The 144,179-nt window shown below is 42.7% G+C and overlaps 1 protein-coding gene across 1 annotated transcript; it reads left to right on the top strand.

Moving 5' to 3' along the window:
• The first annotated feature begins 33,728 nt into the window (after positions 1-33,728).
• FBLN2 (fibulin 2) lies at positions 33,729-135,634 on the top strand. Its single transcript, XM_060271030.1, is given in 18 exon segments — positions 33,729-33,795; positions 34,726-34,761; positions 34,764-36,212; positions 77,665-77,776; positions 81,043-81,172; positions 88,174-88,360; positions 100,165-100,371; positions 103,824-103,934; positions 104,412-104,513; positions 115,018-115,152; positions 117,330-117,467; positions 117,788-117,931; positions 121,312-121,440; positions 123,203-123,328; positions 124,070-124,186; positions 124,285-124,413; positions 128,383-128,506; positions 131,869-135,634. Coding segments are annotated over 18 exon segments (3,801 nt in total). The 3' UTR covers positions 132,227-135,634.
• The last annotated feature ends 8,545 nt before the right edge of the window (positions 135,635-144,179 follow it).

Here is a 144,179-nt window from a genome sequence, read left to right as displayed (position 1 = left end):
ATGCTTACAATACAACACACCTTTGGTGCACCAGTAACATTGCATTAACTGCAATATCAATGCATTAACACTGCAATATCATTGCATTAACTGAAACACAGTCTTTTCTATACCCAGAAGAAGAAAAATGCACACCCCCTTAGTGATTTGTTAATGATGTTAGGTGTACAAACATGATTATTCTGTGTCGTCGTGTTTCTCTCCCACCTCTAATGTGAATATGGTAAACACACACACACACACACACACACACACACACACACACACACACACACACACCACATATTGATTTAGGGGTATAAAAACAAAAGAGCGAACTCAAAATCATTTCATTAGAGTGTACTTCTTTGAATTGTATCAGATACTCCAAAGTTAAGATTTTGCTGAGAAATCTATGAAGCTTTCCAACCACTGCAAATTGGGCTGGTCTGGAACATAATGGAGCTAGTAATTGCTGGTCCAGAGTTCCCCCAGGTATCTTTAATTTATTTTATTATAACCAAGTGTAATAAAAACCACTGTAATTCTCCTGGTGTGGTTCTTTTGTCTTTAGCTGGTGCTAATTTTAGTTCCTGTGAACCAGAAATGTACTTTATGCTCCTTCCTCTCCCAGGCTTTTCTTATGTCTGGTGAATGTACAACAAACCGAGCATCAGTAAGTAGACATGGATCCTGAGAACATATGCAGAATGAAGGGGTAAAGGTTGCAGCTCAGCAGCAGAGCACATGCTTTGTATGTAAAAGGCCCCAGGTTCAATCTGCAACATTCAGGTAGGGCTGGTATTGCCCCCCTCTGAAACCCTAAAGAACCCTTACCAGTCAGGGTTGACAAAACTGAATGATACAGATAAATGCCAGTTCCTATGAAGAACTTCCCATTCATTGTGAAGGGGTTCCCCCTTCCTTCACATTACTACGGCTCCCTGCGTAGTATCCAGAAGAAGCATTGCAAGGGGTCTTCCCTAACGCTAGGAAGCCACAGGAGCGGAGAGAACTGCAGTAGTTGCATTTATTGATAAGCAACAGAACAGCAACTCAACATAGCAGCCAGAACTTGCCACACAGGAAAGACTAAGGTCCCAGCTGGTGGCACTGGGTAAAAGCCTTAGTCATGGCTGGAGGTTGTATGCCTTGCCTGCTCCTCCAATGATTGGGGTATCCCATTAAAGGGATCCCGGAGGAGGTGTTTCTCTCTGGATCCCCAGGCAGTGGCTAGGGCCATAGCACTCCTCAAGATGATATCTGTGTGATTGTACCTATTTGATAAAAAATAAAAAAATTCTTTCCAGTAGCACCTTAGAGACCAACTAAGTTTGTCATTGGTATGAGCTTTCGTGTGCATGCACACTTCTTCAGATATACCTATTTGATTTTTGTTATAGACTCCCTCAATATGGGTTTGACGACACTTGAGAGAACTGAGCTTCAAGCGGGTTTGGTTGATAATGGTTATACCCAATGCTTAAGCCCAAGCCACTCCCATCTGTAATCAATAAAGTTGTGGCCTAATTTGAACCAAATGAATGTCTGTAAGTGTGGCTATTTTATTCGAAGTGCAGAGGGTACATGGCGCCTGGGCATGCAGTTGGTTCCCATTTGGCTATAGAGGGAACCACAACCAGAGAGCGGAGAGGAGTTTCTGAATCTAAAGCACGCACTCTACTAAGCTTTGGCTCTTTGCCGATTTAAAAGAAACAGAAGGAAAAAATAATATTTTTGTTATTTTAATGTTAAGAAGAAATCAGCTTGTTTGTGTGTGTGTGAGAGAGAGAGAGCGATGAAGAATGAAATGTGACCAGGAATCAAGAGCATATTTATCTTTAAAAATTCATCTCATTTGAAGATGGAGATAACTGAAGCATCCCTAATGAAAGAAAGGCAGGCTATAAATATGCTTACTTAATTAATTAACACTAGGCTATGGGCATATGTGTAGCTCCACTAATATCTTATCAGTTTTTTAAACTACATTTCTCCAGCTAGGATCATGGTACAAAGAACATCGTTAGTGAACTTCATTTAGAGCTTCTGTGCTACCAGATGACTTGTGACACATCCGGAAGCTGGCTCTAAGAGGATCTGTGCTCAGAACGAAAAAAGGCCAAGCGCTCTGCTATGTATGCAGGAACCTTTGGGGGGCTCCAAATGAGTTTTTAATAAATAAACAGATCTAATGTAAATTTGGTTCAAAATATTTTTATTTTATTTTATTCCCTCTTTCCCCTGATACTGATAATCTTCTGAATTGCCTGCCTGCTCAATTGCACATTAGATATTTGGGTAGACTACAAGTATATTGGGGTGTGGGGGGCCCTGTGGGTTAAACCACAGAGCCTAGGGCTTGCCAATCAGAAGGTCGGAGGTTCAAATCCCTGTGACGGGGTGAGCTCCTGTTGCTTGGTCCCTGCTTCTGCCAACCTAGCAGTTTGAAAGCATGTCAAAGTGCAAGTAGATAAATAGGTACCGCTCTGGCGGGAAGGTAAACGGCGTTTCCATGTGCTGCTCTGGTTCACCAGAAGCAGCTTAGTCATGCTGGCCACGTGACCTGGAAGCTGTATGCCGGCTCCCTTGGCCAATAAAGCAAGATTTGCGCCACAACCCCAGAGTCAGTCACGACTGGACCTGATGGTCTGGGGTCCCTTCACCTTTTACTGGTATATTGTGAGTGCATTTGTATGTTTTTCAGGAGATGGTTGCTCAGTGAGCTAATTTATATGAAAGTATAAAAATATTAAAGAGACGATGGCCTTTTTCTTGACCCATTAGCCCTGTGCTGAGGGTGCTGGAAGGAAGAAATGTTTTTCTGAGTTGTATTTATCCTTTGGTTACCTGTGTTGCATGCAGCCTTTTGTGTTCTCTAACACAAAGCTGTTCCAATTTACAGTAATCTCCTGTTTTAGAGGGCATGAACATTTCCTTTAAAAAAAAAAACCCTACTTGCTAATGATTGCTGTTCCTGGATTGAATCCAGAAGCACAGCGAAAATATAAACAGCCCTGATTCCATGCTGCTAGTGATGAAATGTGACTAGAAGAATTTAATTGATATTGGGAATAATTGTTCAAAAAAACACCCTACCTCTGAACAAACTTTAATTTTTATGAATGGAAGTAGGTATCGGAAGCTGTGCGGGTCCCATTAGTGGCAAGTAGCAGAAGGACATGTACTGAGCTGTAACCTTGAGATGGATGGTTGAATGAGTTCTAGACACCAACCGCATAACCCAAAACTCCCAGCAGTAATACCAAGCAGAGAAAAAGAGCTGATATTTTCCTTTTGGCCGAGATGAGAATAATCTATCACAAGACGGGTGTCCCTGTAGTTTGATGACAAAGTGCACCAGTGCTGAGTTGCACAGGATTAAGTACTGCTGCTTTTGAGACATCTTGTACTGTGTGAGGCCCCAGGCAACTCTTTGGCTGATTACCTCCTGAACCTGTGGAGAACCTTTAACTCTTTCAGCCCTCTTTAATCACAGTGGCCATATAGTTTGAATGGTTATTAGACCCACACAGAGGTCATTCAAATCTACCCAATTACTTTTGAAGCTTTGTTAAGCTTTAAGTTTGACCCAATGTACACAGGAACATAAATTAATAATGATAATGATAATGATAATGATAATGATAATGATAATGATAATAATAATAATAATAATAATAGTATTTTTATCTCAATTTTGCCCAGGTGCTCAGAATACTTCACATAAGTTGTAGCAAGATGCCTTTTGATGCAATCATAATATAGGTCAGGATCAGTGCTATTTTTCTAGAAAAAGAGGTGCCAGAACTCACCTTGAATGTCTCCCTTGTTGTCTTATAATGTGTCGTGAACCGGCAGGACAATGGGGAGGAGGAGGAAGAAGAGGAAAAGGATCCCAGCAAGGGGTAGAGCTGGGACTGGGACCATAGCTGCCAAGTCTCCCATTTTTTGCGAGAAACCCCCGTATTTTAAACTGTTTCCCACTGGCAGCCTGGATTGGAAAAAATCCCGTAAATCCCCTGGATTTCTTACCTGCCAGGGAGGCTCCATTTTGGGTCCTGGTGCCGCCCGATTTCTGGTGCCCATACATGGGTAGTGTGGCACCGGAAGTTGCTTCTACCCATGTCCGGACATGCGTAGAAGCGACTTCCGATGCCGTGCCGCTGCTGATCCCGCATTTTTCAGTGGGAGACTTGGCAGCTATGACTGGGACACACCAGTGCAAGCTGGGGAAGGTGATGTTGGTGTAGGAAGTACTCACAGGGTAACAGAGGACATTGAGGGGGTGGGGGTCAGTGCACAGGAACCAGAGCAGCAGGACCCATCACCAGAGCTAGAGAGGTCCCTGCCCTCATGAACATGGTGGGTTCTGAGGAATAGGGAGCAATAGGAGCAGCACTCTAGGAAGCTGATGCAGGCAAGCACCCACAGCCCAGCTTCCTAGCTGGCCAGGTGGGGTGTGCTAGCTCTGGCCAGAGGTGTGTGATTCCTCAGCTGGTGTAGGCTTGGGGCAGGTGAGGGTCACATGCCTCATCAAGCCCAGGTGCGGCAATCAGCATGCAGAGTATAAAAGGGCAGCGGAGCTGAGGGACTGTGGCTGCCCATGTTTATGAGCCTCAACTCGGATGCTCCAGGATCTCTGCAGGACTGTGATTTGGTTTGGACTTTCGACATGTGGGTTGACCTTGGACTGGGGACTTGACATACTGACTTGCTGCCAGGTAGGCCAGGGGTTCAGGACACAACAGCAATAGCACTCACCTATGAGGTGCCAGAACTGAGTTCTGGTGAGTTCCAGCTGAAAAAAAGCCCTGGTCAGGATTATCATTCCTGGTGAGAGGGATGATATGAACATTACGTGGTCCACAACTGTGTTAACATTTGAACTAATGACTTGTAATAATTTATACTCTTAGCAGGGGTGGGAGCCTTAGCCCTGGCAACTAGATGTGCTCTTCCATGCCTGGCCTTTGGAACCCTGCCCAGGTCATACCCCTCACTGGCCCTGCTGTGCACTATCCTCTAGTGACCTTACCTGCCTGCACTGTAACCTTGCTTGCCTGGATGGAAGATGGAGAGTAGTGTGTTTCTGGCCACCCCTTTTGCTACACCCACAATTGGTAAGCGATCCCTGGAAGAAGGTTGATGCAGGAGGTTCCCCATTCCCTGTTCTTAGACATGTTCACCTTCCTCTTTTTTGGGAAGTGGGGAAAGTGGAGTGGCAAGAAGGGGCAGCAATTTTACTGGAATGACTGAGACATAAAGCATATAAATGAATTGGTGCTTGGTCGTTCATATTGCTTGCAGTAGCAGACCCTCTTCTCCAGGGACAGTTCCAGATTTACAGAAGCCATCCTGGTTTCTGATTTGATCCCAGAATGTCCTGCTTTTCCTTAGGATGTCTGTACTTTCATCAAAGAAGAGGGTATGGAGTTATGCAACCCCCAAGTCAAGAATATAAGTATATAACCTTTAGAAGACATCGAAAACCATGGTTAGTTCAACCGAGGGGTGGCTCAGTCTTTTTATCCATGGGCTGCATTAATCTTTGGCCAACTCTCCTAGGACCACACACACCAGCAAAAGCAGGTGGAGCCACCTATTATACACTCTCCTCTCACCAGCTGATCTGCTCATCAAATGATCTGTCTGAAAATCAGGAAGAGGGCAATTTCCATCCCCATCAGGCCACTGCACTCTACTGACCCTAGCACTATTTCACACCTTTTTTGGGGGGAGGGGGCTGCTGGTTCCAAAGTCATTGTGGTACTGTGTCCAGAACTGTTCTCTGAACTGTGGGATAGTCACCCTGAATTTAAGCCACATTTCCCAGAAAACTGTGGCTGATAGCCTATGGATTGTTTCTCTCCATACATATTTAGTATTTATTAAATATCTATCCTGGCCTTCTCCCCAAGGAGCCCAGAGATCCTTAAGATCAGAAATCAACTATTATAGTAGGGTATTTCTTAATTGCCTGAATAAGCTTGGTGGCGTATTTGCCTAATTGGCTGGCGGGTGTTGATGTGCACAAAGTATACCTGACAAATGAGGCAATGTGACTTGTGTGATGGCCTTTTGCTTATAGCAAAAGGTAATCTCTATATTTCTACATTAAAACCAAATGATCAAAGCCTACAGGTATTTTTTGAAGAGTTTGTGAAGGGTCTGGAAGCACTTTGCACTCATTTGTGTAAGGCACACCTCAAATGCCAGGCTGAGTTTACAGGGCTGGCAATAAACCGAGCCATTTCCTTATATCCTAAGTGCATTCAATATAGATCTATGTGAAACACAATAAATACGGAACATCTACTATCTTGTTACAACACAGGAAAGAAATGTCTTTAAAGAATGGCAATAAATACTCTGCATTTGAAGGTGTGCAGCTAAGAAATAAAAAATGACTGGATGTGTTTTAAAAAGATGAAATGCTCTGATACTTTAAGAATCTTGTCTATTTGCAGAGGCATGACAAATGACTACACTTCAGAATACTTAGAATATTGATACAAGCTTTACTTTTGCTCTGCTCTTAGATGTTACGCCGCCCATTCCAGATTACTTGTGTAACTTCCTTTGAAATCTGCAGGGATTTTATTTCTCCTTATTTTTGCATGTGGAAGGGATTTTATATTTGATACCAAATAGGCTTTTCTGCCTTTAATGTTCTTTATCTGCTCTTTACTTTGTATGTTTTTGGTTTAATGTAAGTATCAGAAAATACAGAACAGGCTTCCTGCCTATGATGATCAATCCAACGTTATCAGCAGAATTGATGTGCTAATGTTTTCTGGCAAGATAGGAATGTATTCTTATTGAATCTCAAAAGTATTGCTGCTTTGTCCTTCCATTCAAAACCCATAACAGGGTTGGTTTCTCAGCATACCAAGCAACCTCGGAGTTGCTTGGCAAAGTTAAGCAGGCAGAAGCATTTGTTTGCTCTCCTTGCCAGGTTTAGCTATGCAGTTCAAGCCATGGTTTCCACCATGGTTAGATTTAATTTGGGCAAATGATGAATGGAGACTACAAAAAAATATTTAAAAATACAGGCAGCAACTATTTTAGGCTCATCCAATTGTTGTGCAGCTTTTGCTCGCTCCACCAACAGATGTGGGGGCCAGAAACGGAACCCCCATGCAAAATGGTCCCCACCTATACCTTGGATGTAGAGAACACACTTGAGGGTTCTCTGTAAGTGACTTCTGTTCCCCATGTGCCTCTTTCGGAGTCTAAGCTACATCACATCGCTGTTGTGAGGATTCAATGGAGATGGGAGAGATGGATGCCTCCTTGAGCTCCTTGGTGGAAAAATTGAATATAAATATGAGGGCTGTGAATACATCCCATTGTGTATGTGGACCGGTTGCCTCTTCTGTCAATGTAAATGTGGATTATTGTGTGCTTGTATATGAGTGAGACATGGGAAACTGGCCTATACTGAGGCAGACCATTGGTCTATATACCTCAGTATGGCTCACACTCAGAAGGGATGCGGGTGGCACTGTGGTCTAAACCATTGAGCCCCTTGGGTGTGCCGATCAGAAGGCTGGCTGTTCAAATCCCCATGACAGGGTGAGCTCTCGTTCCTCTGTCCCAGCTCCTGCCAACCTAGCAGTTTGAAAGCCCGCCAGTGCAAGTAAATAAATAGGTACTGCTGTGGTGGGAAGGTAAATGGCATTTCCGTGCACTCTGGTTTGTGTCATGGGTTCCGTTGCGCCAGAAGTGGTTTCGTCATTCTGCCACATGACCTGGAAAGCTGTCTGTGGACAAACGCCGGTTCCCTTGGCCTGAAAGCGAGATGAGCACCGCAACCCCATAGTTGCTTTTGACTGGACTTAACCATTCAGGGGTCCTTTACCTTTTACCTACACTCAGAATTATAAAATCATAGAACTTTAGAGTTGGAAGGGACCTCAAACCCAACCCCCTGACTGGCATCCTTCTGTCTTGTGAGACAATGGAGGAGTGCACCTTTGGGGGTGAAGTCAATCTTTTGGAAGGTTACAGCACCTGCTGTGGCAGTAGAGGCCAATAGGGGAGAGACATGTTTTATTGCAACTGGGGCTGATGAAAGCATCCAGTTTCACTGTTACAGATGCACCATGATGTTTCTTCTCTCTGCACTCCTCTCAGCTGTCATTTCTCCTCTGGTGACTGATATATGCCCTGACTGACTGTCTCCAGGCACTGTGGGTCATCTGTAAGGGATTCCCACACGGTGGGATTAATGTTGCCAGCCTTCATGTCACATATGCAGACACCTTTATAATGCAGAGATGCTCCACCAAGAAGCCTGGTGCCTGAAGCCAGCTCCCCATAGAGCATGGCCTTGGGGATCCTGCCATCTTCCATTCTGTGGACATGACCAAGCCAGTGTAAACATTGCTGAGACAGGAGTTTGAACATGCCGGGAATCTGGGCATGGGAGAGCCACATCCTTGTTTGAGACCCCTGCAATGCAGCAATCTCAACAGCAGCTCTTTCAGGATTCTTTATTTCCCCAAGAATCTTTCTCAGCTCCACCTGCAGATGCTGGGGATTAAAAGCATGTTCTCCAATTTTGTGCTGTCCCCAGTGTAAAATCAGAGGCATTCAGGGAACATAAAATGGACAATCATCAGGGATGGCCACTGAAATCAGTTCATTTGCTGTTGTCAAAGGGGGGTTATGCTGCTTTCTCATCACTGAATGAGTGACAAGTGTGTGTGAGAGAGAGTCCGAGAGAAATCTGTCTTTTGCACATATTAAAACTGTCTACAGAAGCAACTGGTGCATGCATGTGCACACTGTAGAATGTCTGATATCAGCTTGGTAAATAAAAATGCAACTTTATTAAAACTAATAAATGCAAACTTTTCTGTAGCAGTTTTTCAAAGTTCACATTCTTTAATTTTTTATTATTAAAGATTTCTTGGTTTACAAAAGTATGTGCTATGTCTCTTTTTTCAAGTTAAATTTTCTACAGATCACTTTCATCTGTTGAGACATTAGTGTTACATTAGGGGGGGAAAGGGGGAAAGAGGTGGAGGGGGCATGGTGAGTGGGGCTGGGGTTGGGTGGCGATGTTTCTGTTTTACTTAATGTATATGTGGGGTTTTGTGTCAGCGCCACTTGTGCAGGTTCTCTTTGCTATTCGCTTGTGTTCCTTTGGTGGTGAGAGAGGTTGGGGTTGGCCTAGGGTGTGGTTGTTCATTTGTGATTGGCTGTGGTGATCTTTGTTTTCATGTGTGAGTTGGGTGGGTGGGTGTTCTTGTATCAGGTTAGCCATATTGATTCGTATGCTGTTGGTGAATTTTTGTCGTCTTGTTGGGCTGTGTAGGTGACATAGCTGTCAAGTTCTCCCTTTTTAAAAGAGAAATTCCCTTATGCTGAATAGGCTTCCTCGTGAGAAAAGGGAAAACTTGACAGCTATGGTATGTGATAAAGGGAAGCCATACTGGGAGGAAGGCATCTTCTTCTATTCGTCTCCATGTCAGTTTCAGTTTATTGGTTAATTTTTCTAGTAGGGCTGTTTCCCATACTATTTGGTACCATTGGTCTATGCTTACTCCTGACAGGTCTCTCCAGTGTCTGGTTATGATGTTTCTGGCTGCTGAAAGTAGGTGGGTTATGAGTTCTTTGTGGTGTGAGTGGGCATGCATAGTCTTAGCAACCTGCTGCCCCAAAACAACATTATACATTAATTATCTAGATTCATTTTATATTATGTATATTTTCTCATAAGCAGATTGCTATTATAGTTTTCATTGGTTATCAAGGATTTTGAATGAAAAGAGCAACCACAGTTAGCAAAACCTGCTTTTCTTCTGGTCGTTGAAAATTATATGAGAGCAGAGAGACATCTCTCACTGCTGGCAACAGAGGTGGAAAATCAAATTTTAAAGGTTTAGTTTGAGCATTTAGTGGTTTTTCCTATTCTTTACCATTTCCCCTTTAAAACAAAGGATGTTGTTTCCTTTACTTTCCCTTTCCTTCTTAACCAGTGTAAAAAAGGGTTGCTGATTTCCCCTTGTGAAGTTTGGAATAATTTGTAACGTAAAGGTTAGGTAGTTCACTGAGGACCTGAAGTGAAGAAAGTTTCAGAAATACTCACTGGTCACTATGTTTGCCTTGGCAAGAAAGTATCTTTGGACATCTTGCTTTTAACACCCCCCCTCTTTTGCAAATACAGTGGTACCTTGGTTCTCAAACTTAATCCGTTCCGGAAGTCCGTTCCAAAACCAAGGTGTGTAGAAAGTAATGCAAACTGGATTAATCCGTTCCAGACTGTTAAAAACAACCCCTAAAACAGCAATTTAACATGAATTTTACTATCTAACGAGACCATTGATCCATAAAATGAAAGCAATAAACAATGTACTGCAGTCACACAATCAATCAGCAGCTGAACTGGGTCCCACACAGTTACAAAAACAAAACAAACAGAACCACAAAAACGCAAAGTAAATAGCAAAAACAGACAGACCTCAGCGTGAACACTCAAAACGGAACTGTGGCTCTCAAATCGGAAGCGTAACACTCAAAATGGAGCATGTTCGGCTTCTGAAAAAGGTTTGCAAACTGGAATACTTATTTCTGGGTTTGCAGTGTTTGGGTTCCAAGTTGTTTGAGTACCAAGGCGTTTGAGAACCAAGGTACCACTGTAGTGAGTAATAGACATAGGGCCATTCCAAAAATACCCAATACTGCAGGTAGCTTCCCTTTAACAGCTGGGGGTTGAATTCATTTGAAAATAAATCATAAGAATTAACCAATTGAAGCTTGCTTCGTGCAATTTCTATTTGTTCTGAAATTAATGTCACGAGTAATGAATGCCAATGGATGAGTTTGTTATTTTGTACCAGGTGTGCCCATCTCTCATTCATTTGGGGATAGAGGAGCCACAGAGCACATTTGGATGGCTGTTCCTGATGGCCTTCCTTTTATTTTTCCAGAATGCGCTAGGTGTGTATTTCTGAAGCAGGCAAGCAGGCAGAAGAGAATTTACCTAGATTATCCATTAGCACATCTGCTAACACTTTGACTCATATTTGGTCTTTGGATTGGGGTGGTATAATACTGCTTTTATCCCACTTATTATTTTTCTGCCATTTATTTCAATAGAATTGAACTGCACCCATTATGTACCTCCTGAAGTGAGTCTACCAGTTCTATTTGAGTTGGAAGTCTCTGGCTTACTAATTGGCTAACATACTTCTGTAGCTTGGCGTCCAGGAGCATGAGGTTAATTGGAACAATTTGGGACCAAGAATGTTTAAAGGAATAATTTCAGAAACACTCCATTAATGGATTTATGAACTAGATTAATAGGCTGGAATGTTTATTTTAATTTCATCAGGATGCCTGTAGTCTACAAATTGCACAGTGCTTTTAAGTGCTCAAGAAAGGTATACCATAAGATGAAATATTTTTTCAAAAATAATGCAATTAAAAGTTTTATTTATTTGATTCATAACAATATTTATGTTCTTAAAAAAACACATCAGAGCATTTATATTCTTTAAAAACACCACAACAATCATGCATAAAACCATACTATAAAAACCATATAAAAAGTCAGAAATATATTAACTGTTATGGAAATATTTATTCTTAATTGCCTACATAAAAGTGATGGAATAGAAAAGCAGGTGTTTGAAAGTTGAAACAGAAGGTGTCTTCTGAATCTATATTCCACTGATGACACTAAAATCTTGGCTTCTTGCTGTTGTCAAATGAGCGTCACCAACTCATGAAACAACCAGTTACCCTCCTGCAGATGATTCCAGACTACTATTTTTTTTTATAAATAGTTTTACACTGGTTAAAAAGAAAAGGAAAACTATATTTTCTTTTAAAGGGGAAATAGTTTATAAAATAATATAGAGCAGGCATCCCCAAACTGCGGCCCTCCAGATGTTTTGGACTACAATTCCCATCTTCCCCGACCATTGGTCCTGTTAGCTAGGGATCATGGGAGTTGTAGGCCAAAACATCTGGAGGGCCGCAGTTTGGGGATGCCTGATATAGAGCATAAGAACAGAACTCTGTGGATGTGAACAAGCTTGTATAAGACACCATAATGGCAAATTACCAATAATTATTATGTTGGCCAAGGATTGAAATTTTGTAGCCATCCAGGTGTTGCTAGACTCCCAACTCCCATCAGCCCCAGCCATCATGGCCAATGATAACATAGCTGCCAAGTTTTCCCTTTTCTTGCGAGGAAGCCTATTCAGCATAAGGGAAAATCCCTTAAAAAAAGGGATAACTTGGCAGCTATGAATGATAATGATTCCTGCATGTTGAATCTTGGACCATGCATTGCCCTTTGAGGAGGGGGGCTTTATTCAGTAGAGATTCCCACTGGTGGAGAAGAGGGGAGACATTTGCCACCAATCTTCTTTCCCCTGCAGTGCTCAGTGGTACTTCCAGTGCTGTCTTCCACCTTTCTAGAGCAGATTTTCAGAAGTCATGGCTGGCTTCAAGGGAAGGGTGAATTGGCAAAAATGGCCTGCTCCTCTTCCGCTGCTGGGCATGTTTCATGAGCAAAACTCAACTCACAATACATTATTGTATTAAGTACTTTGGGCTGTAAGTGTGGATGGCCAAGGAGACTAATGTGTGGAATCACAGGCGCCAAGTGTGCAGGGCTCTGAGGGCTCCAGCCCACACAACATACCCCATGAAGAGGCAGGGCACCCACAATTTTTTGCGGCAGGGCCATGCACACTGTGGGGGCATGTGTGCTTGACATCAGCATGACCAGCAGCAGAACGTATGCTCCCACTGGGTGTGTCCCCAAGGGAGCCCACTCCGTCCAGCTGAGGAGAGAGGCAGCCAAATCCAGAAGGCCCCGGAGTGCACTGTCACTACCCCCCCCAAACCGCATGCCTCCTTACCTTCTGTTGCAGCTTCCGGAAGGCTCTTTGGGGCCCACTGTGGCTGCAGGAACGCCTGATGATGCCCATTGCAGCCTGCCTGCAGCCATGACGGGCCCCGTCGGGCCTTCTGCAGGCCACAATGGGCCCTGTTGGGTTTTCCAGAGACTGCAACAAGCCCCATTAGACTTTCTGCAGGCCTCCTCCTGCCGTGTGATGTCACACGTGTGCCACGTGCGTGACATCACAGATCCGTGCCAAGCACACACAAGAGTGGAGCAGGACCCGGAGCCCATGTGTGGAATGGCTTTGTAGATGGCAGAGGTGGTTTTCTGCCTCTAGTAGCTGAAAAATAAGAGATGCCTATGGGAAGTCCCAAAGGGCGGTGTCAGGGGCACTCCCTACAGAGAGCCTCCCCCCCGTCATCCTAACCAGCACTTCGCCCAGCGATAGCACGAGCAGCAAGTCAGGAGGAGGGAACGAGGAATGGAGCGGAATGGAGGGAGGGCTCAGTTAGGAGTCCGGGCCCTGGCAACGCTCTGGAGAACAGAGCGGGCAGGAAGGGCTCAGAGACGCGTCAGAGGGACAGCGGGTGAGGGACTTAGCAAGACGTCGGAGCCCAGGCGCCACCCCAGCCAGCAAGAGGGGAGACCGCTCCTTCCGGCGCCCGAATTGAGGCACGCGCCCACATGTAGGGCTAAGGGGCGGCATTTTGGGTGCCCAGGCTTTTATGCTGGCCCCGAAGCAGATGGAAGCCATTGCCGATCTCTGAAAGTGACTAGGTGGTCATGTTTTCTGCTGTCTCTGCACTGTAAATAGTATGCAGAATAAAACTCTTAAAGATAGCGTGGACTATCTTGCCCAAGCTCAGGCATGGGCAAACTCAGCCCTCCATATGTTTTGGGATTACAACTCCCATAATCCCTAGCTAATAGGACCAGTGGTCAGGGATGATAGGAACTGTAGTCCCAAAACATCTGGAGGGCCTAGTTTGCCTATGCCTGGCTTAGCTAGTAGTAGGCCAAATGTCTGAAGGTTTCAGAAACAAAAATGGAGTAGCAGAATGATTGTTTCTCTCTATAAAACATAGAGAGCAAAATTTCAGAAAAAAATGCCAGAAGAAATGAGGGATCAAATACAACCCTGCTGAACTATTCGGAGGATGCTATCTCAACTGAAGACCTTTCAGAATTGTGTATGATCCTGTTGGGGAGACAGCATGGACACCTATGAAGGAAGGATTGACTCTTTCCATTTCTTTTATCTGGGACATATATTAGCAATGTCTACACTTCCACAATTACTTATCAGCTAAATCTTATTTTCCTTGAATCTTCACAATGGACTAAGAACTGATTTCCCATATCCTGTGTCTGCCTAGCTATTGGCCAAGCTGCTGTAATGTCATGGAATATTCATAAACATTATGACTCATTGGAGATCCTCTGAGGGAAGCAGAGAGGGGGTAGGTCTTGGGACTCTGGAAAAAAAACACCACACATTCAAAATACAGGGACTGGAAGGGATGTGAGCCAGTGTGGTATAGTGGTTAAGAGTGGTGGACTCGTAATCTGGTGAACCGGGATCCTCCACATGCAGCTGCTGGGTGACCTTGGGCTAGTCACACTTCTCTGAAGGCTCTCAGCCCCATTCACCTCACAGAGTGTTTGTTGTGGGGGAGGAAGGGAAAGGAGAATGTTAGCTACTTTGAGACTCCTTCGGGTAGTGATAAAGCGGGATATCAAATCCAAACTCCTCTTCTTCTTCTTCTTCTTCTTCTTCTTCTTCTTCTTCTTCTTCTTCTTCTTCTTCTTCTTCTTCTTCTTCTTCTTCTTCTTCTTCTCTTCTTCTTCTTCTTCTTTGAGAGAAGGTTGATTGAGTCTCACTCCAGCTGTCTTGCGATAACAGAAGTAGGGGGGAAAACCATGAATTCTAGCATGACCTAGAAATGCAATGTCTTTAAATATCCCATTCCACAAGCCAGTTAAAGAAGAATTGCTTACTTCTAAGGAGTCCAACTTAACTAGCACACTAATTTTAATGAAACGATTTGTGTTTCCTTTGTGCTCTAGCTTTATATCTATTTCTTATTGTGAATTGCCTCACTGTTGCTTATCTTTAATCTCCTAACTGTTTGTCATGTAGCTTTCCCTTCCAGGTGTCTCTTTCTCTCCAGGCTATCTGGGAAGGCAACGGAAGTGTCTTCATCAAATTCTATTTCACTTAGGTTTTCATTCCAGACTCAACTGTAGAAAAGTGTGGGGGGGGGCAACAGGGAGGGAGCCCCAAAGAGTTGTGAATCTGCAGCATCCCATGATGTGGAGGAGAGTTCATGGGAAAGAAAAGGGTTCAGAAAAGCAAATAAGGATATCAGGACAGAATGCCCATTATTATTGCTTGCATTGATAGCCAATCAGGGAACTTTAGTGAAGAAACAAATTTCATACATCTCTAGATGACTTTAAGCAGCACATAACCCAACTAGCATGAAGTAATAAAGATTAAATAGTAGGAAAAACTAGCCATTATATTTTTAGTCTATTCTTTGCACAGGCAGTGCTGGCAAGCCTGTGCTCCTGCACAATGTATGACTGTTACTTTGAGTATGATTGATCTCAGTCATCTCAACTCCCTCCAGAGCCTCTAGAAAAAGTTAGCAAAAAGATCTGTACCAAACAGGCAGGGTTAGAGCTGGTCTGCATGAAAGCCAAGTGGTGGTATTTCAAGGCAGTGAATCTATTTAAATGCACAATAAAACACAAAAAATCCAAAATGGCCACATATAAATATGCTGCTGTTAATTTCTAAATCCTGCTGAACAGAAAAACAGTATTTCCATTTTTATGCTCTCCCCTCACCCCGTTGCACATCAGAGGGAGGTAAAAAGTGAATTAACCATATCATAGGCACATGGTACTTCCCTGCTCAGATTACACCACAAAATCTAGGCAGTTCCTTTGGAATGGATGTGAGTTGAAAGCAGCACTTGGAAACAAGAGGACCAGTAATATGATTGGAGACAAAAGGTTTTAAGAAACTGTAACTATAGTCACAGGTCTGTAAATCTACCCACATGTGCATTGTAATAGATAACTAAATGCATCTATTAGGTTTGTTAATGCATAAGAATTTTAAAAATCTCTTGGTTTAGCCTTGGTTTTGCTACATATTGCGAGTTGCTGGTTCTAAAAGTATATATTGCTGTCCTCTTTATTCCTAGGCTTTGTTCTTAAGATTTAAGTCTCAGCATTTAAAGTTATTGTTAAGTTTCTTCTGTCTGACAAGGTTTGAAAACGTTTAGCAGATGTAAAATGATTTAGTGGGTATTTTTAGCTATTGACTGTAAAAACTATGGTGAAGGTTGCACACACAGTCTTTGCAATCTAATTTTCTGCAAGGTATCTCAGATGCAAAAAGAAGTATTTGTATTAATTACATCTTAAATTGGTTTATGCATTCTTTTTAATGAGAAGCAATTGCTTTAGATGCTGCGTCTGGCCTTTGGGCTGAATTAAGCAACGTCTTTTAAACTTTACATTCTTAGAGAAAGTTTGCTTTTGTTGGTATGGTACAAATCAAGGAGGAGTTGTGATTCAGTGTGACAGATTGAATGTGAGCCATATGAGACTGAGAGGGTCAAGCCTTTATAAAAGCTGATTGCGTGTGTTACAAAATATCAGAGAATAATTTAGATTCTGACAGTGTCGAGTGCTTCATGAGCTTTTTTCCTTTCCTCATTCTATTAGCTCGTGTGATGAAAAATGCTTGGGAGCAGGCATTTCTTTGCAGAATTTCTTGTGATGTGAATTCTTAAGGAATCACAACAGCTACAAAGAGTGCAGAGTAAGCAAGGGGTAGTATTTTCAGTTGATGGTCATAGCTAAATCACTTCAGATCAATCAAAATTAGCTATGTTTAGGGGTTTTTCTGCATTAGGAAACATGCTATGAGATACAGCATACTCCAAGCACCAGTCTTCTCTTAATAAGGATTACATTTTCACTGTGGCATGTGATGAAATGTAACTAGCACGACTCTCATTAACACTGCTTACAGAAATTGCACGTTCACTCTGAACAGTTGTCCCTAAGAAGACCATAACAATGAATCGATTTGCTGCCTCCTTTTTGTTTTTTAGCAAAGAGAGAGAGTGTGTGTATTTGCAATCTTTTGATGAATAGATTCTCTTCCAATCTGAGTAATTGTCTTCATTATGTAGAAGACAAATGAAAGACATAATTGTTTTGCAAGTCCTATTGCTGGTTAATCATGAGGTCTCTTGATACAGTGTGTCTGAGCACATTTTTTTTCTTTTAAACTTCGCCTAATCCTCCAGGAGCTGGGACAATGTTAGAGCCGATTGTGAATAGACGATATTGGTGTGTGTGTGTGTGTGTGTACGTTATTGAGAAGCAGAAAAAGGAGCATTTTTGTGCATTCACGCGTGTTTCTTGCATACACTATAACAGATGCATCAGAATATAAGAGAATTAATCATCTATATTATAAGGCATTAAAGCATTTTATAGGGGAAGTGAAGCTTTCGTCAGCAATTGCTTGAGCTGTGCTTGTATTAAATGTGTGTTGGGCAGACAGCAGCTGCCCTAATTCTAGATAAGGGCAAAGGAAATCAGGGTCTGGGGAAAGGGGGGTTTCAAAGGAGTGAGACCCCAAGAAAGAAGGGGGCAGTGGGCTCATAAAGCAGCATATCCAGGATGGAGTTGAATAAGATAGTTGAAATACTAAGAAACATAAAAGAATGAGATAAAAGGTCAGAGCTAGAAGAATCAGATGGGAGAAAATCTGTAAGAGAGAATGGACACCGAAAATAGGACCATGCAGCCAAGTCATGAGAAAAGGTGAGACAGGCCAAAGTTCACATACTGATCTGAAATAGGTGTCCAGATCTTTGACTCCAGTATTTAACCAAAGATGTAGTGTTACATACTAATAAATCTCTGCCTACAATATACTATCATGATGCATAAAAGATTGAGGGTCAGCTATCTCCATTGAAGAAGTCACAGGAGCTATCCCTGTGCATCTTAAGCAGTATATGACTTCTTAACCAAGAGACAAAAAGACAACTCCTGATATTGGTTTATTATGAAGGATGTGCTAGCAGAAGTCATCCGATTCATTCCTTACCTCGTTTTTGTAAGCAGCTGTCCAAATTCTGTTCTTAATTTATGGAATGGTAAATAGTTCCTGGTCCTATTGTGCCCATCTAGAAAGAACAGATGGTAGTTTAAACAAGTTCTGCTATGGGATAAAATGTTCCAAGTCTTTGACAGATCGTATCCATCTGTATGGAAGTAACAGGGTTTGTGTAAAGTAAACAAGATAAATTCAAAGAATTTAAATTCAGTCTTGAAAAAGGGCTGTTTGTGGTTCTGTATCTCAAACATTACCCAGTCCAAAGGCATCATGTACACTTAAATGTGCTATTTTTGTCAGATAGGCACAAACAGCAAGGCGCAAAACACCAAGTACCCATAGGACAGTGGAGAACAGTGGTCACTGCCCAGGATAATAAGCTCAGAAACTTACGGTATGAGCTATTACAAGCTGCCAAAAAAACCAGATGTTCTTTATTTATAGAAATACATCTGTATATGAGGCTAATTGTTGCATTTGTTGACCAAATTGGCTAGAGTTTAGCCCTAGCCAGCACAATATATATCAGCTGAGTTAAAAAATATAAGAAGTGCCCTACTAGATTGGACCAAAGACCTAGGTCCTAGGAGGTTGGTTTGTTCAAAGATAGGAATAAGGGCCACCTGTTTACTCTCTTGTGCTGACCTCTAGATGTTACTGAACTACAGCTCCCATTTTCCCTCAACACTGGTCAGGTTGGCTGGGCTGATGGGGAATGGAGTCCAATCACACAGGGAGAGCATCATATTGGCTACAGCTGCCTGGTGGGTGCTCATAAACTGGGGTCTTACTGGGTTTTGACATTCCCTCAACATCTAGTTAGCAGCTTATCAGTAGGTCTATCCCAGGGGTCAGCAAACTTTTTCAGCAGGGGGCCAGTCCACTGTCCCTCAGACCTTGTGGGGGGCCGGACTATATTTTGAAAAAAAATATGAACGAATTCCTATGCCCCACAAATAACCCAGAGATGCATTTTAAATAAAAGGACACATTCTACTCATGTAAAAACATGCTGCTTCCCGGACCATCCGTGGGCTGGATTAAGAAGGCGATTGGGCCGCATCCAGCCCCCGGGCCTTAGTTTGGGGACCCCTGGTCTATCCCAATTTGGTCTTCAGCTTTTTGTACATTTGTATTCCAGAAATGCTACACTGGGCAAGAATGGTATTGCAGCTAAGGGTTCAAAATATGTAATATTTAACATTTTATAGGCCAGCATGACACACACACACCCCGGACCATCTGTGTACCCCAGGCTATGCATGGACCCCATCAAACAATTTATATATTTATGTAATAGGTGAAAGGCCAGGCATCCCCAAACCTCGGCCCTCCAGATGTTTTGGACTACAACTCCCATCATCCCTGACCACTGGTCCTGTTAGCTAGGGATCATGGGAGTTGTAGGCCAAAACATCTGGAGGGCCGCAGTTTGGGGATGCCTGACCTAGGCCTTCCACTTCCATTAAAGAGCTACATCAGGTCCTCAGAGGGCTCGTCCTACCATTAGCTAGAGTGTGTTGAGGTGTTGTGAAAGGGCAGCAAACTCTAAGTTATATTTATTGGGCCCTGCCCTGGGCTCCCTCCCTCCCTATCAGTGTGATCACTGTCTATACCGTGATTCTAATAAATCAAAATGTAATCGAGAGCTAATGTTCGATTCTTATCACTGGGGAAGAAGATGTGTTGCAGACATATATAGAGTATTAATTTTATTGATAACATATGGTGCTTTCTATCAGATTGAAGCTGCCTTTCTTTTCATGTCAGTTGTTTCTTCATGCTTTCTTCTGTTGCATTAATTTTTACTGGCTCTGTTATCTGTTGTCTACGGACTGTGGGCAACATGAGTGGATTGCTTGAGCATTAGCTCATTTTCTTCCTTCCTTGTAATAATGAGTTATATTCCCTTGCTTAATCCCGCTTGTGTTTATAATTTTCCTTTACTGGAAAACGAATAAGTTGCTCGTTTTCAAAGCAATGAAGAACTGACAAAAGTAGAACATTTCGCGGAGTGGCTACCATGCTCAGATGACTTGCCTTCACCCATTTATGCCAAGTGGTAGGGATATAGTATCATACATTTGGGCTTGTACTTGTCTAGGAGACTTTAACTAAATAGGGCAGTGAAAATGCATGTGTGGAGGTTGCTCCAGAGATCAACTTGCTTGTATGCCTCATAGCTTCCCTGGCAGCTGTGTAGTAAAGCACTTCGGAATGACCAATAACTGCATCTCCCTTCTATCCTGAATGGAAGCTTAATTTAGCAGTCAGACTTGAAAAACCTTACTGGCCCATGACAGATTTTACACAGGAGTTTCTCTTCTTGTTTCTCTCACAGAAATTTCACTCTTGTCAAGCTCTGTCCCCTGACCACACCCAAACCCTATGATATTAATGGGTCAGCCTACCACATCTGACTGGGGCATGTGGGGCTCATCTCGGCCAGCTGACCTCTGGTTGAATGTTACTGCTGTGGATTTGCTGTGTAGGCCTGTCACTTAGGACCAATCTTGAGACTAGACTTTGACAAAATGACATTAAGGTTCCTTGGTGATGAGTTAAAATCTGTTGGAGCTAACTGTTGTTGGAAGGTGGCTTTTTGATACAGTTCCCTGCGGACTGTTCGGATCTGTAAAGTCAATAAGGGTCAAGCTAGATGCAGACTTAGGCACAATGGTCCTGCCCCAGAAAAGCAACAACTGTAGGATAAGGATTCAGGTAGGTAGCCGCGTTGGTCTGACACAGTCGAAATAAATAAAAAAAATAAAAAATTGTCCAGTAGCACCATGCTCAGACTTGTGCTTAAGTGCTCATTCCTTCCTTTCAGTCTGTTTCATCTGGTATTTATGTTTGAGCAGGAAATAATACAACTTGGGGCAATGACACTAGCCACAGTAATACAACATTTGATGGACAAGGGCCTTCACTTTAGCCTTTTCTTTTTATTTGTTAATAAAGTACAGCGCAACCCATTTGGTACAGGACTGGTTTGTAAGCCACATGTTACTTATGGAAAAGACCACAATAACTTCCTGTGGTAATAAGGGAACATAATATATAATTTACAAAAGAAACCAAAACAGATATTCTAATGGGGTTCTGGTTTATGGAGGAAATCTGGTATGAAGCTCCAAGCTCATTAAGATCCTGAGAACCACACAAATACATCAAGGGCATAATGTGACTGTAAGTATTTCCCCCAAATTCCCAGAAAGGCTGGTCTTTGCAATTACTGTGCATAGATTCCATGTAGCTGTAGTATACAAAATCCCAGACCTCAAGGGTTTGCAAATTGAATTAAGATAATGATGCAACCTATATATATTGGCTCTTTTCCAAAGGTTAGTTACAATGCATTCCTAACCTGTCTACCCAGAAGTAAGTCCTATTGAAGTCAATGGGGCTTACTCCCAGGAAACTGGGGTTAGAATTAGTCTGAGCCACCAGACAAACCCACAATTTTGTAGCTTGTAATTCACAAGCATTACTTCCTTACCCCCATGTGTCACGTGGCACCCTGCTTTGAACATTAACTTTCAAAAGAAGTTTATTGTAAGTGATTGAAGCCTGATGTTCTGTGAATAGTAAATCTGCTAGGCATCTCTAAGCACATCTAAAATAGCAAACTGGTTCCCAACACGTGTCCTGGTCTCCAATAGCCCCATGTAAGATAGACCTGGTGCATAACATAGATTTTCATTAAATTCTCATTTTGCCACTGGTGCTGGTCCAATTTCAACTACTTGGAGATCTCTGAATGCCAGATTGGTGAGTGACATCTCCATCTGGCTGAGCCCTCCACCTTTCTTAAGCAGGTAAGCAGAAGAGCTTATTGAATGTATACCACCTTTTTCTCCAAGGAGTACATGGTTCACCTCCCTCCTCAGTTAATCCCTAGAATGACCCTGTGAGGTAGTTTAAGAGACTGTGACCGGCCCAAGGTCACCCAGTGAGCTTCATGACTGAGTGGGGATTTGAACCCAATCTCCCAGGCCATAGGCCAACCACTACATCACCCTAGCTTCCTAGAGTACGTCTTAAAATATGGCTTATTTTGTCCTTTTTTTTGTTGTGTGTTGAGCAAATAAATTATTTTTTAAAAAAATGTTGTGCCCAGCATACTACTTCCATTACTTTATGGAGAGAAGACCATTTCACAAGATTCTCACTAGATGTTTCCTAGTCCACAGCACAAATAATAGTAACAACAACACCTCCTCCTTCTTCTTCTTCTTCTTCTCCTCCTCCTCCTCCTCCTCCTCCTCCTCCTCTATTTAATTTGCATACTGCCCTTCATCTGACGATCTCAAGGTGGTGCACACAGCATAAAATGTCTAGCTGGTGATCTCCATGTACATTAGAAACACAGGGAGAAGAATATATGAAAGGGGAGGAGTCCAGAGTGTTTAGAATTCAGATCAGTTCTCATAATGGGAAATTTCTGGATTGTAGTGTAGGATTCTACTATAACTGATGGACAGTGTAGCAAAGAATCCTTCTTGGGCCCATTACATACTGCACAACTGTCCCATTTAAAGTGGGACATTCCAGATTTACAGAAGCCACCCTGGCTTCTGACCCCAATCCTGGGTGTCCCATTTTTTGCTCCCATGCTCTGGGTGTGCTCCCCCCCCCCGGTGCTGTGGCGCACATAAATTGGTTCACACCAGAGTGCAGGACCAAAAAAGAAGCAAAACTTACCTTGCCCCCCCCCCATCTCAACAATTTTCTTTCTCCTTCTACCGTGCCTTTCCAGCTAACATACTTCCAGAAGCCAGCACCACACTGGCCACAATGGTATCAGCGACCATGGCAGCTGCGACTGAAGGCAGTGCACAAAGATGCAAGGGAGGTAGCCCTGAGTGGGTGGGGCCAGAGTGAAAGGAGGCGTGTCCTCCATCAAGGTGGTTTCCCCAATTCTCCTCACTCCAGTGTTGGAAAGTATGCCATTAATTTTGGGTCCATTAATTTCTGTAGGTCTACTCTGAACAGGACATAAACCTTCATTTGCTAGCTCGCATTAAGCCCCCCCCCCCAGCTTCTAAACCATTGTTAAGGTTTCGCACTGCCTCCTTGGCATCTGATGGAAAAGAGAGAGAGAACTGGGAGAGGTTTGCATATTGTTGACACTGTAGTTTAAACCCCTCACACAACTTCACACAGTTCTTTATTCAAAGTGCAGCACACTGAAAAGCAAACATGAGTTACATGGGAGAATCTGTTGGAGAAACCTCTATAGCTGGTGATACTGATATTTCTGAATGGCAGCATTTTACATCAAAGAGAAAGGCATGCATCTATGTATCTTAACAAATCAAATTAATTTCATTATCTTTTACGGAGAGATTTTGTACAAGCTTTTGACTGATGGTTAATGGTTGCAGACTCATTAACAGCATGACAGATTTAAGCTTCAGTTTCAAAGATTTTGCTTCCATTCCTGGAGGAAAACTAGAAAGTACTGTTTCTCAGCATGTTTGGGTTTTGTGTCATTAAAAACTCCCCTCTTCCTGAAACATTTGTCTGAATTCAATTTGTTTGAAATCTGTGGTAGTGATTAACATTTCAGTCAGAGTATTTCAAAGACGTGCTTCAGCTTGTCCTGCATTAAAACAATAATTTTTCGCCTCCAGCTAAATGACATTAATTGGTATTTATATATTATTATTAGGAAAGTTTGTTTTGTCAATTGAGTTTCATAGTAAACTAAACAAGCTGCTGGTGTGAGTGGAAAAGCTAGATGCATTTATGCCACATCTTAATTTCCAAGAAATTTCAGCTGTTGTGCCAACTCACCCAATGCATGGTTAAACTGCGGAATTTAACTATGTATTGGATTCCGCAAGATGGCCACCAACTTGGATCACTTGAAAAGGAGATGAGATAAATTCATGGAGGATAAGACTGTGTGTGGCTACTAGCCATGATGACTTTGTGCTACCTCCAGCATCAGAGGCAGAATGCTTCGAACCATCAGTTGCTGGGGATCATGAGTGGGGATCATGATCTTGACAGGCATATGTCAAGAATGCTTTGATGGTGTTTCCTGCTCGGCAGGGGGTTGGACTGGATGGCCCTTGTGGTCTCTTCCAACTCTACGATTCTATGATTAGGAAAGGGTTATTGTGCTTGTGTCCTGCTTGCTTACTGTGAGACTAGAATGCAGGACTTTGAAGGATCCTTCTTGTGTTATTAAGTAAAGGCACAGTATCTATGTTTAGTGCCAGAGCTCGCTGTCTAATGGAGAGCAGATGCTGTCAATGAAAGTCGGCTGGAAGGTGCGCAGCTCAAGTTACTTGCTCCTTGAAGCAGAGCAGCAATAGCCTCCCCATCTCCAAGTCATGGTGCATAATGCCCAAGGCCAGCCAAGTCATTTTGGCTCCTGAGACAGATAATCCCACTTAGCAGCAAATTGCTGGTTATTTAATTTACTATTTCATGACATCTCAAATCAGATGCCTTAGGGGTGGCAGCCTCACTACAGTATATTTAAGGGTAGGACCGGGACCAGCTATATGGGTAAGCAGAGATGTGAAGAGCAGGAGTCAGGGCAGTCTTGAGCAGGTCGGCCGCCCTGGCGCTGAGGGGTGGAGATCGCTCCGGCGCCCCCGCCCTCGCGGGGCGCAGCATGGTTTTCACGCGGCTTTGCCGCCCGGCGCCCTACCTACCAGCCCGGCGCCCTGGCTCACCGCGCCACCGGGGGTCTACCTAAAGCCGGCCCTGGCAGGAGTTGTTCTATATCTATATTTATCACTCAGAAGCCAAATGCATCTTTTCTCTAAAGAAATAACAGGTGGAATATTTCATCTTTTTAAGTGTGACCTTACACAAGGAGAGTAGTTAATTGTTATATACTACCTTTTATCTAAGGAAGTGTAACAGGTATGTGAGTGCAGCACAGAAAAGGAACCAGTTTAATACATTTAAATTGCTCTGAAAAGTGTTGTTTGAAAAGCAGCAGGGGTCATTCTTTGTGAAACACAAAAAAGATTATTATTATTTTAAAAAGCCTGATGTGTATTTGCCCACATTACAAGACCACCAGCCAGGCTAGAAAAATGGTATGACTGGCATCTTATCCTCTGGAGAACCAGAGTTCTTAGGTGGTTCACAAGTATTTTGAAGATCAAAGCACAAGCACATTAATAGACTCCAGCTTTATCTGCAGCAATCAGTCTCTTGCTGTCAGAGAGTGCAAAATCATAGAAAGGCTGCAACCAAAACATGCTGGAGATTGATATGGAGAAAGCACAATATGGTGCAATTAACATGTTACTGTATAATGCAATCGAATATGACTGTTAATCATGGAAATGGCATCGTCTAGACAACTTTGACGGACAATTTATTACAATAAATAGCAAATACTCTTGTGGTGAGATTTATTGTGATACAAATGTTCCATGATTTTTTCAGAGTTCATCAGACTTGAACCAAAACTAAACTTTTATTTTGGAGATATGACTATAGCAGAAGGTGAAACCACTAAGTATAATTGACAATTCAGGGTGCACTACCAAGACGGACATACTATGGAAGATTTCTGGATGCTGGGCTTTGATGCTGATATTTCCCAACATGAAATTCAACAATTTCAGGAACAGTCTTGGTTTGCTGAAAACAGCTGATAAACATATTTCTATGTTCCTATTTTTACCTGAAGTGGAAGGCAACATGACTCTAGAACTGAAATCTTGAGAGATCATGTCTCTGTGGTGACGTGTTTGCATGCATGTTTCTGTGTAATGTGCGAGCCTGGTAACAACACATACAGTGGTACCTCGAGTTACAAACGCTTCAGGTTACAAACTCCGCTAACGTGGAAGAGTTACCTCAAGTTGAGAACTTTGCCCCAGGATGAGAACGGAAATCGTGTGCTGGCAGCACGCCTCTAGTTAAGAACAGTTACAGGTTAAGAACGGACCTCCAGAACGAATTAAGTTCGTAACTAGAGGTACCACTGTACTTGTAATTTATCTGGAGAAATTTCAACAGCAAAATTGCCTGCAGTGAATTGAGCCTTCATAAATTCACATTCTGCTTAATATTTTTAAATGCGCAAGCCCCTTTGGAAAACATGCAAAGAAACATTAAACTTTGGGTAGTTCTTGTATTTCTGGGGGATAACCTGTGTATGCCTTGGAGAACAGAGTGGGAAAGGAAAGTATGAGAGGCAGCCTGTGGAAAGGACACAAGTAACCTTTTATACATGCAGAAGGGAAGGTCAGTGTATGTATATCTGAATGTATTTATTCATTCTGGCTTGTGGCCTACCTTATCCCAAAGGTGGATAACATCATATATAATATATACAGTCGACAAAAATGGAGGAAAATGCAAGCAAAATATAATCTCCTGTCCTTGCCACACCCCCTATCCTGCCACTCCTGTTACTTCCCTGCTACTTCCCTGCCCAACCCGCTTGCTCCTATTCCCAGCCCAGTATTCCCTAGTATGTGGACCAGTTCAATTAAACCAAATTCTTTCCCAAATACATTCTTACAGGCTGCAACTCAGCCCATAGCTGTCAACTTCTGGATTGGAAAATTAGGGATCAGCAGCAGCGCGGCATCGGAAGTCGCTTCTGTGCATGTCCAGAAGAGACTTCCAGTGCCGGCTCGGCCCGATTTCCAGTGCCCAGACAAGGGCAGAGCGGCACCGGAAGTTGCTTCTGCGCATGTCCAGGTGCCGGGCTGCCCGTGTCCGCATGTCTGGGCACCAGAAATCGCTTCTGCGCATGCGCAGAGGCGATTTCCAGCAGCACTCAGCAAGTGAGCGAGCAGCGGGACATTTACAGGGTATTTTACAATCTGGGGGTGCAGCGGGAAACTGATTTAAATTTGGGGGTTTCCCGCCAGAAACGGGAGGGTTGACAGCTATGACTCAGCCCCCAGCCCATTTTTGATTGGTTGCAAATCTGTCTCCTTTTTACAAAGTACTATAATTGATTTGACCGCTATGGTGACCTTTGACTACAAGTTTTCTTGCATGTTAACATTGTTTCACTATTTTTTACTTGGTTCAGCATGTACAAATTGTTGAAAAATTGCTCCAGTTGTGAGCATGGAAATCTCTATGCTGGCTGCATCTTCCTATGCATATTGTAGAATTTTCTGTCCCACCCTTTTAAATGTTGCATGTGATGTATTTTTATGTAATTATGAGCAACAGGAATATGCTGAACTACATAATTTGTTTTTTTGTTTCAGTTACAAAGATGAATAATGAACTTGGAGACTCTAAGTAAATAAGTTCCCAGGCTGTATGCTGATTTGTTTCAGCATATGATATGCTAATATATACAATCGGGATATTGAAGGAATTTTAATTAGTTCGTAATCCATCATGGCCTCAGTACATAATGATGAAGGCTTGTGTTTATTCACCCCCATCTAAATTTACCATGTCCTGGCCAGGGGGAATCTTGGTAACAAAAAAGTGTGGTTTAAAGAGATCAGATAGTCATGGGGGAGGGGTCCTACAGCTTTGACATATCCCTAGCATTCAGCCTGGGCAGCTTGGGGAGCCAGGATAACTGGGATCGAAACTGAAATTTCCCATGGCTCATTGACTGATCACTAATATCCTCATCATTTGCAACTAATAATGTAAAGGATTAGCATTAGTTCCAGAGGTTTTTGTTTTTTGATCAGGCTGATGGTAAACAGCAATGGAAGGGCTGGTGTTGAAGCCATTGATTTTGCACTTGGTCACCATGTGGAATCCAAAATTGTTCTTTAGGGAATCTACAGGAATCAGGATTAAACAAATCTTGCTTTGAAAAAGAGGATTAACAATGGTTGGGTCTCCATCTCCAACAATTCAAGAACTGGCTGTTCCTTCATAGGTGGAAGTTCCTCTATAGGTAAAGAGTAATCTAGGTTCTCCTTGAATTGGCAAAGGTGCTAGGCAAAAACTTAATAGAAGCCAAACTGATGAAATGCAGAAATTCCTATTCTCCTTTTTGTGGCTGCACCAGAGGCAGAAAGGGGAACTCATGGAACCCCAGGCTAGGCTAGCCTTATCCTCATAATGCTAAACCATGGCTTTGTGTTATGTGAGCTAGAACGTTTTCCAGAACCGTCCCTCAACACCATCCCTATAACCTGTCTCCCTCGCCTCCCCCTGGCATGATCTGCTTGTCATTTCAGAACCAACTAGAAATGCTGACATAGAAATAGAAAGGATCCCAATATTTGACGTCAAAAGTCAAATTCTTAGCAAGCTCCTTTGAAAATGGCACGTTTCAATGGGCCTGTTTGACAGTTGTTCTTTATCTAGATTTGTATGTACAAGATTTTGTCTGTTTCCGGTGAGAGAATGTCATGAAAGCTTGGATTTAGCCTGGAAATCCAGCTCTTACTATCTGCAGTTGTAGGGTATCCTGCACACTGCACAAGGAAATTCATATGCAGTTTGGCAGGACTAAAACTCAGCCCTTCTGTTTCTACATCTCTCGCCTTCACAATCCATTGACTAATTTGTGGCATTTCAAAACTTAGCAGTGAATATCTATAGCATCTATATCAATATCTATATAGCTATATCTTCCATGCAGTTCAGTAAGAACCCACCAGGTAAAATCCTAACAGAACAGTGCTAAGGATAACAGCATGTCCACATGAGTGCGAGAGGCCCAGTCAAAACACAAACTTGATTTTTTTGTGGCTGAAAATATGTGTTTAATTAGAATAGTGCAAGGGAGAGGAAAAGGAAGGGTCTCGTGAGAATAGCCCAGGTGTATGATCTTTCCAGTGACACATTCCCCCAACCAACCCTGGTATAACAACTGGCTATTCATAGATGTTGGAGTAACATTCAAATAATATATTACCAAGTTAAGCACTAAAAGAAAGGGGGGGGGAGAGATTTATTTAAAAGCTGGCTCTAAAGATAATATTTCTAGTGGCAGAAGAATGCTATTTATTTTACATTTACGTTTTCCATTCTCTTCAGAAGTTCCCAGCAGAAAAAGAATGTAGGCCGCACTCTGAACTGAAGGCATGGCAGGCAAATTCACAGATAGCAAGCAGGCGTGTAAGTCCTGAAGGAGAAATAATGAGGATAACGAAATTAGATGAACATTGTATTTTAAGGTCAAAATTACTAAATGGCTCCATTTTTCTACTCTTAGTTTGCCACATAAGCCTGAAATACTGGAACTAAGCACATTCACACTCCGCTGTATACTCAAGTTGTCCATGATATTTATCTTTTACCTTTTTACCTGCATATATAGAAAAGGCAAGGGACCTCTGGACAGTTAAGTCCAGTCGAATTTGACTATGGGCTGCAACACCCAGCTCTGCTTTCAGACTGAGGGAGCCGGTGTTTGTCCACAGACAGCTTTTCTGGGTCATGTGGCCAGCATGACTAAACCCCTTCTGGTGCACGGAGCACAGTGATGAGTGCCAGAGGACATGAAAACACTGGGTGTGTGTGTGTGTGTGTGTGTGTGTGTGTGTGTGTGTATCCTGATATCAAACGTGTGTGTGTGCGTGCGCGTATTTCTGGAAACCTAACAGAATTATCAGCATACTTCCTTAATCTCATCCACATTAATTTGCATGTCCATCCAGACAAGCAAACACCTATTTACCATTATCGTATAAACCTCAATTATAAAATTAAAGTGAACATATTTGTAAGCCACATAATTACAACAGACACATAAACAGAAGATGCAGAATCAGCCCCTATTGTGTGTGTTTTAAAATTATTACTGCCATTAAAGCAGTTTTGTTTCTACTGTCTAGGATAGCAAGCCCATATGCCAATTTCTTCCATTGTTTTTCAGCCTTCCTTTCCCTCCTTTTATATTGCTATACTTTTCTGCTTTGCTCACCAATCAATGTTCTTTGCTTCAAAAGAATGTTTTCCCCACAGCTGGTGGTTGCTTTTGTTTTTCAGATTTCCTTATGATTATGAATGTTCTGTTTTCTTGTACTGTATACGATTTTTAAGTGGGCATGGAAATAGAGGTCTCTGTTCACAGTTAGCATAGTCACAAAGTTAGGTGGACTAGATAATGAGTGAATTCACATATAATTCTAAGCCACATTTTGTTTAACCCATGGTTTATTGAATAAACCTTAGAGCTGTCTCACAGATGATCAAACAAGCCATAGTTTGTTTCTTCAAAGTTACTTTGTTTTCCAGCTGTTCTTGTCTCTTGCCTCTGTAGATTTGCAAGTATGTGCAGTGGGGTACCCAAACAAACCATTGTTAACAAGGTTGCTGGGTTGGGATGTAATGCTAAACCATAGTTAAAATAAGCCATGGTTTATGAGCCAACAGGAAACTATGGCTTCACATCATGGTTTATTGCTGGAAACAATAAACAGTGTGGTTTGTCTGTCAGACAGTGTTCAGATATTCAAACAAATCACACCTTCGCTAAATGAACAATGTCTCAGTGTTACGTAGTGAATCCAGGTCAATAAATACATAGAATAGAAAGTGTTCTACATTATATAATTATTTGAAAAATACATAGTGTATAGCACAAGTATTATATCCTCTGTTTTTACCATGATAGACTTGCCAAAACTTGCTAGTTCCATTTGACTTTGGTACAAAAAGCAATCTAAAATTTCAAAGCACAAAGGTAATTGAGATGGGCCGGATCAGTATGAAAACATGTTTTGAACAAAAAGAAGTAATAGGGGAATAAGGTTCAAAATATATAAAACATACAACTTAAAGTCTGTGCTAACCATTAGATAAGTGCTTCCTTTCACACACCCACAATCCAGAAATGTGTGAGCTCATCAAAAATTAGTGTGAGAATATTCTTGGAGTTTTTACCAAACCACACTGTCAGAGGTAACCGAAGTGCTTTTCAGAACATGAACGAACAACTGGCAACTGCCAGTAATTATGCCGTAATTATCCTATATAGTGTATAGGATAAACTGCTTGCTTGAGATGGATCAGAATTGGACTCCTGAAACCAAAGACAGCAGGAATAGCAAGCATTGTTTGAGGACAAAAAAATGGCATAAACTGACATCATTTAAATCCTAAAGACATGTTTAATATAATCACCCTAAATTCAGAAAACTCAGAAAATGTTTATAAAGAGGGGAATCCTCTTGCCCTTAGGCTTCATGGAACAGTTTTTGTTCACCAGTATCATTTGAATAATTCAATAAGATGGCCATTGGAATATGGGCACTTGCACAAGAGTCTCTGTACAGATCAGATTCAGAATTACTTCCTCCTATTATGGATTACTGAAAATGAGAAAAGCAGGAAATACTGCAAGAATTTTAAAGTCTGTTCAGTTGTAGCTCCAATGTTGCAGTGAAGTAATGACCTTCCCCAAGATACCTTGCATGTTCAGATAAACAGAAGCAAAAACTGATAGCGAAAGGGGAAGCATCCGACTTTGCACTGATGTTGGATGAACATGTTGAGGCAGCCCAATTGGTCAGTGTGCCTATTTTCTTTCTCAAATGCATTGTATTTTAATTCCAAGCATAGTTTCATCTGTCACCTTTCTGTACAACAGTGGAAAACATGGCTCATAGAAAAATTACAACATATTGTTATAAGGTTTTGGCGTTTCCATGTTTATTTTCTTCTTACGATTTATTTGAGTCAAACCCTTAGAATAAGTTCCAGATCTACTTATTACATTCCTACTCCAACCATTCTGTAAAATGATGAGGTTGACACCAAGAAAATCCACATATAATTAACAAGAAAACAATGTGACAATAAAACCAAAGAATGAATATTTACAAAAAAATCTGCAGCTAATTAAAAATAAAAATCAGATTAGAAACACATATTAAAAGAAAGGGAAGCAGGGGGAGGGGAATTAGCCCTGTGGACCAGCATGGCTCTTATGTTCTACGTCTTGTTGCCTGTGTGTCTTCTGAGATTCCCCAGAGGCATCTGGCTAGGCACTTTGGGAAACAGGATGCAGGGATGGGTGGCTTTTGGGGTGTGTGGGGAAGGGCCCAGGCCAGGATGGCAAGGCTGCATGCACGGCCGTCTCAAGCACGTCTGGCGCCCTGCTGGTGGGCGGGCGCAGCGCGGTTTCCGTGTGGCTCTGCCACGCGGCGCCCCCCTACTGGGCCGATGCCCTGGCACCCCGCGCCACCCAGACTACCCCTAGAGCCGGCCCTGGCTGCATGGACTCTGTAGGAGAAACAGGATGGTTTAAAGAAGATAGAGGGATGTGTATAGCAGAGAGAAGAATTATGTGCAAGAAGCAGCATACAGGCAACTCCTAATCTTACCACCCTGACTCACCTCAATGTCCAAACACCCCATGAGCACCCTGCAAGCTACAGACTTGCCCTTTCCATTGGGTGTACAACCCCGCCCAGAAGAGGCCATCCCCCGCAACTCCTGGTCTCAAGACTTGCAACACATAACACCTCTTGGAGGTTTAACTGCAGAGGCGGGGTGGCCATCTGCCATGGATGCTTTAGTTGAGATGCCTGCATTGTAGGGAGCTGGGCTCGATGATCCTTCCAACTCTATAATTCTATGATTCTCTTAAATGGATTGCATGCCCGAAACACTATTTCATAATGTTGTGTTGCTGGTAAAGTTGCTGAAAAAGACAACGGCTCTTTCTGGCAATAAGATGGAGCAGGGTTTGAAATGATTGATGCAACCTGGACTCATTTCATTGAATGATGAATACTGCTGTGGTGAGTTCAGTATTTTTAAGGAAAAAAAAGAAAGACTTATGCAAACTGCTTGAAGAAGTAGTTCAAAACTTATGGCGAATCGGGGGAAGCAGTTGTGCAGTTAACTCCTGCTTCTGCGGTCTTTGGTGAGACTGTAACACCTAAAGGAGGCTGGCTTTTCTTGCAATTGAGTTCCAGATGTTGTGAGCTCCAGGAGCTCTTGTTTGGAATTCATAGTCAGCACAGACAACCCTCGTCTCCTTGTTTCTCCTTGTTTTGAGCTGCTCTCGGAACACATTGTCACACTGTTGTTTCATTTCTAGGGCCGTAGAAATTCACATTCCTATTAGTGAATTCATATCAAATATATTTATAAACACAAAGTATGGTTGCTAAACTTCTCCCAGTAAGATTCTGAATAGACTCAAGAAAAATGATTAGTTTTCACAGAGGAAAACATCATTTTTGGGGTGAACCTATTACAGGTGTGGTATGGGAAGTGGGGTACCATTCCTGTATCGTCTTCCCGGGTACAGTGGGTTGGTCGTGTCGGATGCTTTCACATCTTTGCATTTCTCCACTTAATACCATTCCTGTTGAGCTCCAGTGCAGCAGTGGCAACCCACCTCACACACTACAATCATCCCTTTCTAGGACTGGAGTTCACTGTGCTCTCAGTGAGGCCACTGGGAAAATTATTATTTATTTCATTTCCACAGTCAATATGCAGCTTAATTCCATACTCTATAAGCAGTGTACAGTATGTTTGCAAAAGATGCAATATAGATAAAAATCAGTTAAAATAAATCATAAAAACTTGCTTGATATGCCTTTTGAAATACAAAGGTCTCCACCAAGTTCCAGAAGTTCAACTAAGAGGTGGTCTATCTTAACTCAGCCAGGAAGAAGTTCCTCAGCACTGGACCCATAATAATGAATGCATGCTTCCTGGTGGATATGAGTTGCATGTCTGTGCCATTGGGGGGGGGGCGCTACTAACAGGGAACTAAGGAATCCTTAAGGTATCCTGGAACCCAAGTTGTTAAGGGCTTCGTTGTCAATTAATATAAGAATGATGGGCCTGAGGGACTCCTCTTATATTTTCTTCCATCATAATAGTATCGGTGACAATGACTATGTTGGTGAGGGGCATACTGTACACAGTTGGGGTTAGGGCCCCAATAAATCATGGGGAAATGGCTGGTCAGATTCCCGGATTCTCTACATTTTCTGTGCCTCCTGGTGTCTCTAGGGCCTTCTGGTTCATGTTTCTCGCAGCATTTAGGGCCTAGTGAAGGTCCAGCTGTGAGCAGTTGTTGCCATCAAGTTAGTTTGGATCAGGGACAAGGACTCATGCCAGAATTGCCAAACTTGAGACCATTTTGATGGTCAAATTCAGACTCCAAAGGGATCAAAATATAGTATGTTCACCCCTCCCCCATTTGAAGTTTAATGCCCCATCTGAAGTTTAATTTGAAATTTAATGTGTGCGTGTATCGACTTGAGAAACTGCTTCAAATAGACACACACACACAAACACACAGGCAGCCTTCCAGGGCAAAACCCTTCACACACAAGGCAGTTTCCACAAAGTAAAATACAGTATACAAAAGCAAAATTACAGACACTATAAATACATTCCATGATCAAATATAGGAAAGTTAAATCTGAAGAAGAAAAAACTGTATATTTGTCTGCCAACTATTATTCTTTTAAAAACCAAGGCTTCTAAAATAAATAAAATAAAAAAGATAAAAAATACATACCAAATGTTTTCAAAAGTACAAAATACTGCTTTTTATTTTACTATGTGTATATTTTATGAATAGATAAAAAGGCCACTTGTTTCTTTCTTTTTTTAAAAAAAGGGTAGAGGGGAGGCAAAAGACAGAGAGAAATGAAAAACATGCATCTTGGAGTTGGGTGTCTATAGTGCTTGGATGATATTATGATTAATTTTACTTGTAGCTTTCCAGATGTTGGAATTTTATCCCATTTTAAAACTATCTCTAATGTCTAACAGGATATGTGCAGAGTATAGCCTTTAACAAAGTTCTCTTTCATAAACCTAGGCTCTAGTTGCAAAGCAGAATCCAGGGAAATATTTCTGACCAGGAGCTGAGTGAGCAGAAATTCCAAAGGGGGAAAACACGTGTGTGTGAGAGAGAGAGAAAGAAAGAACGAATCCAATAAACGGCTGGATTTTTGCCGCACTTGTTTTGGAAGATTATGGATAGGCACCGAGTGCTACATTTATGCTTGCTGAACACAGTCCTCTTGGTGCTTATTTGGATTGGCATCTCCAAAGCACAGAAGGATTGCACAGGTGTGGAGTGTAAGCCGCTGGAAAATTGCATTGAGGAAGTGCTTGAGCCAGACGAGTGCTGCGCCTCTTGTCTCCAGCATGGCTGCACCTGTGAAGGCTATCAGTACTATGACTGTGTGAATGTCGGTTTCATCAACGGCAAGGTCCCCGAAGGGCAGTCTTACTATGTCGACTTTGGAAGCACAGAGTGCTCCTGTCCCAAAGGGGGTGGCAAAATCAGCTGCCAGTTTATGCTCTGTCCAGACCTTCCGCCCAACTGCATCGATGCTGTGCTGCCCGCGGATGGGTGCCCTCAGTGTGGGAGAATCGGCTGCCTCCACGAAGAGCAGAAATATGCGGCGGGACACACGTTCCACATGCCTCCGTGCAAGGTTTGCCACTGCCCCAATTCTGGAGGGGATCTCATGTGCTACCTGCTCCCAGACTGTAATGAATCCACATTAAACCCTCAGAGCCCATCGGATACCGGAGACACCGAACCAGAGCGGCACTATGATGATTCCTACAGTTATGACCAGGAGGCACCAGAAGGTGACACCACTCAGGTGGAGCCACCTAAAAAGTTCTACAGTTTTTCGGCTCATACAGAGCAAGAGAGCATGGGCCAAGAGGATTACGATTACCTTGCAAGCAGCAGTGTTACTCCTCCGTCATTAACTCATCCTGCTTCAAGGACGGAAGCTTTGCCACCCACGACCACAATTGCTCGTGTTCTGCACTATCCTGAAACTAGTCGCACCACTGAAAAGAGTGAGGAAGGGATTTATACGAGAAGCACGGTATCAACCCCCAAAGGACAGCAAAGGCATCATCCCACAACCATTGCAAACCGCATTAGAAAGGAACAAGCTGCGGTTACAACTGAGAGGCCCAGAAATATGGCAGATGTGGAGAGGAGAAAGCCAGCCAACAGGGAGAGGAATGAACAAGAAGAAAATGCCCGCTTCAAAATCAAGCTAAACATGAAGAAAGACAACAAGCAGAAAGAAAACAGGTTGTTGGTCTTACAAGAGTCCAATATGACTCAAACGCATGGGCTAAACTCTTTGCAGGAGAACCATGAGGAAATTAAGTTCCCCAAGGTCAAGTTCAATCCAACACAACAATCTCCCATTGCACTGGAAGAAGACAACAACAGGATATCCTTAAAACAGCCCCAGACTCTTTATCATTACACATCTGAAGAGGACATAGATCCCAACTCTGTTCAGACTTCGTCCAAGTTACCAGAAGGTAAGATTTTGTATTCAAAACCATAACATTAAATGTTTCAAAAGAAATAGAGCAGAATATTGGCTTTGCCTGCCTTGTATGATGTCAAACATAGCTCTAATCTTCAAAACTATCGACTCATTCTCAATGTGAGTGGCCTCAATCAATGGTCAAGTCTTTGTTCCATTGTGGCCTATTGTTTTATTAGAACTATTTCTCAGAGTGAGAAGTTTAACGTCTGCATTATATATTATTTTTAAAAAACAACCACGAATAATTGTTTGTTTTTGTAGAACTTTCATTATTGTATTCCTATCCACTCTACTTTCCTTTGTAGATTGTTCACAGTGGCCCAGTTCACACATCATCCTAGTAAAACCACCAGAGGAGGGTGCAGAGTATGAGTGGGGTATGGCCTGGGCAGAGTCCTGATGGCTGGATAGTGAGGCATGGTGTGGCATATTTGGTCCCTGGGCATGAGGTTCCTCATGTGATGTACAGTAAACCATGGCTTATGTCTTACCATAGAGGTGGCTAATATGTGGCCCTCCAGAGGTTTGAGGTTTGACTGCAAGTCCCATCTACCCTGACCACTGATTATGCTGGCTGGGACTGATGTGAGTTGGCGCCACCAACATCTGTAGGTCCATACTGTTGTATGGAATCTGGCCAGTGCTATCTATAGTTATGCATCTTCATTACAGATGTTCGTTACAGATGTTCAGTCTGAGAAACAACTCACCTGGCTATAAATATCTGGTCAAAATGCTAAATGATGGCCTTTTAAAAATAATGTTGCTAGTAAACCTAGTGACAAGCACAATGCTTATAGAAAGTTAAGTCAATCTCCATAAACTGTTGAATTTGGAACATACTGTACTACCGTGTTTCTCCAAAAATAAGACACCGTCTTATACTGTATTTATTTCTCCTCAAAAAAAACCCCGCGGTGGCTTATTTTCAGGGGATGTCTTATTTTTTTTTATTAAGTATGGTACAGTTTAACCTACAAGGTTAAACTGCCTATCACTATGGCTTATTTTCGGGGTGTGGCTTATTTTCGGAGAAACACGGTATCTGTTGTGACATTTCTATGCATTATGGGATATCCTCTCAAGATATAACACAATTGTCTCATGAACTGTGTAGAGGGAGTATCTATCTGACAGATATGCTGTTTGTTAATTATTGTTTGCTAAATGGTTACAATTCTAAGTGGTTACAATGTTTTGTGATTAGCCTCTACAGTGTGTCAACCAAAATGACCATTTGCCATAGGGGCTTACCATAGTACAGTGGTACCTCGACTTACGAATGACTTGACAACCAATTTTTTTGACTTACGAATGGGGGTAGTGGCCGCACGCTTACGAATGTCTCGACATCCCGGGGGGGGGGGGGAAACACAGCGGTTTTAGATAGGGATTTTTTCGACTTACGAATTTTTAGATAGGGTTGCTTCGGCTTACGATTTTTTTTGGTTTCAATGCATTCCTATGGGAAATTGCATTTCCAATGGCGTTTTTCGACTTACGGATTTTTCGACTTACGAAGGTGCCTTTGGAATGGATTAAATCGTAAGTCGAGGCACCACTGTACACACAAAACTCCCTGTTATCTGTAGCATCTAGCCATGAGCTGGTGGGTATTTCCTTTTGTTAGCAATCTGAAGTGTGGCAAAGTAGAAAAGAGGTAAAAGTTGCCTTATTACTACATGACTGTGCACTGATGATGATCTGTTACTGATACGGCTGTAGGTAGCCTCCACCCAGTGGATTTGAATAAAGTAAAGTGCATATACATAAGTCTGTGCTCTAGAAAACTTTGTGGGACTGCAAAAATAATTTATCAGTGGTAATCCATAGTAACCTAATTTTCCTTAGAGCAGTGAAAGCTAAGGCCACTGATATGAATAGTGACGAATATGTGACACAGTTGGGGTTCATTTTCTGTCAGACTTTATGTCACCTTGATCATGGCATTAACATATTTCTTAATAAGCACACTACCATGTTTGTTTGTACCCGCATTTAATATCTGAAAAACGTCCAGGAAGGCCCTGATTATTTTGGAGGCTTGACTTTGCATTGCATTTCTTCACAGTAACAATAAGCCATAAAGTGATCCCTTCCTGTTCCCACTCTGATAAGATGAGAACTGAGATCAGATCACAATGGTTCTTGTCCAAAATAAACCATATCCACGATCTAAAGATTGGGACGTCTGCCTCTCCCTTTCCTGTCAATCTGAGAGTCCCCAGGCTTGTGTTTCTCATTTGTTTTGTTGCCAATGCTGACTTAATCAGTCACAATTGCCACCCTAATCAGACGGAGACCTTATATGTTCCAAACTGTGGTAAAATAATATCCTGAACTAGGTCAAATAGCCTAGTGCCAAAAAGATAAAATGCACTCATTTCGTACAGTAAATGGGCTGTATTCCTGGCTGGTGTTAAAGTTGGGAAGTTGCCACTTAACGACTTACTGGAAATCAACACACGCAAGTACTGTAAAGTAAAGATTCAGGTTTGTATCCAACTAAGGTTGGAACTAGATATAGTTTGGGACATGTTTCTGCCACCAAAGCAGCAGCCTTGCTTCTCCTGCACTTCTCATTCCCCTCAAGAACCTGTGCTATTATAAAAGACATGACGGCATGTCACTACACTGTGAGTGTCCCTACCCCTGCAAGCAGCATCCAGTGTAGCATGAGGGGATGGGGTATAGCATGTTGACACCATGTCAGACATTACTTTGATGTTTCCAGGGGAGGGGAGGAGCAGGAGGAGACATGGGGCCAAAAATCATCAGGGTTGAGGCATAGTTGGCCACTGAGTAGAGGTCAGGAAACAGGAGTCAAGCAGAAGATCAGAGCTGAGAATTCAGAGAAGTTGAGTGTCAGAACTGGACAGGCATAATATAGACTACTGTTGCCTAAACAAAGTCCCAGCCTAAACAGCATGGGTAGGCCCAATCGCCTTCTAAATCTGGCCCGCGGACGGTCCAGAAATCAGCGTGTTTTTACATGAGTAGAATGTGTCCTTTTATTTAAAATGCATCTCTGGGTTATTCACCCCCCCAAAATAGTCTGGCCCCCCACAAGGTCTGAAGGACAGAGGACTGGCCCCCTGCTGAAAAAGTTTGCTGACATGGGTGAACCCAGCGAGGGGCGGGGGGCAGCTGTCCCCCCCCAGAAGCAAAAAATAAATTAAATGGTTATAAAGTGATGAATCGAGGAGGCTAATATTTTTTCCCCTGCAACAAGGTACACACTCCTCCTCGCTTCTTTCCCTCCACCCTCTCATTCACTCCTTATCTTTAAATCTGATCTTAATCCTTCCGAAGTCCCCCCTGCTTTGATTTCTAGCCTCTCTTAGTCTTTCCCTCTTTCGCTCTATCGTCCTTTTTTTGGCCTTCCAATCTAATTTCCCCCCACCTGTTCCCTTTCTCATTCCTTCCCTTCTGACCCTCCCCTCCATCTCTTCCCCCGACCCTTATCTTTCTCCCATCGCTCTTGGCTAGATTGCGGGCTCCTTTTCCTTTGCTTTTTTCTAAGAGCACCTGGCCCCACCCCCTCTCCCCTCCCTGCATTTTATCCTGTTCCGTGGAATGAAGAATGGAGTTTTTGCAGTGATATTTTGGTGAGCAAGTAATCCCCTTGCCCCTGAAAGTTAGGCGGCTCCCCCAAACTGAAGTTTTAACCTTGTACCCCAATAAAATGGGTGATTGAACAGGTCATTTCCCCTCTCTAAAAAAAGCCCACTGAACCCCACTAAAACGGGGTAGATCACCTGCAGTTTATAACTCTATGAGTAGATCACAGTCTCCTGGAAGTTGGCCACCCCTGCTCTAAATCATAGCCCGAGTTTCTCCTTCCTACCGGTATTTGCTGTACAACGTTTGTTCATTGCCATTGTTTTGATTTGCTGGTGGGGGGGGGGTGAGCACATGAAGGTCCTTAGCTCCCTAATGGGAGCCGTTACTGCGTCTAATAATTGTGTTCTGTTCCCGGGGCAGCAGTTGGTGCAGTTTGCTGCGATCTGTGGCTATTTCTCTGTTCTAGAGGGAGGCGTTTGTATTATTGTTTGTGGTAGCCTAAATTGTTTGCTTTAAGAGTACATCATAGTGCGTGGTCAGGCGTTTTTTTGCTCTGCTTATTGTAGGCGGGAATTGCCATAAGACACCCCCCCCCGAAAATAAGCCATAGACTTATTGAGGAAAATAAATATAAGACGGTGTCTTATATTCAGAGAAACATGGTATATATAATTTTCATAAAATGGTTTCATTCGCCTTTTCCATGCTGAAATGTCACAACCTGAACGACCATGGCTTGCCCCCCCCCTAATTTTGATCCTGGGTACATCCCTGTTTGCTGACCCCTGCTTTATAGCCTCTTCCTGGCAAAGAAATCAGTGGCAAGCCTGTTACTCCAGTTCCAGTACCTTGAGATGCTTTCTTCCTTGGCTAGGTGTAGCCAGCATGGTGCCCTTCAGATGTTTTGTTGGCGTACAACTCTCATCAGCTCCAGCCAGCATGGTCAAGGACATACCTGCCAAGTTCCTCTCTGAAAAATAAGGGACCGGACCGGAAGTAGCTGCTGTGCCCAGTTCCAAAATGGCCGCCGCACCAGAAGTCGCGCTGCAGCCATTTTGGAAATGGGCAGAGCAGCATCAAAAGTCGCTTCTGAGCATGCTCCTCCCAGTTCCAAAATGGCCGCCGCACCAGAATAAACCAGGAAAAAAACAAAAAAATCCATTTTATTGGCTGGGGACAGCTGGAAAAACGGGGGTTTCCTGGGGAATACGGGAGACTTGGCAGCTATGGGTCAAGGATGATGGGAGCTGTACTCCATGGACAATTGGAGGGCACCGCATTGGCTACTCCTGTCCCAGGGAGACACTCTCTGGTGGTCTGTAACCCTTCTGGCTCACCACACAGGGCAGCTATGTGCAGAACTGCATGTCAGCATCTGACTTGATTCTGTGGGTAATTGTGTTTAGTTTTTACCACAAAAACTTTTGCTACAACACTGTTTCTTCATCAGCATGTTAAAAAGGTGTTTCTTTCATACACACAGTATGTATACACTCAATCTTAAGCAGCACTACCATGTGATGGAGGAACACTGTAAAGCCCCCGCCCCCTGCTGCCACACAGCCCCCAAAGCGAAGCAGCCTGCCTACAATCATGTACACCTAAGCACAAAGAGTCGGACACGACTAAACGACTAAACAACAAGCATGCAAGGGGCCTGGTTCATGTTATTCTTGACCCTCAAAAAAGTGGGAGGGGGATTAATTTGAACTAGGCCTCTGCCTGATGGGTATCTCATAGAGGGTCTGGTTCATGGTGGGTGTGAGATACACACCTGGCTTTTACACTTAGACATAGTAGCGCAGTTCTGGAGTGGCTGCATTAACCAAGGTAAATACAGTTATTTTTCTTGATAGCATGAAAGGAAAACAGCAAATGTAGTTGGGTATAAAGTGTTAGCAAATCTAAGTAAATCTAAACTTCACTGAGAAATATATTGGTATATTAGGAAGAAATGGATGCACTTTCTGGCACTGAAAACATCCATTACCACTCTCACATTTACAGGATCTTGAAATAGCTCTGAACGCTGGAACTAAGTCATTCAACACTTTCGGTTTCCTCCATTATATTACAATCATGGCTCCAAGGTAGCCGCGATGACTAATTTTGGCATCATTTGAAAAGTATCTGGTGATATTTTGTGGATATTACTTTTGCTGACACAGACTGGATAGGTTTTGTGGCAGCACCAGCAAATTTTCTAAACCATAGACTTGAGCCATATGGGTTTTTTTTTTTAGAGGAAGGCGAAGGTTGCCGGTGCCTCAAAAAGTGGGAGTGCTGTAAGTCCCACCTAACCTATCAAGCTATCATGCTTTCTGTCAGTTCTATACACTCAGACTTAGTCCTAAAGCTATCCTTCATCTGTATTCTACTTACATGGGTCCTGCCAGCCGTGATAGCTAAATAGAATATTGGTTGCTGAAAACACAACAGTGGAGGACCGACATCCCATTTTAAAGTTTTGTAGATGCAGGTAAGAGGACAAAAGCTCGGTGGTAGAACATCAGCCTTGCATACAAAAGCTTCCAGGTTCAAATCCTGACATTTCCAGGTAGGGCTAGGAATGTCCCCTGTCTGAAATCCTGGTATAGACACAGATTGGAATAGACAATACTGAGCTAGAGGGACTGGTAGTCTGCCTTAGAATCATAGAATTGTAGAGTTTGAAGGGACACTGAGGGTCATCTAGTCCAATCCCCTGGAATAAAGGAATCCTACCCACAGCCTTCCCTGGGTGGACTCGAACCACCAGCCTTCTGGATACCAGCCAGATGCACAAACCAATTGTGCCACTTGAGGCCCAAATGTAAGGCAGCTTGTTTGGTTGACCTCTGTTAACAGTGTACTGTATGGAGACAAGAGTAGGGCTCCGATAGGCCCGGAATGTCCCAGACATATTGGGATTCATCCATCGAAAATAGCATAGAGGCGGAATTTTCAGAATTCAGTGGGGTGTTGTTGTTGGTTTTTTTTAAAAAAAAACACCTCAACTTTTTGAAATATGGCAACACTTCTTCAAAACCATGGAATACAGGGTCCTAGTTTGGCCCTTAGCCAGAGACGACTTTATATGTGAACATCAGCACTTTGAACCAGGCTTAGTTGTGAACCAGCAGCCAGCAAAACTGGTGAGATATGCTCTCACCATCCCATTCCAGTTAAAATTGTATCAACAGCAGCAATCTTGAAAATTTTGGGCAATCCTCAAGGGCAGTCCCATTAGCGTAGTCTAAATGGGCCACTAGCAGAGCATGGATAGCTATGGCTAGACTTTGTATGTAACTAGGGTTGCCAGACTCAATAGTGGACAGGACTTCTGTGCCTTTAATTGCCCTGCTCTCTTTTGAGTCTGGAAATTTTAAAGAGAAACCAGCAGACCCTTTGCTTGGAAATTAAACAAAGGGCCTGCTGGTTTCTCTTTAAGGTTTCCAGACTCAAAAGAGAGCAGGGCAATTAAAGGCACAGAAGTTCTGTCCACAATCGAGTCTGGCAACCCTATAACCCTTCTTATTCGGATAGACATGAAACGAGTGCAGCAGCTGCGAAAGACCGATGATCAGAGCTGCACAAATTACAGGAATCAAGGCATTTGTTTTCCATTTTCCCTTTGAAAATAGGTGATATTTACACACTTTTAAAACAAGCAGACTGCAAAGGATCTAAAAAAGCATCTCATAATTAGGAATGTCTTCTGTCATTGTTGGGAGTGGGACCAAATTACTGCCTGGTAATGATAGTCGCTTTAATTGGGGGTAATAGTGACTCATATGAGTGCATCCATATGTGTTTCATGATTAAACACACATGTTGAGGGTTTTTTCCTTGGTAATTCCTTGAGCTAGTATGAGTGGAGAGTTTGAAAGAAAATTGACTAGCTGGGAATGGGGGGGAAATGGGATTGTTAAGACCACATCTAATGCGAAAGTTAGTGCAGATGCTGGAATTGCCTTCCAGTGCCTTCCAGAAACCCACAGTTACTCACTGACAAAAGCAATGAGATAATTGTTTTAAAGAGGGCAGTTGTTAAGCTCTCTCTTTCTCTCTAATGGTTTAAGCAAGGTGAAATTAGCTGCTTCTAAATTAATGGTTTCTAGTCAGTGAAGAAGGTAGTCTGTTTAATAATTCTGATGACAATACAAGCATGCAGTGGGCTTTGAAATTTCTCAGGTTCACAGACGTTTAATGGGTGAATACATTTTTCAGCTGAAAGGTTTGCGATGGAAATGTATTGGCAACCACAGAGCACAGTGTGGTGTAGTCATTAGTGTCAGAGAAGGATCTAAGAAATCGGGGGTCATATCCCCACTCAGACAAGAAGTTCACTGGGTGACCTAGGGCCAGACACCGGACTCCGCTCGATTGGTAGAGAAAAAGCATTTTGTATGTGTTGTATATGTGATATAACACTGTGACATCAGATAGAGCTGTGGAGTCCCATCTTTCTCTACTGGATTTCCCTGTATGAGTTTACAACACGTTAAACTGAATCGCTTCATTGACATGTCTAGATCCACCCACTGTCTCTCAGCCTAAACTATCTCACAGGGCTGTTGTGAAGATAAAATGGAGGTTGGAGTGGGGCAGGTGAGAGAGAAGGATGCCCGCCACCTTGGAGGAAAGGTAGGATATATAAATGTAAAAATAAATTAAATTAAAATCACCTAATAACTGAACTTCTGTTAAATCTTATTAATATCATGAGTATAATCTGTATCAGTATGGGATAGTTCAATCGGTAGATCCTGAGATTCTTAAGAGGGTCACGGATTTGAGCCCCACATTGGGCAAAAGACTCCTGCATTGCGGGGGTTGGACTAGATGACCTTACTGGTCACTTCCAGCTTTTGATTCTATGAGAGGACATAAGGGTCCGCCATTTGCCCTAGCTGCAGTTCTGTGCAACCCAGTATGATTCATCACATATACGCCAGGTTGTGTTGCTTATGCATAGAGTATATACCACTTTTAAGGGTTATTTAACGGAGTACGACTTGCTTTTGAGTAGACATGGCTAGGATTGCCCTTGGTAGAGTTTTAAATGTGCATTACTGGTCTCTGCACACACTTATCTGTCTCTGTAATTTTATTCTTGTTTATAGAGCTTGAAAAATCTATGCATGTATTGAAAGTTTACAGAAGAGCTAATCTACATAAATATATAAAGATAAGCTGTATAAGTATGCATGCATAAGGAGACTCTTTTCACAGCAGAAACTTTGCAAAGGTTCAAACAGATTATTATATTTCTCCTAATGTGGGAAGCAATGCTGATCTTTCTGTTCTTATTATTAAGTTTCCTGGCAAATAATAATACCGTAATAATAACAATCCAGATGTGGTTGGTTCCTTCATGCCTTTGGTTAAACATCTGGCTTTACTACTTAAGTCGTGTGTTTTTTTTAATGTCTCCGCTTGGTATTCAGTTTTCATCTTCTGAATCATGTGAGCTTTTAACCTGTAGAGTGTCATATCATAACATAATGTAGCTTGGGTTTCCCCTCCCTCTTTTTGTCTTCTCAATTTCAATTTTTCTTTTAATTTGGGATTTTAGTATTGCATAAGCACACTGTATTATCTTTCTGGGAAGAATAACACTTGTAAAATAGTGGGTAGGCGACACAGCGATTCTTCAAAAGCAGCTCTTTATTTGGAAGCTGGAACAGAACTCACTGCATTGCCGAGCTGGCCTGCTTTTATAGAGGCTGGCTCAAACAATGTATCAAACATAATTCAAAGTTCCCTCCTAAAACAACTGTCAAGGACCTGAGGACCTGAGGGAAAACTATATACACTAATACATAACAACACTGATGGGCACGGAATAAGTTAAGAGATAATGATTGAAGTGCTGGAGGAGACTCTTGAGAGTCCCATGGACTGCAAGAAGATCAAACCTATCCATTCTTCAGGAAATCAGCCCTGAGTGCTCACTGGAAGGACAGATCGTGAAGCTGAGGCTCCAATACTTTGGCCACCTCATGAGAAGAGAAGAATCCTTGGAAAAGACCTTGATGTTGGGAAAGATTGAGGGCACTAGGAGAAGGGGACGACAGAGGACAAGATGGTTGGACAGTGTTCTCGAAGCTACGAATATGAGTTTGACCAAACTGCGGGATGCAGTGGAAGACAGGAGTGCCTGGCGTGCTATGGTCCATGGGGTCACGAAGAGTCGGACACGACTAAATGACTAAACAACAACAACAATGATTGAAGTAACACTCAGAAAAGGCAAACACAATGCAAACTTTCAAGCAATGCAGGAAGCTAATCAGGGAAACCAGTGAATGCAAATTGCCCTTTGTTTGTTCAGGTGGGCTGATCTGAGACAATAGAGACAAATCAAAGCAAGAAGATTTGAAGATAATGGGGATGATCTGCATTCCAGCGAAGTCAGTGGTGAAGCTGCCATTGATGGATGACACCCAATGGAACCAGTGCCAATACCTATAGCAAGGATGGGCGAAAGAACCTGGTGACCACCACACAGGGGAGAGAGGTGGAGAGTTATTCTGTGGCCTAGGTAGAAAGGAACTGAGTTCAGGACAGAACTGATCACCCTTATACTGAAGGCGAACTTTGTAAACCAACAACAATCATATTAGGAGCCTAGCTATTGCAAAACTACCGGTAGTTCTCAGTGTAAAAAGGACATGAACATACAGCTAGAAACAGAAAGTTATGTTAGATGAAGAAAACGATGTCTTGTTCTTCAGGAAGGTGAATGGATTGACTTTTTAGAACCAAGGATCTAGTTGACTTTGACCTATTTGCCAACAAAATAATTTCCCCCATTTGGTAGCGTTCTTGGCTTGGTATTTGGCCAGGTTCACATGAACCTTGCAGATTGCTTAAATCAACTATTCTTTGCTTACAGATCCTTACGACATGGTGTACCTCCAGTACCATACGTCTTAAGGGTATCCAGTGCTGTGGTGCAAGAATCCTCTGGCGCCCCCCCCCCCACGGTGGCAGTAGCGCGCGGCTGAGGGGCGGAGATGGAGGATGGCGGAGTCTGGACGGCACGCACCACCTTGCAGGGCTGGCCTGGGAGCAGAGCCCACCTCCCGCAGAGGGGGCTGCTTGGCCTCCCGCCCTGGACCGGCCCCTCCTTCGCACCTCCCTCCAGGGGCCGCTCCAGGACGTCGTGGTGGCGCGCAGCCATTGAGCTTCCTCTATGAAGGAGAATCAGTGAGACTCCTGCCTAGAGTGGCAGCAGGCACCCTGGCGCCTTGTGCCACTCAGCCCGGGCCTACAGACAGCCCTGTGTACCTCTAGGTTTTCAAAATGTTCTTTAGCTATGGCCATACATGTAAGCAGAGAACATGTGTGATTTGTTGTAGGTATGAATTCCTATAGCTATGGTCCTTGTAATTGGCAGGCCCTCTCCCTTTCTCCATACAGATCCATCCAGTAAATACTAGTTCATTGACTTTTATGGGAAAAGTAAAACGGAAACCAATGTGTGCATGAGGGGCACATTTAGCTCCAGATCCTGCCGTCCCCAAAGTCCTGGGTTAGGAAGAATGCTCCCCATCAATGCTACAATTTTTAAAACAAAGCAAAAAACAACACACTCCATCCGCTTCCTCCAGCTGATCTTATTTCTACTCCTTCCCAATATTTCCATCTCCCTCTTTTCTTCCAAGGTGTGCCCCCTCCATGCTTTGGTCATCATGTTTGGGCAGGTGGGCTTTGCTGTGTTACATTCCTGGGAGATATGTCTACCTAGAAAGGGCATTGTTTAGAGCAAGAGTCTCCCATCGTATATCCTGACAGTTTGATTATTTTGTTTTCTACTGTTCTACCTTCTAAGAGAACTTTCTTTCTTTCTTTCTTTCTTTCTTTCTTTCTTTCTTTCTTTCTTTCTTTCTTTCTTTCTTTCTTTCTTTCTAAATTCTTGTCTGTGTTGCTGTATCACTCGTGGAAACGTTTTAAATACTTCTGTTTTGCCTATATTCAGACCCGTCCTTTCCACCCCAGCAATACATTAGCCTTTCTGCTGTTCCCAGAAGGGAAAAAATGCTAATTAGTACATTCCATGAGGATTTGTTGGGAACATTCAGAGTGAAGTACAAGCAGCTACTCAGCTCAGAAGGCATAAATTAATTACTTGAGCACGTTTACAACCAAAAGGGTGGGAGTCAAGACTGACTTTGGCTTCATTCAGTTCCTTGCTTGGTGCATTAATATTGCTCCAACCTTGTAAGTGTCACAAGAGTAACAAAAAGGGGTAGTTATTGCCATGCCATATGTCCTCTTTCTTCATCCTAAAAAAGTCATGAACAAAGTTGAGAAGATAGAATAGCTTAGAAGAATTGTTCTCAAGTTTCGTTACAGCTTTCCCATCCTTTCCGATATGTTTTCCCACAAGACAATGGGTGTTTGTTTGTTTGTTTGTTTGTTTTGATCAGCAGAACTTGTTTACTCTGCTTGGTTACATTGCTTTAATTTAGGATTGCATGTACTTGGAACAATCTTAAAAGCAACTAATTTTACTTGAATTGCAATCATGAGAAGGGGAGAAAATACTGTTTGCACATCATGGTGAGCCATAAAGAAATGACCTACCATGGATGAGCAGCATGCCAAACCTCTGCTAAATCACCCCTGTTTTACTCCATCCTTTCTGGAGCTGCACACAACAAACTGAGAGCCTCGATGTGCAAACCAGCACTCGTTTATCCCAATCTGCAATTCGAAAGTCCAAAGCAAAACTCTTCCCCTTCACCAAAGTGCGAGCACTGGTTTGCATGTTGCAGTAAGCCAAAGTCCGTGGTTAGTTGCTACTGGCTCCAGGAGCCAAAGGATGGAGTTGAATCACCAGCATTAACTAGCATGCTGTACATTCACAGAAAGCCATGGTGTATGTATGTATGGCTTATTGGGATACGTGAATGTGTTCTACGGTCCATAGAGCTCATCCACACATTGCATCAGTATATTTCCACTGTATCAGAAAGAGTGAAAATGCAAATAAAAAAATAAAATAAATGATTCCCACAAATGTCTGCAAGAGTTGAAAAGCAGTCCTTGCCTATCTCTGACCATACCACTCCCTGTTCTGGTATAGAGTACCCACACAGCAAGACAGACACGTCTTCCATTACTCCTGAAATATGTTCAGTATGAGGCTTGGATAGGCTACATGGGAAAAGAATATACTGTACTATAAATGCGGAAAATGCCTTCCTGGGTGACTTTTGTTTTGTTTGTGGATGGCAATCAATTTAGAGATGGAACATAGACAATCCCTCAGTAAAGGAGATGTTTAATTTAATTAACCGCCCACTGTCAAAAACTCTTCCAGCAAAACCAAACACAATACTGGCAGGAAGACATTATGTCAAATATTTACTCCCGCGTGGTTATGATTTTTTTTTTAATCGATTCAGTGCTCATTCATGTGGTAGATAAAAGCCATACCAAATCTATACCAAGGCTGAAATCCTGTGCCTAGGAATTTGTGGAATTGTGCCAAACCGATAGCAGGACTGCACCTTCAGCATTTAAACCCATGGTGGGAGGGAGCAGAACTGTTATTATTTCTTCCCCCAAACACTGGGAAATGCAGTTCCACAGCTGCAGTTGTGTATCCAATAAAGCATGGTTGTGTTTCGTCGAACAAATGAGATTTGAGTGCACGTAGCTCAGGGCAGGAACTGTGTAACACATGCTCACTCATGAACAAAATAGGCTGGATCTTGCCATAGACAATATCTCTTACCTCTTGAGGGATTCTTAAATGGCAAGTCAAAAGTATCTGATGGTTTTACAAAGGCTTTCAGGTGGGGGAAAGGCTTTGTATGCTATTGACTATCACCAGACTGTCTGCTTTCTCCAAGATGAGTTGTCGCCCCCTCTGGTGCCACGTATGGCTCTTAGCCAATGCTCTTTGGAGAGATAGAAGTCATTACGTTATCATTCCAAACAGCAAACCTCTATAGCATGTTGACCCCTTCCTGCCTTTGTCAAAAACTCCTGAGGAACTATTGTTTGTAGGGCATTTTTTGATCGTTGATTGTGGAGTGCATGCTTTGAGCCTTTCGTTATTGAATTATGTTACATATAAAATGGCAAAGACTCAAGAGCTCAAACTTGGCTGTGTATTTTGCATTGTGACTGCAGAAACCACAAACAGGGATGACAAAGAATTTCCATGTTTTAAGGCTTTTCCTATTTTCTTTTTCAAATTGAAACTTGAAACTTAATTAGGTTGGAGGGAAACTTTCTGCCCCCAAGCATGTCTTTAAGTGGTATATTTAGTTGTATAATGCTTAGGAACTTTTTGTTTTGTTTTTGGTAAATTACTTTAATTTGTGCAGCAAGCTAATTTGAGAGTGATAATTTGAAGTCCTTAAGATCCAAAATAAGAGAGTTTCTGAAATGGAAGCCAGTGATGGTTTGATGCTTCTTCAACATTAAAAGCGACTGTTAACTCTTTGTACGAGCAGTGGCCAGGACTTTGTGCTGGTGCCATGTTAATAAACCATTGTCATATATAAAATTGTGCAGACTTGTTCGAATAGGATCTGGTTTCCTAGTTCAAACTTTACATGTTGTAATCTAGGAAAATGAGTCATACCTGTTGGCTCTGCATCTAGCCCCGTGCATTAATCTAAATCAGTGGTAGGGAATTTTTTTTTTCATCTCTAGGGCCCCATTTGCTTGCAGATAGTCTCCTGGGACCATAGACCATTGCTGGAAGGGCCAGAGGCAAAGTTTTGCAGAGCAATGGATTTAGCCCATTCCTAGTAGGCTAATTTCCAGCCATGTGAATGTTAGAGGTTTCTACAAACATCCCAGTCTCTCTATTCAGGCAGGCAAAAGGCATTATCTTCGTTTTAAGACACACTCTAGCTAGGCAAAAGTCCTCCTAGAGGGGTTTTGGCCTGGATGGTGACGGATGTAGTGTGAGAGTTATTATGGTCTGTTGAGAGTCCCAAGGGCCAGATTGAGAGGGCTGGAGGGCCATATGAGGTCCCTGGGTCTGAAATTCCCTACTGGTGATTTAAACCTCTATAGACACCATCCACATGTATAGACAAGCCGCACTAAGATTGTTGCTAGGTACTTAAAATACTAAGGGACAAAAACAGGGTTGCCAAGTTGAATGAAATATTGGGGGGAGGGGCAGGTAAGCCCCTTCCTGCATAATTGATCACATGATGCAGTGCACACACACCATTTGAATGGCAATGCTCATCAACTTTGGGGGAGGGTCAGATATTTTATTGGGGGGGGCCCTTCAGCCTCTAGGAGTTGGCTCCTGTGGGCACTAACCTATAGGGCACAATTTTGTATCATATTAGCATAGAATCAGAAGTAGGTCCCATTGAGTTCAATGGGGCTCACTCCCAGGTAAGTGGCTGTAGTCTAAATTAGGGCTAAAGGTAGAGGAATGGATAATCTAATCCATGCACTTGAACAGATCCCAATTAAAACATCTCAAAATATTAAGCTCTATTTAGGCCATCTTTCCTACCTTCTAGCCCCCTTCCTTTAAAATGTTCATTTCTCATGACACACATTATTTTGCTAAGAGTGCAGAGGGGATGAAAGATGAGAAATTCAATAAGATTAATTCCATTGTTCCCCACCCCAAGTCTTTAAAATGCTAAGCAACATTCCACCCTCTCCCCACTTCTCCATTGGCCCAAATTGCTAATAAATCACCGCAGACAGCCTTTAATTTCCCAGCAACATCACCATCTCATCTCATTTGATCTTGTTGCAATAATATGTCTCTTCAAATAGAAGCGGCACACAAAAACAGCAGCAATCCCATTGGCAGGTCAGAGCTTTGCCTAGTGGCATTTTCAGTTCCAGTGGCAAGCTGTCTTTAATTCTGGGCATGCCAGACGAAGGCAAGCGACAAGGGAAGGAAGGGTGTGTGTGGACAGGAGAGACGTACAGAGCACTGCAGAGCTCCACAGGGAGTGGATGATTGATGAAAGATGACTCCCACCAGGATGAAGTGGGAAGCAGATGAAGCGAGGGTGGTCCCCCTTTCCCAGAGACCATTTATCCCTTGAGCAAACTGAAGTTGCAGCTGCTGCCCTTCCTGGTTGTCATATGCTCCAGTGGCTCCTGACCACATGACTAGGCAGCTGATTAGTGGTCAGACTGGGGCCTTGGTAGGCAGCAGTGGCAACAGTGAGTTGGGCTCTTCGACCCCAGGCCTGGAAAAGCAGGTGTGGCTATATTGCAACCACCAAGCTACAGTTGGATGTTTCTTGTGGTAGTAAAACCACAAGTATGTAGTGTCAGAAGAAGTAGGCTTCCTTGGGTCAGTTTTTGGCTCCAAAAGCCGTGCGGCATTCTTTAAATCTCATCATATTAACATTTTGGCTGGGCGAACAGACACTCCAGTGGTAAGTACAACAACAAACAAACAAATTTCTTCAGAAAACACTTTCTGGTCACTTAAATTGCATCACTGGATCATTTTTTGGGGGGGGGATTGCCCCAAAAGCAAAACACACCTACCTGTAAAATTAAGTTGGGGATATTTTGTGCCCCAGACACTTTTTGTGTATAGAAGGAAAATTGTAAATGGGAAATGGCTGAACCCTGAAGATAATGTTTCCTACTGTGCAGGTGACAATGTCCTTGATTCCACCTAAACATTAGGAAGAACTTCCTGACAGTAAGAGCTGTTCGGCAGTGGAATTTGCTACCAAGGAGTGTGGTGGAGTCTCCTTCTTTGGAGGTCTTTAAGCAGAGGCTTGACAGGCATATGTCAAGAATGCTTTGATGGTGTTTCCTGCTTGGCAGGGGGTTGGACTGGATGGCCCTTGTGGTCTCTTCCAACTCTATGATTCTATGATTCCTTGAAAGTTTGTTGCAAGTCTACCTCTGTGCAAATTCTGCAACAGAAAGTGCACTAGTGTGGAATTTTGCCTCCCAGACATCTGGGTTAGATTCTAGGATTTGTTATCACAAGATTTGTGAACACTGCCAACATGGGTTGCCATACGTCCAGATTTTCCCAGACATTTCAGCGATTTCTGCCTAGACACTGCTTACGACTTCTTACAATATGTCTGGGAAATTCCGGACGTATGGCAACCCTAATACCCGCTACCTCAGATGCCAAAAAAGGGAATTGATGTGTCTGATGGATAGGACAGTCCGTGGATAGGGCTACCAGTGGTTTGTCTTTGCTCGGAAAGGAGCAGCAGCAGGAGAGAGCTGTTGCCTTCATTTCCTGCTTGTGGACTTCCCAGTGGTATGTGGGAAACAGATGCTGAACTCGCTGGACTGGTCTGATCCAGTTTTGTTCTTAATCTTAAACGTCAGAGCCAGCCCTAGGGAGGAAAATCCTATTTCCTCAAGGATTCTAAAAGCCAGGAGTCCATGTCCTCTTTTATCTCTGTCATATTTTGAAAGAGAGGCAGAAAGCAGATGGGAGTAAACCATGGGAACTGAGTTTTATGGGCCTTGGGATGTGATGCTGGGAATGGCAAGGAATAAGAGAACTGGGCTTGTTGCACAGTTGGTGAGCATGCTTCTTAGGTTTGAGAAATGGGAGGATATACAGTATTGTATTAGAGATACATAGAAATGTTGGGGGCTCCTGCAGTGTTTCCTTGAAGCTCAGTTTGTCTAATTACACTAGAATGGTGGTAGTCAACATTGTGCTCTCCAATTACCACCATTCTTGACTGTTGGACTGATGGGAGTTGGAGTCCAACATCATTTGGAAGGCACCGCGTTAGGTCCCCTTGAATTCCATTCTTCAATCTCCATAGCAAGTAATTTTTAATTCTTCCCACGTCTGTGAACCAGCATTGTTTGCTTGCTAAGCACACGTGGAATCAGTGGGCTGATTTAGAAACATACCACATTTGTCCCTTGTTTTGGGGAGATCATGAACTAAAGTTGTAAGAAAAAGAGCAACCTTTATTGATCTTTGGAAATTTTGAATGGAAGAAGAAGAAGAAGAAAAACCTTTGTTAATCTGAAATATATGGCACATTAATAGTATGAGACCCTGTTCCACTTAAATTTAATATTGAAACAAGAAGCAAATGCTGTCTAAGAGAAGGGCATAATGATGTCATCAGAGAAGCTCCTTATAATTCTAGATTCTCAGTCAAATCAGATACATCAAGAAACAGAGCTCTGTCTAAACCCATTATTTGGTTAGCATGCTAGATCGAAATTGAGATCTTTATTTGCTCTGGCATAATCTTGAGTGACAGGTAAGGTGGGCTGTCTGCTCAACCAGAATGAATTATCAAATACTCTCTCATTGGAAACTTAGCTTTATTGCTGAATTTTGCAATCTGAGTTCAGGCACCACATTGCTGTGAATTTAGCCAGGTTAATGAGCCTTTCAGATTTTGTGAGTTCATTAGTCATTTCCAACTTATTTAGACTGCATCTTGGACCAAATCTTTAGTGGCTTCCACCTCCTGTTTCAAAAACATCAGAGCTCCATGGATGATATTATTGTAAAATGTTGATACTGTCTACCCAATATGGAATGATTTGCCATTGAAATCACTTGAATGGCAGGTAATGCCCAATCCTGCAGATAACAACATTTGCTCTTTCCTTGGTTCTGAATCAAAGCCTAGAAATAGTCCCTTTATGCAATTTATGGCAGTTTTATTTTTTAAAAATGAGGCATAAAAGATGTGGGAGACTGCCAAGTTTCTAAAGCCATCAATTACAGAAACAAGTGAACATGCTGTTATCAGTGTGGATTAGTTCAGGTCACTACTTGGTCTATAATAACAGTTTCACAAGCTCATTTTTCATTTAAAGACAACATTATCAAGGCTTCATCATCCAGTCATTTATCATGGACAGTAATCAGGGAGATACGATCCATTATTTCATCAGCATACCTTCGAGTAGAGGCTAACAGTATCAATCTCTTGCTAGTTCAAACATCTCCTGTAAGGTATGTTTAGTGAAATAAATTTATTAGTACACAATAAAGCCACATTTATAAGGACAGGGTTGTTGTTTTTAGTTACTCAGTTTAGTTCATTATTTGTGTTCCCTTTTCTCTATTACAATAACAAAAGTTGCTTACAATATTAAAAAGTAAAGCAAGAGCAATTTAAACAACAACATCAACAACAACTTATTTATACCCCCCATCGAAACAGTAAAACAAGAAGAATTTAATAGTTCAGTAAGAGAGTAAAACTAAAGCTTCTACCAAATGACAAGATTAACATTGTAAAGCAAGTAGATCACAGATTAAAAACCAGATGGGATTAAAAAGACTTTACCATCTGTCTATGGATGGAAAGAGAATCATAACCCGGAGGGAGTTTGCTGCTTAAAAATTGTGGTGATTAAGTGGAATATAAATAATTTAAATAAATAAATCACAGCACCACCATTGAGAAATCTCTCTCTCTCTTGTTCCTTTGAGTCCTATGAGTGACAGAAAGAGATTGGTTTCTGAAGCTGGCCTTTAAGTTCTGGTGTGCTCAAAAAGTTTCTGAGAGCAAACAGTTTCTGAGAGGACATATTTACTCTGTAAGCAGATATGTAGGTGGGATAGGTCAATCGACAGAGCAATTCCCTGCAGTTACAACAGTTACATCTTCCTGCATGCAAGCAGGGAAGCTTGATCATGTCAGGAAACAAGAAGGTGTAGTAGATCTGTTGACTCTTTTATAGTCCTCATGGCTGCATTTTAGGAAATAGCTATATTAATGCATAGCATGGATCGTATGAACATGCTCACTTGTTCCTGCTGAAAGAGAGACTTAGCTGCCCTTAAGTAGTGGGGAAATGGCTGTGTGAACTGTCTAGAACAGGGAATGAGACTCTTCTGGAGTCCAAGGGCTGCATTCCCTAGTGGATTCCCATGCTGAGGGCCACAGGGCAATGGATGTGACTTGAATCTTTGACAGGAGGCTATATCCAGCTGTGCAAAACCATGTACATCTTTCAATCTAGGCAAGCAAGAGGCATTATTACAGCTCCATCCTGACAAACGAACTGGAGGAGGATGTAGAGGAGGGTAAAGCCGCGAGGACTGGCTAGAGATGCCTAGAGAGCTGTATTTGGTTTCTGAGCCTGAAATGCCAAGCATTTTGTCACATGGTGGACTCAGTGTATAGTTGGAATTCTAGCTGCAATACTTCAGTTGTCTTGCAGCTGTTGCTAGAGAAACCTCTTTGCTTCTTGGTTCCTTGCCCTGTCTCTAGTGATCATAATCTGCTCCCCATCTTTGTGCCTGTGTGACATCTAGCCAGAAGATCTCCGACTTCTGCTCTTCAGCATCCATTTCATGCCGTTGCTACTGATGTTCCATTTACACTTGTACCTCGAGTTACAAACGCCTCAGGTTACAAATGTTTCAGGTTACAAACTCCGCTAACATGGAAGAGTGACCTTGAGTTGAGAACTTTACCCCAGGATGAGAATGGAAATCATGTGCTGGCAGCGCAGCGGCAGCAAGAGGCCCCATTAGCAAAAGCACACCTCTAGTTAAGAACAGTTTCAGGTTAAGAATGGACCTCCGGAACGAATTAAGTTCATAATTAGAGGTACCACTGTACTTCTTCAGATATACACATCCGACACAGAGCACAATCAAATAATCAAATTCTGCCTTCCAAGTTCTTATACTTAATTTATTTGAAACCTACCTCATAGAAATGTACAATAATTATTCTCAAACGTTGCTGTAGCTATTTGCCTTGGCTTTGCAAATTCCATAAGGGAATTTCTGTCTTCTGGGCAGAAATAATTTACATGAAGATGCATAAAGCAATGACAATAAATTAATCATGTGGTCACTCTTTCAGAGTGCGAACATGGGCTGAATTTAATGAACTAAACTTTGCTTTGAAAAAAAGAGTGTTTCTCGCACATCCCGTGACAGAAGTCCTATTCAGTTGCTCTCTCACATGTAATTCCCACCCTCACAATAGGACAGCAGAATCCCTGTTGCAAAGGTTTTGCATGACTATATGGTGGTGACTTTCCTGTTTTATACTTTGTAACTGTTCTGAGGTGTGGGGTTTTTTTTAGAATAAATTTTATGAAATAAATAAATACTAAAGAAATTACAAATATTAAACAAGTAATTTTGAAACATACTATAATCATGGGACTAAAATTACATGCCTGGGTAGCCTTACTGGAACAAAATAAAAAAGGCACTAAAAAAAAATCCAATGAAAGCATTTGTCTAGTATCATTGGCCAGGGAGATTAATAATAATAATAGTAGTAGTAGTAATAATAATAATAATATATTATTTATACCCTGCCCATCTGGCTAGGTTTCCCCAGCCACTCTGGGCGGCTTCCAACAGAAAAATAAAATAATCGATTAAACATTAAAAGCATCCCTAAACAGGGCTGCCTTCAGATGTCTTCTAAAAATCTGGTAGCTGTTTTTCTCTTTGACATCTGGTGGGAGGGCGTTCCACAGGGCGGCCGCTACGGTACTACCGAGAAGGCCCTCTGCCTGGTTCCCTGTAACTTGGCTTCTCACAGCGAGGGAACCAGAAGGCCCTCGGCGCTGGACCTCAGTGTCCGGGCAGAACGATGGGGGTGGAGACGCTCCTTCAGGTATAATGAACCGAGGCCGTTTAGGGCTTTAAAGGTCAGCACCAACACTTTGAATTGTGCTCGGAAACGTACAGGGAGCCAATGTAGGTCTTTCAAGACTGCTGTTATGTGGTCTTGGCGTCTGCTCCCAGTCACCAGTCTAGATGCCGTATTCTGGATTAGTTGTAATTTCCGGGTCACCTTCAAAGGTAGCCCCACGTAGAGTGCATTGCAGTAGTCCAAGTGGGAGTTAATGGTTGTTAGCCATGATAAGTCATTGCAACCTCCAGATTCAAGTTTCTGGAAGGGTGCAAAGATCAGTGGGGAGTTCTGACCACCACCTGAGGGGCTTTCCAAAGGCATCTGGTGGTCCATCGTTGGAAAGAGGATGGACTAGATTAAAACTTCATAGAATTATAGAGTCATAGAATTGTAGAGTTGGAAGGGACCCTGAGGATCATCTAGCAATGCAGAAATATGCAGCTGTTGGACTGAACCTGCAACCTTGGCATTATCAGCACCATGCTCTATCCAACTGAGCTATTCAGGCCTTGGCTAAATACAGGCAGGGCTTTCCTTGTATTTTAATATAGGTGCAAAGAAAGCAACATTTCTTGTCCCATTAGGAAGAGAAGGTACGAAGTGGTCCCAGGGCTCAAAGTATAAAAGAGGTGTTAATGGCAGCACACACAAACCTTTTACGTGTTTGGGTAACACATGCGCCATCTTAAAGAATTGTGAAAACAGGATTCTGAATGGGGCTCTCAAATATATTGCAAGCCAGATTATCGACATCTCAGGAGGCATGAAGTCATGCTGAAGCCTGTTTTATCATGGTCAGGGATTCAGCTTTGCTGTGGAAAGAGCAGATAAGGCTTGCTGATGTCATTCTGCAGCTACTGCAGAAAGAGTTCACACTGGCAGAGTCTCTGGAAAGAAAGAAAAAACAATAATCTTCGCACTTCAAGGGCTTTCTTGTCTCTTACCCCAGGAGGTCTGTCAAGCTCCAGTATCCCTATGGTGTGCTGCTTCCTTACAAAAAAAAAGGGGGGGCTGACTCTCAGATTTAAAGGGTGTTTTTTTCAGCCAAAGGGCATTAGATTATTAATGCTGAAAAGAGGCATTCTTCCCAAATAATTTATTTCCTTAAGAATATTTCCAATGTTAGAAATCATGCCAACTTTGCCTTCATCCCCTTCCAGAATGTGCAAAGAAAACATGAAAATGGTTTGGCTTTGTGCGCGGCGCGGGAAGCTTTTCCAAAAGTTTTGGTTGCCACAAATGAATTTAGCTCTGGGGACTTGGAAATATTCAACTGTTACCCTATATGCTTTGAGTCGTTCATGTGAATGCTTTTGTGGTATGATGACATTCTCAGTGATCTCTGGCTTATCCTGAAAAAAGCAAAATAATGGCTTTTCCTCACTGGGTCTGTTGCAGAGGATGTAGTATGTATTATGCTGGCTTGCACCTATATCAGGCATCCCCAAACTGCGCCCCTTCAGATGTTTTGGCCTACAACTCCCATGATCCCTAGGTAACAGAACCAGTGGTCAGGGATGATGGGAATTGCAGTCCAAAACATCTGGAGGGCCAACGTTTGGGGATGCCTGGTCTATATAGACTGAGAATATGGCTATGTTGATTCTTCGGGGTACCTTGATCACTTTTGATCAGCTGATTTTCAAGGCTTGCAAAGCACTGGGCAAGATGCTTTATAGGTAGCATCGGCCGGCCTGCAACTGTGTTTTTACCTGCCCCACACCTGATAGTAGATAGGTCAGGTGGGTGTAGCTTGACCAAAATGACCTCATGAGCCAAATGGGGAGGGTCTGCTGGTTCTGTTGAACGAGAGTATTCTTTCTGGCAATCTATATGGACAAGAATTTTGAGACATCACACTGGAAGTTCCAGAAACTAATGCTGGGATTTATGTTTATTTGTTCACTGTATCCCAATTACATGGAGTGCTTAAATATTTCCCCTGCTGTTTAACTTAGTCACCTGTTTGTTTGAGGCAAAAGTGCTATCAACATGCTGATGGCACTTAGCTCTGTTTCTCCTCTTTATCTTATCCAGGCATAGGCAAACTCGGCCCTCCAGATGTTTGGGGACTACAATTCCCACCATCCCTCACCACTGGTCTTGTTAGCTAGGGATGATGGGAGTTGTAGTCCCAAAGCATCTGGAGGGCTGAGTTTGCCTATGCCTGACCTTATCCAGGTGTGGCAGCTGTTGTTCTGATCCTTACAAGGCGTTTGAGACCAGTCATTTAAGTACTGTAACTTCTACTGTATATGATTTGTATCATCAAGCACAACTCAGCCTGCTGACTGTGCCCTTTGAAACCCTACACTATAAATTGATTGGGAGCATGATATCTGAATTGTCTTATCTCAGATTTATTTAGAAGATTTCCGTGCTGCCCCCCTTAATAAATAAATAAATATCAACATGCATGTATGCTGCACTGATCAATGGAGACCTTGCACTGTGTACCAAATTGTCAAAAGTGACATGGGGGACCTATTATTATTATTATTATTATTATTATTATTATTATTATTATTATTATTATTAATACCCCACCCATCTGGCTGGGATTCCCTCGCCACTCTGGGCGGCTTCCAGCAAATACCAAAATACATTAAAATATCACAAACTTCCCTAAACAGGGCTGCCTTTAGGTGTTTTCTAAATGTCAGGTAGTTGTTTATCTCCTTGACCTCCGATGGGAGGGTGTTCCACAGGGCGGGCGTCACTACCGAGAAGGCCCTCTGCCTGGTTCCCTGTAGTTTTGCTTCTCACAGTGAGGGAACCGCCAGAAGGCCCTCGGCGCTGGATCTTAGTGTCCGGGCTGAACGATGGGGATGGAGACGCTCCTTCAGGTATACAGGACCGAGGCCGTTTAGAATGTCCTCCACAGAAAAGTCTTCTTGGCCTCCTCCCTGCTGTTTAGATGATAAGTGAAAGAAATACCCGCTTTGAAGGAGAAAGGAGATTAATTTTTGTTTTTTTGACACTGGGTTGAATCCAGCTAAATCATTACAAGGATGGAATGACACCCGCAAACACAGTGGAACTTCCCCTCCCTCTTCTCCTGTCATGTGCCCCCCATTTACACCTCAAATCTGCTCCAGAAGATTGGGGGAGCCCCAAGAGCCGATTTGGGGACACAGTGCAGAAGGAGAGGAAGTTCCATCGCACTCTCAGAAGTGATTCTGGGCAGGCAACTCCTTAGTTGGATAGAACTTATCTGCATTACTCTGTGTTGACTGAGAGTGTTCTTTATCGGCATTAATTGTTTGCTCTTTTGTGATATTCTTTGTGTGTGTGGGCGAGGGAGGTTGGTCAGAACGGAGACCACAGTATTCAGGGAGCGTTGCTTCTGTCTAAGCACGCATAGCTATAATGCTGTTGGCGATCATGGGTACTTTCTAGTGGAAAGGCAGGATGTAAATATTTTTAAATCTATATATCTTTGCACACATTCGCAATCTGTGGCCAGTTTCTTAGTTGGCATAAGTCAAAACAGAATTTCAGTGTCTCTCGCTGCTGTGGATGTAGCTCTGCCAATTTACACAAGTCAAAAGGCTGGTCCTTGGATTGTATAGTCTGCCTTTTGTGTTTTGTTTCCTTTCCAGTCCCTCCGCCCCTTGGTAGGTGGTATGGAATAGGCATTTAATTAGTTGCAGGCTGCAAATGACAACCAACCCCCTCACATTGTTTACATTTCTGAACCAGACTCTTTCTGGAATGTGCTCTGTGGTTGAATATATTTGGAGTCTCCATAGGCCACATTACAGTTTGTATTTATGAGACGATAGCAATCTTTTCTACTGTACTGAGAAAAAGGGAATTCCGTTCCAAATAATAGACTTGACTGCATATCTTGCTAATTTTATGGTAATAAAAATCTTTGACATGATACAGTTTCCTGAAACGCTGGCTGCATGGAGCTGTGAGAGGTCTCCTTTGCACTCTCCTTACCACAATTAGTGCGTGGTGCCAGCATGTGCTTGCCCTGGGTGCTAGGAATGGAAAATAAAACTACGCTGCGCAGAGGCAAGGTATATGCTGACTATTTCAGAGACAGCGTGGTTAGAGTGCCAGACTAGGACCTGGGAGACCAGGACTCTAATCTGCCCTTGGTCATAAAGCTCACTGGGCCAATCATTCTCTGTCAGCCTAACCTACCTCACAGGGTTGTTGCAGAAATTAGATGAGACGGGGAGAAACCTGTATACCATCCTGAGCTCCTTGGAGAAAAATGTGGGCTCTAAATGCAGTAAATAAGTACTGTATATTCCTGCATATAAGACTACTTTTTAACCCAGGAAAATCTTCTCAAAAGTCGGGGGTCGTCTTATATGCCCAGTTGTCTTATACACCGGAATATACAGTAAAAAAAGTCAGCTGTTCTAAGATTTGGGGACTGGATGTTTATTTTTTTTATTTTTATTTTTTACTTTTCCAAAGAGCTTAGGATGGTGTACTTGGTTCTCTAAGTACACTTAGGCTGGATCTAGATACATCAAATAATCATTTCAATTCAATGTGTTTTTGTATGAGAAACCGTGTTGGCAAAAATGGAACTCCACAGCGCCCTCCGGTGTCACAGATATGAAATGCTTTATCTTTACCAATCTAGCTAAGACCTTAGTAATATGGATTACTTGCTTACTTGTTTCTGTCTGATGAGTCACTGGGGCAAAGCACCTGGCTAACAGTTTGTGGCTAAGTCTTGTAGTTACGTTGAACCAGCAGTACAACCTTGGGAGGTTATGGACTCTCCTTCCTTGGAGGTCTTTAAGGAGAGGTTGGATAACCATCTGTCTTGGATGCTTTAACTGAGATTCCTGCATTGCAGGGGGTTGGACTAGATCAGGCACCCCAAAACTTCAGCCCTCCAGATGTTTTGGACTACAATTCCCATCTTCCCCGACCACTGGTCCTGTTAACTACGGATCATGGGAGTTGTAGGCCAAAACATATGGAGGGCCGTAGTTTGGGGATGCCTGGACTAGATGATCCTAGGGGTCCCTTCCAATTCTATGAGTCTATTCAAAGTAAATAGACCTCATCCTTAAACCAGGGAAATCTAGACTCTCAAACTTATCATATCTAACTATGAAATCTGTAATAGAAGAAGAAGAAGAAGAAGAAGAAGAAGAAGAAGAAGAAGAAGAAGAAGAAGAAGAAGAAGAAGAAGAAGAAGAAGAAGAAGAAGAAGAAGAAGAATAACTTGCTCTGGATCATGGATAGCATTTCAGAACAAAGGGACTCCTTTATGGCAAAAATGTGTACTATGTACATTTTGTAACCATCTGGTTTACATAAACTACATTGGATTCAAGGACTTTTTCTTGAGACATGTCAAAATAAAGATTCTTTTTTATTATTTGGCTTAGCTTTTGGTGCCTCGTGTTAAGCTGGCAAAGGTGGGAATGTTTGTGTCATAATAAATATTAAGGGTTTTATCCAACTATGTCCTACACAGAGGAAACCTGTTGAAATTAACAAACCTGATAGCCATGCCTAATAACTTCAAGGGGTCTACTCAGAGTAGGACCAGCATTGGCTACAACCCACAGTGATTCCAAGGCTTTGGGGACAAGGCAGGCTAGAACACTTGCCATTGATTGACTTTTTTTGAAAAAAGAGAAGAATAATACAAATACAAAAACTCAAAGCAAAACCAAACAAGGAAAGCAAGAAAGCAGTTCAACAAGCAGTTAAAAGACCCACTTTGGGAGAAGAGAAGGGAACAGTAGCTGCTAAGCATGTTGCTTCAGTTACTGTGCCCAATCTCTTTTCCAGCAATGACTACATCGCAAAAAAACAACTTACCTGCATTCCAATCTCCCTCCTCAAAACTTGTTCCCATTTTGAAGTCATATACAATACTTTTTAAAACAACAATCTCTGCTTTTGTCACAATTGGCTACTGCTGCCATCGCTACGAGGGGTTGTATCTAACAAAATCATTTTGTGTGGGGAATGACTTTGGCAAGCACAACAGAATTACTCTTTCCTTCTCCTCCTCATGTGAGTTGCCCTTCCCAATCTGCTCCAGGTTTCCCCACAACTCCCCACTGCAGACTTGGGGATGGTGTACAAGGGGGAAGAGAGGGAGGGGAAGTCCTGTTGCACTCACAGAAGTTGGAAACCAGTTGCTGGAAAACACGAGGGGAGAGGGCTCTTGTGCTCGAATCCTGCTTGCAGGTTTCCCACAGGTTGGGCACCGTGAGAACAGGATGCTAGAATACATGGGTTACCAGTGGCTTGATCCAGCAGTCTCTTCTTATGTTCTTAAGGTTGGATTCTGTTACTACTAGATTTCTGTTTTTATCTGTTTCTTTTATGGTACAGTGGTACCTTGATTCTCGAACTTAATCCTTTCCGGGAGTCCGTTCGACTCCTGAAACCATTCGAAAACCAAGGCGCAGCTTCCAATGGGCTGCAAGAGCTTCCCGAACTCAAGCAGAAGCCACAGAAGCCACGGCACACATTCGGCTTCTGAAAAATGTTTGCAAACCCAAACAGTTACTTGCAACGTTTGGGAGGCAATTTGTTCAATAACTAAGCCATTCGGGAACCAAGGTACCATTGTACTATTACCATTTACATTTTTCTGCCCTGATTAGACACGTGAAACAGTTTTGAAATACTTTTGAAATAAATAAAAATAGTTATATCTTGTTTTCTGGTATCACCTGGTATCACTGGTATCAGATTTCTAGAAGACATCTGAAGGCAGCCTTGTTTAGGGAGGCTTTTAATGTTTAAGAAATTAGTGTATTTTAATGTTTCTGTTGGAAGCCGCCCAGAGTGGCTGGGGAAACCCAGCCAGATGGGCGGGGTATAAATAATAATAAATAATAATAATAATTATCATCATCATCATCATCACCTGGAGCTATTTTCTTTCCCTTTCTTTGACACTGTACATCTGCTCTCTTGCTTGTGGTGCATTGTATTTTGGCTTGAGTGGGTAGACTTGTGGAAGGCTGATCAATGGGTGGCAGTAGAATTGTGGCAGGGCTGGATGGTGTTTCGATCTCTTCTAATTCTGTGATGTATTCTAGCTGATATGTGTACAGGTGGGGGGGGAGCATGAAGAAGATGGAAAGGATTATATGAAAGAGCCTTGGGAATTGGACAGGATTATCTTCATATTCATCCCACTTGAAGCCACTTGGAGCTGTCATTCTCTTAGCATTGCTTCTGAGAGAGAGAGAGAAATCTAGCACATCGTTGGTTTCCTAGGACAGTCACTTCTCATACACACTAACTGGGTCTGAACTGGCAGGAAAATGAACTGGGGCTGGGGAGTCATGGAAATATTAGTCATTAGGAAATGGATCAGAAATAAAACTGCTACTGTCATAATGCTTTTATGCAAATCTCTACATTTATTCCACCTGGAATAATGTGTACAGCATTTCAGAAATGGCGAAAGAGCAGAAGAGAGCAACCAAAGGGCAGAAGAGAGCAACCAAAATAATTGGAGCTACTTCCACGAGGAAAGGTTGTGATGTTTGAAGCTTTCTAGCTTATGAGAAAAGCAAGTAAACGGGGAACAAAATAGAGGTGTATAAAATTATGCATGGTGTCATGAAAACTGGTGGGAATAAGTTTTTATTCTCTCATACTCTTAGGACCCAGGAGGCAGCAATGCTTCTGAATGCAGTGCCTCATGTTTCCTTACTGCTACAATGCCTCCCAAATGTCACAACTTCCATTCCACATTGAGGACTCAGCTATAGAGCTGCAAATAAAAAGTGTATTATACAAATGTGGCACTAGATGGCGATTGTGAGCTACGGCAAATTCAATATATTTTTCAAAACTTCTTTTAAAAAGCGTTTTCACAACTTTTTTTTATATGTGTGTAGATTCCATCCCAGACTTGGGTGCACTAAACATCAACTGTTTATATAATTTTTATGTGTTTCTATTATCTTTATGTTTTTCCACAAATAGTAAATTTGAGACTAAACTGTAAAGCAGAGATGCGTTTTATATGTTAAGTATGTTCCCAAGTGTTGTTTTATGTCTTGCAGACTATGGTTGCGGTTTTGGAATTATTGATATGGCTGATCCTCGGCTAATTTGTCATTTGAAGTAGTTACCATCAATTGCTTGCCTCTTGATGGGAATACAATTTTAAAATATCCTCCTCTTCATGTGGCCAAAAAATAAATGAATGAATCATTTGATTATTGTATTACTACAGATGTCTGGTATTTATTATGCATACAACCAAGGAACAAAGGGTCTGAGAATCTACCAAGATTCCCTTTGCAAGATTTACCTAGAAACTTGATGGACTAGTGCAATCTTATACACATCCACTTAGAAATAAGTTCCACTGAGTTCAATAGGGCTTACTACTATGTAAGTGGATATAGAATTGCAGCCTTAGATGTATTTCTTTAGTACAGAACTGTAGCCCTACAGATGTTCCTAGACTGGTTCCATTATCCCCGACTGTTGACCCTGCTGATGGAGTCCAAAAATATCTGGAGAGACACCAATTCCCCACCCCTTCTATACTTGCTTTGATGTACAACTATGACCCACATTTCTCTCGATAACCATCTGGCTCGTTATTTCTTTACCCATTTCTACAAATTAAGGGCAGAATTCCCCCAAAGATAAACACCTGAAGTGTCATGGATTTCAAATGGAGAAAGTTCAGCAGCAAGTCTCCTGCTGTAAATAATTAGTGCTTAAAAGAGCTTAAGTTTTGGATGAGTAAGGTCTATAACGTGTGTCCTTACATTTTAGCAGACTGCTGCAAGAAAGCGCCACTAGTATTAAAGTCTGGCAAAACTTCCCTAATGAGAAATTAACAGGGCACCACTTGAAGGCATTCTCCTGGCACCAATTTTGGAGAACAGCAAACAAGCCCTAGCATACTACTGAGTTTGCAGAACAAAATATTGCAGCTAGACTGGTGACTGGGAGTGTACAACACCTGTCTTGAAAGACCTACATTGGCTCCCAGCACGTTTCCAAGCACAATGCAAAGTGTTGGTGCTGACCTTTAAAGCCCTAAACGACGTCTCCATCCCCATCGTTCAGCCTGGGCGCTGAGGTCCAGCTCCGAGGGCCGTCTGGTGGTTCCCTCACTGCGAGATGTGAGGTTACAGGGAACCAGGCAGAGGGCCTTCTCGGTAGTGGTGCCCACCCTGTGGAATACCACCCCCATCAGATGTCAAGGAAATAAACAACTATCTAACTTTTAAAAGATATCTGAAGGCAGCCCTGTTTAGGGAAGTTTTTAATGTTTGAAGTTTTATCGTGTTTTTAATATTCTGTTGGGAGCCGCCCAGAGTGGCTGGGGAAACCCAGCCAGATAGGCGGGGTATAAATAAATTATGATGATGCACCAAATTTCCCTGGGAGAAATGGTTTCTCCGGAGTGAGGCCCACTATTAGCAGTGGGAGCAGGGTTGGCTTCACAGATGAGGTGGGATGAAGCAGCTGCCTCATGCGGTGGGCACTCTACCTGCCCTGCCCCCTCTGCTGCTGTGGAGAGGCGGCATTGGCATTAGTGCTGGTTTCTGGCGAGATCTCATCAGATCCTGCTGGAATCTGCCACCTCTGCTTTGCAGCACTGCCGCGCAGCCTTGATAAGGGATGCTTTGGCAGGGGAGGCATGATGGCAGGGCGGGCCAGCACTTCCTGTTTGGTCTCAAGAGGTGAAATGGGAAGTGCCATCCCTGAGTGGGAGCAGCACAATTCTCTCCCCACCTCCTTTTTAAGTGTTCATTTTGTTTTGTTTTCTGCTGTTGCTGCAAGCAGTTACAGCGGCAACTGTGTTGGCAGCCTGCCATTTTGCATCTTTGCAATGCACTGAACCCAGCATTGTTCTGCTACATTGTAAGAGAAAAACAGAAGTTCACCACAGAACATGATGGTGAATATCCAGTGAAAACACAAAAAGTGGCCTCCTTTTCTCTGTCACTTTCCACACCGTGGAATGAAAACATACACCGTAATGTGATAGACAACAATCCCATGACTGCAGACACGGGGAATGAATCTCCAACAATTTTTAGGGATATGTTCTTGAACTGCAAATTACATATATGGAGTGATTCCAATTTATTTTTGCAAAGTGTACTGTAGGGAAAGTAGTCATTATTTTGGAAGAAAACATATTTATGACTTAGCCAGGCATCTTTGCTGTATCCCACATGTTTTAAATATGTCCAAAAACAAACTTTCCCCCTTAAAAATTCCTGCAACCCCTCTCAAGTGTGAGCATTCCACTTCAAGATAATTTTTAAAATAATACAAGAGTTTTGGTGCATTAAAAGAATATCTTGGCTGATGCATATGAAATAAAGTAACTGTGGTGCAATGGTGAAATAACTTTGTGGGTATGATCTATCCTATAAATGCAGACAGACTTTATGGGGCAGCTCAGGCTCCCCTGTGCCCAAGAGAAGAGGGAAGCGGTGGTGTTAGGCCTCTGAAGATAACCCCCAACCTGGGTGCTCTAGCATTTTAACCTAGAGATCAGGAGGGAGGAGTTCTGGCATGGAAGTGACCACAAGATTCACCTTTGTAAAATTTGGACGCAGCCCCTTCTGTTTGCAACCCACTTTATGTCATTCTGATTCAAATTGTTCAATCTGAGCTCTCTCTCCTCTTCTTAAAACAACAACAACAACAACAACAACAACAACAACAACAACAACAACAACAACAAAACTGCTAGAATTGGATGCAGATGGCAGGTGTGGTTGTCTCTCCTGTGGTGCCAACTTGAATAAATTATTGTGAGGGCCCAGGTATGCCCTACTCTGCATAATTGATCACATGACGTACCATTCAAATGGCAGTGCCCATCAATTTGGGGGGCTCAGCCCCCTCAAATATTTTATTGGGGGGTGAAGCCCCCATGGCCCCTAGGAGTTGGCTCCTATGGTCTCTCTTCTGGGGATGCAGGCTGCCCAGATTCCAAAAGATAGGTGGAGTGGTTCTGCTGCTATAACAGACTTGCCATTTTGGGGTTGGAAAACAGAAATCAATGTTCCCTCCTCTAGGTTTTTGGGGATGGGGGAATCACATGAAGACTGGGGGCAAGATGGAGGTGCTCCTGGATAAGAAACCTTCCAAAAATCAAGTCAAAGAGTGGTGCAGAAGCTATCATGTTTAGGTGATTTAAACTGGAAAAGTCCGTTTTTCTTGCATAATCATGCAAAGTTCATGACTGAATATAAAGATAACATTTATGATTATGATTCTGATAGTTCCTGGTGATTTCCTTGACTTGCTCATAACATAAGCAGACAGTCATTTCAGATGATATTTCCCAGTCATCCTATAAACACATACAAAAATATTTCAATATTGGGAGGCAGGGGAATGTTGACTAATCCCATCTCTCCCAACCACCTCTCTCACAATGAATTTTAACAGCAGTTATAGCTCCAAGTGCAGACATTTCCTGGGGACTTCAGAGCTGGCCAAGTTTAATGGATCAAGGCAGAGCTTTGGACTATCAACTTTTTCCTTAATCCAGGAAATACCTTGGACCGCAATCTTAATTGCTGACATTCTTCTGCAAGCTCTGATTATGACAGCTAATAAAGCGACAAAAGTAGCAAGCCATAAGGAGCAACGGTGCTTGGCCTTTTGTAAATGTTATGTTTATTTGCCCCAGAACATAGTAAGCAGACACCATCATCTGTAAAGATGGTTCTGTGGACTAGTAGATGTCTGTCCTAAGCCTTTGAGCTTTTGTCCCTCCCCCCACCCCCCAAAAGGAGGTTTTGACATCTTCATGTCTATTGAGAATCTGAAGCATTTCCTTCCTATTAATAGCCAGTGGCCTCTGGCCAAACACCCTGTCAAAACCTCTCTTATCTAGAAGGAACTGGGCTTTTGAGGTGTTTGGGATTTGAAAGCAAATGCTCGACTCATGACACCACATTATCTTGACTTTGGCTCTGGCTCTCATCAGTGTAGCTCATGACAGTCGAGATAGGACGCCCAAATTGCAACCCACTGATCCTGCCCACACCTTTGCTATTTTCAAGGCAGCAAGAAAAGATGCTACACTTTCTGCCGTATTCCTTCACAAGCTCTGCTTGCTCATCTGCATTGATGCCCTAAGGCATTCTGGGGAGATAAAGGTGGCAGGAGGTGGCAGCCTTGGATGGTGATTTGCAGTGTACCTGCACCTCAACTAAAATCAGGTTAGAGGCAGAAGAGAGGGGATAAAATGGATGTTGACAACTGGTGTCAGCCTTGGTGAGCCTACCTGGCCTCATGTGCCCCAGCATTTGGCAGCCATGATGACTGCTGGTGGTGGCCCTGCTCTGAGCCATGTTGTCTTGATGCAAAGCAGCTTCCAGCACCATGCTGAGAGGCAGAAGGAGAGCAGATCTAAGCAATGTAGTGGTGCTGTCCTAAGTAATGCAGCCTCTGAAGTTGCAATCTACTGGAATAGGCAGGGCTGGCTCTAGGTAGAGTCCCGGTGGTGCGGGGTGCCAGGGCGCCACGTGGCAGCCATGCTGCGCCCTGCGAGGGTAGGGGCGCTGGAGCAATCTCCGCCCCTCAGCGCCAGGGCGTGCGACCTGCTCGAGACTGCTCTGGGAGTAGGTGACCGAGTCTTGTCCCGTTGCCAAGGGTCTGCCTGACTTCCTCCACTGTGCTGCCTAGCATGGCTAGCCTCAAACATTTTACTGCCCAAGAAAAAAGTTTGAGGTGCCTTTTATTATTATTATTATTATTATTATTATTATTTATTATTATTATTATTATTATTTTCTATATTACTATATTTTAAAAAATCTAAGTGGCGTACAAAAAAGAAGCAACAACAAATAACTTAAAACAAAATATTACTAAATTACACAACATTTTGATTTCACCCCCTGAGGCACATTCCACTATCTCTTGAGACAGATGGATGCCAACAACAGAAGCCTGCAGCCAGTGGATGCCATCTGTTGGCTGCAGAGACAGCTAACTCATAACTGCTGCCTCCTATGTTGTTTTTGCTGCATCAACTGCACTGAAGTGACCTCTCCGAGACACAAGCTTGGGTAGTGTGCATGGAGGTCCTGGGCTGCCCAGACGAAAGACCCCACTCTTGATCTCGCTGTTGTGTTCCAAAGGAAAGCAGAGCAATACATTTGGCACCAGCTGGGCTGCAGGTGTTGACAGAAGGAGGTGACAGAAGGAGGCGTACAAGGAGCCACCCAACCTTCTTAGGGACTCCACTCCAGAATTGTGTGCCATTTACTCCTTAGCCTTTTCTTCTCCAGAAAATGTCCCGCAAAGCAGGACAGGTATGGATTTTTTCCTTGGGGTTTAATCCTGAAGCCTTTCTCATGAATGAGCATAGCTGCAAGGTAGTAGGTTTAGGATCAGAGTTTCCCTCTCCAAGGTTGAAGAGCCTCATCTGCCCTCATTTTCCTCTACAGTGTGTGCAGTAAGCACTGCTCAATCATATATATACTCTGTGTTCAGATAGGTAGCCGTGTTGGTCTGACGCAAGTCCAGTAGCACCTTAGAGATCAACTGTATTAGGGCAGCCATACATCTGGAATTTCCCAGACATAGCTGGGATTCAGCTGTTGGAAACAGCACCCTGGGCAGAAAACGCTTTAATGTCTGGGAAAATCCAACCATATGGCAACTCATGTCGGATGTGTGGAATTTGGTGAATATCATTAAAAATAGCTCAAAAACTTCATTGGTTGTGAGTTGGTTTTTGTTTGTTTGAGATTTTGGAAAACACACACACACACACACCCTTTGGCCAAAGAAAGCTCAACTTTTGTGTCCAGATTTCACTTTTTCGCCAACCTCCTTATTCAAAACAGTCAGATCCAAAAAGCCTGCTGGAATAAAAAAGTATTCACCTGCAGTGGAAGGAGAACAAGGAGTGAGCCAATCTAACATCTCTAGGGAGGGAGTTCCAAAGTCTGGGAGCAGACACCAAGAAGATCCTCTCCCACATCCCCATCAAGCATGCCTTTGAAGATGGTGGAACCAAGAGAAGGGCCTCTTATTTTCCTGGCACCACTGTAGGTATTGTGTGAAGTAGTAATGGATGCATTAAGCTACTGATCCTGAAGACAGGATGTAATTTATTTGAATAGAACTTTCAAGTTTGAAGGATCTTTGAGCATCAACAGAGAGCCTTTACCTTTTCCCCATTTAAACCCGGAGATAATAAATTATGCTTTCATGGAAACATTATAGATTAAGCATGCTAAATTAGTTGACCTCTGTCTCAGATGGTTCAAAGTTCAAAGTAGGAGGATTATCCTACACTCTGGCCAGAGGGAATATTAACTTGCCTGTTCATTTGCATTAGGAGCAAAGTCAACCAAATCATTCAGGCTTATGGTTATGTGCATATGCTCATGGGGTGAGGAGATAGCTCAATTTATCTGCTTTTTCTAGTTGTCTTTTTTCAGACTAACTGGATTTTTAACCTGAGAAATCAAGCCAAAGAACATTTATGCAGCAAAGTGTAAGCTATGAACAAAGAGAGGATTATTGGAATCATATCAAAGACCCATTTTTATTTTTTTAAAAAAATGAACAAGCAATTTATGAAAGCATGACTTTGGAAGCAGATATGGCAATAGCTTTAGAGGGAAAAATAAATTTAAAAACAAACCATTTCTCTATATAAGATCTCTTATAGATAATTTTGTATACGTGAGCAGAGGTCCTCTCAGGACAGAGAAATTACTTGCCTGTCTTAGTAATGCAAGTTATGTGATTCAGAAATATGAGACACTGTTCAGAATGCTGTCCTTACAGTTTAAGGCATGGGTAGGTAAACTAAGGCTCAATCGCCTTCTAAATCCGGCCCACGGGCGGTCCAGGAATCAGCATGTTTTTACATGAGTAGAATGTGTGCTTTTATATAAAATGCATCTCTTGATTATTTGTGGGGCATAGGAATTTGTCCGTCCCCCCAAATATAGTCGGGTCCCCCACAAGGTCTGAGGGACATTGAACCGGCCCCCTCTTGAAAAAGTTTGCTGACCCCTGGTTGAAGGCAATGAACTTGTATACCTCTGTTATGCAAGCCTTAGAGGACACACAAGGCAAGAAGCTAGACAAGAACTTTATTGTCACTAATAAAGAAAAATAGATAGTAATGGGAAACTCTTGATTCCACCCCGAAACAGCCACCTAACAACCATTATTACACTTTCCACACAATATAATTTCCTTCATAATTCAATCTCTTATAATTTGAATTCAAATAATTATTCAGTATTCACAGTGGGTTCAATGGAATGATGATATTGTTATTAGTGTTTCAATATTTGTTTATTCTTGTGTTTTTACCATCTTTGTCATATCAACCACAGTATGTATGTCTGTTTGTGTGTGGATATATATGCACTAAGGCAATACTGTACTGAGGAACAATTTTTTGTTACCGTCATTCCAATTCATGTTAGAAACATTGCAATTATTCTGGGTGTTATTTGACTAAGTGATACACAAAGTAGATGCACTGAAATCAGATATTATATATAAATATAGGTACAGTATATTTAGGAAAATTCCAGGATTAAGACATGTTCATAATCAAATAAATTGTCAGAACCTGATCATTTTAGTTTATTGGTTCTGCATATAAATATTTAGTTTCAAATGCCTGAAAATGTGTGTGTGTGTGTGCACTGTATGTAGGTGAAATCCACTTTACCTGATTCTGTTTCAGAACCTCCATTTGATTTCATAGAGGCTGACATGGCAATAGAGTATGAGACATAATACAGATAAAAACTATGAGTTGGCAAGGATACTAACAAGCTCAGTTCACTAATGCAACTGTCTTACTGTCCTTGGAGTTAATCGTCTAGAAAGAAAAGTAGATCTGTATTAGTAGTCCATATATTTCAGGAGAGGCGACTCATAACTGATCTAGACACTAATGTGATCTAGAAATCTGTTCCAAAAGGATGCAGGCCACTTCAAGCAGGGCAAGATCTGGGATAGCCCCTAGCAGGTGTGCCAATTCTAGGGGGCGGAGATGTCTTCAGCCCCCTTAATATTTGTTGGAAGTGGGCCGGCCCTCCTCAATCTGGAGGGAGCAGAGGAGGCCAAGAGTGGAGCCAAGTGTGGAACTGAGCGCAGCACAGTTTCAGTGGCCGGCTCCATCAGAGTGCTCAGCCTTCAGAAAATGTGATGTCACACATGCGCGCAGCGTACAGGGCCCCCTCAATTTTGGGGGCAACTTGGCCCCTTGTGTTAACTCCCAGGAGCAATGGAAATAGCTTTGGTAAGGGTCTGAGCCTAACTGAGCAATTAACGTGGTAACTAGGCAGCTTCCATTATCATCATGTTCTCTGCTACTTGTTAGAGCTTACGAAGGAGGGAGAGCAAGAAGATGATGAGAAACTGGAGAATGTGATTCTTTGATTGAAGTCTGGATTCCTGGCTTTGGGGAACAGCCAAGTGATGAATCCTCTTAACTCAGGTCTCCTGTGTAGTGCTGTTCCTTAGACTGCATCTGAGGCCAGCTTGAAGTTGTAGGATTCTTGAGGCAAGGACCCAGTAATCCAAGTTTGAATGAGTCATCTACTGTCTGCTAGATTATACCTTATAGAATACATGTTCCATAGCACAGGTCTTTCTCTAATTCCAATACCAAATACACACTGTGGTGGCAGAAGGCCTGCAGTTTTATATTTTCACAGTATGTACCAGCAAATGAGAAATTTCCTGTAATTTAGATGTTGTTTCTGATGCTGAGATTTGAGTTTCCTACAAAAAAATTCCTCCTGAACTTCAAACCTTCCTGCAAAAAAGTTCATATTACCACAAATTATCTGTAATTTGAGTGAAATCAGAATTCATCTGGGCACTTCATTTGCAAACACTGCCCAGCCAAATCAAGCAAAGATGTTAGAACCATATAGTTCAAACATCAGCAAGTATTTTTACCCTTCCATTATTTTAACTATGATAGCTGATCTGTGAGTCTCTTGTGGATATTCCTGCAGAAAAAAAGTTCAAAGGCCATGTAGGACCAAACATTTTCTATAATTGCCTTTGTGCTTGCAACCTACACTTGAGATAGAGGCTGAAAAAATGCCACATTGCCCCCAAAGAGCAATAGTTGTTAAAATACTCCTAGAACCAGGAAGCTTGTACTATGGTTGGGATGTACTTTCAAGGTGGATGATACCTTCAATGAATCATTAACACTTCTTGGATCCTGGTGCTGGTTTATGTGTGCTTTTGTTTTGCAGTTTTAATTGATGCGAAACAGGCTAGACCTTTAAATAAATAAAGAAACATAGAATCATAGAGTTGGAAGGGACCCCATGGGCCATCTAGTCCAACCCCCTGCAATATAGGAATATGCGCTCATATGGGGATCAAACCTGTGGATATGGTGTTATCAGCACCATGTTCTAAACAACTGCAGCAGCTAGACTGGTGACTGGGAGTGGCCGCCGAGACCATACAACACTGCTCCTGAAAGACCTACATTGGCTTCCAGTACATTTCCAAGCACAATTCAAAGTGTTGGTGCTCACCTTTAAAGCCCAGTATACCTGAAGGAGTGAGTGTCTCCACCCCCATCGTTCAGTCCGGACACTGAAGTTCAGCTCCGAGGGCCTTCTGATAGTTCCCTCACTGCGAGAAGTGAGGTTACAGGGAACCAGGCAGAGGGCCTTCTCAGTAGTGGTGCCCGCCCTGTGGAACACCCTCCCATCAGATGTCAAGTAAAACTATCTGACTTTTAGAAGACATCTGAAGGCAGCCCTGTTTAGGGAAGTTTTTAATGTTTGATGCTTTATCGTGTTTTTAATATTCTGTTGGGAGCTGCCCAGAGTGGCTGGGGAAACCCAGCCAGATGGGCAGGGTATAAATAAATTATGATGAGGAGGAGGAACTGACACCTGGCCTCACCCCAATGTGTATGCTTAGACAGACACCATTCCTTGGATCTACTAACCCTATTCCTGAAATCCTACAGTATGGGAAGCATGCTTATTCTGCTTGCCTGGGCTATGAACATCATTCTGCCCCCCCACCCCCACCCTGAGGTAACACCCAATTGTTTCCAGAAGCTGCACTGTGGACAACAGAAGAAACCGATTTTCTTTCTTTCTTTTAGCTTGCAGAACAAGCTATTACCTGTGAGAGTTTAAAAATACATGAACAATGAAAGCGGATAGTGTTCAGCCTGCCTGTCATATGCTTTGTTTGCTGACAGCACTGGATTCTTAAATGGTTTGCCAGCTGCATCTGGCTTGTAAATTGGGCTGGTAATTGAGTATGCCTAAAGCTACTGGCCACAAACCACTCATTTTGGAGTCATCCCATTGACCTTCTGTACTGAATCTGAGCACTGAGGGTCTCACACGACAAGGAAAGTTCAGCTTCTTTTTCTTGGGGGCCTTAAGGCCCTGAGGAGTCTGTTCTTCACTGAATATGGTCAATACTGTACTTGACTAATGATAATTCAATAAAAGACATGGCTTTCTAATGCAATATTACTCACATGAATATTGATCCAAAACAGTAACATTTGTTAAATCCTTGCCAGATAGTTATTCCTCTTGTATGCTACATTGTTGCTTCTGCCATCAGCAATATAGAAGATTAATCAAAATTGGCTTTACGTAGAAACACCACAATCAAACATGTATTTTGTGAGTGACAAAACAAAAAGAAAATAATCCATATGACTGCTAGGAAAGATAAAACACCAAATTCTGGAATTTGAGTTTTGGTCCCTTCTGCCATTGGTTTTAGTGGTGTGGAAGCTGCTCCTCATCTTTCTGTCATCTTGGAGAGTCGAAGTCACACCACAGCTCATTTCCATGATTGTGTTGCTCCTGCTTTGGTGTGGTAGGAGCCGCAGAGAAAGCTCCTTCTATACAACCTTGGCTCTCCAATTACAGTGGTGCCTCGCTAGACAACTTTAATTCGTTCCACGGGTCAATTCGTATAACGAAAAATTCGTCTAGCGAATCCCATAGGAATGCATTGGAATTTTTAAATTATTTTTTTTGCCCATAGGAACACATTAATTGAATTTCAGTGCATTCCTATGGGAAACCGCAATTCGCTAGACGAATTTTTCGTAAAACGAATTCGTCTTGCGAGGCAACCTCCGCTCAAAAAATCTCTTCGTTAAGCGAAAAATTCATCTTACAGGGCATTCGTCTAGCGAGGCACCACTGTATACCGAATAGTATTGGAAGCAATGGCGTTGCACAGGTTCCTGTGCCCTCAAAAGCTGGAAGGGGCTATTGGGAAGCAGGCTCCTTTTCGAGAAGTAAAATCTGGTTAACTGATCTTAACTAACACTTGCTAGGATGTGTTGTGAAACCACCTTGAAGAAAAATGCATTGCAGAACTGAAAATGCAAGTGGTACCTGTAAAAAAATGTTGCAGTAAGGTGTGGCAGACATCCATGCCCTTTTACAGGATACTCCATTCCACTCCCACCCCCACCTCTTCGTTGCTTTCCATTTCTCTCCTTTCCAATAATCAGCCAGCATTCTGTGGCCACAGAGTATGCTCAGTCCCCATAGGGCTATTTTGGGCATATTTTTTTTAAAAAAAATCCCCTTACATTTTGGTACTTCTGCAAACCTTTGTATTCCCCTAAGCTTGCTGATACATCTACCTTGTCTGTGGAAGGTATAATTTGGCTATATAAGGATCAATTATATGAGCTCACTGTATAGGATGGAAGACAAGGTGGGTGAAGCTATTCATAGGTTATATGTTGTTAATAGTAAATATTCGGACAGGATCTGTATCCCTCAGCTGGAGCAGCTGTCCAAGAGAAGCTTGAAGGCTGCAATCCCATGTATACATTTACCTGGCAGTAACTCCCATTGGACTCAGTTGGGCTTACTTCTAAGTAGACAGAAGTGTAAGAAGCAGTACAGTTGTACCTTGGTTTTCAAACAGCTTAGTTCTCAAACGTTTTGGCTCCTGAATGCTGCAAACCCAGAAGTGACTGTCCCGTTTTGCGAACTATTTTTGGAAGCTGAACATCCGACGGGGCTTCTGCGGCTTCCTACCGGCTGCAGGAGCTTCCTGCAGCCAATCAGAAGCCATGCTTTGGTTTCCATTTGACAGACAGTCAGACAGACAGACAGACTTCCGGAATGGATTCCATTCGACTTCCAAGGTATGACTGTGCTGTAATTGTAAGCTTCTGCACAATGGAATTTTCACAGACCTATACCCAGGTGTCTCCCTTTGTACGAAATCAGGAGACCAGGTCACAGAACTCATCCTAGCATACAAAAATCCGTTTTCCCAAGGCGTATTTTATATAGTTGTATATCTGCTATTTTTCAGGTTCAACAAAAGATTTAATTGAAACTTGCTGTGCTGCTGGACAACAGTGGGCTATTGACAACAATGAATGCAGAGAAATCCCTGTAAGTGGAGCTGATGGCGACATTTGCAGGTATGTAAACTAAAGTTAAGAAGCTGAAAAATCACAGTCTGCATTTTATAATCTGACATATGATTGTTACACACATACAGGGATTATCCACACTTACCATTGGCCCTGCTCTTTCCACCCAGAGTTCCACGTTTTAACACTCCGTGTCCAAGCATGCTTTTTCTCCTTTTTTTGCCCCCAAGCCTTTCTCATGAAAACCTGTTCTTTAAAACTTAAATCAGACCAAACATCAATCCATGTTTCCTGCAGATTGACGTTTGTTCTGATGGAGCTATAAAGAGCTGGTTTTCACCGGGAAAGCTCCAGAGGGGTGGGAGGAGGGATGCATTGTAGACCATGTCTGGAAAGTGCAGAAGAAAGTTATGGATAAGCCCATCTGCGCACATGCTGCATAAACTTACTGAAGTGTGGCAAGATGGCCTGACGTATATATAAGGAACATTTCTCTCCCAAAATATAGAGCCTTCATGTACTTGAACCTTTTAATATGCACATTCCTCCAATTACAGGAGAACAATTATTTTGGCTTATCGCAGATCATACGTTGATTTTTTTAATGCTATAGATGAATGAGATAAGGCCTTTAATTTTGCCTGATAAAAATCAAGCTCCCTCCTGAGAATCTGTGCTAAGTGCAAAAGTCTGTTTCTCATAAACGGCACACATAAAATGCACTGTGCAAAGGACTGTGCATATGGAACTGAGTTAATGGGATGCTTACTTTCCATCACTGCCACCTGAATCTTGGCCTTTGCAAAATCTATTTCCCCAGTGTAATCTCACAGAATTTGATATGACCCATTTGCTAAGAAGTGCACTATTATAGCTGCGTAAAGGAATCAAGATTCTTGGTCTAAAATAGCAGGAATGCTGCAATTAAGAAAATGTGAGCCAGTTTCTCTCTCATTTGTGGGGGGAAATGTCTAGCACAAATGGAAACTAAATAAATAAAGATCAAATTTTAAGTAAATGAGCTCCTTACAAAGGGATTTAGAATTTAATTAATGGGTCTTTATTCTCGTTCCATATGTAAATATCAGACTGAACTCCTGCTCAAAAGATTATATTCATTTCACTGCAACTTTCTATAGCAAGTTTACAAATAACCAAAGAAGATCTGATATTAGTGGAGTACAGGAGCTTAGCGAGGAGGAAACAGTGCACTTGGTGATAGAAGCATGCAGCGGCGCAGCGAGCCGCTCAGTCACCAGGGGCGGCAACCCGCAGCGCCGGCAACCCACTTCAGAGCGCGCTTTACAGGAAGAAGCAAAGCAAGCTCCGGAGTGGGGTGCTGCCGGTGGCGCCAGGATCCCGGCCCCGCAACCCGCTTCGGAGCACCCTTTGCTTCTTCCTGCAAAGGGCACTCTGAAGCAGGTTACCGCCAGTGGCGCTAGGATCCCGGCCCCGCAGCACTGGCAACCCGCTTCGTAGCTTGCTTTGCTTCTTCCTGCAAAGGGCACTCCGAAGTGGGTTACCGCCACCAGCGCTAGGACCCCAGCGCCGTAGTGCCGGCAACCCTCTCCGTGCAGCACATCTGCAGCTCCGCACTCGAGTGCCATGATCCTCTGCGATCCTGACGCTTGAGCGCCGCCGCCAGCAAACTGCAAGCAAGCCGTGGAGCGGGTTGCTGGTGGCGGCGGGGGGATCCTCGGCGATCCTCAGCACTTTGCAGCTCACCTTTGCTTGTTCCTTGGCGAGGGGTGGCCACTGTTGCCCCTCCCTGGCCCGCCCCTCACCCAGGAACAAACAAAGTGCATGCTGAGCAACATTGGGGCCTCCACGATAGCGGTTGCGCCATGGCAGCACCGGCCGTCGGAGGTGGAGGTGGGGAGGCGGCGTTGCCCCCCCCCCCGAGTGGAGCTCGGGACGGCCCGCCCCCATCACCCCCCACTTGCTACGCCCCTGGAAGCATGATATTTGGTATGTATTTATACAAAGAGTAGCCTGTCAAGCCTCCTCATTTTATGCTTGTGTAGCAATTGCACAATCCTGCCTCTTATCATGGCCTGAGCATTGTACTAATGGAAGGTATGGACTGCATATATGTATACTGAGCCAATAAATAAAGAATGAGAATGACTGGATCCATGTTTGACATGGATGGAATGGTAATGATTGTCTCTGGCAAGATAATATAACACAGGATCCAACTCCTAGGGGCCAAGGTCCCTTCGGCCCCCTGAATAAAATATTTGAGGGGGCTGGTCCTCCCCAAGGTTGATGAGCATTGCCATTCAAATAGTGTGTGTGCACTGTGTCATGTGCTCTATTACGTTGGGACAGGGCTTACCTGCCCCCCAATATTTTATTCAAGTTGGCACCCTGCAATATATAATATTTCTATGTTGATCAAGACCTGGAATGTATGTTTCTGCACAGAGACCATAGGAAAGTGCCTCTTACAGTATTAAATCAGACTTGTTGGTCCATCTAGGTCAGAACTCTCCCGGGTTTCAGAACAGGGACTTACTCACAAGTAAGCATCCAGTGGATTGCTAGGCATCTTGCAGAACCCCCCCCCCCTTGAGATGGACAGTACTAATAGTCATGTTGTTATGGATGCATTTTAAGGACATGGAAAAACTGATGTGAGATCCACCACTTGGTCTCTAGATCTTTCTGAATCATGGTTGCTAAAATCACGGTCAACTCTAAACAGTTGGATCATGCAAGACCAAGATTGCATCAGTTGCGCTAGTTGCCAATGCATTCCCAAGCCAAATGTAAAGTGCTGGAGGGGCGGGGGGAATCTCCGGGTTTGGTCCTGCTGGGTGTGGTGAAGCAAACCACTGCAGTCGTCAGCACTGAACCAGCTGGCAAGCAGATGGTTTAATCCTGCTGGGTGCTGCTTTGCCAGCACAAAGCAGCCCCTTGCAGCCAGCAGGATTGAGTGGAGAAGTGAAATCCTGTGGGAAACATGCTGGCAAAGCAGTCTGCAGGATTGATCCCTGCAGGGCAACAGTGCCATGAACCTAGAGCTCCACTAACATCATTCCACAACCTTCCTGTTGTGGCAAACACAGTACTGCCCCTACACACACACACACACACACACACACACACACACACACACACACACACACCTTTGCCCCTATTGACCTCTTGATTCAGCATTTTGAGTTGCAAAATAGTGCTGTCAATGAAAGGCAAAGAAAGCATGCAGAATATCTATTTGGCATGTCCAGTGGTGTCAGTTCTTACTGAATAATGGCATTTGCAAGTAGAAACCTGCCTTTTGAGAGCAACGTGTGTTTTATTTGTTGTAGAATTGCTCAGAAGCAGTGTTGTGTCTCGTATTTAAAGGAAAACAGCTGCATTGCTGGCATGATTGCTGCCAGAGAAGGTGAATTGTGTGGCCCGGATGAAAGTGAGACCTGCGGAGGATCATTTTATAAGGCAAGGCACAATGCTGAAACCTTTGTGGCACCACAACTAATTCAAATCAGGTTAAGCTTTGGCACTTTTAAGGGTTTGGCATTTGTTCTCTCTCTCTCTCTCTCCTTAATTGCAAAGCATCATGGACCAGGAATGAAAATTTCACTTAGCTAAGCATTTTGACTGCTCATATTTATTTCTCTGCTTCAACCAGATGCACAATCTTGAATTTCAGGGCTTTCATTTTAATTTGCTTTTCCATATATCTAATAGATAAGAATTTCATTAGTGAATTGCTTAAGAAGTCTATCTCCAGTATTATACTTAACAGCATGTTACTTGCTTTTTAAAAATCATATTATAGATAGGGAAGTAGATTACATCAGCCCCCTCCCTCTCCTTGCTTAGCCACTTATTGGACTGAAGCTGAACTGAGCAGTTGAACAGAACACTTGACTTAGAAGAAGAAATGTTTGACTCCAGAAACTTTAGCTCATAAATAAAGATTGATGCAGATGCTAAATTGGGGTGTGTGTGTGTGTTTCCCCTGGCAAAAAAATCCCACAGCTTCATTCACCTCATTGATTCCCGTACAATGGAGCCTTGCCAGTTTCTGCCTGCTTAGGATCTGCCTCCTTATTTATTATGTCCTTTCTTCCAGATTGTAGCCAAACTGAAGGTTTCAGAATTCATTAAACATTGATCACCATTTACATAGTTGTTTGATACTCCCAAGTGTAATTTTCCATTGCCTCAGCAGGAAATGCATTAATCCTGCCAAGTCTTGTAATATCAAAGTGTCTTACGAATAACTTCTGTTAGTATGAAAAATGTAAGGTCATTCTTGGTGCAACACAGGGGTTAATTGGTTGGTGCGGCTTATTATTCCTACTGAATAATCTAATTTTCAGGACATTATTACAGTATTTGATTATTTCTGAAAATGAGTAAAAACTCTAAGCTGAGATTTGTGTCATGGATCATTTTTCTGCAATGGATGTTGCTACGATATAAACTGTACAGTCCATTTGCCGTAAAATTCCAAGTGAGTGAACAGGGAGAACTGCTTGTCAAGGACGCCTCAACATTTTGGGAATTACTTTTTTGTGCAGTGAAGTCTTGTTCCATGTGCGTTATTTCAGAGAACGAGGCTGTGATTTCATGCATGCTTACCTGGGAGCAAGTCCCATAAAAAGGTCTGATGTGACTTGCTTATGAGGAGACATGCACCTAATTGCATTGTAAGCAGCACTGAAGTCAGGGTGGTATTACTGGTGCAACTACACCTGATCACATAATAAATACATGTTGAATGGTGAGCTGTTTGAAATAGGAAATGTGCGCCATGTTTGCTAGCATTCAGCCTCCTGCTGTTGGCAGTGGTGGCTGGTGCCCATTGGGACTGGGAGTGGAGGAGGTGGAGCCAGAGCCAATGACAGGTAAAGCCAATGGCATGGCTTGCTCCCATCCTCCTGCTTGCTTTGTTCAACAAGTGTGGCATTGATATGATAGCTCAGTCAGTAGAGCATGAGACTCTTAATCTCAGAGTAGTGGGTTCTAGCCACACATTGAGCAAAAGATTCCTGTACTGCAGTAGGTTGGAAACAACAACAACAACAACAACAACAACAACAATTTAATATTTATACCCTGCCTATCTGGCTGGGTTTCCTCAGCCAGTCTGGGTGGCTCCCAACAGAATATTTAAAACACAACAAAACATCGAACATTAAAAACTTCCCTAAACAGTGCTGCCTTCAGACGTTTTCTGAAAGTCAGATAGTTGTTTATTTCCTTGACATCTGATGGGAGGGCGTTCCACAGGGCAGGCGCCACTACCAAGAAGGCCCTCTGCTTGGTTCCCTGTAACCTCACAGGTAGGGAATTGCCAGAAGGCCCTTGGAGGTGGACCTCAGTGTCCGGGCAGAACGATGGGGGTGGAGATGCTCCTTCAGGTAGATGGCCCTTGCGATCCCTTCCAACTCTACAACTCTGTCAGACTAAGGAGAAGGAGGAAGTTGAGGGCCAGGGCCTGCAGTGGGGCTGGTTGTCACTAAGAAGGCAGGCAGCTGGGGGTCAGCTGAGGGCAGCCTGAGGTTGGCAGTCCAAGGCTTGATTTGCCCTAATGGGCCAGCCTTCACTGGCTGATGGTTCAAGGAAGATCCCTTCAAAAGAACAGTTAATAATAAGACTGCAAAGTATTTCTGAGGCACAGAGAAAATGGGATTAGGTTTCCCAACTACAAATGTGCACTGTGGGGGTATTGGCAAGAATGAGCAAACAAGTTGAATAGGAAAGGGAGGCATATTGTCATATCTGTATTCCTGGACTAGGTTGTGGTGAATGTCACTAAGACAGGTGTAACACTTAGTCCTGAGGGCATTCTGTTTTTTTGGGGACAGCCCAATCAGCCTTATAGTTCACTGAAATTATTTGTGCTTTGATTAAGGGTAGTGTACCTATAAAAAAGAAATAAAATAACAGATTCCTTTTATTGAGCCAATTAATGTTGGTTTAAAAGCATGCAAGCTCGTAAACATCATTTAGTATTCTGTGGCAGGCTACAGAGATATGAATATGAAACCATCCAACGCACTGAAAAGATAAAACCTCAAGCCCAGATGGAGGGAAGTACAATAAAGATGACATCTGTAAGAGAAGGAAGTTAGAAGAAAAGAATAAAAGCAGGCGTGGAAAACAAAAAAATGCTGCAGGACGCTCTGCTCATTAAAGATTCCAAGTTTGGTTCATAATGACTCTCGAGTCTACGGAAGACTCTAGGAGGAATATAAAATGTATTTATGTACATTTGAATTTGTTTACTACATTTTGACTACCAGGGTCCTCAAAGTAGCAGCTTATAAGAAAAATAAAACATCAACAATGCAAAACATTATAAAATCAGTTCATAAGAATGCAAGATGTTAAGAATATTCCGTCTTCTTAAACACAAATGAACCAATCCTGTCTTCTTAAGAAGTCAAAGTAAGTAGCCCTACTTCTTAGACACCACAGTGGAATAAAGCCATCCTGACAGATCTCACAAAAACCACAGTGGGAAGGAGCTGGTCAGTTTCTCTAGGGAGCAAAATCACAGTGCAGGTCCTGCTATGTTTCAGGTGGAGGCTAATTTTATCTCAGAAGTTTGATAAAACATCACCTTTGCTCCATGGAGACATATATATTAGAGGTGTGCATCAGATTCAGATAAATTCCAAATCCCAAGCTGAAGAAGACGGCTTTGAAAAGGTTTAGGGCTTGCCAAAGGTGAACTGAGGTCTCTTCAAGGCAGTATGTGTTGAAGCACCTCTGAAGTGCTTCATGGCTCCAACACAATCCAGATTTTTTTTAAATAAAAAATTGCTTCAGACAGGTATCTATTAAAAGCAAAAATACTGTCTCTAAGCCTGCCATAACACCATAACTCCAGGGAGGAGTGATGGGCAATACTGCAGGGCAGGTGCTAGGGTTTTTTGCGCCCTAGGCGAGATCACCTTCTGGCGCCCCCCACCCCACCCCGCCAACCATATTTCAAACACAGATGTATTTCACATCCAACCTGTTCCTTGTAACCATGATCTCTGCTACATGTTCCAAAGCAGTGGCAGTCCTGCTACCACAAAATAATAGTGCAGGGTGGGAAGGGAGGGGGGAGAGAGAGGGAAGGAAGGAAGGAAGGGGTGGGTAAGAGAGAGAGAGAGAGAAAGAAGGAAGAGAGAAAAACAAAGAGAGGTGAGGGGAAGGAAGCCTGTTCTTGCGAGAGGCGGCGGCGGGATGAGTGCCCTGAAAGGAGTGCTTTCGGGGCGCTGATCCTGTCGCTACCTCTCGCAGGGACGGCCGCGTCTCCCTTCTCCCTGGCTCACTTCAAAGCTGACTGCTTCAAAGCCTTGAAGGAGGGCTTCAAAGGAAGCAGCGAGGGAGGGAAACGGAGCGCTCCCTTGTGGTTTGCCCCAAAGCAGCGGGGCTGAGGAGGCGAGTTCAGCGTTCCTGCCCCCCGCGTTGCACCCTCCAGCTTCCCGTCGCGCCCTCTGACTACCCGCCGCGCTTGGCCTTGCCGGTGGGCGTGACGGGGAGCTGGAGGGAGGGCAAAATGTGGCAGGTGAAACGCCTAGCTCGCGCTCCGCCGAGCTGTGCCGCCTCCGCCTGCTCAGCCAAAGCTAGGCTAGGACAGGACGGCCCTGGGCAGGCTGGCCTGCGCCCCCTCCATTTTGGCACCCTAGGCAACTGCCTAGTTCACCTAAATGGACGCTCCGGCCCTGGGCAATAGCACAGTGGGGAGAAGACAAAGCAAAAGTTTCATTGTAATCAGAGGGGGTTACTTTACCTGGAAAATGAATTATTTTTAGTTTGCACCAGATTTTAGTTTGCACCTGATTTATTTATTCCCAGGCAAATTCTTATAGGGTTGCAGCTTTCAAGTTAAAAATCAATACCTTGAAAGCAGCCTGTAATCAAAACAGCAACCAATGTAATTTTCAGAAAATGGGCATGAACTCTGCAGGGCAGTTGTGAAGATGCCGAGCCTTTGGTGCTATTTCCTCTTTGAGTTAAGGAGCACTACCCCCTTCACCACTTCCTTCATATGCAATGGGGGCAATTTTGCTGCAGACATTATGAGGCCCAGAGAGAAATGGGCCTGAGATTAAAATAATACATTTCTTGTGACTGGCTGCTTATACTGTCAATCAGCCTGCCTGCCAATGGAGGAATAGGGGGAGGTATTTTGGCATCACCTCAAAATACACATGAGCACTTTGTTGCAGCATTAAATTAATATAAAAACACATTAAAACATCTCATTCAGTTGTCTTCTCTATATTGCACCTAGGAAAGAAAGAGCTGTTGGGTGGAAAATCCAGCTCTTCTAAGTTGTTTTTGTTTGTTGGAAAATTATGTGCAGTTTTATTGTTTGTGGTGGCTTGATTTAACAGTTTGAAAATGGAATCATAAATTGGATGCCGTAGGGGTAATTATAATTACCTGCTGCTATAAATTAAGTTTCTCAGTAAGAAAGAACAGGTCTATTATACTTGAATTTTCAGCTTTGAAACTTCTTGTTGTGGGTGATTGCAACATTTACTAGTAGGTATGGATCGACTGTTGTGTTCGTTAATGTGAATTTTGTCACAAATCATAAAGAAACATATTGGGGGGGGGGAAGAGATCTGATATATGATCCTGAAGCCTTTGCGTTGAAAACAGGGATTTGCATGTGTAGACCTTTTAACCACCCCCAAAATAAATTCAGACAAGGCTCAAATTTTAGGTTTGGTTTTTGGCGGAATTTAGGCCACAACGTTATTGATTACAATCAAGTGAGTGGTTGCATAGGCTCTGATTTGACTAGCTCCCTGCACCCTTGCAGATAGCACTGACCCTGGGCACCAACCATAAGTCGGCCTCGGGTGAACACCTGGGACAGTGGCAAGCAGGAGCCCTGCTAGGCCTCCACCCAGATGGCCCCTGGACTCAGGCTCCGGGCACAACCCCTCTCAGGGAAGACCAACCATGAGTCCATGGATTCCTTTAGCGGAATACCCAATGCATAGGGATTGCGAGACTGTTCTCCCATCCCTATCACCTGAACCAGAGCCTATCCACAACCTTACAAGTTGTGACGATTTGCTACGTGGCAGGCGAAACCCAAATGGCACCAGCCAATCAGCCAAGTGGGGAAAATTCCTGCCGTGCCCCTGTCTCAATGACAGGCAACAGACGACGGCATAGCAAGGTCAAGCACAAGCCCTAAATATAGGGAGAGGTGGGCGGGTGTTCCGATGCACTGAGCCCCAAAGAGGAAGCCCAGGGACACGTGCATGGGCTTAAGTAGTGGTCCCTCGATCGCTTTGACTGGCGTCCCGCTAACCCAATTGCTCCCAAGATCGAGGGACCACCAATAGGGTGTTGTGGCCGCTCCAATGTTCCCACCCACAACAGAAGGCCTGATTGCCAGGTCCCACTGCAACACGTACCCTCTTGTAAAGGAGGACCCGATTTGCAGAATGATGACATCCACCATAAAGATGCCATTTTAGCTGCTGAAGCCCAAGCACAATAGGTCTTGTGCAGCTGTACTGAAAAGCTGGTTCATAGATGAGCCTGATATATTAAATATCACATGAATTTGTTACAGTTAGTCACTGAGTGACACAGGGCAGCCCTGAACAGATTCCAGTGCCCCTGATTCTGGTGCAGGTGAAATAAATGCACCCCTGCCTGCCTCCCTCATTTTCTTAGATTCGGGCTGATGGCTAGGGCAGCTCGGAAGGGCCCTTGTGCAAATGTGTGTGTGCAATGGTAGAGGCCTAGCTGGAAATTATTATTATTATTATTATTATTATTATTATTATTATTATTATTTATATTATTTATACCCCCACCCATTTGGCTGGGCTTCCCCAGCCACTCTGGGCAGCTTCCAACAAAATATTAAAATGCAGTAATCCATCAAACATTAAAAGCTTTCCTAAACAGCTTAAAGCCTGCTGCCACTACAAGGGAGACAGATTGAAGAAACTGTGAACTTGCCCCACCCCGTAGCTAGACCAATTGCAGCTTAAAGCTAGGTGGTGTCATAGATCTTTAAAAAAGTGGAGACTTGCACACGCTGACCAGCTTCCATTTTGACATGCATTGTTTGTTTTGGGCTTCTGAGAAGTACGTAAAGGCAAGAAGCGAGGTGGGGGGGGGGAGAGAGTGCCAGCCAGCAATGGTTCCCACCTGAGAGGTGCCGAGACACTCTGGCACACTCCAACTGAAAAAAAGCACAAGGAAGTGCACATTTCTTAGGATGGCCATGCTTCAGTTCATGTATTATTGGAGGAAGTGTGAAGTTAGTAGGTTCACTTTCAATATGAATTGAACTGAATTCCTCTCACGTCCCTGCCCACCAGTGACTATCAACATGCTCGAAGCCATTTTGGCATACAAGTGGTATATAGATTAGTAAATAAGAATAATATATAGTAGTTATTTGGTGACACTGCCACAGTTGCCATGCTAACGGTCCCCTTCTCTTGCAGCAATGCTGTGATTGCTGTGCGTTGGGCCTACGAGTGAAAAGTGAAGGTCAAAGCTGCGAGCCCAACCCCAATCTTGGCTACCCTTGCAGCCATGTAATGCTTTCCTGCTGTGAAGGAGAAGACCACCTCATCCCTCCAGAGCTAAAGAGGCACCCTGAACCGCTGCCAACAGCGACACCAGAGAAACGTAAGTGTTGCATTGTTAACTACAGGAAGCAGAGATGTGAGGCATCTTCTTCACACTCCGTAAAAACCATCAACCTGGAGGTAACTTGCGTTCTCTAGGCTAACCATTTCCAAGAAATTTAGGTGACTCTCAACTGCAAGAGCAATTATTTGCCTCTGCACAATGCTCGATTCTGCTCCTGTCTCTTCTGTTTATTGTTTGTTGCAGTATTTGTGAGAAGTGCCACATTTTACCACAAGGCCAAGCAGGTTTTATAAGGGGTTGTTAAGGACAATGTATATATACCTGTTTTTCCAACTTACAGAGATGGAGGTTTTTAGCATAGAGTTTATGCTATCCACACATATTGAGGGGCATGAAATCTCCTTACTGCAGTAGTACATTTCTGGAATCAAAGTTTTCATAAACCATATCAATATATAGGTACTGTGGGACATAATTTTACATCTACTACAGAAGTATTTGGAATGTGTGCTTCAATATCATTATGCGGGATGTGGGTGGCACTGCGGGTTAAACCACAGAGCCTAGGGCTTGCCAATCCCTGTGACGGGGTGAGCTCCTGTTGCTCGGTCCCAGCTCCTGCCAACCTAGCAGTTCGAAAGCACAAAGTGCAAGTAGATAAATAGGTACCGCTCCAGTGGGAAGGTAAACGGCGTTTCCGTGTGCTCCTCTGGTTTGTCATAAGCAGCTTAGTCATGCTGGCCACATGACCTGGGAGCTGTACTCCGGCTCCCTTGGCCAATAAAGCGAGATGAGCGCCGCAACCCCAGAGTCGTCTGCGACTGGACCTAATGGTCAGGGGTCCCTTTACCTTTACCATTACAGAACAATAACATTATACTTTGTATTTCCTGCCCCCCCCCAATCCCTTGAGTCTATGTTCATCAAAAGCTTAACTGAGGATCTGTCTGTTGTCTGTCTCCCCCTGCTTTCTTGATCGGCAGCCTTTAATATTAAACAAACACCATCAACAAAATAAACACATATTGGAACAAGATACATTTAGTTACCATTATAAAACAAGACACCATAAAATTTATCCCCAACATACTCGGTTGTAAGAGAATCTGCACCAATCATACAACCATATTTATGATATGGAAATTTCAGTTATCAAACTACATTGTTTGAATGGGAAATGGCTATCAAAGATTAGCTAATATCAACAGACGTTTCTTACAATGCAATTACTACACATATACATGAGAAATAATGTTACCAAGTGATAACCCTGTTGCTTGATAAATGCCCAGAAGAAGTGGATAATCAGTGGTCTATGAATGTTGAAATAAGATAAAATAAATTGTTGCAAGAGTTGCCAAGGGAACCTGTAGCCAAAAAACGAAATTCACATCCAAGGAATCTTACTTCCTGCAGCACTTGGACCACTTGCAGCACAACCACTTGGACAAAAATCTTAGCAATGAACTCAAATTGGGGTTTTATTCGAATTTCCTGGGAGGTGAGGACTGAGGGGTAATATGCTTTGCCCTTGGCAAATGTGGATTCAGGCTACATGCATAAACTAAAATACGGTTCACGATAATACCATTTTATTAGATCATTTCAGGTTGCCAATACTAGCATGCACAGTCCTGAACAAGCTTGCCCTAGTACCAGCCAAACAAAGTTTTGAGTTCTGTAGTCGGGGTGCTGGTGCTGGTTGTGGATCCCTTGGTGAATGTAACGCTGGGTTGCCCTACACACAGCAAGGCCTTCTCAGTGGTGGCATCCTCTCTGTGGAACTTCTGTTGTCTCCCTGCTATTTTCATTCAGGAATCACCTCCAAATCTATTTGTTTTTGCAGGCCTTTGTGACATAGTAAGAGAGACCCGTTTGCTATAACTGTATCACTGGTTGTTCTACACTTTGATTACTTTTTTTTTTAGGTTGTGGTTTTAATTATATTGTTTAAGCCTGTGGTTTTAGATGATGTAAGCCACCTTGGGCTCTGTATGAGCAAGGGGAGATCATAAGCAATAAAACTTAATAAGAAAATAATAATAATTAGATATAAATCAAGCTTTAAAATCAGCTGCATTCACATCCCTCCTGTTTTCTCATTGTAATTTTGCACAACTCATTTAATCAACTTCTTGGGTGTGATTCATTCATCTCCAGTTACTTCTCATACGTCCAGCAGTTCCAGTCCTTCAACTGATATGTTTATTAATTTTTCACATGACCGGGTAGAAGGCAACTTCATTCAGAACACAAACAGAATTATTGTGGGGAGGGAACCTGAACTGCAGCTGTTGGATCTGGAACTCCTGCTTTGTTCATTCCAGAAAACAAGAATCAAGAGTGGAGAGAAATGGAGCTTCATGAACTAGTGAAGTGAGTGGCAGAGCTCCATCTAAGAAGCTGATGTCAGGGAAGAGGGTGCCCAGGGAATTCAGAGGTATCTGGAGAATACCCTGAATCCAAATAATCTCACAGCTAAAAAAAAGGCTTGGTAAGATGTAGGAATTCACATAAACACTAGTTTTCTTTGCCCCCCCCCCCAATTCTCTCCTTGACACAGATAAAGGGGAAGGATGGATGTTTCTGGGACACAGCCCATCCTCTGTGGACAATGATCCTATTGTGTGGACGCAGGGAGCGGGGGATTTGCATCTCTGTGTGCCACCCACATAGAATTGCATTATTCCTTTCTGCCCTTTTTTAGGGACTCTGTGATCCACAATCCCTCTTTGCTCCCATCCTCTGCCTGCCTAAATGACAGGCACTCCACAAAATCAATAACATTTGCTACTTGGTTACAGCATAAAAGCTATTATAAAAGAAATTAGTCCATTGATCTGCCCAAACAATCATTTCGAGCAGATCCTCCTGGACTGTGTGCACGCACCCCCTTTCTTCTTCTCCGACTTCTGTTGAGAGTGCTCCCTGTAATTGCTAGTAATTGTAAGCAATTTCATTCTTGGCTGGAAGTAGCAAGAGAGCTAGCTGAGAAAACAAAAGCATTTGCACAGGGCAGCTGGTGGCATGGGACCTTCCAAATGCCCAGTGCCTGGGGGGGAGGGAGGGTAAGAGGAGATTTGCCTTATGAGTAGGTTGGGCCTTGTTAAAACATGGGGTTGATGAGCTGAAAGGTTTCAACATTCCAGGTGAAATTATGTCTACTCCAGTCGTTTGCAGGTGCCATTTTTCCAGCTGTCGCTATGGAGATTCTGCACCTTTTCCCTTTCCTGTTCTTTTTACCTTCAGGGTGTAAATTCACTTACTTTATGGGTGTAACTGAATTATTTTGGTTTAATGTTCCATAAATTATGCTTTTGGAAATCGTAAAGTAATTAATGCATTACACTATTATTTTTGATGTTTAATTAGGTTTTACATAAAACAGAGCACGGTAATATATTACAGCAAAATCCATGTCAGGGAGTAATGCAGTAAAGAGAGAATAATATTCAATGAATCCTCCCCCCCTTTTTTTAAGAGAAGGAGGTTAGCAGATTGAAACTCACATAGATTCAAAACAAAGCCTCTCTTAAGTGTGTGATGCAGTTTTATTGCAGTCACACCTATTAGGGAAAATAAGTATTTAATAAAAGCACAGATTAGTCTACACAGTGTTTCCCAAATTTGGGTCGCCAGCTGTTTTTCGACTACAACTCCCACCATCCCTAGTTGCAGGACCAGTGGTCATAGATGATGGGAATTGTAGTCCAATACAGCTGGAGACCCAATTTTGGAAACACGGGTTTACAGAATGGGTGTGGGGAACCTGTAGCCCTACATATGCTGGAGAACTACAACTCTCACGATCCCTTTCCATTGCCCATGTTGGCTGAGGATGATGGGAGTCTCCAGCTGCTAGCAGGACACAGGTAAAGATGAAGGTTGGCCTGACTTCCTGGTGCAGGGAGTTCCACATGTGGGGTGGTGCTTCATAGAAAACCCTCTCACAAATTGCCAACAGAAGCCAATGGCATGCTTAAGAGGGCCACATCAACTGATCTTAAAGGACCAGCAGATTCACATGGAAAGAGGCCGTTCTTTGGGAAGCTTGGTCCTAAGCTATTTGGGGCTTCAAAGAATACAGCCAGCACCTTGAATTGCACATAGAAATGAACCAGCAGCCAGTCAGCTGATAAAATAAAGGGGTCACATGATCCCAAGGTCCCAATCAAGAGTCTAGCAGCAGTAATCTCCACTGATTGAAGTTTTCAAGAGCAACCCCTTATAGAGCATAGGATAATAGTCTAGTGGAGATAATAGTCCAGCTGTTCAAGAGTGGAATGGACCCCCTCGGGAGGTTGTGGACTCTCCTTCTTTGGGGGTTTTTAAGCAGAGGTTGGATGGCCATCTGCCATGGATGCTTTAGCTGAGATTCCTGCATTGCAGGGGGTTGGACTACCCTCAGGGTCCCTTCCAACTCTACAATTCTATGATTCTATGAGATGTAAATAATGCATGTCAGATCATGGCCAGGACTGACTAAACCAGGAATGTGCACAGCTGTTATATTGGTCTGAGTTGGGCAACAGGATACTTGATTATTTTCCGCAACTAATGACTTTTTGCCCTTTAACCGCCAGTCAATCAATCTCAATTCCTCATCTCAGTGGCCATGGAGATTAAGTTAACTGGCCAGGAGTAAAAGCATCTGATTTGCATTTAACTGTGAAGCTTTTCATAGGACCTTTTAGAGGGTGGAAGGAATATTTCCGTAATATTTCTTGTCAGTTGCTTTGCTTGACTCTCAGTGAGATGTTGTGCCTCTGTGGTCACCACTGAGGGTTTATAGCTTCACCATAAGGTGATGTATATCAAGATTTTAGAGGCAGGTAGGTAGCTGTGTTGGTCTGACGTAGTCGAAACATAATAAAAAAAATTCCTTGCAGTAGCACCTTAGAGACCAACTAAGTTTGTCATTGGTATGAGCTTTCGTGTGCATGCACACTTCTTCAGATACTCTACACAGATTTTAGAGGGTTGTACATAGCTTTTGAGACATTGATTATTGGGTCTTCTGCTATATTGTATACATATATAAAAATAGATAAACAAGCTACTTGCTTCTTTTAATTTTCTGGAAAAAAAATACTGTCAAAGTTACTAAAATATATTCTTTTATAACATCCTACCATATAATTCCTTTTTGTGTGCCAATAACAAATGAATGGAGTCCATTGGAACCAAGCTGTCTGATTGCATCAATCCAGTTCTTCTGAGAGAGAGCCAGTGTGGTGTAGTGGTTAAGAGCGGTAGACCCGTAATCTGGTGAACCAGGTTCGTGTCTCCGCTCCTCCACATGCAGCTGTTTGGTGACCTTGGGCTAGTCACACTTCTTTGAAGTCTCTCAGCCCCACTCACCTCGCAGAGTGTTTGTTGTGGGGGAGGAAGGGAAAGGAGAATGTTAGCCGCTTTGAGACTCCTTCGGGTACTGAAAAGCGGGATATCAAATTCCTCCTCCTCCTCCTCCTATCAGCTTAAATCATTAGCAGGACTGACATAAAAGTGCACAATGAGAATAACCTAAATAGAATATAAAGGATAACTAGTTAATAGATTTGAATTGGATATGTGGTGGTGAAAGATATAATATAAGTAATGGCGTAAAAACCTCCAAGGAAGGAGAGTCCATCATCTCTTGTGGGAATCTGTTCTACTGTCAATCAGCTCTTACCATCAGAAGGTTATTCCTGATGTTTAGTCAGAAACTCCTTTCTTGTAACTTGAATCCATTGGTTCAGGTCCACAGGACAAAACAAGCTTGTTCCATCCTCTATGTGACATGTTCCTCTGCACATGTTCCAGCTTATTGATGATATTCTTAAATTGTGGTGCCCAGAACTGGACACAGTTTTCCAGGTTTGGCCTGAACAAGAAACTTTGTCAACAACCTTACTGAAATCAAGATATACTATATCCACAGCATTCCCCTGATCCACCAACTTTTCAACTTAATCAAAATAAGCAATGAGATTCATCTGGCATGACTTGTTTGTGGAAAAACCCATGCTGGTTCTTAGTAATCACACCATCATTTTCTAAGTGCTCACAGACTGACTGTTTAATTATCTGCTCTGGGACCTTTCCTAGTATCAGTGTCAAGCTCACCAGCTGATAGTTACTTGGGTCTTCTTTTTTTCTCCTATTTGAAGATGGGGACAACATTTGCCCACCTCCAGTCTGCAGGGACTTCACCTGTTCTCCAGGAATTCTCAAAAAATTATAGACAAAGGCTGTGAGTAGGAAGAGAAGAGAGGGGGAGGGTTATATTTATATGAATTATGGTGCAGGTGAATGCATAGTTGATATTTGTTAAGCTGATGGCTCCTTGATCACTGCAGATGGTGACAGCAGTCACGAAATTAAAAGACGCCTGCTTCTTGGGAGAAAAGCAATGACAAACCTAGACAGCATCTTAAAAAGCAGAGACATCACCTTGCCGACAAAGGTCCGTATAGTTAAAGCTATGGTTTTCCCAGTAGTGATGTATGGAAGTGAGAGCTGGACCATAAAGAAGGCTGATCGCCGAAGAATTGATGCTTTTGAATTATGGTGCTGGAGGAGACTCTTGAGAGTCCCATGGACTGCTAGAAGATCAAACCTATCCATTCTTAAGGAAATCAGCCCTGAGTGCTCCCTGGAAGGACAGATCGTGAAGCTGAGGCTCCAATACTTTGGCCACCTCATGAGAAGAGAAGAATCCTTGGAAAAGACCCTGATGTTGGGAAAGATGGAGGGCACTAGGAGAAGGGGACGTCAGAGGACAAGATGGTTGGACAGTGTTCTCGAAGCTACGAACATGAGTTTGACCAAACTGCGGGAGGCAGTGGAAGACAGGAGTGCCTGGCGTGCTCTGGTCCATGGGGTCACGAAGGGTCGGACACGACTGAACGACTAAACAACAACAACAAGCTGATGGCACTGCCTGAGCAGATAACATTTTTTTATTATTTGCTAATGTTCACACACTTCATAGAATCATAGAATCGTAGAGCTGAAGAGACCACAAGGGCCATCCAGTCTAACCCCCCTGCCAAGCAGGAAACACCATCAAAGCATTCCTGACAGGTGGCTGTCAAGCCTCTGCTTAAAGACCTCCAAAGAAGGAGACTCCACCACACTCCTTGGTAGCAAATTCCACTGCCGAACAGCTCTTACTGTCAGGAAGTTCTTCCTAATGTTTAAGTGGAATCTTCTTTCTTTTAGAAAGAACACACTTATGTGTGTTATGGAGCTACGTGCTTTTTCTGAAAGAGATGCTTCTTGTGCAGCTGCACAGCCTGACCCAACATTTTTGTCTGTTGTACTCAGGCAGAGTCCACAGGAATAAAAGAAATCTCAAATCAGCTGAGACCTGCCTTAACTCTCCAGGTCAAAATGTAAATTGATACCTGCCTCTTTATCCTTGCTATTTCTGTACTCCACTTCAAACCACTGGCAAGCCACAAAAAAAGAAATGAATAGGAAAAAGGTAACAAAACACTGATTAGTCACTTACACTGGCAATGCTGAGCTTATCAGAAGCAAACACATTCCTCCCTCCTGGATTGTAGCTGCTTTGGGGAAATGCGAACAATTTCTGCCTAATATATCATTACCCTTCAGAGGCTGATATTTATTTATATATTATTAGCAACTTGTACAATGTCTGTTGTTACTGCCCCCCCCCATTTTCCCCTTTATTGAAATGTTCTTAGCTTCTTGTTTCTGTCTGTTTCCTTTAAAAGCCATTTTCAAAAACTTAGAAATATTAATGGATTTTCAAACATTGCATTAAAAACAAAACCATGAAGGTGACTCACGCTTGAAAGAGAGCGACTGTGCTTCTTTGCTGGACAGGTGGCAAAGGAAAGGCTCTCCATTGACGTAGAAATGCATTAAAATATTTATGGGAAATGCAGTAAAATGATAGGGAACGTTGAAGTCTTCTCCCTAGTGTTCAATAGCTAAAGGGGCAATCCTAATCTCAATGCCGCCACCAGTGGAGACTTGGTGAGAAACGAGAACATCACGACATCTGTAGCCCCGCTACCCAAATAGTGGAAGGTGGGGTGCAGGATGATCAAGCCTCCATCAGGCCTGATGCTGACATGAAAAGGCAGTGAGACTGACGTGAGTTCCAGAGGATTCCAGGGTGACTCAGCTCCGCCCTGTTTCAGGTCCTTGTGTTGGCTCCCATCAGCAGGGAATCTGCTAGTGGAACTCCCCACAACCACTACATCTGCACATGTGGTGGGCCAAAGGGGGAGTGCAGTGTCAATAGAGTAGCACTTGGCATTGCTCAAATGGTAACGGGTGGCGGAAGGCCAGTTTAGCCAGCATTGGGGAGGTTTGGATTGCAGTGTAAAGTTGAAGATTATAGCTTGGATTCTCAGTTGTGTGCGGTGGCACTCCATGAAATGGATGCTCCTACTGGTGGAAGCGGGGATTTCTCTAATCCCTTCTCCTCCGTAACCCTCTCTGTCCCTGAAAGCCTTCTCCAGGAGTTGAAGGGACATCTGGAATATCAAGGGAGGCTTTGCTGGGGTTTTTAGGGAGGAAGCAGAGTTGGCAAGTTCCACCTACTATGAGAACATCCAATTTGTGGAGCAGGAACCTCTGCTCGATCCAGCTCACTTCCATGAATGGGAGGAACCCTTCCATTTATAGCAGTAGTTCTCAAAAGGCTGTGGCAGGAGAGGACGGCTAGTGTTGTAGGCAGATTAAAGGACACCCAACATTACATTTTGGGAATGATTCATGTTCCTGTGCAGCTGCATTGTTTTATACTTTCTGGGTGTCCCGTGATAATATTATGAAGTAGTTGTGTTCTATGTTATGAATCAAACACTGCTAGGAGTGTTTTCCAATGTATTTCTTATCCATAAAAAATATATGGTGTGGTGCGAGTAATTTTTTATTCTGAAAGTGTGGTCCAGAGTAAAAAAAGTTTGAGAACCACTGATTTATAGAATGGCAGGTGTGAGTCCAGCTCTGTTGTTGTTGTTTATTTCTTGTGTACAAAGGAACATCAGCGTGCATGGCACTTCGCCTGAATGACACAAGAAAGGCAATTCCCTGCTTGAGGAACCAATCTAAATTTAGACACAGGAGAGAAGGGAAAGAAGAGGGGGAGAGGTACAATGAGATCAGATGCTGTGCACTTCAGGAGAAGTGGTGCAAAGGAGATATTCGCCCACTCTGTGCTTCTGATTAAAATGTGAATGGAGTGACTTGTGTTTTGATAGCAGCATCCCTAGAGGAGAGCTTTCCGAACTGTACCCCATCCCCTTTCTGGGCAAAGTAACCCCAAAGCACCCATTTTTGAAGGTTACCTGCCCAGGTGACCAGCCTCATGTTGCCCCTGGTCCCCTCCCCTTTGGTTGGGCCTCCCCCATCCACTCATCTGCCAGCTCAAATAAAGGGGTGGTGGTTTTTACAAGAGCATCTTGAAGATTTATTTATATGCCAAGCATAACAGTTGAACTTTGTACCTTGCTCAAAGGAGGTAGGTGAGCTGGGTGTCAAGTTAGTTTTATTTTGTCTTGTGCTCTGCTTATCTCTCCCTTAATCTCTCTCTCTCTCTCTCTCTCTCTCTCTCACACACACACACACACACAGAGAGAGAGAGTGAGTTTTTTTCTTTAAAAAAAGTGTTTAGGGGTACTCTCATTTCGACTCCAGAAAATCACCATTTTATAGTTCAAATTGGGAAAAATAAATACTGTAAATGGACAAAAGTACAAAGATTCACAAAATGTTTAGGGGTATGCGTACCCCTGCACCCCCCCAGAAAAAAGTAGTGTGTCTGTGTGTCTGTGTGTGTCTGTGTGTGAACTTTAGTCATGAATCTAAAAGAATGACTTTTGGACACCAATAGAATGATCGTGATTCTTTTGTGGTCATCTGTTTTCACTTGGCACTTCCTATTTAATGGTCAAAGAACCAGCTCAGAATTTAATCAGCTCTGGCTACATCCATCATGCTCCAGAATTATTCTTTTAGATCATAGTCACTAACAATACAGAAGCATAAGGAAAAAAGCACCCCCTCCTTCCCCAATGCTACTAGTAGTACTAGAAGATATTTCATCAAAGCTCATGCCAAAATTGATTGGTTAGTTTTTAAGGTGCCACAAGATTCTTTGTTGTTTTTGCTGCAAGAGACCAACATGGCTAACCCCCTGGAAATGGTTGCATTTTGCATCATCATCTGTAATGCACTATAAAGTCCATTTCTTGATAAATGGCACAGTGCAATGGAATCTGTCTCTAGACGACCGAAGTTTACACCAGCCACTGCCTATTCTGCATGCCCTCCGGCAAATAGGTTTTCCTTTATTTCCTCTGTTTGCCCTCCACATTTGCTGACCAAATGAGCTGTGCACGAAGAGCTAAAGCAATTCCTTTTAATCAATGGCCATTTTAAAGTTCAATTCTCCCTCTCTCAGAGCTCTCCCTCCTCCCAGGTTTGTGATCAATTGCATTTAACCTTTAGGCTTCCTCTCTGCCCAGCCTCCTCCCCTCCTCCTTGTGGCAGGGAGAGCAGAACGGAGGAGGGCTAAGACTAAGTTGTCCAATGTGCTAAAGTGGATGTATGCTCAGAGCTTGCCCAGAGGCAAGGCTCTAGATAGAACTTGAAACAAGATGTTCACCATTAAAAACAGATCCCCTCTCCTGGGTTTTAATATGTTCCTCAACTGTGGACTTTGCATGCATGCACTGTGAATGAGGGAAATCCTCTGGATTTGCCTCGTTCATGGCACATGTTCTTCTTCAGCCTTTGTAAGCCACCATCTGCTGCTTCTGTATGCTCTTGTCATCTTGAAGATGGTGCTGTACATTCAGAAAATATCTGAAGCTCAGGAAATGTATCACTTTTATTTCCATCCATACCCCGCTGTTCTTAGTGTCGTTCCACCTCTTTGCATTTTTCTGCAGTGTTACACATTTAAATATGGCTTCCCAGTGGCCTGCACCCTCCTGTCCTCTACTGTCAGGCGTGGAGAGTCCTCCCCTCCCTTCGGTAACTTCACAGATAAGAATTAACAAGCGGTTGATAGATTTATAGTCTTTTTATTACAGTATCATGTTGCAAGCACAAATACACAGCTCTCCGCAAAGAGGGCAGTTGGCTACTCTAAACCCTCCTTCTGATTCTGCAGCATATTGGGCACCAGCGGGAAGTTCCTCCCTCCCTCTGACTCCTTTGCTCTCTGGTACGTTCGGACCTCCAAGTCCATGGTAGTGGTGGGGTCCCCGAACACTCTCAAGCAACGTCTCAACTAGCTGCCCCCTCCCTTCTGGTTCTCTTGTCATTATCTCAAAACTGGGTAACTCCTCCTAAACTGTTCAGCTTCTGTCTCTCTTTCGGCTTCTGAACATGCTGTGGACAAGGAGGGTGACTTTCCCTCCTCCAGCTCTCCATCGGAGAGAAGCTGTTCTGCCATAGAATGCATTCCCTAGTCCTCGTCTTCATACCGTTCCCTGACATCTGCAGGGCTAACTAGAAGGCTCTGTGTGATCAAAGCATAGGGAGCCTATTATGATGTGTCTACAGGGCTCTTGTCATGAGAAATGCTCCCCTTTCTGCCACCATGGCACTTAGTGACAGGAACCCTGGCAAAGAGGTATACCATTGCCTGTATCCCCCAAAGTCTACCTGTCAGATGAATTACTGCTACCATCGTCATTCAGAGACAAGTCAAGCTATGGGAGTAAGGTTATTCCTACTCTCCCAGTTACAGCCTGTCAGACTGATGGGTTTTTCACTAATGTATACAGTGCTCAAAGTCATGTAATCTGCATATAAAGAACATGCATTTCCCCTTGCCTTTACTAATGGCTTGGACATGTTGACAGTTTCAGAGTTTGAGGATCACCATGAAGCCTTGTCGATCAGTAATGAAGCTGAATTGTCAAACAGCTTACCTGGAGATGACCTGGACGAGTGTCTTGCCTATCCTGGAGAGCTCTGCCAACACCTTTGCATCAACACAGTGGGATCCTACAAGTGCTCATGTTTCCCAAGATTTACTCTGCAGGATGATGGACTCAGCTGCAATCCAGGTGAGAAGAAGACACACTGGGGAAATGTGCATTGGGTCTGACTACAATAGGTTTACTCTCATATTTAGCCCCTCCTAATCTGCCAGCACACATGTACATATGCATCAGCTGTTACTGTAATCACTTGATGATCTTCAACCAAATGTATGAAATGCGTCCATTGAAGAGTCTTGTGTGTGAGGTACTATGAAACCTTCATCTGTGAAAGGTGTGTGGGGATGCTCTGCACATCCAGTGTCTTCCAACCCCAACAGAAAGGGTGCTCATCCAGCACAGCAAACAGCTCTTGGGCTGGCTGAAGAGAGCATGAATTCTATGGGTATAGTGGCACATGAGAATCACTCGGGAGCAACTCCTGTGGGCAGAGAGGAGGGATCGTTGGCAAATGACTAAGGTCTCACGAGACATCAAATATGCATTGGAGGTATATTTGGCCTTATCGGAGGCCTCTTCATTGGGGGTATGAATTTAGCAATGGCGGTGGCTTGTTTACCTGCAATAGTATGCATGGAGGTGCCCCAGGCTCCAGAGGGTTAAATTCCTCAGCAAGCATAACTCCATTGGCTTCTGCGGGAATGGGAGGCCAATAAGATTTCCTCATCCAGGGTTCCAAAATACTTGGTGCCACACCAGTCCTTGATTACAACTCAGGTTGATTCAAAGATCTTTTCGCTTGTACTGCTTCCAGCCTTACATTTTCTTTTTCAAAAGCTATTCCAGTCATTTATTTTCTTGCTGCAAAAAAAACACCCCTTACGTTTTCCTCTCCGCCCTCCCTTTCTCTTTCTTATTTTCCCTTTGGAAAACTCCAGCAGAATCGCTACAAAAAGGTTGTGATTTTTCTTAGAAAAAAAATCATGTTTCATTAGTTTTTCAGGGGGATAACCAGCAGGATTTAGGTGCAGTCCCTCCAGCAGCGATGTTGCATTCATAAAAACATGTGTTGCAGCATGGTGGTTCGGATTTTTATGCTTACTCTGTCCACTGTCGGGATTTTTTTTTTCAAATGTTTGCGGTGTGTAATTTCCTCACCCATCACTAAAAATAAGAAGGTGGTTGGAAGGTGGGGGTTGGGAAGAGATGTGGAAAGTACAAATAACTTTCAATTTGTTTAACTTGTATGTTGTTGTTGTTGTTTAGTTGTTTAGTCATGTCCGACTCTTCGTGACCCCATGGACCAGAGCACGCCAGGCACGCCTGTCTTCCACTGCCTCCCACAGCTTGGTCAAACTCATGTTCGTAGCTTCAAGAACACTGTCCAACCATCTCGTTCTTTGTCGTCCCCTTCTCCTTGTGCCCCCAATCTTTCCCAACATCAGGGTCCTTTCCAGGGAGTCTCCTCTTCTCATGAGGTGGCCAAAGTATTGGAGCCTCAGCTTCAGGGTCTGTCCTTCCAGTGAGCACTCAGGGCTGATTTCCTTCAGAATTGATAGGTTTGATCTTCTTGCAGTCCATGGGACTCTCAAGAGTCTCCTCCGGCACCATAATTCAAAAGCATCAATTCTTCAGCGATCAGCCTTTTTATGGTCCAGCTCTCACTTCCATACATCACTACTGGGAAAACCATAGCTTTAACTATATGGACCTTTGTCGGCAAGGTGATGTCTCTACTTTTTAAGATGCTGTCTAGGGTTGTCATTGCTTTTCTCCCAAGCAGCAGGCGTCTTTTAATTTCATGACTGCTGTCACCATCTGCAGTGATCAAGGAGCCCAAGAAAGTAAAATCTCTCACTGCCTCCATTTCTTCCCCTTCTACTTGCCAGGAGGTGATGGGACCAGTGGCCATGATCTTGGTTTTTAATTTGTATAGACAGTCCTGATTAGGAAACCATGACTATATGAACCTCTCTCCCTCCTTGTGGGATGTGGGCATTCTCTTTGGCTAGAACTGAGTCATGTTATCCTGCCTTTTTTATCGTGCTTCATCCTCCTACAGCTTTAGGACTTCTTAACTACTTGGCAAACTTTATTGAAAATCCTCTTATAGTAACAACAGCCCCACATTTTCAAAATCAGACATCCAGTATATATCATATCCATGGATGGAAGTAAATCACAGCTTTAAATCTATAGCAGGGAGCAGAGTAGTATTCTGTATGAAGCCAGACACACACTTAAAGTGAAACAGTTCACATTTCTATGACAAATAGAAGTAACTAAATCAAAATATGAAACTCATGCAGCCCCTGCCCCACAACCACCTCTTGTTATCTTTTAAGTAGATGCTGCTCTTACTGTTTTACAAACAAAACTAAATTGCAGCAAGAGATCCAATGTATCAAATACAGTTTTCATACTTGCAAGCTGCCTTCTAAATATCAAATAGGACAACTTGATTTATACAAAATCATATCAAATATTCTTGTGGACGTACACTGTAATTCCTTCTCTTAGTGATGACTAGCCATTCATATTCATCTGTGTCTAATATATGTGTATGCTTTCAAATAGAAGAAAAATACACTTTTGAGATGCTAAAACATGGGTAGCATCCACCCAAAGTTAAGAACCTTAATTAACACAGTTGTAAATGGAAGAGTGCTGAAGGAGACTCTTGAGAGTCCCATGGACTGCAAGAAGATCAAACCTATCCATTCTGAAGGAAATCAGCCCTGAGTGCTCACTGGAAGGACAGATCCTGAAGCTGAGGCTCCAATACTTTGGCCACCTCATGAGAAGAGAAGACTCCCTGGAAAAGACCCTGATGTTGGGAAAGATGGAGGGCACTAGGAGAAGGGGACGACAGAGGACGAGATGGTTGGACAGTGTTCTCGAAGCTACGAACATGAGTTTGACCAAACTGCAGGAGGCAGTGGAAGACACGAGTGCCTGGCGTGCTATGGTCCATGGGGTCACGAAGAGTCGGACACAACTAAACGACTAAACAACAACAACAAATGGAAGAGGTTTAAACACTTCCTGAATAACTCCAAATAACTCAATGGGATTTTCCAGTGCTCCCCTTCGAATGGACCATACCCATCATTTGATCAGAAAACATATTTGTCAGCAATCATAATGACAAATATCTTCAAAATATCATTATACGGTCACAAATGTATCCTTACATTTTATCTTTGTATCCTTACAAAGAAATGTTTATCCCTCCCTTCTCAAATATGACTGTACAGTAGTTGTCTTTAGCCAATTTTCAATGAGCAGGCGAGGAATGGACAAAGCTTCACCCACTGGTGTGGATCGCAAGCAATGGAACAACCATGAATAGGATTACTGAAAAAGCAGGAGTATGTGGGACCTTACATACCAAACAAAGTGAAATTGGACCTAAACAATCCATTTACAACATCAGCTCTCTGTCTGGAAGCATTCTGTGTTTCCTTATAAGCCACAAATAATAGTTTAGTTACTGTTCATGTCCCTGTGGTCACTGAGATATATATGAAGCAAATTAAAGTTGTTTCCCTCCCTTTTTATATAATATAAATGTATAGATTTTGAAGAAGATGGACCAAATACTGCCTTACAGGACAAAGCCACTATTGCTCCAGAAGCCTTGAATATCCAGCCTGCAACCATCAACGAAGAGGAAGAGAAGTGTAAAGGTATGTCTAAATAGGCAAGGTGGAGACTTGAGATTGTTTTTACAAGTCTGCAGTACATTCAAAAGCTTCTTCGGTTGTTTTGATTTCAACACACGTCCACACATTGCTTGCCTCCAGTATTAGCCTGAAGAGAGCAAGAGACGGACAGAATCTCAGAAGGTAACGTGCTGAGGTAATTCGAGGTTAGCTTCTGAACTCAAGGTTATTTCATACTATCTATTTAGGGCTGTTGAGGCAACACAGCTGTACATGGTAATTTCAAATGCACAGATGGGAATGAATGACACAGGTGTGTTTGCCTATAAAAGAAGGCTCCTACATAGTGATTAAGGTTACGAGAATAGATTGTTTGTTTTCACATTTTACATCCTGGTGCAATGACAGGGGTTATAATTAGAGGAGGGAATTCTTGGGACTTGAAAGGAATTTTGCTTTGGACAGGAATTTCATGCATTTTTCAAACACCGTGTTTCCTAGATAATGGTCCCTGCAAGCACATATGTAATACTTTGGAAGGGGCAGTTGTGTGCTCTTGCTCACCTGGATATGCTCTGATGTCAGACGGGGTTTCGTGTGAAGGTACGTGAATGCTGAAATTCTATCTACTCTGTTTCATACATTGAAATGTATCAGGGAAGCTTCCTAGCAGCTCGTTTGCAGGAGTGGTTCATGAGAACATTAGCTAACTGGTGCAGGCCATGACACAAGAGGGGTTGGGCAGCCCAGTTGCTCAGTTCATTGATATTGTTGGAGGCAAGTTTTATACATCGTGCTAAATAGCTGTCACCTTGTTGGGTGAAGGGTTGTGGATGATCTTGAACAGCATTTGTTGTCTCAAAAATAGGGAGAATGTGTCTAGGGTCACAATCCCTTGTGAGGTTTCTGTTGAGGGCCATGTGTCAACAGGGCTGACGCTTGTCACGACTGGGCTGAAGGCCAAAAGTTAGTACAACATATACAGGTGAAACTCGGAAAATTAGAATATCATCGAAAAGTGCATTTATTCCAGTAATTCAACTTATTATTTTTTATTTTAATTTTAATTTTTACAAATGCTTTCTTTTGGAAATTCCACAGTAATAAAACAAATAGTTACGATAATACAAAAATGAACATCGCTATTACATTTCATTAATTACATTCCATTTATAATTGACCCGCCTAATAACAAATAATTACAATTACAACAAATAAAGGCTTGTCATATCTTGCTTTGCATGTCATGCATCTATCTCATATATTGGTTTCACCTTTTAAGTTGCGTTACTGAAATAAATGTACTTTTTGACGATATTCTAATTTTCCAACTTTCACCTGTATATATTTTATATTTTTCCCCTCCCCAGTTTTCTCTTTCTGTGCCATCTTTCCCCAACCTTTTCTTCCCTCTAGGGTGAACTCCATATGTGGCTGTGAGGCCACAGGCTTTACAGCCCTGCTTTAAAATCTGATGCATAAAACTGCCATTCATTATTTTCAGGGCCCTACGAAGAAGCCCACACTCCCTCTGATGTTGTCATGCACCTAAGTTAATTTTCTGTCCTGGAGATACATATCGCTGGGTGGAAAATGAATTAATTTAAGTGCCAATTGAGAGTCAGACACCTCCTTCATTGCCTTCCTCATGATCAGACCAAAGCCCTGGTTTTTGCCCATGACCTAAGTGCTGGTGTATGACCCACAGGGTGAAAACTGCACTGAAAGCCTCCTGTGGTTGCTTCCTTTACGCAAGAAGGTCTTGCTTAAGCAAGAGCATACCACAGGAATTGTGGCATTTCCTTCATGCCACCGCAAACTAAAAGGGAGCGAGCGAGAGAGCGATTTGATAGTATGGAGAAAACGTTCTGTTTCCCGTGGCAAACCGAATAGGAAACCACTCTGGCTGAGGGCCAATGAAAGTCATTTGAAGACGGTCATATGTGCTACTCTTGGGCAATGACTTTGCCATTCAGTTTAAGATGTCAAAGGTAATATTGTGCAAAGCGACCTCACATGTTTATTGTGTGACTAGTCTGCTTGAACAAATAGAAGAAGCAAATATGTTTCTTTTGGGAAGGATCTTCCTCACCCTGTGAGGGCTTCAGTGTTTCACCTCCTGCCTCTTTGGCATGTAAGACGTAAGAGAGAGCACCACTAAATCCAAGGAAGCTGAAGGAGAAGTTTGCAGAAGCAATTCATAGAGATTGAAGTCAACAGTGCAGAAGGGCCCAGCTGAAGATCCAGAGACCTTCAATTCTTGAACGAGTTCAACGATTTGAAAATTTAGCACAAGGAAATTATAGCACCATAACTCAGGCACATTGTTAATTAGATAGTTTCAGTGTGAAACAAATGTTATTTCATCCCCGGAGTAATTCTAATCCAATTTTTTTCCTCCCTTTTGACTGCAATGTGTTAATAAAGACCTGGATGAGTGCCTTACAGGTATTCACAGTTGTTCCAGAAGACAATTATGTGTGAACACATGGGGATCATTCTACTGTGTCAACCACAGTGTTATCTGTGCAGAGGGCTTTGTACTCAACATGCATAGAAAATGTGTTGGTAAGAGGCTATGATAGGCGGCACCATAATTCTTCATGCTACGCAATGTGCTCAGCTTCATATCTTGGGTACTATAATCCCCCCTTCCATCTCTGTATTTAAGTTCATGGAAAGGCATGCCCTGTTATCTGGATTGTGTTTAACAGTGTCCATTTTCTGTTGTGTGGCATTTGCCCAAGCAAAATCCCTGTTGTTGTTGTTTAGTCGTTTAGTCGTGTCCGACTCTTCGTGACCCCATGGACCATAGCACGCCAGGCACTCCTGTCTTGCACTGCCTCCCACAGTTTGGTCAAACTCATGTTCGTAGCTTCAAGCACACTGTCCAACCATCTCGTCCTCTGTCGTCCCCTTCTCCTAGTGCCCTCAATCTTTCCCAAAGATTGAGGGCAAAATCCCTATATAGTCCTAAACATCCATAGCTGTGATGGCTCCATTCTGGTAGAGGAGAGGCAACCATTTCAATCACCTACCTTTGTATGAACATGATAACATCTGTGGCTTTTGTCTTGTTATATCAGCTTCATGTATTTGTCTCATGACCACGGTGAAAGACAGTGCAACCAGGAAGGACTGTGGGGAGAGAAGAAGGAACTGGGAGGAACTGAAATGGTTATATTTTACCCATCCCTAATAGGAAGCCATGGAGCTGCATGGTCAATGGTGGGCCAGTGATCCAGTGGAAGGATTTGCCAAACCTGGGCTGCGTTGCTGTCCTTTATGCCACTTTGATAGCATTCTGAAAATTCCCTGTTACCTTCAGCTGGTTCCAATCCAAGCTCACATTTGAACCCAGTTGAAACCAGGGCTTTTTTCAGCAGGAACTCACAGGAACTCAGTTCTGGCACCTCTAAGGTGGGCGCCATTACCATTATAAGAGAACAAAAGAGGTGTTCATGGTGAGTTCTGGCACCTCTGTTTTATATAGAAAAACAGCACTGGTTGTAACTGATGCCAAGATTCCTTATTAGTGTGAGATGTAATGCATACAATTTTCACACATACCAAATGGTGGCTGTTCTTTCAAAACGAGACATGCCCCTTCTAGTTAAGTTTTGTCTGAGCTATACTGCAGCACAAATGGTTCTAGATAAATGTTGTTTCTGACACATATTCCAGCTGCACGTGTTTCCTGTCCTTGCATTTGACTTTGCTGTACGTGTGGTACATGGAGTACTCATTTGCCATTATTAACATTTTCTTGACTTTTTAAGGAGGCAGGGAAAACCACAGATATATGATGGTTTCTACTTTATTGAGTTGCTGTCCCTCGAAAAAGCTGTAAAGAATCCTTGGCCAGCTCAACTGCTTTCATGCCCCGTCTTGAACTATTTTGCGGGGAAATGCAAGTGATTTTGAACTTCATGCCTGCAAATTATACATTTCTGATGTCTGAAGTTGTTAATAGTATCAGTATGTGTAAACCTAGCGTTAAGGGAGCCATCTCCTCTGGTTCCAAAATGGATCACTTAAGAAGAATATTGTCTCTTGAATTTCCTGTAGTTAAATAATGAAAGATTGAAATTCCAGCTGCATTCCTAAGTGGGTTTCCAGAATTCCTGATAGTCAGACATGCTGTAAAAGTCACTGTCTATAATGCAGCTTAGAGACATCTCTTCTGTGTTGTTCCATGAATAAGAACTGCATTTTCTTCTCTCCTAAAAGCTTCATGTTTGCCCTAGTTCACACAACACAGTAAGCTCCTCTCCAGCATTTTTTATTCCAACTCCTTGGTCGCAACTTGTGGTGAGGAGTGAGTGTAAGTTTGGACAACACACTAAGCCAAACTTTGATTTAGCTCAGTGTGCCATTGGAATATAGAGGATGGGAAGAGCAAAGCAGCTGTGAGCCTGTCTCTGAGGTCCTGCACATTTGCACAATCCTGGAAAGCCATACATCCCATCTGCGCTATACATATACAATAGCTTTACCCAAAGTATCCTGGGAACTGTAGTTTTTTAAAGGTGCTGAGAGTTGTTAGGAGACCCCTATTTCCCTAACAGAGCTACAATTCTCAGAGTGGTTTAACAGCCAGTTCTTCTACAAACATTGGGAACATTTGGGGTTGCCAAACTCAATAGAGGACAGGACATCTGTGCCTTTAATTGCCCTGCTCTCTTTTGAGTCTGGAAACCTTAAAGAGAAACCAGCAGACCCTTTGTTTAATTTCCAAGCAAAGGGTCTGCTGGTTTCTCTTTAAGGTTTCCAGACTCAAAAGAGAGCAGGGCAATTAAAGGCACAGAAGTCCTGTCCTCTATTGAGTCTGGCAACCCTAGGAATTTTAGCTCTGCATGTTTATCCCAAGGAAACCCTGGTGACCCAGTTTGGATGTCTAGGCAGTGATCTTTAGGTAGCACCCTTCAAACAACCCCCCCCCCCCGGGATATGGCCAAACAACAGCATCTATTCAAGCTAACGGGCAACAGCAACAAGAGACTGGTAGCAAACAAAACCCATATTCCTCCCAAGGTCTAGATGTGTTAATGAAAATCATTTGGCTGTACTTCTGGTTATGGTAATTTGAAGATGCAGTTGGTAAGGTGGTGTTCCTTTTGTGCAAAAATGTAATAAGTTGCAACATAAACTGTCCACCAGTATATGTTCTTACAAATCCTTTCAACCAACAGGTGGCAGCAAAATGGCTGCTGTAGATCCTTTTGGTCTTTGCCACTTTGGCCAATAGGAAGTGTAAGCAAGATCCCAGCTACAAGTGTGGCTCACAAACCTCTCATCCTAGTAGTGGTTTCAGGCAGGAAGGATGAGTCCACTTATTAGTGACTTCTGCCAAAGGGGGTCACAGGAAGGGATCTTTACCGCAAAGGTTAGCAGACCTCTGTTTTTAGCATTCAGCTCAGCAGTATATTTCAACTTATAGACTTAGTTGTGACTGAGTCTGTTTTTCTATACAGGTCTACACTTTCCTTTTAAACTCCTCAACCGCTGATCAGTTTCATTAACCAACCTTGAGTTTTAGTGTCATGGGTGTATTTGTGTAGGATGGCAGATTCCCTGTGTTCCTGGATGGGAATTCTGAGCGCAGTCATGAACACCTGAGGAATATCAGGCCCTCCCCAAACTACCCTTTGTTTACTGGCGGTAGTCAGCTCTGTGCTCTGCAGAGCCTCAAATGACTGAGAAGCTGGCAGGAATAGCAGAGGCTGATGCATCCCATCACAAGTGACTCATTGGGCGGGGGCAGAGCGACCATGCTAGCTTCCTGGCAGGTGGGTCACTATTGCTTGTGGGTAGGGAGAGAGGCAAGGTGGTGGGGAGGTTGGCATGGTGCTAGTGTTGCCATTGCATTGCTCCTGCTTATGAGTTTGCATAGCACTGACCTTCCTGTGGTCTCACCCCCTTCTCTTTCTCTCTGGGTAAGCAACAGTGGCCTGCATGCCAGGAAACTAGCATAGTGGCTCCACCTCCATCTGCCAAGCCACTTCTGCAAGTTTGCGCACATGGATACTTGCCAAGAAATGACTGCAGACAGTCGTTTTGTGGTGGATAGACTGGCTAGGAGTCCACCCTTGAAGGAAGGCCATTAGAGTAAAAGCAAGCAGTTTACAGTGGGAGTCTTGCAAGCTCTCAGAAAGTCTTTGACTCATGTCATTGCAGCTCCTTTGTCTGAAGCTACCCAAATATTCACAGAAGGCAATAATGAAATGTAGCAGATATTAGAAAAGTAATTAAACTAAAAAGCACGAAAGATTCCATTAAAATATCCACTCAGGTTTCAGTATATTAATGCAACCATATGCTGTACATATTTGGAAAGCTGACTCTGAACTGAACATGAGAGGACTTGTTAACGCTGTTGCTTGTTGTAAAAAAAAGAAAAAAGGCAGGATCAGCTGAACATTTCCGTGATGACTGGGAGGATACTTCAAGGAGATATTTTAGGAGTGTTGGAGATATGCTATGCAGAAGATATACTCAGAAGCACTCCTCATTGTGTTTCTTTGGGCTCACTCCCAAGTAAGTGTCTTGAGGATTACAGCCAAGATATGCTAACTTGGAAGTAAGTCTCATTGAGTAAACATCAATAGAATTGGGCCACAAGTAAACTTTTCTGTGAATATTTCCTTAGACTCAGTGAGTTATTTAACTTTTGTTGGCATTCATCAAATTTCATGATTTCACATTACAAATTAGACAATGTTGAAAATATTTGTTTCGCAGTGTGATTCAGTTTGTGTCCAGAAAGGTCAGTATTTCCCAAAGAATATAGATTGCATTTTCTTCTCTCAACCAAGTCTTCACATTCAACTGAAATCAATCAGCATGCAAGTCAAACCTGTGAAATTTATTTCACTTGTATAAATTCCAGGGAGGAGAGGAAGCTATTTATACATATTGGAGATGGTGGAAATAATTGGAGTCTTTTCTGTTTTCATGTTTCCATATCATTCTAATTTTAATTAAATGTTCAAGGTAGCTTAGGGATTCCAAGTACATTCTGTTTCCTTCCATCTTTAATCTCTGACAGCTTTTTGAGAATCATAGAAAGTTGGAAGGGGCCTTGTACACCATCTCTCAGCCCCTTTGCTTGATACAGGAAATGAAGAGAGCAAGAGCATACCCTGCTCCTCTCCCAACAGATGATTTCCCAGCCTCAGCTTGGAAACTTTAGTGAGTGTCCTGAGCACAACCCACCTTGCTCCCATGAGGACATTGGATTGGAAGTTTAGTTCTTTATAAGCACAGCACTCTATTACATCAGCTCCTAAGGTGCAAGAATCACATGCACAGCTCCTGTTAAATAGCTAGCTAGGCATCTCCTTCTTCAGACCTGGAGCAAATGTGCATCATGCCTCAATCAGCACATTTAAACTCCACCTTCTGATGTAGTGTATGCAAGCAACTGGTGGCTTCTCCTGTGCAGCAGCAGCAGCTGCTCCTGTCACTTTAAACCCTCCTCATCTTTGGAGACAGCAGAGGAGAGGACAGAGGAAATGCTAACATCCCAGTTCTCTTTGAGGCTGTGTCTTCCACCTCTATGCATTCCTGCACCTCTTCTCCTGCCTCCTCTTCTCCCATCTCTGCCTCATGAGTGGCGTAGAAACCCACAAATCACTGGCCACTTCCCCTTAGAGAGCCAGTGTGGTGTAGTGGTTAAGAGTGGTAGACTCGTAATCTGGGGAACCGGGTTCGCGTCTCTGCTCCTCCACATGCAGCTGCTGGGTGACCTTGGGCTAGTCACACTTCTTTGAAGTCTCTCAGCTCCACTCACCTCACAGAGTGTTTGTTGTGGGGGAGGAAGGGAAAGGAGAATGTTAGCCGCTTTGAGACTGTGTAGGGTAGTGATAAAGCGGGATATCAAATCCAAACTCTTCTTCTTCTTCCCCTGGATCATCCTCCTGTTCCTCTGTCCACCCTTTGGTCTCCTTCCTGACCCTGACAGTGAGGGAGAGGCAATTTGTTTTGTTGACAAACATAACTGAGAAGTTTCTCCTAATGTACAGCTGAAATCCACCCTCCTATTCCTTGAGGAGTCATCTGGAGAGTTGGAGTGTGGTGTCACCTCTGTGCAGACGACACTCAGTTCTGTCTCTCCTTTCCATCTTCATCAGGAGACATTGTGAAAGTGCTGGAACAGTGTCTGGATTTGTTGTCCTCTTCTATATGAAGGCCCTTCAGGTATTCTCCCTCAGCCTTCTCTTCACCAGGCTAAACATACCCAGGACCTTCAGACTTTTCTCATATGACTTATTTCCCATACCACCAACCAACTTCATTGGACAGGATTCAGCTTAGTCCTGCTAGCAGAAGCCCATGCAAGGTCTTCTGTTAGTTCAACGGTATTTTTGCCCCCTCTTCTCCTCCCACAACTTGCCCTTCCCCAAATTGGCTCAGGGGGTCTGAGAACCTCTAGATCAGGTCATTATCATCATCACACTCTTGACTCATCCCTCAGCTTGTGATTAACTGCAATCCTCAGATCATTTTCACATGCAGTACTGCCGAGTCAGGTATTCTCCCATTATATTACTTTACTGTAATACAATGTACTGTAGAACATCTGTCTTGTATGCCGAAGGCCCCAGGTTCAATCCCTGGCATCTCAAGGTAGGGCTAGAAGAGACTCCTGACTGATGCCATAGAGAGCCACTGCCAGTCAGTGAAGGCAATTCTAAGCTAGATGGACCATTGGTCTGACTCAGTATGTGGCTGCTTTTATAATGACTGTCAGCCTGGCTTATTCTGTGGCTCCCAGTAGTATTTCTACACCCTTTCTGCCTTTGACATTTTAAAAATGATTTATTTTTGAGATGCACTATTCTTGCTTATGAGACGTAAGTTGCTTGTTGGTTGTATTTCTATCAAATAAAGCCTGTACATTACAGATGGACTGTCTGGTTGAGGATTTATTTATTTCAGGATTTATTTTATCTGAACACATTGCTATTGTAGTTGCTCTTTTCCTAAAAGGACTGGATTCTAGTGGAGTGTACCTCAAACGATGAGGTGATTTGGGGTGATTCAGGGAAAGGTCTCACATTTCTGAGTTGGATTGTGCCATTAACAACAGCAGCAGCAACAACAACAACAACAACAACAATAATCTGGCTGGGTTGCCAGACATTTCAGGACATTTCAAGATAACTCAGGGACTATCTAAGCTTTTGGGTGGATCTGTGGCTTCAGTTGTCCAAAGAATGCATGGCCATATTGTTTCTGAGAAACAAAAGCAAGCTGGGGTAATGGTCCTTGTGCTAAAGTTACATTTCCCCACCCCAGACTTTCAGGGATATTTTTTTCAACACTCGCTTCTCCTCTGGAAATAAATACAGAATTATCTCTCTTCCAGGGAAAAGATACTGTATTCCGCAAAAATCCATGAGAGGCAGAAGATTACCCACTGCCTCCCAACCTTGGAGTAACAGGGTCCCTGCTGGGTGGTGACATTTTCCCCATCCCAGTCTTTCCATGTTCTTTCCCCACCACCCATACTATCCCACCTGCCCCAAATTCCATTGTATCCACAGCAAAATGTTCTTCCCTGCTAGGAGAACCACTGCAACTATCATTCTGAATTTGACAGGCTCAGAAGGGATGGTCATGCCTGCAAACTGCACCAATTTGGATAGAAAACAGAAAAGTTACAGATTTTCCTTTGTTTAAAGAAGAAAAATTTAAACGTCTCCCGCATGAAAATCTCCAGATACACTCAGCCTACATTGGGCAGGCTTAATCCGTTTGTGGAGGAGGGAGGCTCAAGTTTTATCCACTCTGGCCAAAAAGGGGGAACGCTATGCATATTTTTAAGAATCTCTATTATAGCAAGTGGGGGACACAGAACTTCATTTTAATTCACAGATCAAAATGGTGAGAGCATGGACACCCACACTCACACAGGAAATCTTGGGACCTGTGAACACTCCTAGCGAACACTGCCTTCTGTAAGATCTGGTGAATAAGTCTATATGCAACTGATTGAGGATATGGAACTGCATAGCTGCCAAGTTATCCCTTTCTTAAAGGGAAATTTCCTTATGCTGAATAGGCTTCCTCACGAGAAAAGGGAAAACTTGGCAGCTATAGAACTGATATGGCTATATTAGGAATTCCTGGACCTTCTCGCAAAACAAGTGAAGGGATTTCAGTCCGCTGCAGCCTCTTGCTATGTATGTGCCTGTCACCCAGTAGCATACAGTGCCTTCCCTCTGGCTGAGATGCTGCTGCATACCAGGATGGAGAAAAGAAGAAGTGAACTAGTGGTGTGGTCAGCATAGTGCAAATGGAACCAGTGGAACCAATCTAGTGCTCTTGCCAGAACATCTGCTGTACCCCAACCTTGCTGCTTCCTCACTCCTCACTCTCTCTGTCCTAGTTTGCAGCAGTAACTCAGCCAGAGGGAGGTCAGATGAACACAGCTCCACCACAACATCTGTTACAGACTATATCTGTATTGCTGTCACAGTTGAATTGGAAATGGCAAGACTCAGCTTCTGGCTTAAATCTTAGGACCTCCACAGCCCAACTGTCAACCATAGGTCCTCTTTACAGCCCTAGAGCAAACTCCTATTGTGTAGCATGAACTAGTCTTACTTAAGTGCTGGGGAAAATATCTGTCCTCCTTTGTGGTTCTTGCTCCTGGTTGCTTTGTTGTTCCACTCATGTTTGTCCTTTGCGCCCTGTTGCACCTAAGTGGTTTAATCTCTCTGAAAATGTTTTTAATGAACATGAAATCTAAATTATATGTGCTGTCTTAACTGGGGTCATTCTGCACATGACATGTAAAGCTTTCCATCAAAGCTTTCCTAACTTCTGTGTCTAATCAATTCTTTCCCCTGTGACCTTGATGAATGCATCATTCAGTGCAAAATCAAAAGAAGGAATATGTCTCATAACTCTACCTATAAAATGAAAGTGCTTTAAGCTCCTCTACCTTGGCAGGAAACTCTGGAAATAGCACCATGTAAACCTTTCCTTTTGGACAAAATAACTTCTACTAAATCTTTTAAGATGTTTGGTTTCCTGTAGTGAACTTAAAAGAGGTAGGTTCCTTGGTGTGTGCTATACTGACATCTGTTTCCTCTCATAGATATTAATGAATGTATAACAGACGCTCATACCTGCAAGAGAGGGGAGCACTGTGTTAACACAATTGGATCCTTTACATGTCTTCAGCAACTCAACTGTGAATCAGGTTATGAGCTGAAGGATGGTGAATGTGTTGGTGAGTTTATTTATTTTAGTATGAGTGGTGATTTGTTTGCTGGGGGTAGTATATTTTTAATTTTCAAAATAAATACTGTATAAGCACAACACACTATAACAACAACCTAAATGCAATGAGATGTGTCTTCCAAAAGAATCTTGGGTTGCAGTTAATACTTTAGAAAAAGAGAAAGCCTCTTAGTAGAAGCAGATGTACCTAGTACATGAATCAGAGTGCAACTCAAATCTTAAATACGCTACACTGGGGAAGGATTGGATGTGGCGGAGATCTCCTGCCACCCAGCCTATAAAGTGGTGCTAGCACCATTCCATCAGGGTACAAGGTCTCTTCTACCTGCTGAAAGTGCAGGATGTTCTATGGGCAGGGATGGACTGAGGTAGCATGGGATCCACTGCTGCTGCTTCTTTGGCGATCACTCGTAGCCGAGTATGATCGTCTTCCATAAACATGGTTATAACAGTGACTGTGGAGGCCAATTCTGGATCCACACGTCCTTCTGCAGTGGGGACATAGGTTTCTGGGCAGGAGTTGATCTTAGCGCATTTCTCCCTTTCATCCTGAGTTTGAGCATCTTCAAAACCCATGACACCTTTGGTAAAGGCTGTTCTCCAATTGGAGCACTCGCAGGGCAGTGTTTCCCAATTGTCTGTGTTAATACTACATTATACTACATTTATACTACATTAGGCTTATTGCTGTCACTAGGTGTCATTGGGTCTAATCCAGTCCTGCTTGCTACACCAGCTCTGATTGCCCTGCTAATGCTTAGAAAAGGTGTTCATATGGAAGAAATCCAAGCACCAGGCAGTAATTTACTTCCCTGATTTACTTACATTCTGCTTAGGGCTGGAGCAGGACCATCAGCTGAACACAAGTTCATTGTGGGTCCAGCAGCTACTATCTCTCTTCTCTCCATACGTTTATTGGATACATGAAGGGGAGTGTGATAACAATTGTCAAGGAAACTCTCTAACTTGGAATTGCTAACAGACGCTCCAGTTTATGTTAGCTGGTTTCAAATATTTGTCATCATTAGCATTTACAGATGCTTATGAATTTAAGAATGATTTTAGCAAATTGATATCTAAAATTGTTGCCATAAAATTGAATGGGAGATGATCTAGGAACACGGAGTTGCATTTAACTAATCCCTACCCAGAGTAGACCCATTGAAATTAATTAATCTAAGTTAATCATGTCCATTAACTTCAATGGATCTACTCTGAGTAAAACTAGCATGGAAGACTGCCCCCTGTACATGCTACCTTGAGCAGGAAATTGATGTGATGAATAAATTAATTTTAATTATGAACTTGGCTGTGAAATTTTCTTTAATTTGGTAGGGGCTGGACCTGCTGCATGATGGGAAAGGGTTTGCAGTGTGACCTGCTGAGGAACATCTCTCCACACATACTCTATGTAGCATCTTATGCCAAATTTAATATGCTATTCATTTGAAAGCTAATGTATTAAAAATTACAAAGCAGGTGCCTAAGTGGCCCTCAGATGGATGGCCGGCCTCTAGGGCTATAATTCAAGTGCCCCTATAATAAGTAATGCCTGATTACTTGCTGTCATTTCCATGCATTTGCATGTGGTGTAGATGCATCTTTATTATTTTTAAGATGCCTCATCCTGTTTTCTTGGCAGAATAACTAGGCAATGTGGGCAACATTTGAAAGAGTGTAACATATGAGTGTGATACTTAACAGCAGGAGACATCTGTCTTTGGATTTCTTCATCCATGAATTTTGCTACAGATTGGAATTGTTGGCAGCACGAGTTGGTTTTCTTTCCGCAAATATTCTTCAGATGGCTTATCTGACATGAAATGAAGATGCATGTTCTGTTTTAGAATATTTAATAAGAAAAGGTTAGCCACCATATAGGCTGTGTGAATTTTGCTCTGCCGTTACACATCCGTAATACACAGAGTAATACATTCTCCGGTTAAGTTGGATTAGTTAATAAAAGAATGCCATAAATGATCTCAGATTAAATTGTGATGCTGTACATTATTGCAGCTTCGCATTGTAGAGTCACCCTCTAAAAACCTTTTTTTTTTAGCTAATCTACATTAATGAACAAATGAAAGACATCAGAGAAGCCAAGACAACAAAATGAGGAAAGCTATCACTAGATTAATCCACTTTTACTTTTTAATTTCCTTTAAGACATTGATGAATGTGAACGAGGAACTCACAGCTGCAAGATAAACTTTGTATGTCAAAATACAAAAGGATCGTTCTATTGTGAATCAAAGCAGCGGTGCATGGATGGATTTTTACAAGATCCAGAGGGTAATTGTGTTGGTGAGTTCAACTCGAACAATATAGTTGTAGATGAATGAGCTCCACATACTGTTATATTACCCATAATTGTTCAAGTTTAATGGTCTTTCAGATTTTACTGTTCTCCCCCTAAAACCTATCTCACTATTTTTATTTTATTTTTAAAGGATTAGATTTACATAGCATTAAATATATAAACGTTGGCTTCATAGAGTTCCAGCAACATAGAATTTCTTGAATAATAAATCAAAACCAAATGAATAGGAAAGGAAATGACAGCTGGAAGATGGCTCCCTGATTAATTTACTAGCTGAAAGCTTAATGTATATTCTCTTCCACAGATATTAATGAATGTACATCACTTACGGAGCCATGTAAGGCTGGTTTCAACTGCATCAATACTGTTGGGTCTTATACTTGTCAGAGAAACCTCTTAGTGTGTAACAGAGGATATCATTCGAGTGAAGATGGAGCCAGATGTGTCGGTAAGACAGACTATGTAACCTGTCTGATTTTGCTGGATATCCCCCATCCTTAAATGCCAATACTGTAATTACATTCAAATAGGGTTGGGTTTTTGTTTTTTTTACAGTTTTCTATACATAAATAAGTAAGTTGGAGTTCTTGACTGAGGATCGCACAAAAAAGATAAGAGGACAAGAACTCAAGCTACTGTAATAATAAGGTCCTTTTTGTGATACAAATGATGCAATTTGAACTACATGTAAACGCTGACACCAAGACGTTGCTGATGAAGAAAGAATATTCAAAACAGGGCCCTGTCCTGATCTGATATCTGATATCTGACATACACGCTTCACCACATATAGAAGAGAGTTTTTGAAATCATTGCATCATTTGTACCACAAAAAAGATCTTATTATTACAATTTTCTATACATATGTACATCCCAGATTCCCATAACACATAGAAGCGTTTGTTGCAAACAATGTTTAAAGCTGGTGGTGACTTATTTAAACACTTTTTAAGCTTAAACCACCACATCCCCAAACCATGGAGATGGTGCAGGCCCCTCTCCTGGCTACTTCCCCCACAAGGCCTTGTTCTGAGGAAGAACCTCCTTGGCCTTTCCTGCACATTGCTCTTGGAGACATATCCACCTCCACTGCCAAGCGCGCCACTCAATCCTGTCAATCCAGACCATTGCTTAGTGGTGTCTGCATTTTCCTGCCTCTGCCCAACTGCAATTCTTTTATAAATTTGGCAAGTACAGAGATCAGCCTTGTGGCACACTCAATGAAAGCATTGCGCCTCTCTCTAGACAGGTAAGTGATGCACCTCTGGTTAGAGTCTAAATGTTCAACTGTGTTCTTTTTTGTTTTTTGTAAGGGAGGAGCATAAACAACAGAACCAGGAGATTTTGTGGTTCGACTTTTCTCTCCTTTTTTCATAAGAGGCATCTTTCTGGATAATTAGCTTTCAGATTGGATTAACATATGGTAATATAAATAGATCATCTGGACAAGCCTCTGCAGCAAAACTGAGCCTGTGTGGTCGCTTTCTTTTGTTTAGAAAATTCATCTTCTCATTGATGTTCGTTCTCTCTAATTCAGTAGATTGGTTAGCAGCACCTTTATCCTATATTTAATTGAAAAATACTGTAGCTATCATGAAATATGGTGCACTTCTGACTGAATAATGTTCTGGACATAATTAAAGCTGAATGCACTGGAACACACAATTTCACAGAAGCTAATCAAAGGGCTGGACCAATGAATTAATGGCAACTAAAGTTGCTAATTTGCAGATTTAAATCTATATTAAAATTAACTTTCCATGCTTGCTGCAATACAGAAGCAAAAGGACAGTGCTTTAATGAAAAATATTCATCCTTTCCAATATTGATTCATATATTTATTTAAAACACGACTGATTAGATAATGGATAAAAGGCAGTTCCTGTTGTGTGCCCAACAGCAGAGCTGCCATCTCCCAAAATACATGGCAGGGCCTGTATTCATTCTTAACAATGGGGGGGGGCTCAATACCTCCTCTGGTGTTTGCATCTATCTCATGTGTTTTGAACCTGCTACCCTGGCTTTCTGCACTTCAATTTAAACCCAGGGAAAGACATCATGAGGTGGGGCTTTTTCAGATCAGTAAGTTCATGCAGCCTGGGGGCTGGGCCTAAACTTATGCCTAGCACAACAGTGATTGGACAAGGAGCTATTTTATCTGAGGAAAAAGGAAAGGGGAAAGATGGTAAGTTGTCCAGAAGCATGTGATATTAGTTATCACTGCATAAATGGTCCCAAGAGATGCCTGTGTAGCATCCAAGTTAAGGCGATGTGGAAACCAGAAAACAATCTTGAAGAAGGAAAGCAGTCTGGCAGACCTCTGGGTGCAGAAGGCCTCATAGTGTGAGGCCTTACAATCAACATTAATATACAGTAATACCTCGGGTTACGAACGCGATCCGTTCCGGATCGCAGTTCGTAACCCGAATAGTTCGCAAACCGAACGCAATGGGTGCCGCCATTTTGCGCATGCGCAAAGCGCGATTTTTGCGGTTTTCGCGCTTTGCGCATGCGCAAATCGTGCGATTGCACGCGTGCGGCGAAAACACTTCCGGGTTTGCGCAGTTCGTAACCCGAACTGTTCGCAAACCGAGGTGGTCGTAACCCGAGGTACGACTGTATACAAATATCATTCACCAGAGATTTCAGCTAAAATGGCCTTGGTTGCTTCTTAATTCTGAGCGTTAAGTACATGACTGATGTCTATCATTGAGGGTTGTTATTTGGTGCTCTGGTTATGATTTCCATATACCCAACTATATTTGTTTGGAGGTAAATCCCTTAGTCCATTTTATAGGAAAGATATGCAAATGTCATTTCTCCATCACTCCCTCATCTTAAGGAGTTGATAGCTGGGTGGGACTCCAGCACTTTGTAGATTCCATACACCATGGGAAATGTGTGAGTATAGGAAATTTACGGTGGATTGTATCCAGAGGCTACAACCCTCTGTGCATTGCTGCCAAGTCTCCTGTATTCCCTGGGAACCCCCCCCCCTGTTTTTCCAGCCGTTTCCCGCTGGCAGCCCGGATTTTAAAAAACCCCATAAATCCCCCGGATTCTTACTGGCCCGGGGAGGCTCCTTCTGCACATGTCTGGAGTCTCTGGACATGTGCAAAAGTGATTTCTGGTGCTGCGGCCATTTTGGAAATGGGCAGAGCATGCGTAGAAGCGACTTCCGGTGCTGCTCTGCCCAGTTCCAAAATGGCCACAGAGAGACTTCCGGTGCCACGCCACGCCAATCCCGGATTTTTCAATCTTGGAGTTGGCACCTATGCCTCTGTGTGAGCAATCCTCAGACTGTGTGTTGTTGTTTTTTAATAGGTGGGAAGAGAGATTAAGGGGAGAAAACAGATATCTATTGTGATTAAGTCAAACTATTATTGTTTGCCTAACTCATCCATTCTCAGAAAATCCTGTTTTAATGAATCAATGCATCACAAACCAAACAGGAGAATGTCAGATAAATGTAGATGTTGTTACAATGTCAAGGGCACATCTCTTTTTATTTTGATAATCTTTTTGTTTGGAATCAACCACAGAGTGCATTCTAAGATCTTGCCAGCTACATCTTCATTTACATTTTGAAACACTGGCCTCTGGAAGCATAGACCTGCATGAAACCAGCTTTGGGAAACGGGGATTGCTGATCGCTAATCACTTTTCCTGCAGTGTCAGGAAAAAGTTAACCGTGCTTCTGCTCCAGGTTGACTCTCATGATGCAAGCCTCTTCATTCAGTACAGCTGCCTGCAAACTGTGATAGTCAGAGAATGACCATCAGCTTGGCCCTCTGTGGTGAGAGTAATTGCTACCTTTTGCTTCTGTAGATGTTGATGAATGTCAAACCGGCGTACACCGCTGTGGCGAGGGACAGATTTGTCACAATCTACCTGGAGCTTACCGCTGTGATTGCAAGACAGGATATCAGTATGATTCATTCAGCAGGACCTGCATTGGTATGTGTGGCACAGGAGGAGATGATATTGCTGATTGATGAAACATGGACTTCAGGCCAGTGCGCAGTGCTGCCGTTTCCAGCACAATTATTAATTCCATAGCACTAGAACTCAAACAAGATAATAGAATTGCTTCTGTAACCACCTTCACTCGCAGTGACCTGCTTGTCTCTTAATCAGAAGCACTAGAGAGAATATGTTCTAATTTTATTTCAAGTATAAGCAATTGATTGAATAAGAACTGAATTGGGAAGACTCCATAGGTGAAAAATCCTTCTGCTGTAAATATATCACAAATTGTGACCAGATTCCACAATTTGTGGACCAGAGAGTAGTTCAGTTTCTGACACAAGTACGGTTGGAGGAGAAATTCTATTCAATTCCCATTTAAAGGGAAATCTACCCAAGTCACACTTTCATTTCTGAAACAGCATATGAACTGAAATACAGCCATCCTTTGAAATTAGCACTTCTCTGAATTTTGCAATGCAGTTCTCCACAAAAATGAATATACTGGGGTTAAGTGTGCACATAAATAACATACAAAAATACAATATATCATGTTAAATTGCATGCAAAAAGGTGTCCGCTAGGAGAAAATTGCACTAAAGAGTTAATGAATTTTCATGAGGACTGAAAAAAACCACCAGATGTGGCTGTGTTCTTAACTAAGCTTAAGAACCAAACTTAAGAAAGGGGTGGGGGTGGTCCAGGCATCCCCAAACTGCGGCCCTCCAGATGTTTTGGCCTACAACTCCCATGATCCCTAGCTAACAGGACCAGTGATCAGGGATGATGGGAATTGTAGTCCAAAACATCTGGAGGGCCACAGTTTGGGGATGCCTGGGGTAGTCAAACTGAAAGATTCCAAAACTGACAGATATGCCCCTCCCTAGATGCAGGTATCTTAGTTCTGTTGGGGCATGTATATATTCTGGACCCTCCTCATGTCAAATTCTATCCAATTTAATTTTCATTGGGAGGAAAATGTTTGGCAGCTGGATAGGAAAATGTGTGCATGCTAGTGGGGGGGGCAGTGGATACTCTAAATCAGGGGTCAGCAAACTTTTTCAGCAGGGGGCTGGTCCACTGTCCCTCAGGCCTTGTGGGGGGCCGGACTATATTTTGAAGGAAAAAAATTAACGAATTCCTATGCCCCACAAATAACCCAGAGATGCATTTTTTTAAGGACACATTCAACCCATGTAAAAACACCAGGCAGGCCCCACAAATAACCCAGAGATGCATTTAAAATAAAAGGAGACATTCAACTCATTCCCGGACTGTCCGCGGGCCGGATTTAGAAGGTGATTGGGCCACATCCGGCCCCCAGGCCTTAGTTTGGGAACCCCTGCTCTAAATCTTGTGCACAGTATTTTGAAAGTGAAAATGTGCAATATCTTCGGTTATTGCAAGAGTTCCTAACCAACAATCCCAAGAACCTCCAAGAACTGTAGCTCTGTGGTGGGAATAGCGGAGTCTCCTAACAATTCCCAGCACTCTTAACAAGCTACTGTTATCAGGATTCTCTGAGGGAAGTCATGATTGTTTAAAGTGACATAACACTGCTTTAAATGTATAATGCCAATTGAGTGTCTGTTACATCATATGTTAATACAAAGTAGCATACAAAGTTAGGAAAATAAAAATTGAGATCAAAGCAATTAATCAATGCAGTCCTCAACATTTTTCCTGTTCTTTCTTTCCTTTCTCTCTCTCTTTCTCCTGATTTATATTTTTGTTTACTGTGCATTTGTGGCAGACATTAATGAATGCTGGAATTATCCTGGCCGACTCTGCCAACACTCATGTGAAAATACTCCTGGATCCTATCATTGTTCCTGTTCTACTGGCTTTCGCTTGGCATATGATGGGAAGCATTGTGAAGGTATTTGGCTAAACATCTAAATCTAAACATTTCTAGGTTTCAGAGATTCACATGTGCTTGACTGATATTAATAAGTTATTTTTATCTGTGTTGGTGAGCAGATGGTTGCATGAACAAATACTGATGACACCAAACTTGATACTGAATGGGGAGGTTAGGCAGTTGGTTGTGTAAAAACCTATGAAGGCAATGCAAACGTATATCTGAAAGTGCATCCCATTCAAAGCAATACTCTGTATCCTCCCTTGGATATACATATACATTCAGATATGCAACCCAATCTAGGTTTTATTTGTGCTGCTGATCAAGCAAGTGATTTTGTTGCATTATGTATGTGTTGATCTTCTTAGCTGGATACATAATGAAACGGCTGTTATAAGAATTACTTCTACTGTTTTAGACACAGTTAGCTCAATATGGCTTTACTTTCCCTTGTTTTGTTATTTAACTTTTCTTCATCAAGCATTTCCATGTGCTCATTGTTACATGTCATTGTGAATGAAATATGTAAAAAAAAAAAAAGAATCCAACCAGGTCAATCAACAATTTTTTTTGCTGATGAATCAAATGTATCATCATGCTTCAAGACACAAGACATTTCTGCAACAGTCAATACATATTCAATGACTGTCAAAAAATGGGGCTTCTCTTTAACCTTTCTGTTCTTCATTTGATAACAGACAATGACTGACATGGCAGTGGCTGGACTGATTAAAAGTGATTTCTATACTTCTTATACAGATATCAATGAATGTGACAACAATCCATGCAGTCAAGAATGTGCTAATATATATGGTTCCTATCAGTGTTACTGCAGGCAAGGCTATCAATTAGCAGAAGACAGCCATTCTTGCAAAGGTATGTTTTGAACTTTCCATTGGCATTACTATTGCACGTTCCTACTGGAGAACAACTCTGTTGTCCTCACAAGTCTATAAATTCTTGTTTTTCCTCAGATATTGATGAATGTGCACAAAGTGCAGGTATTCTGTGCACTTTCCGCTGCATGAATGTGCCTGGAAGCTATCAGTGTGCTTGTCCTGATCAAGGATATACCATGGCAACAAATGGAAGGACTTGTCGAGGTAAGGAGGAGATGGAAGTGCTTCAGATTCTACCTGTTCAGCCATCATGTCAAACATTCTTATCGCACTGTTTGCTATTATTACGATTGCAATAAAAATAACAATTAGTCCAGTTATTATTGAGGTTGCACAAGGGGGGGGGCTTGGAAGGAAAGATAGCATTTGAAGGGGCAAGCTCTGTTTCTCTTATGTGGTTTGTTTGGGGCAAAAGTACAGAAGGCCCTTTTGCTTGTTTTTCAAGTGCAAGCAGGGCTCTCATCACAATATTCCACTAGGTGGAGAGAGTTTGGCAGGGGGAGAGATAATTTTGGACACCTTCAATGTAGGATAGGATAGCTGCCCTGTTCGCTGCCATGCCCACCACCACTCCCACTCCCCCTGGGCCACCACGTCATCCTCCCCACCAAGCTCCCCCAGCCCTTTCGAATGTGAGCCAAGCTTGGCTTCCACCCATGATGACTGCTGACCATGTTTAATTATCCAAACTACAGTGCCCCAGCCTATAGAACTATGAAATCTATAGACTTAGTAGATCTACAGTGCTGATAGCACCAGGATTATAGATTTTTATTGCTACATAATCCAGGGCAGGGGGGTTGGGTAATTAAACATGGTAGGCAACTACTTCCACTGTGGATGGGAGCCAAGTCTGAGTCCCATTCAGAAATTGCAATACTCCCCACCCAATGCTGCAACAGCTATGGAGGCCTAACAGGAAGGACCGGGGTGGGTTTTTCTGAACCCCTGGAGTCTTTGGCTAGTGCTGCTGGTGCTGGGAATGATCACAACTGAGAATGTACATTGGTAGCTTATTAGAATTGGTTAAGGCTGAAATATGTGCCCTGTCAATAGAATTTTACAATTTAGCTAGATTATTTGTTGTAATTTCACATCCTATGGATCAAGCAAAGGTTGCTGTGCTTTCTGTGATACTCTCTTAAATAGTTGAGCAAAAATTAGCAATTGCTGACTAAGCCAACAACAATCAACAGAACCTAGAAGAAGACTTTTTTAAACTTTTTTTTAAACCTTTACATTGATATTACATTTGATATTACTTCAATAATATGCTTGCATGAACTGTCTGTTACTTAACTAAATGACTACCATGGACTTGAACAGAAGAACAAACATCTAGAAAAGATAACAAGGGTAGAAAATGACACTTTAGGAGAACTGCATGTGTTGGATTAGGGAAACAAAGATGTATAAGGACACAAATGCTGAAAATTTTTCATCATCATTGTTTGTTTGTTTGTTTGTTTGTTTGTTTAAAAACCCTACAAAAACTGATGTGGAAATATGGCAAACTGTGTGTAGGATTGGAGAAATGAGAAACTGAAAGAAATTGGAATTTAGGTTGCTCCATCCCTAGAGTCAGATATTCCAAATGCAAAATAGAAATGATTTATATCTGGGAGAATCCATATCTGTAACTATTTGTAAATGAATAGAATAAGCAGCTAGTTTATTTTTTGTTTCACAGTAATCTCGAATTACAGGAATTTATACAGGTGATAAGAAAATTGCAGTGGTAACAAAGCCCTAATGCTTGCATAGACACATACCACTAGCGTTATTCTCATGTCCCCGGGGTGATATCATAGGCTATGTAAATAATACTCTGCTGTCTCTGAAACAAAACACCAGCATTTCTGCTTGATTTTCCTAATACAATTTGATAACACTGGTAGCATATCAGTGCTTCTGCGATTACAGCATCAAAACTGGTACAAGTCGAAAGCTGCCTAGCTGAGGATCATTGAATGGATTACTGGCCCAGTCACCTGGATGATATCTTAACCCCAAAATATCCTACTTTTGAAGGCAGAGTAAGATCATAATCATACTGCCTTTTGAAGCCCATGCATGGGCATAAAAACTAAGCAGGACACCCGATGGTCATGAACCTGGGTCACATAGCTGCTTCCCAGATTTTGGGGAGATACTGGCTACATGATTTATCAATGCTGGATTTTCAGCACAGGAAGCCTATTTAAACAACAAGCCCAGTTGTGGACTCCAGAGACTTTAGACATGGGTGAGCTCACTTCCACACCACAGGGAGAATGTAGGGGAAAATATTTTTGTATCGGGGACATATTCGCCTATGAGTCATTCCACCCCCCCCCCTTCCTTCCATTTCATTCATGGCCTTTTTATAGTTGAGTGAATTCAAGCTGATCTGTTTGAACTGGCATGCTAGAGTTTTATGTTATGGATCATTGTTTTTAAAGCTATGTGGTAAAGCTTCAGTCAGCCAAGATGGAGAAGTAAATCTTTTTGCAACATCGGGTTCCATATGGAAACAATTTAACCTTTTCACCTAGTTTTAAGAAACAGCGAGGAGGGGGCTTAATTTACTTTAATTTTCTTTGACTTCCTATTAAACTTTTTGCCTTTTGGGCTTTTAAACCAAGCCACACTCCATGCAAGAGCAATTTTGACCCTCAGGGAAGGCTATGGTATTTCTTTAAGAGCCTGCCTCCTGCATGACAACGGGCAAATTTCACCACAGGATTTTGCCACATGGTTTGTCTGTTAACATTTATTTTATTTGCAAACCTCTGAATGCTGTCTAGACATCTGAGAGTTTTCTGTGTGGCTACACACAGTCCTCAGACAGTTTTTCCCCTCCCTCCTTGAACTGGATCCATCGCATCTGGTATCCCATATCTTCGGAACCACAATTTAACTTTTTGTCATCTTATTGTTCAAAAAAACCATTATTGTGCTCAGTAACAAAAGGAGTCTTTCATTCTGATCTTAAGCACATTTTGTGGAAATAAACTTCTCTGAATGCAGGGTAAATACAGGAAGTCTGCAATCTTTTTTTTAAAGCTTAATGCAACTATAAGTGCAGAAGAAGGTTCTGTTGCTGGTTTTGTTTCTTTAGTAAAGTGTCCTAATAAGATGATAGTCTGGTCCAAATCTGCATATTTATCCTTTTATCTTTCTACTTGTATGAAACAAATACTGATTATTGGTTCTCCCTTTCCATTGTTATTGCAGAGTACACAGGTGTACATGCCCAAATATCAACTTAAATATAAGTATCAGAGCAGATGCCTGCTGAGTGATAGCATAGCTGCCAAGTTTTCCCTTTTCTCGCGAGGAAGCCTATTCAGCATAAGGGAATTTCCCTTTAAAAAAGGGAGAACTTGGCAGCTATGGTGATAGACAAATACTGTCACACACCATTTGCATAGCCTTGCTGAGGGCCAACCAATGAGAGAGGGCTATTGACTTTGTGCTGTGCTTGTGAGCTCCCTGGCGTCTTCCAGCTGGCCACTGCTGGAATCAGGTTGCTAGACTTTAGAAGAACTCAAGCTTGTGTGATCCAACTGGGCTTTTCTCATATTCCTATTGCAAAACATACAAAAGTGCAGCACACCCAGAGTGTCACCCTGGAGGCTATTTGTGTGCAGAAGTGGAGAGGTTGGCATCAATTCCCCACCACATAACTGTTGTACTGTCCATAACTGTTGTACTGTTGTGTGTACGAAGCAAAGCTTTGAGTCTAAGGCTGAGGTCCTGTGCCTGATCACTTGGTCTTAAGCCTTACTGATCTCAGGAGGTCTTACCACCATAAACATGCACAGGATTCAGATGCCTGAGTCAGCACTCTAAAGCTACAGTTGTGTGCTCAATTACTTGGGATCAAGCTTGTTTAGATCAATTAGACTTCTCTGTAAGCATGACAGGTTTCCCTACTGGCAGTTAGTATTTTCCAAAGAAGCAGATGTACTTGAACCTTAAAAATGGTTACATCAAAGCAAATTTAATGCATTCTCTGCTTCTCTTAGCATACAGTAGCACAGCAATAGTTCCCATACCTACTCTGCTCATGTGAGTGATATTTCTTGCATAGTTTTGGAATAAAGCTGCATCTTGTGATTTGGAATAAGGCTGCAACTACACTGTTTTGTGAATATGTTACGTGATCTTTCTTATGTGCTTCATTCCCAGATATTGATGAATGTGCAATGGGAACCCACAATTGTTCCTCGACCGAATCTTGCTACAATGTTCAGGGCAGCTTCCGGTGTCTTTTGTTTGAGTGCCCAGCGAACTACAGAAAAGTGTCTGAAATGTAAGTCCAATAAGACAGCCACTAAATCAGATGATATTGATAAAGTTCTCCTCAGTAGCTATATCGTAGAGAGTTTGTTGAACCCCTACTGTCCCTGGCAAAAAGCATAAAACAGATGCAAAAAGATATGAATGAGCGAGTTTGGGGTATACTTTGGACCCCTCCCTTTGAAAGCTCTCTTACCAAAATGTTTGCCTACAAACATTTCATCCTGACCTAATTTAATTTTAATTACTTTTACAGTGTGCAGAAGTGTGGCAATTGGCACTAGTTGACACAAGAATGGAAACAGAAGAAAATAATGACTTTTTAAAAAAAGGATTCCAGAGCCTCCTTTCAAATGGAAAATCACTATTAACTGCAGATAATAAGATAATAAAAATACAGTGGTGCCTCGCTAGATGAAATTAATTCGTCCCATGGGTCAATTCGTGTAACGAATTTTTCATCTAGCGAGTCCCATTTTCCCATAGGAATGCATTGAAACTTAATCAATGTGTTCCTATAGGCTCTGGGGGACTGGCGGCGGCATGCAATGGGGCTTCGGAGAAGGTCTCTGAAGCCCCGTCCGATGCCGGCTGTGTGCAAGGCGGCGGGGGAAGAAGCTCTCTTCTCCCAGCCACCGCCTTGCCTGCCTCCTCCGACATGGAGTGCAGCTTCGGAGACCTCCGAAGTTGTGCTCCGTGCCGGCTGTGCGCAGCCGGGGGAAGAGCTTCTCCTGCTGCCGCCTCCCGCCTGCCTCCCCCGACATGAGACGGAGCTTCGGAGACCTCCTCCGAAGTGCTGTCTTATGCCGCTGGTGCGGGGCGAGGCGGCGGGGGAGAGAAGCGCTTCTCCCCCTGCCACCTCCCGCCTGTCTTCCCCGGTGGTGCGGGGCGGTGTGGTGGCTCTGGGGGACGGAGCCGAATCGCAGCAGGCGCTGCTTGCCCCCGCCTGTCTTCCCCGAGCCAAGGGGAAGACAGGCAGGGGCAGCCGCCGCACCGCCGCGTTTCAGCTCCATCCCCCCTGGCAAAGGAAGATTAGCTGTCAGCTTCCCGCGCTGACAGCTGATCTTCCTTTGCCGCTTTCTATGGCCGCGCTTCGTAAGACAAAGAAAATTTTGTTGTCTTACGAATGCCTCTCGCAACGCAAAACTCTTTCGTCTAGCGAGTTTTTCGTTGTGTGAGGCATTCGTAAAGCGAGGCACCACTGTAGTTCAGTAGTTTGCTGGTAGTTTGGTTTCTTTCTTTTTTTCTGACGGTATATCCTGTATATCCTTAATTCTCCCTCCCCCCCAAAAAGGTGGCTTACAACAGTAAAATATACAAACATAAATTGCATTAAACATCCATCATAGCATACCAATATTATTAAAACAAAAAACGGAAATCACCAAAAACAATAAATCGTATACCCCATACCCAAATTATGAACTCTGACAATTAGGGCAGGCCTAGTCCCTCATCTCTCTGGAGTGGGGAGGCGGCACTGCAAAAGAAGGGAGAATGGGCAATCATGATCTTTCCCTCTCTGCCACCAGTGGATATTCTACAATAGCACAGAGTTGCAAAACCATGTCATAACCATAAAAAAATTCCTTCAGTAGCACCTTAAAGACCAACTAAGTTTTTATTTTGGTATGAGCTTTCGTGTGCATGCACACTTCTTCAGATACAGTGAAATGGAAGTTTCCAGGCACTTATGTAGGGAAGGGGTGGGGAGGGGTGGGGATGGGGAGGGGGGATCACTCAGAAGGGTGGTGGAAATGGGTGATTGACTGGCTGATAGCTGTTGATGACCGCAAACGACTGCAAATGGTTTTGCATGAAAAAGCAAGGGTTGAGATGGCTGAAGATCGCTTATCATGTATAATGAGATAAGAACCCGATATCTCTGTTCAAACCAGGTCCCTCCATGGTTTTGAGCTTGGTGATAAGTTGCAACCAGAGCCTGCAATAAACCCAGATGCCAACTTTGCTGCCACATACACCCAGACAACACCATTACTGGCCCCAACAACATCCAACATACCATCTCAGGACTATTTAATTGCTCATCCTCTAACATTGTGTATGCCATCAAATGCCAACAGTGCCCTTCAGCTCTCTATATTGGACAAACAGGCCAAACCCTACGCCAAAGGATAAATGGACATAAATCTGACATCAGGAACCAGAAGACAGAAAAACCAGTAGGAGAACACTTCAATCTCCCAGGACATTCTATACAAGATCTCAAAGTAGCTGTCTTACTACAAAAGAATTTCAGAAATAGACTGGAAAGAGAAGTTGCTGAATTGCAACTTATCACCAAGCTCAAAACCATGGAGGGACCTGGTTTGAACAGAGATATCGGGTTCTTATCTCATTATACATGATAAGCGATCTTCAGCCATCTCAACCCTTGCTTTTTCATGCAAAACCATTTGCAGTCGTTTGCGGTCATCAACAGCTATCAGCCAGTCAATCACCCATTTCCACCACCCTTCTGAGTGATCCCCCCTCCCCATCCCCACCCCTCCCCACCCCTTCCCTACATAAGTGCCTGGAAACTTCCATTTCACTGTATCTGAAGAAGTGTGCATGCACACGAAAGCTCATACCAAAATAAAAACTTAGTTGGTCTTTAAGGTGCTACTGAAGGAATTTTTTTATTTTACTTCGATCCAGACCAACACGGCTACCTACCTGTAACCATGTCATAACCATATAAGAGGAGGCCGGTTAGATCTAGTACAGAATACTGTTCCTGCAGTGGCTAACCCAATGCCTATGGGAAGCCTGAAAGCAGGACATAACGGCAGCATAATGTCAAGGTGTTTCCCTGGCAGAAGTGCACCCACTACAGTCACCTGGAGGTTCTGCTTTAGAGTTTGCAGAGCTGTCAGGCATGTGGGTCCTGGGACATTTGAGGTGACTTAGCATAAGACAGCTCTTTATCCTAGATCTGTACTGCTTTAAATGAAAGCGGAAAAGGCACTCCCGGGCTGCCTTTGTAACCATGACTCTCTGGGATTTTGTATATAGCCTGATCAGAGCACTGCACTCTGATGGTTCACAGATTCCTTTTGCAGGCAAACGGCACAGTACGATTTTGTCTGTTTTCCTCTATGTGCTCATTGTGGTGCTTCCAGAGGGGGCTTTCAGGGTTCATGATCTTTTGATACTTGGCTGTTATGCTGACAATTGCATCAGTGTAAAGAGTGTTGTAAAAGAAGAGCGAGCAGCTGTTAATTGCACAGTCAAAGTTTGCAGCTCTGTGGTGCATCTGCCTAACACATGAGAGAGGTTTTTCTGGGACTTTGCAAATTGCCCAGATGTGCATCCTTTTGAATCACAGTTTCTGCAGCGCTAACTATTTCCCTTTTCTCCCCTCTCTCTCAGGAGATGCGAGCGTATCAACTGCTTTAACTATGTGGACTGCCAAAACACTCCTTTGCGAATTACTTACTATCAGCTTAACTTCCAAACTAACATTGTCATCCCAGCGCATATTTTCCGGATTGGTCCCTCGCCTGCTTATGCTGGAGACAACATAATCCTCACAATCAACAAAGGAAACGAAGAGAACTACTTCAACACCAGGAAGCTTAATTCCTACACAGGCATTGTCTACCTTCAGCGGCAAGTGAAGGAACCCAAAGACTTTTTGTTAGATGTTGAAATGAAGCTTTGGCGTCAAGGAACCTACACGACCTTCCTGGCTAAAATTTACATCTTTATCTCCTCTCATGCCTACTGAGGCATATGTACTCTCATGGGAGTTTATTGGTGCTATCACCTTTGTGTTTTCTACCAAAGCTTATTATGATACCTAGTTATAGATTTTTAAAAATAATAATCATTTTCCCTTATTATTTTTCTAAAAACATCTTTGTTTTTGTAAAATTAACTTAAAACGCATTACCCATTTCTCTTATAACTGGATTTTTAACTGAGCAGCAGAAGGCATTGTGGTTTAAAGCAAATATATATGTACAGTATTTACGTGAAGTTCATAATGAGTTGCTGGGTGGGGGGCACAATCTATCCAAACTTAAGCACTTAAAGGTCCTGTTGATTTCCCAGAGAATTAATCATGCGGCCACTGAAATTAGTTTGACTTTGTGCTTAAGTTCAGTTGGATTGCGTTGGTTGGCAGGCAGGATGTCATTCCTTGCCCATTGCAATGTCTGATGGAAGACAGTTGTTCAGCAAGTGATCTCTTTCCACCTTCTGAGCTTCTTCCAGTGCAGCTTTTAAAAAGACCCAAAGCCCTTAAAGTCTCTTTAATATATTTCCACTTATTTACATCTCATATACAAAGAGAGCTCACTATGCTTGGACTGCGTAGCAAAAAAAATATGCTGCGTTCTGGCATGCCAGCAAATCAGATGGGGACATGATAGTCTCACCCCTCCTCATGCCTGCTCAGTAACTTTAGCTGCCTCGTTCTCTTCCTCCAGGCAGGAGGAAGGCAAAAGGTTAATATCAGATCTAATGCACAGCACAGCGAGCTCTCCTTATAGAGTTACATGTGTTTTCAGCTTTGGCGAACAAGACGTGGAAATCCAAAGGGTGGGATGAAATCCAGCCTCCTTAGGCACTTGGGTCTTGTCCAGGAAGCTTGAACAATATTTTTTTTTGGGGGGGGAGCGGGTCAAATCCAATGTTCATCATGCTAAGAATAACCCACTGAAATCAGTGAACTTAACCCTAAGTCCATTGATTTCATTGGATGTGCACTGAGTGTGACAACCAGCAAAATTGTAACTACGTCTACTCAGAAATAAGTCCTATTGAATTAAATGGGGATTGCTCCCAGGCAATGCTTACATGCATTCTCTTATCAGGTGCCATGGAATTACACCTTCTGGCATATCAGAGATATAGCACCAGTAGTGCCAGATCAGTGCCACGCTTTACATGGGAATTGCAATTGCTGAGGGCATACCACCCACTGCACCCATCATGGGAAATACATATAGCCAGTGTCAGCACACTGTACTCTCAGGCAAATGCGGCAGGCCTGTTGCTTCTGATCTCTGCCTCTTCACTGGGCTGGGTATGAATTTCCCCCCTCCTTGGTCCTGCATGCTATACAGCCACAGCAAATCAGCAAGGGATACATCCTTTGAATCCACAGGTGAGCAGCCTTGGGCCACCTCCTATACAGAGAGGCCCATCCTCTTTCTCTCTGCAGTGGAGAAAAGATTGCTGTCGCTGCACTGCTATTTACAGCATGGGGATAGCGATCTTAGCTGCATCAGGATTGCTGGGATGTGGGAAATCGAAGCCCGCTGAAACCTGGAGCCAGTATTTACATGTCTGAGGACTCAAACTGTACATCCTGTGTACATGCAGCAATCACATTTGCTATGTGGGGCTGTTTGTAAATGTTCAATCTGTGGTGCTAGAGTAGGAGTGGGGAACCTCCATCTTTCTAGATGTTCCTGGGCTGCAAGCTCCCATTAGCCCTAGCAAAGCATTGTCAATGGCCAGAGATAATGGGAGCTGTAGTTCAGCATCATCTGGAGGGCCAAAGATTCCACACTTCTAAATTAGGTAACATTTAGGCTGACATCGTATACACAATTGCCTGGAATCAATGGGATTTACTTCTTGTTAGACATGCATAGTGCTGTCAATCACTTACTATTAGATGTCTTTTCTTTTTTGTCCTCATAATTTATGTCTACTTATCTGCAAACACGGGTCCCTTAACGAAAGAACACAGTTTGGGTGGCAGTTAATCCATGCTTACAGTTAAACAAAGCTGAATAATTTCATAGCTGCCAAGTTTTCGCTTTTCTCGCGAGAAAGCCTATTCAGCATAAGGGAAAATCCCTGTAAAAAAGGGATAACTTGGCAGCTATGTAATTTTCAGATCCAATGGAATAGAGGGATGTGTTGTGCTTTCTTGCTGAAATTGGCATTGCAGTTCGCCTTACTTGCCTGATTTTGTATTTAAATTCAGTACTGAAGGTGCCCATTCTTTTTGGGGGTGCATACAAGATGTATTATACTTTTTAAGGAAATGCCAAAGATGAAGCATGACAGACCAAAGATGCTAAACCGTTGTTAACACCTTATTGAATGTCATGGCTATTCAATTAGAATGTTAAGATAAAACTTGAAATAGATCAGATTTATTTTCTGCTTTTCCAGCCTAAATGACATGGCAGAAGTAGGAATCTAGTTAATTTGGCAGCTTGAATAAACCATATACTATACTAATAGAACAATGCAAGGTTTAAATTCTTTTCAAGTTCTCTTATTTTATAGAAAACTGGATAAGGGCCAAATCAAGCAGCCATGTGTACTGATGAGTAGTTTAATCAAAAGACTTTAAAAAAAATTTTTGCAAGTGAATAGCAGAATTTTAAAATAAACATATGGTGTGGTTTTTTTAAAAAAGATAGAACAGTCTAGTGCAAATCTTTTACTTATTTTGTTTTAGCACAGCTATACATAAATAACATATGAAATATTGTTGATCAAAACCATAACTGCAACTTATAGATTTTTTGTGATATGGTTTAATCCTTTTGTTATATTGTAGTGGATCTTATTTTGTATATAAAACAAGGAAGAAGCCAAGCCTTAGGGCCTTTTTATACAGTAGTATAAAAAGTATTATAAAATGCTGCAGTATTATGAAATGTAAAATACTAATTTGTACTGTGGATTAAACATGTAAATGCTTTTTATGTTTAACGGGAGTGAGGGGAGAGGGGAAAGATGTGTTGTCATCAGATTCATTGAATGTTGTCTTCCCTGCTATTTCTGTCGAGATTTCAGTCCATAGTAAAGCATAAGTATGGTTTTAGCTAATGTTATACAGTACACGGTTGTGCTTCTATAAATTCTTTTCTTGGTCTCTTAGTGCATATTTGCTTCCATTCTAATACATAGACTCTTAGAGCTAAAAGTGGAATTACTAGGTACTAACCTGGAGACGTTTGCTGTTACTCCAAATAGCCTGTTGGCAACAAGAGAAAATACAGCAGGAATCTCTCCCACCACAATTCTCTGGTCATTTCTTCGTCCATCTGTCTCAGTAAATCACTTGTTGGTTCCTGAAACTAGATTTTTCCTTCACAGAGCAATGGGAAAGGGATCATTGGACACATGGGGAAGGAGAGCCAGTGTCCAGGAACTCTAATTACTAGGAACAAGGAAACCTTACTTAGAAGGGTATAGGAACATAGGAAGCTGGCATTATCCTGAGCCAGATCATTGATCCGTCTAGTTCAGTATTGTCCACCCTGACTGGCAGAGCATCTCCCAGCCCTACTTAGAGATGCCAGGAGTTGAACCTGAAACCCTTCTGCATGTAATAATAATAATAATAATAATAATAATAATAATAATAATAAATTATTCCCTGTCCATCTGGCTGGGTTTCCCCAGCCACTCTGGGCGGCTTCCAACAGAATATTAAAATACAATGGTCTGTTAAACATTAAAAGCTTCCCTAAACAGGGCTGCCTTCAGATGTCTTCTAAAAGTCTGGTAGATGTTTTTCTCTTTGACATCTGGTGGGAGGGCGTTCCACAGGGTGGGTGCTACTACTGAGAAGGACCTCTGCCTGGTTCCCTGTAACTCGGCATCTCACAGCGAGGGAACCACCAGAAGGCCCTCGGCGCTGGACCTCATTGTCTGGGCAGAATGATGGGGGTGGGGACGCTCCTTCAGGTATACTGGGCCGAGGCTGTAAAGGCCAGCACCAACACTTTCAATTGTGCTCGGAAACATAAAAGAGATGGTCTAGCAAATAATTACAGCCCTTCCCCCAGAAAGGCATCTCACCACACCACTCAAAGGCTATCCATATACAGTGGAACCTTGGTTTTCAAACTTCTCCATTGACGAATGTTTCAGCTTTCGAACGCCAAAAACCTGGAAGTAACTGCTCCAGTTTCTGAACGATTTTTGGAAGCCGAACATGCCACGTGGCTTCCATTTTGAGTTTCCCTATGGTATTGAGGCTTCCACTTTCGGTTTCCGGTTTTTGAACATTTCGGAAGTCGAACGGTCTTCTGGAACAGATTACGTTCAAAATCCGGGATTCTACCGTACCATATAGCAGAGTTGCAGAAAATCATGTGATACAAGCAGATTAACTACAGAAAATGTGTCTTGGTGTAAACAGCTTCAGCCCTAAGAGCTACACATTTTCTACTGCACACCATCTTGAGAAATGAGCAATAAAAGAGCAGGTGGAAATAGGTTTACTAGAGAAGTTCTCAAATTCCACCCGAGATGGCAGGGTAGGGCTGTAGCTTCAACTGCGGATGAATCACATTGGAACAGACTGGGAGCCTATTTGATTCAGTTACAGTCCCAGAGTCCAGTAAATTAAAAGCCAAAAGCCAAGTGTCCCAAACTAAGACATGAATTCCATAAGTAATGTGGAATGGTGTGCCCATCTCCAAGGCATATGCAGTACAATTAAGCACATCTTTCTGCAAAGAGGAGGAGCAGGGCAGTATGCAGTTATGAGACCTGAAAGCTTTTTTAAAAGCTCTGTGCAATAAACGCATGATGGAGTGGTGGAGTTCTCCTTGCCCCGGCAGGGCACATCAAGAAACAATGAAACCCAGCATTTTCAATCAACATTAGCATTTGATTGAGTATAAATGCCATTCAAGCTCCACTGGTCTGTCCTGTCAGAGAAATAATGGACAAGCAATTTGTAATGTAGAGACCTTCCGCTGACTAGAAGCAACCGCAGTCAATCATTTTGTTAAGTCACTGGCAGGCAGCTTCCAATGACAACTCTTCATTTTCTAATGGAGGTAATTGATAAAGTCCAGTGTGAGAGTGGGGTCCCAAACAGACTCTTTTGCAACAACTTTATTTGGCATGCCCACTCTCCTTTTCCCAACACTGAAAGCACCATTTTAGCTTTTGTGGAAATGCTAGTGCATTTTCTCCTCTAATTGAACAGGAATATCTGTAGACATGGGTACTGTTGTCGTCTGAAAAGAGTCCCAAGATTACAATGTAACCTTGATGTCCCAAGTGGGCAGATCAGAATGTTACGGCTTACAAGTTATTTTACAGCTAAAATTCCAACGTCAACATTGGTTTAACAAAGGCATCAAGTATCTTTACTTCTAGCCACCTTAACAGTGCAATCCTATACATGTCTACATTGAAGTAAATTCTATAGGTCTGACATCCAAGAAACTGTGTGTAGGATTGCAAACTGAGGATCTTGCTCACTTTAGGAGCCTTTATTTTATGCTGTAACCAAATGGGTTTAATTGATTAACTGAATGAATGAATGGTTATCAGCAGCTGACAGCCATTTTATAGTTAAGACAGTCATAGCTGCCAAGTTTTCCCTTTTCTCGTGAGGAAGCCTATTCAGCATAAGGGAAAATCCCTTTAAAAAAGGGATAACTTGGCAGCTATGAAGACAGTTCATCTGACGGTGGTGTGTGATGTATCCTTGAAGTCAGTATAAAGTAATTTATGCCAATTTCAAAGCTCTTTCATAGAGCCACATGAGAGTGTAAATGTGAATTTGACTTACTAGTCTTGCTAGATACTCGAAAGCTTTAAGGAAGTTTGAAATTGGCTTTAGCTTTACCTTAAAATAATCCCAGATTAAGCTGCTTTGAAGAAAGCTACTGCCAAAGTGATAAATGGGCAATCGTTGCACTCCTATCAATGATGAAAGCTTTTAATAAATTTGGACAATCTAAAAAATGTTTAAGGCTCATTTCCCTATCAATCTTCTCAGAACTATTCAAATGCTCAAAAGAATGTGAGGGAGCTTAAACCTAGGATGCTGAAGAAGCTGCCCTCAACTCCAATATCCACACATGAGCAGGTATGAGGTGTTAGGAGATGGGTAGGACCTCTGGTTGGGGGACATATCATACTTCTTCTGGGGTAGTTTGTTCACTTTTGGTCCCCACCCTACAGTCAGCTCTCACCTGTGACTCCTAGAAGCTGTCCACATGCGATAGCAGGCACACCCTGGAAGTAGCTTTGACTAACTGGCTAAACCAGGTGAGCATAGCTGATGGCTCTCAAAAGTAAAGTAAACCTCACATTCATTTTGTCCATGTGTACCAGTTGGCTTTATGATGAAAGCAGCTTCAAAGCTAAGGAAATGACATTTTATTTGCATTTTATTAGTGCCATTGCAATAGAAGGAGAGAAGAGAAGCCAAGGAAAGCAGGCCCACTCCACCAGCTCCGCTGAAACACCAGCTCCTCATAGCTCCTCCTTTCCCTGTACTGCTTCTACCCCAGCTGATTATTATGAAAACCATGCGACTGGAATAAAGGGTGCCTGAGTCTGCTTCCCTCCCCCCTCTGCAGCCCCCACTCCTTTAATTCTTTTTGTGTCATTTCTTCACATTTAAGATGCTTTGGGAGTCTGTACAGTTCAAAAGCAAGGCAAAAAATGTTAGTTTTAACCTAGTTTTAAAAATTAATCTAGTTAACCTAGTTTAACCTAGTTTTAAATATAGAACAATTACTGCAACACCAAATAAATTAGAAGAATAAATTGCAAACTTTTTACCTTCAGAAAAGAAAATTCTCCACATAGACATATCTATCACAAGACCCCTTATTGTTGAAAAAGATTCTGGGAAATAGTCTCAGTTATGCACATAGCTCACCTTGGCCTTTTTGAACAATCCTAGGTATTTTGGCTGCTTTGAGTCTTGTTGCTTGTTGTGCTTCTTTATGTAAAGGACTCCTAGACAGTTAAGTCCAGTTCAAGGCGACTATAGGGTATGGCACTCATCTCATTTTCAGGCCGAGGAAGCTGGCGTTTGTCCATAGACGGCTTTCTGGGTCATTTGGCCAGGATGACTAAACTGCTTTTGGCACAATGGGACACCGTGACAGAAACCAGAGCACACGGAAATGTTGTTTAGCTTCCTGCCACAGCGGTACCAATTTCTGTACTTGCACTGGCGTGCTTTTGAACTGCTAGGTTGGCAGGAGCTGGGACAGAAGAATGGGAGCTTACCCCCATTGTGGGGATTCGAACTGCAGACCTTCCAATCGGCAAGCCCAAGTGGCTCAGTGGTTTAGACCACAGCGCCACCCCCGTCTTTATGTAGTAATTGGTAATTTCAGAGTCAAGCATGTTATGCGTTGGAGTTAAGACTCCCCCCTTTAGCTTGTTCTTGTGCGTACTCTCAATTTCTTATGCAGCTGTGTGCTAGCCTGTTCATCAACAAACAACCTGTTGTTCTGCAGCAACTTTGTTTAATGTTAAATAAGTAAGAACTTTACAGCAGCAACAAGTAAATGAATATCATATTATCCTATAGTATGTGCCACATGATTTATGTGTTTTATGTGTTTTTATCTTATGCTGGTTTGTTGTAATTGAGAGAATGAATATGTGTACCCACTACTTCTACAGTTGCCCTATTGCCTATTTAGCATGCAAACTATGGCAAGTTCTTAAAGAAATGGGAGTGCCTGATCACCTCATCTGTCTCCTGAGAAATCTCTATGTGGGACAAGAAGCTACAGTTAGAACTGGATATGGAATAACTGATTGGTTCAAAATTGGGAAAGGAGTATGACAAGGCTGTATATTGTCTCCCTGCTTATTTAACTTATATGCAGAATTCATCATGCGAAAGGCTGGACTGGATGAATCCCAAACCGGAATTAAGATTGCCGGAAGAAATATCAACAACCTCAGATATGCTGATGACACAACCTTGATGACAGAAAGTGAGGAAAAATTAAAGAACCTTTTAATGAGGGTGAAAGAGGAGAGCGCAAAATATGGTCTGAAGCTCAACATCAAAAAAACCAAGATCATGGCCACTGGTCCCATCACCTCCTAGCAAATAGAAGGGGAAGAAATGGAGGCAGTGAGAGATTTTACTTTCTTGGGTTCCATGATCACTGCAGATGGTGACAGCAGTCACAAAATTAAAAGGCGCCTGCTTCTTGGGAGAAAAGCAATGACAAACCTAGACAGCATCTTAAAAAGCAGAGACATTACCTTGCCGACAAAGGTCCATATAGTTAAAGCTATGGTTTTCCCAGTAGTGATGTATGGAAGTGAGAGCTGGACCATAAAGAAAGCAAAGAAAGCTGATTGCCGAAGAATTGATGCTTTTGAATTGTGGTGCTGGAGGAGACTCTTGAGAGTCCCATGGACTTCAAGAAGATCAAACCTATCCATTCTGAAGGAAATCAGCCCTGAGTGCTCACTGGAAGGACAGATCGTGAAGCTGAGGCTCCAATACTTTGGCCACCTCATGAGAAGAGAAGATTCCCCGGGAAAGACCCTGATGTTGGGAAAGATTGAGGGCACAAGGAGAAGGGGACGACAGAGGACGAGATGGTTGGAAAGTGTTCTCGAAGCCACCAACATGAGTCTGACCAAGCTGTGGGAGGCAGTGGAAGACAGGAGTGCCTGGCGTGCTCTGGTCCATGGGGTCACAAAGAGTTGGACATGACTAAACGACTAAACAACAACAGCAATGTACGTATGTGGGTGCTTTTACCTTATGCTGGCCTATAGCCGTAGTAAAGATTCTTCTTCTTCGCCTATGGGAAAACTGAGGGATTTAATTCAGAAACAGCAGAATGGCAGCAATGTGGAAAGACTGGACCACTATTTTCATGCTAATGAAATCACTGAGGGTGAGAAACAAAAGGCAACAATGCTGCTGGTTTCTGGCAGTGAAGCTTACTCCCTTTTAAGATCTTTAGTGCAACCACAAAAGCCAGGGGACAAAAGTTTAGCACATGCTTTTGAAGTCTGCAGCTTTGTAATTCAAAACTCCTCTGGATAGTGTCTGTTCCTTTGCCAGCTTTAATCAATGAACAATAATCAATTATCATATCAAAGTGTTCAGTGGCTACCTTGTGATGTAGCAATGTAGCTGTTTGGTCTCATTTCCTGCAATGACTATAAGCCCTCCTGCTCCTCTATGTCACACTTTGTGTGTTTCCCAGTTCATAACTTAAAGATGTCAACTCTGTTCATTTCTCCTTTTTTCCTTTTTCCCTTTTCCAAGATACAGTTGTGTTCCAGTTAATGTGTCATCACCCAGCTCTTTAATTATTAGCCAACATATTAGTAAATAAAATTATTTTTAAATAATTGGAATTTGCTTTTGGGGAGGGGGGTCTGGCTATTCTTAATTATTTTTGTCACTTTGCTCACAGAAATGACTCAACATGACTAACAGACACAATAGAAATACTAATAGCAATTACAATAAACCCAGTCAATAGAAACCTATGACAAAACACTCATATTTATACACATAAAAGACAAGATCCTGTCCCACTAAAAGATGTCTCAAATACTATAAAACCCTAGGTAAAAAGAAAAAGTGTTGCCTGTTGTCTCAATTAGATAAAGATGGTGTCAGGTAGATTGCAGGGGATTCTGTTACAGTAGCCAATGAAGAAACTTACCAACAATGTAAAGGAGACCTAGGCCTATTAGCCAAGACAAGGGAGGAGAAGAAGAAGAAGAAGAAGAAGAAGAAGAAGAAGAAGAAGAAGAAGAAGAAGAAGAAGAAGAGAAGAAGAAGAAGAAGAAGAAGAAGAAGAAGAAGAAGAGGAGGAGGAGGAGGAGGAGGAGGAGGAGGAGGAGGAGGAGGAGGAGGAGGAGGAGGAGGAGGAGGAGGAAGAAGAAGAAGAAGAAGAAGAAGAAGAAGAAGAAGAAGAAGAAGAAGAAGAAGAAGAAGAAGAAGAAGAAGAAGAAGAAGAAGACCTCTGGCTGGGTTTCCCCAGCCACTCTGGGTGGCTTCCAACAGAATATTAAAAACATGATAAAACATCAAACATTAAAACTTCCCTAAACAGGGCTGCCTGTCTTCTAAAAGTCAGATAGCTGTTTATTTCCTTTGATATTTGATGGAGAGGCATTCCACAGGGTGGGCGCCACTACTGAGAAGGCCCTCTGCCTGGTTTCCTGTAACCTCACTTCTCACAGAGAGGGAACCGCCAGAAGGCCCTCAAACCTGGACCTCAGTGTCCGGGCTCAACGATGGGTGTGGAGATGCTCCTTCAGGTTTAATTAAGGACATTATCCTGGGAAAAATATATAGACTTTGATAAGTAAGTATTTCAGTCACCTACAAAGTCTAAGAAGCCTAGATAGTAAAGAGAGAAAAGTTGAACATGTTTGAGCAAACGTGGCTGAAGACCCAGGTATGTTCTCCCACAGGAGGCAGTGATGGCCACTGACTTGGATGGCTTTGAAAGAGGGCTAGACAAATTCATGGAGGAGAGGGCCATGCATTGTTTCCATAGGTGGAGGAAGGAAGATAGGTAGGTAGTAGATATAATCTATATAGACCTACAGTGGTACCTCGGGTTACGAACTTAATTTGTTCTGGAGATCTGTTCTTAACCCGAAACCATTCTTAACCTGAGGCACGCTTTCACTAATGGGGCCTCCTGCTGCCGCCACCCCCGCCACCACACGATTTCCGTTCTTATCCTGGGGCAAAGTTCTCAACCCAAGGTACAACTTCTGGGTTAGCGGAGTTTGTAACCTGAAGTGTTTGTAACCCGAGGTACCACTGTATATAGATATACATACACATATAGGTATACAGGTACAGTATATACTCAATGAAGCAAACTTGAATTGACATATAAAGGTAAAGGGACCCCCGACCATTAGGTCCAGTCATGACCAACTCTGGGGTTGCGGTGCTCAGCTCGCGTGATTGGCCGAGGGAGCCGGCGTACAGCTTCCAGGTCATGTGGCCAGCATGACAAAGCCGCTTGTGGCGAACCAGAGCAGCACATGGAAACGCCGTTTACCTTCCAGCTGTAGTGGTACCTATTTATCTACTTGCACTTTGACATGTTTTTGAACTGCTAGGTTGGCAGGAGCTGAGACCGAGCAACGGGAGCTCACCCCGTCACAGGGATTCGAACCACCGACCTTCTGATTGGCAAGCCCTAGGCTCTGTGGTTTAACCCACAGCGCCACCCGCGTCCTGAATTGACATATGGGAAGTAACAATTAGAATTGCAGGCACTGTTATTAATTACCATTTTTAAAAGAATTATGTAGGCTGACTAAGCTTCCGCAGCTTTAGAGACCATGGATAGGTTTACAATATTTATTTCATTAATACAATTACTTCGATTCTGACTTATTTAACAAAGCATCGGCTTCTTCATGCATGATCAAGTTTGTTATTCCTAGTTTCTCCAGGTACGTTTATATAAAAGTAATGATGGGGAAATGTCACAAGAAGATGGCATTTTCTGTTCATACATTCAGATTTATTCATCCTTATATAGATGAGTCCTCTGTGGTAGAATTGAGGCATGAGAACAGCAAACACCACATTAATTTTCCATTGCTGTATCACAGTTGGTTGCATATTGATTTTACTGGCTGGTAAACAACAAACTGTGGGGAAATTATGGAGCAATGCCATTTCAGTGACAGTTACCCATAAAAATGTGCAACCTCACTTGACAATGAACTGCTATTTACAGTGACTCCATCAACTTTCACAAATGGCTAATGTGCCACTATCTTTATATAATACAGGGCACTTGAGTTCCTTTCATACCACAAATGTTCCAGGTTTTGTTTTTGGAGCTTTTTTGGTCCTGATTTCATTGTGTCATAGTGCCATAATGCCCTGGCAATGCATCAACTTAACTTTGCTTCTTTGCGACATGCTTCCTGTTGATGCTGGATACTGGCATTCCTGGGGTGGTGGAAAC

The sequence above is a fragment of the Zootoca vivipara genome, chromosome 2 (genome assembly GCF_963506605.1).
Source record: "Zootoca vivipara chromosome 2, rZooViv1.1, whole genome shotgun sequence".
Classification (NCBI taxonomy): Eukaryota; Metazoa; Chordata; class Lepidosauria; order Squamata; family Lacertidae; genus Zootoca; species Zootoca vivipara.
Note: the sequence above shows the minus strand (reverse complement) of the source record. Positions and strands in the feature narration are given on the sequence as shown.